At 43.5% G+C, this 144179-nt stretch overlaps 1 protein-coding gene across 2 annotated transcripts; it reads left to right on the top strand.

The window, feature by feature from the left end:
- Positions 1-70249: 70249 nt before the first annotated feature.
- LOC135407275 (metalloprotease TIKI1-like) lies at positions 70250-137725 on the top strand. 2 transcript variants are annotated; one of them, XM_064642172.1, is made up of 7 exons: positions 70254-70717; positions 77784-78344; positions 112603-112749; positions 114912-115086; positions 127966-128056; positions 133774-134031; positions 136989-137725. In XM_064642172.1, the coding sequence occupies exons 1-7, from the start codon at positions 70511-70513 to the stop codon at positions 137167-137169; spliced, it is 1620 nt and encodes a 539-aa protein (XP_064498242.1). In that variant the 5' UTR covers positions 70254-70510; the 3' UTR covers positions 137170-137725. The 2 variants fall into 2 exon arrangements, with proteins under 2 accessions (XP_064498243.1, XP_064498242.1); XM_064642173.1 differs by lacking the exon at positions 112603-112749 and having other exon boundaries at positions 70250-70717.
- The last annotated feature ends 6454 nt before the right edge of the window (positions 137726-144179 follow it).

Here is a 144179-nt window from a genome sequence, read left to right as displayed (position 1 = left end):
GTTCTGAATCATGGGTCATCTACCGCCACCACTTGCGACTCCTAGAATGCTTCCATCAACGCTGTCTTTGAACAATCCTAAACATCCACTGGTCAGATTATGTGACTAATGCATCTATTCCACAACAAGCAGCAATCACAAGTATTGAGGCCATGTTGCTGAGAACTCAGCTGTGCTGGGCAGGGCACGTCTCCAGGATGAAGGACCAACCACCCCCTCCCTAAGATCTTGCTTTATGGTGAACTTGCCACCGGCTGCCGCAAGAGAGGAGCCCCGAAGAGGAGATACAAGGACTCCCTGAAACAACATCTCAGCCTTGGCCATACTGATCATCATAACTGGTCTACTCTGGCCTCCAATCGGGAGGCCTGGAGACACACCATCTATAACGCTGCTGTCTCCTTTGAGAACGCACACAGGATCACTCTTGAGGAGAAAAGACAACGCAGAAAGAATTGCGTCTTGCCGATACCATCTAAGGAGTCTTTCTGCTGTGCCTTTTGCAACTGGACTTGTCTATCTCACATTGGCCTCATAAGCCACCAGTGTGCTTGTAGCAAATGTGGGTAGAGCCCTTCCCAAATCTTCGTTCGCGAAGCCTGGCCATGATGACTAAAATAGTACATTCTGGGCAAAGTTCCCCTGAAACAGTAGGACAGCAATTTCTATTTTTAAATTGATTGTCTGTTTTTCTGTTTGTTTGTTTGTTTTTCTGTAGTGGAAGAAACAGCTGCACTTTGCTATGGGAAGGAAAACCCAGCCAAGTAAAATAGAGAAAGTAGCTTATCTTTACATTAGGTACATCCTAGAGGTTCTTTACTAACATGGAACTGTGTTAAAAAATTCTCATCATCACGGCTGCTGACACAAGTGCCATGGACTCATTCTGACTCAGAATACATTCTGAGAGAAGATATAGAGCGAGGTGGCACCAACCTAGGCATTCTGCCTGCAGTGGAGTGACCTCTGGAGAATAAATCAGACAGTGACTCTACTTTAGACCCAGTTTTCACTTTGACACCAATGCTTCTGTTGGATGTGCAACACTACCGTGCCCTACCTGCAAAATTCAGACCAAACATCAGTGGATTCATAAAAAGAGTGTAAACTGCAAGACTGCAAATTGTAAATCTCTTGTAGATTGCCTTTAGAACAGGTTTCCCAGCAAACTGAGTTATGCCACTGTCTCAAACCTACACTCCTGGCAAGATGAACTTAGTGGGCTGAGAAAACATCCCCCCTACACAGCTGAGAGCTGCCTTCTTGTCAGCCTCAGTGAGCCCTTAGACAAGTTTGCACCACACAAACATTTATTATGCTCTGCTTTTTTTTTTTTTGTAAGATGGGCTCACTCCAACTCCTTTGCTTTCCAGACATCCAACCTAGACTATTCTTAGGGTGAGTCTGCTCCTTTTTAAAGCCCATCATGATGTTGGTCTGAGCTGTGCCTTTAGCTCCATTATATCTTCAACTCAGTGGCTGAACACCTGTAGATGTCAGCCTCATCTATGCATCCTGCTGTTGCTCTTTGTCCCTAGGAAGCAGCATTTTGCTTGAGGTTGGACCTTACTCTCTTTCAGTATCCCTCCACTTTCTTTAAGGCCTTTGATTTGGGTCCAGTTCTCCATGGCCACATGACACAGTGATCCCAGGATTATTAGTAAAACAAAAAAGATGGAAGGAAGTAAAGAGTAAAGAGGGAATGTGTTGATTTTGATAATGATCCATTGTCAGGGGATGATATTGCATACATCAGTGGTAGCCCATTCTCCTTGCTGGCTGCATTCATCAGGTGGTTGGCTCTGCACTCCAGGAATTGCACGTGCGGGTGAGAGCAGAGAGGGCAGAGCTCTTAATTTCAATCACACTATTAGCAGCACCTCCTGTGGTGAGGAAGGGCTGGCTATGGCTGGTGCTAAATTCCTGTCTGTGGTGTTTTGTGCATTGAGCTGTGGGTTTCTGCCATGAGGCTGTACCATCCTACTACATCCAAGTCCAGACAACAGTTCTGCAACATTTGGGATAAAGAAATGCCCAAGAGATGTGAATTTTCCACCTTCTGGTCTGTCCCTACCTCATAGCACACATTTCAGTTCTGCAGCTCAGTTTCTTGTCCTATCTTGCCACTTTCCTTGAACTAATTAAATGCAAACAGCCCTTTTGGTGATGTTACGGAAAGTGCCTGGCAAATGAGCTGTACAATCAGAGAGGAAGCCATTATCAGCACTGGTTACAGCATAGCAAAACACTCTAACTTTACAGCAAGAGGACATTTTAGTTTGTAAGAACTAAAATCAGATAGTTATCATAGAGAGAAAATTATAATGCTGATCTCTGGTCTGGGTGGCAGTGACTGTCTCCAGGCTCTGGCGCGGTTTTTGACCTCATTTAATTGGTCACAGAAGGGCAGGGGAAAAAAATGTCTTTCACTGTCATCAGCTCTTCTAGAACTGAAGAAGATGTGTGAGTTAGCCATCACTAGAAAAAATCCCCCGATGGCTGAGACACTGCTTCTCTGTCATGTTAAATAGCCAATGACAAACACAAGCCAGATGAGCTGGGAATTTATGAGTTTGTACACAGGATACTAATCAACTGGAAGTAGTGCATTTGTTGTTTAATCTCTGAGGGTGAGTAGTCCTTTGCAAGTAAAGCTCTGTTCTTACTGTGAAAAAAGTAAAAGAACCACTGGGAGAATGATAAATACAATGTAGGAAGGCAACATCTTGGCTGATTGAGGGTTATTTGTGCTTCTTTTTTCCCTTTCTGCCTGCAGTGTTACTTTGAGTAGCAGAGTTCAAGACAAACATGATTTTGGAAACTTAAAACATGGAGTTGTTTGTCCTCAGCCAAAGGCCTTAGAGCCTTCTGGTTCACTTGCCTTCTCTTGCTCCAAATAAATTACAGTAGAAACACGTGGTAGTTGGTTTCCCATTTGGTATTTAACAACCCTATGTAGAGGATGTGCTCTGGCATGGCAGAAGCTTGGTTGGTTGAGACACCAGCTCAGAAGGAGGACTCTGCTCACACCAGGTGACAGAGGTCACATCTTCACTCCCAGGAGGTCCCCAGTGCTGTGTGTCGCATGACAAGTACAACACAAATCTACGTAGTTACCTCATGCTTGCAAAGCAAGGTGTGTTAAAAGTAAAACAAAACAGAACAAAACAAAAACTGGTTAATATAGACAGATCTATTAAGGGTTTTCATTTTGATCCTGAGACTTGGTTCACTTTGAGAGTTTTAATCCTTTTCTAGGAACAGTGGTATTGCTGGTAGGAAGACCCTGAATTATCTGATGATCTCCTTATTCACCATCTCTTCTTTTGGAGTGAGCAGAAGGAGTGGACTGAGGACCCATCCCTGATAATGCGGCACCTTCAGGGAGGATTTGACTAGTGAGAAGGAAATAGGGAGATGTATGACATGGCTGTTTAGGTCTGGGTCTGAGGGATAAAAGAGGAATTTATATTGAGAAAGGGCAAGTAGATGCATCTCCTCAGAAGCACACACACAAAACCTAAACATGTTGGGCATGTGTGACCCCGAATGGTACTCCTCAAAAAATAGCAGCAGTCAAGATGAGGATCTTTTGTCAAATCCAAATCCTGCCAGCAAGTTATACCCCAGCTGTGCTGATTTGCAAAAAAACCCCCAAACCCTAGGTTTCTTTAATTACCAATGCTACAAAACTAATCCCTTGCTCAATAAAACTTATCTGCTTCACACATAATCACCAGCCGTATCTACTTTGGAGGGTGAGCTGTTGTATCATGAATGCAGTATAATCACACTGTAAGGTATGACTGCCAGGCTCAAGCATGACTACATGGTGCTGGAGGTGTTGATCATGGGAATGGAGGCCTTTGGATCTGAGGGACACGAAAGTGAATGGAATGACCAGTATGGATTTACAAAAGTGTAATCATGACTCATCCACTTCACAGCCTTCTGTTTAAAAATGAGACCATTAATGAGGAAAAGCGAGGGGTGGTTGCTGTTCTTATTGTGCTTTCACAGGGCTTTTGGTACTGTCTCCCACAGTATTGTTGACACATTGACAAAGTAAGGACTAGGTAGATGGCAGTGAGGTGGATTGAAAACTGACTGAGCTACCAGGTATACTATAGGGTTGTTGTCAGTGACCTAAAGTCCAGCTGGAGCCTAAACACTAGGGTTTGACAGCAGGAGCTGAAACTGAGGACAGTACAGTCTAACATGTTCATTAATGACCTGGAGAATGGTACAGGGAATGGTATAGAGCACATTGTCTGCATGAAGTGAGGGGGGTAGATGAAAAGTCAGAAACTCAGCAAAGTGCTTGGTACACCAAAGGGCTGTGCTACCATTGAGAGGGACCTCAACAGACCAGAGAAACTGACAGGAGTCTCATACAGCTCAACAAGAGGAAGAGTCAAGTCTTTCAGCTGAGAAGGAATAACCACATGTACTAGGAGTGTTGGCTGTCTGAAAACTGGATTTGCAATGAGTTATCTGGAAGTCCTGGTGGACTTCAGATGTCATATAGCAATGAGCCCTTGCAGTAGAGGTGACCAGTGACACCATTAAGCACAGTACTGTCCATGGATCATGGGAGGTGATCATTTCTCTCTACTCACCTCTGGTGAGATACAGCTGGAATCCTGTGCCCATCGTTTGGCTACTCAATAGGAGAGAGACAAGAACATAGTGGAGTGAGTCCTCTGAGTCCTAAAAATGACTGAAGCAGTGGAGCATCAAACATACAAGAAGAAGCTGTCAGAACTGGGATGTTTAGTCTGAAGGAGAGAAGGTTCAAAAGGACCTTGTTAATGGTTATGCAGAACCTGATGCAGGGAGTAAACAGAGCTAGAATTTTCTCAGTACAGTAACTGAAATGTACTGAGTTCACTGTTCAGTGAGTTCCTTCCCTGGGCAATATCTAATGCATAAGCCTTTACTGATTTGTTTGGGATTGGAGTTGGACTGGTGTTCACTGCAAGAGTGAGAGCCTCAAACTGTTAGTAGTTTCCTCTATCTTTGCTCATTGTCTCTGAAGTCAAGGAGGGTGTGTGAAGAGCCTCACCAATTAATGTCAGGGGAAGGATGTGAGAGTGTGGCATGACTCTTTTCTTACTTCAGTACATGCATATTGCCTGTGCAGATCCTGCAGTGAGAGGTAATTGGAGCACTTGCCCTGGAATGAAGAGCAAATTTCACAGGTCTCCTGAGGGAAAGGAGTCCTCTTTGGCTGAACTTGCAATAGCTTTGGCAGTTTAGCATCTGGGCAGATGACTTTTCCCTGAAAAAGGGTCACGTAGATTTGCCTGTAGCAGTTTGCTTGAATAGAAAATGAATGATGGGATGGGGGCATGCCCATCAGATAAGATAATGCCCAGGATTCATCAGGTTTCAGGAAGGCCAGGATTTTAACCCCAGTGTTCTCACTGCCAAATGTGCCTGTGCCAGGCTAGAAGAGCGATAAGGTCTGCAGAGGCTCTGCTGAGAACTGCTGCACCTCCTTCCAGAGTGAGTGTGGCAGCAGCAGATCTCCCTCCCTGTCTGAGGCTGGTGAACTGCTTACTAGCTGAGAGATGTGTCTGGAGGTAGATATGGCCTGGGGAACAGCATACCAGAGATATTACAGCCCACAAAGTAAAGGTTACGAAAAGGAGGGCTGGAAGTGACATAAATTAAATTCCTTGCCAGAGGAAGCACCCCCCGAATCAGAGCCCTGCAAAAGCAAGAATGGCACAGCATGCTGGCACATTGTAGTTCTCATCTGCTCAGAAGTTGTTTCTGTGCTGGTCTGCAAATCCCACTGCCACAACCAGACCAATGTTTGGCCCCTTCCTGAACAGAAGCCGTTTTCTTGCTGGTGATTTTTTCCCCATCTGTTGCTGGGAGGGAGCAGGTTCTAAGAGGTCCTGTGCTTGCACCAGGCCTTGTAAAGGCCCAGCCAGCAGTGTGCACCAGTGGGCAAGCAATGTTACACCCAGCACTGTACACCCCAATGTGGTCATCATTCTGCAAGTCCAGCAAGGCAACACTTCTCCTGTTCTCTACAGACACTGAAATGCTTTTAATGAAAATTGTCAGCTCTTTGGTAAGTCTTGGCCAACAAGGAGTGTATCTTACATCTATTTTTGCTTAAATTATGCAAAAGGGCATTAGACAGTTCTGTCTCTCTGCAAGGTATGAAATCCTCTTTCAGACTCCACTTTCTTTTCTCACTATTATGCTCCTGTGAATCAAAATCCAGGGCATAATTCAGGCTGAAAAATATCCCTTATATATTCTCTCTCCTTCTACCTTGGGGATACAGATATTCTTCTTCCCGAAAGCTTCTTCTGGGGTCTCTTTGGCCATTAACATAGCATGGGGAAGAACTTGGCCACCCAACTAACTGAGTCATGATTACTGCCTCATGAGTGGGACCAGATGTTAAGTGGCCTTCAGGCTCAGGAGCTCTGGGTTCCCCATGTCCCTACTTGCAGAATAACATCTACAGTAAGCTGACTGGCTCAGGTCAGCCTGGCTTTTCAAGAGAAGTAGAATGGGACTTGTATCCAAACACAGCCCTGCTCTGTCACTCTGGTATCAGTCTGCATGTGAGCAGAGCCATTTCAAGCGGTCCCTGCCCCTAAAAAATGCCAGCAGAACTTTCAAATCTATGTAGTTTTCAGACACTTCCACTAATTTCCTCTCAGTTTCAAGAAACATTTGACCACACCAGCTTCCCTTGGTGCTGGTGGAGGAACTGTAGGTGGCTGATGACCTGCATTTCTCCTCATTAGTCTTTTAGGTAGAAAAAATCAGTGCCGCTGAAGGACTATGGTACCTTATTCTGCTCATCTTCAGCTCCTGCAGGCAACACTGATGAGGTCAGCAGGATGTCCTGTGTGACTGGCAATAGCAGAGAAGGGCAGAAATGGATCTGAGAGTGTCCTCAGGGCAAAGTCTGTCTGAAGAGCCTTGCACTGTCCGCAGTATTGTCCGTCTGAAGACAGGTCTGTTCTGGAGCAGCAACCCTCCCCTCCCTGGCAGCACCAGAATGTTGCTACAATGCTTCTCTCTGTATTGCCTTCAGAAAATCCCTCCTTTTCTTGGTGGCCTTTCAGCCATTTGGAAGCTTTCACAGTCCTTTTCTGGTTTAGTTTGTTTTGGGGTTTTTTGTTTGGTTGGTTGTTTTTAGATCTGTTTGTTTGTTTGTTTTTGTCAGTTTGTTTTAGTTTTTTGTTTTGGTTTTGTTGTGTTTTGTTTGTTTTGTCTTTTTTGGTTTTTTTTCCTGTGTGTGACACTGAGAGTAAGGAAGAGTTTTGTAAAAGCTTGAGCCCGAGATGCATTTTGTGCGCTGTGTTCATAACTTAAAGCGATTTAACTTGCTTATTAGAACCAGATCCTTGCTGTAGCTGAGCATCTGGTGCAAGGTCATTGCACAAGAAATTGCTTCTTTTGTTTTTTAGCAAATATATGCTGTTATCCTCAAATAAAATGTTCAAGGGAAAGGCATAGCAATTCTATATTTAGGTAGGTATACAAATAATACAGTCACTTGTACTTCTCTGTACCCTGCTCATAAGTAGCTTCATTTTTATAAAGGACTATAAAGGGTGAATAGGTGAGGAGTTTTCTCTCAGCCTTACTATGTTGAAACTATTTTCCTTTTGCCTCGTTCTTTGGTCTATAACAGGATCAGTTATACGATGTAACTTCAATTATCTGAATACAAAATTTATTTCAGGTTTTCATGACTCAGATAAACATGAACCTGCTGAGTCTGCAAATACTACAGGACAAAGCTCAGATACTCTTGGAACTGCAGTAAAAAAGGTTTTGTTTTGGTTTGGTTGTTTCAGTTTTCCCCCTATTATTATTGTTATTATTATTTTAGGAAATGTTTGTATTTTTCCTCATTAGCTTGGGAACTCCAGTTAACCAGGGTTTGGATAACCGAGGTTTTCAAGTACACAGAGATTGGGAGACTGTATTTTTATTGTAGCGTGTAAGGTACCCACCCTCATCCACTCTGTTGTAGCAGCTCTTCAGAAATCTTCCACTGTGCCTTACCTAAAAGATCTTTGAAAAATGAAAATGTCTGTTTCTGGGTCTTCTGCTGAAATCAGCTGTGTAAGCAAAAAGTAAAAGAGGTTTTGTACCTGGGAAACAGGTAGGCTCTCTGTGTTGCCCCATGCAGCTGTGTTTGTGCTACAGACCAAAGCACTCAGCACCAGCAAGTGGTAAAACTTACTCTGCCCTGCTGCCTCTAAGAAAACCCTTCCCAAAGGATGCACTTAAGGTCAGAGGGTGCAATGGCAGGTTATCCCAGTATTTCTGAGGACATCAAATACATACAGCAGATATTTCTATTTTCACAGAGGCTTACTTAATGAAGCAAGTGAGATACAGACCTGAGGTACTCTAGAGAGGCTTTGCATAAATATGTGGGAGTATCAGAGCAGAAATTTCAAAGCTCTTTGTCAGTCAGTGTCCTGTAAGAAGCCTGGGAGACCTCCTGCTCAGCAGCACTGCCCTTAAGTGGCAGGTGTGTTGCAGGCAAGTGGTGTCACCCTCATCAGAGACATGCCCAGGCAAGCACAGGTGCAGTTTTCTACTTAGTAGGCACTACCTGCTTTATGCTTTTATTGTCCACAGAGCTATTATTACCTCTATGACTTAAAAGCTTTGCTTTGAAAACTGCGGATGGAGGCGTTATACTGTCTTTGATTCTCTTTTCTGCAGGGCTCTTTTATTCTCACTTTAGTGTCTTGACCTTGTCCTAGAGTAACATTTCTCCCACAGAGATGGATAGATTATGCTTACTGTCTGAAGAATCATTTGGCTCTTGGATAAATTATCCAAGGTTATGAGGAAATTTCCACTGTTTTTTTTTTTTTCATTTATTTGCTTACAGTTGGCTTTGTAATATTCTTTAAAAAATTGATGTTACACCCATTTGCATGCACTTAAGTTTGGTCTTCTAAAATGTAATGCTTGCATTCATGATGAATAATTGTTTTCCCCCACACTAGAAAAGGAAATAAAATTAAGGGTTCTGAACAGACCAACTGTTGCAAATCAAGACTTCAAAATTTCATATACCGTTTTTTTCCCAGTATCTTTTATTACAAGAAGAGGTACTTATCACAGATAAAGACATTTGGGAGCAAAACCTTAATACTGAATCTTGTTATTATAATGATGATGAAGCAGCATTATTATCTTTCCAGTTACACTGAAGTGGCTAGAAAACATGAACAAATACCACTTCAGAATGTCGCATATATTGTACTTTAGTTTCACTGTAGAGCATTAGTGTTGGTCTGTCATTTGTGATGAAGAAGTCTTAGTAATTCCTTCTGAATATAGAACCTTACATGTACATTTGAGACTGTTGATTACATTTCACTGCAACGAAGAATAAACAGATATAGACACAAGCATCCTGTATTCTGTAAGAAATGCTTTAACACTAAGATTTGTTGTACTATATTAACGTGTTACTGATCTTTTTCTCCCCCCCTTTCCTCTCCCGTATATTCCTTAAAACTACCAATCACACCTTCCTATGTTTTGTCAAGGTTAATGTCACACTCCCATGAAACAGAGTGGCTTGAGGGACATGAAGACTCGCGTTTTAGGTAGATTGTAAATAATACAAATCATAACATCAAAATCCTATACAGTTTACTGGTAATATCTGTTACTTTTTAGATAACCATTCAGACTCAGTAATGCCCCAACTTTTGCCAAGTGTGTTGCAAGGCTATAAGTGATTGTGCCTGTTGAACTTCCCTCTGAATTACCTTGTGACCATTTGGTGCCAGCAAGCATGTGCCACGTTGTGCCACACACAAGATGATGTGAAGCTGGGAAAGCAAACAGCAAACTCCCAATCACAAGGCAGAGAAAGTGGCTATTTACTATCTTTTTTAGCTATTTACTAATATCACTACCATCTGGGTGATAGTTTCAAGCATTTTGAGATATACATGGTTGTTTTCCTACTCTGTAGAGAACTACCCTGATAATATCAAAAAAATATTTACATAAACAAAGCATGTTCTTTCCTGTATGAGGCAGGAATATGTGTGACTGCAGTTCTTAAAGCACACAAACCACTTCTCCATTTCTTCCATGATACTTGGTCTGGAATTTGTCACTGCAGAGTTTAAACTGCGGGGGAGCAAAGCGTGGCCAGCAAGGCACCTGCTTCAGCACGAAGCCTTGAACTGTGGTGTGCAACTTCAGGCCTCCCTCATTGCAACAGGGAATTGTCCTCAGCAAAGGTGCAGTGGATCTGCTGTGCTGTCAAGTGTCACAGATGAGATAGAGTGAATGACAGCTGGTAATAGATCAGGATGTTGGGATTTATTTAAAACCCACAGAGATTAGAGTTATTACCCTTCTTGATATCTCACACAGACACTATTTGCTCTTCTGGCATTATGTTTGTGAGGTCTCAGTTTCCATGCTCCCTGCAGGGAGGTTATGGTTGGCCCAGGATGCTTGGGCAGAAAGTCACGTTGCTTTGTGATGTGCCACTACTACCCCAACAACTACCAAACCTGGGCATCTGTAGCCAAGGACCCTGGTCTCCCCACCTGCATTTTTCTCCAATTGTCTCTCTGATCTCTAGAGTCCTCCACCACTTTCAGGATCTTTCCTCCAACTAGGATCTTTACTTTCTCCTTTCTCAGTCCCTGTCTTCTTTCCAAGTCCACCTCCTCTGAGGAGAATTTCTCTTTTGGCAACAGGTTTCCTTTCCAGACACCCAAGCACCTGATTTTCCCATCTACCTGCAGAAGCACAATGTATGATAATTCACTTGTCTGATACCTGTCTATTCATTGGATGATTTGGAATATACCTCTTTTCTTTAGTGCAGCTACTACCAAATGTACAACCTCTCTGTCCTGGTGGCGAGTAGCAACCCTCAGGCTTCTGCCCAAGTGTTCAAAAGAGCGATTATAGTCTGTCACACACACCCTTACACACATGTATACGCAATTATTTGCCACTTGCAAAAAATAACCATGTTACTGGCTCACTTCTCACTTCTCACAACAGCACAGCATCTGTCTGACACTCCAATATTGCGCCAGAAGCTTCTCAAAGTGCTTGGTACTGCTGTGCATGTGAAAAGTCTCAGTGGACCTCTGCTGCTACCAGCCAGCAGCACGCAGCTAGACTCCAGCATCATCTGGACCCCTCTCTAGTCACTACAGTCTCACTGCAGGGCTCCTTAAATGCCAAATGCTGCCTTGCCCCTTGCCAGCTTCATGGAAATCCTGCTGAGGTGGAATTACAGCTGATACATGGAAAAGCAGTGTAGCACAGCAAGTGCCAGATGAGCACAGCGCCACGTAACTCTGCCAGACTTAGTTTTCTATCATGAGACAACACGTGAAACAAGGTGGTACATTTTGTTTACTTACAACACCATCACTTGTCATAACACTATACCCTAGAGAGAGATGGGGATGAGTGGTGAATGCAGGAACAACTGCCAGTCTCAGAAGTTTCTCGGAGCTGAGCCAAAGTCAAGTGTTCTTTCATGCCCTAGAACTAGAGGACTGGATGGGCCCTGAGTAGTCACATCACCTCATGCAACATGTTAGGATCAAATCTAGTTACATTCATGCCGACAAAAGTGAGGATGGAAATTTATGTATAATGTGTTCTCAAGGACTCTACATCAACTCTCACTAACGACCTTTTTTCCAGTGTCCGATAGAAGTTTTTCTGCTGAATTACTAGACCTGTGACTTTTTGTTCTACCCAGCAAGGATAAGAACTGCTTTTTCTCTTTCACTTTGCAAATGACTCTTATGCTTTTATGATCTTTCTGTTCCACTCTCTACAGTGGTTGACCAGTCTTCCGTTTATTCTGTAGAGATCATGAGTCACAGCGACACTCTGAAAACTTTACTGGTATGAATATTTTTGGTTTTGATGTTTTTTTCTGGGCGATTATTTCTTTAGAAAGCTGTGCAAGATGTTAACTGGACTGTTTTCAAAGAACTTACATTTCAGATAAAAGTTAATATTAAGCTTGCATTGCCATTGTTCCTCAAAGCAATAGGTCTGTGCAATTCCTTTCAGGTTGTTCAATCCCTCTCTAGAATTGCTGAATATACCTTACTACAGCACGATAATCCCCCATGAAGACTCTGCCATTCCAGACAAAGGGCTTGGTTTTCCTGTAGTTGGAAAATGTTTTGCAGCAGGCTCTCCACTCCATTTTGCCCTGTGGCTGTTCTTTGTGCACATGAAGTGCACCCTTATCTTACAGAGTTTGAAATTAAGATTAACTACCCCTCTTTAAGACAAGTTGATGCCTTAGGATTTTTAGGATTTTTAGCTTCTTGTAGAATTTAGTATAGCTGTGTAGTTTCTCATACTTTAGAATCATAGTTGACACTTATCAAACCATATTCTCAAGCTCCATACCGAATTTCCTAAATTCTTTAGGTTTTTTAGGTTCTTTTTCAAGGGAGGTCTCTAGCAAACACATCCTGTTTAAGAACATAGGCACTCTAGACCAGGACAAGAAGACATCTTGTACCCAAAAGCAACCTCAAAGGCCCGCAACCTTGGAGAAACTCCAGGGATAATGTGTGCCAGAAGGAGGAGGAGGAAGATGAGTAAGAAAGGGGTCTTGAGACCTCCAACTCAATTCAGGGGAGATGTGCCAGGGGGACAATGCTGGGGAGGATCTGGGGGTGAATAGTTCTCAGATTGGATGGATAGCACTATAATATTGTAGAATCTCTGGACATGGGCACGTGCCTTTGTACTCCTTGCACCAGAAGGCCTTCATTAAAGACCTGTTCTCTATCTTGTCTGTACTAATATTGCCTGGTGAGTCTTTTTCTCCCACTTTTAGGCAAGAAGTTATAGTGATTCATGTTGTTGTAGGTCACAAAAGATTTGCAACTTTATGTTTCTGAGCATCAGCTTCTGCATGGAGACAGCTCCAAAGAGTACTTTCTTCAGATTTAGATTAACTGACTTCTTAGCATCTCCTTAAGGACCACAAAAAAAATCTAGGAAATACCTGTTGAACAGTGAGTATTCTTTTGCAGTGCAGATGTTGAGCTTTGTCCCTGTGCCATTCCTTATAAAGCTCAGTTTTCCTGTTGGCCAGAAAATAATTAATGGAAGGAAGTAAGTGTTTCTATTTCAGAAACAGAAAGTAAGTCTTTCTATTTCAGAAATTGAAATTACGTGTCAATGAAGTGACACACAAGCTCAGAGATCGGTTTTCCACCATCTCTGCTAAAAGATAAAACTGCTAATAAGACCTCAATTACTGTTTCAGAAGCAACTAAGAAGGTACATCTCATAGTTAAACAAAGCAGTCAATTCCCATAATAACATAATAGCATTGTGGCAGCATCAGTACTAGGACAACTCTGATCCAGCTTTAGAAATTCTTGTTATTGCAGAAAATATGTTACTTGTTGTCGTGCTAAGTAGCACCTGATTCATCTTTTGGCTATCTTAATTTCTAGGAAATAGACAAAAGGGAAAGTGTTAGTTTGCATTAGCAGTTCAAGTATATTTTGGCTGCAGACCGTGATAGGGAACCCAAGTGCGTTGGATGTGTCATCTAGCAACTAATTTGTCATGTGCTTGGTAATCATCTCAAGATTTATTATCATTTTAAATGTGTGACTCTTCCTGGCCTCCAAAGACAATGCGTAGTTCTCCTCTATTTACTTTGGATGGTCTGAGCTAAGATAATTTGGGTAGCAGTGCAATCAGTACTTGCCAAGAGAAGGGCATTTACTTCTTGTTGAGTTACTCTACAATGGTTAGGTGAGAACAGAGAGGGGGGTGAGATGGTCGATGGAAGAGTCTCTGCCTTCAAGGCAGAGGTAAGTGCATGGCAGGGACATGTTTCCTTTATCTAGAGCTGAACCAGTTTCACAGGATGGGTTGCTTTTCTTTCAGTACTTTGCTCCTATATATTCCTAATAGCAACACTCCAACGCAAAGGAAAAAGGAGCATATGCACAAATAGAAAATGAAGAATACCTGGGTCTTCAACTGGACTGTAAACGGGTCTTTCAGAGTTACACAGAGAACAAAATAACATAGCAGGCAAATGTTGTTCTTACAGAAGTAACAATGGCCAGCAATATGGGAAGATGAAGTGTTGTGCGTAATACAGCAGAGGAAGAATTGTCCTTTCTACTCAGCTTTAGCTGGATTATAATTTCAAGGCTTGGCTTCTGCACATAGGATCATAGAATCATAGAATGCTTTCTGTTGGAAGGGACCTTAAAGGTTGTCTACTTCCAACTCCCCTGCCATGGGCAGGGTCACCTTCCACTGGGCCAGGTTGCTCAGAGCCACATCCAGGATGGCCTTGAACACCTCTAGGGGTGGGGCATCCACGGCTTCTCTGGGCAACGTGTTCCACTGCCTCACAACAAAGAACTTCCACTAATATCTAATCTAGACCTACTCTCTTTCAGTTTAAAGCCATTCCTCCTCACCTATCACTAATTGCTCTTGTAAAAAGTCTTTCTTCATCTTTCTTGGAGGGTCCCTTCAGGTATCGGAAGGCTGCAATCAGGGTATAACAGAGCCTTTTCTTTTCCAGGCTGAACAAACCCAATTCTCTCAGCCTTTCTTTGTATGAGAGGTGCTCCATCCCTCTAATCATTCTGGTGGCCCTCCTCTGGACTCGCTCCAACAGGTCAATGTCCTGTGCTGAGCACCCCAGAGCTGGATGCAGTGCTTCAGGTGGGGTCCCACCAGAACAGAGTAGAGGGACAGAATCCCCTCCCTTTCCCTGCTGGCCACGCTGCTTTGGATGCAGCCAAGGACACAATTGGCTTTCTGGGCTGCAAGTGCCCATTGATGGGTCATGTCCAGCCTCTCATCCACCAGCACCCCCAGGTCCTTCTCAACAGGGCTGCTCTCGACCTGTTCATCCCCCAGCCTATATTGATATGGAGGGGTTGGCATAAGGAAAGATAAATAAGTGAGTCTACAGAAAAGGTACCAGGGAGATGAGTGATACTGAAAATACAAGGCATTTGGGATTCTTAGATGGGGGAGGGAGGAAAGTAAAAATTAAAGAAAAAAAAGAAAGAAAAAAAGAAAGGAAAATGAAGGAAGAGTGCTGGTCAATACCCTAGGGTTTTTTTAATAAAGGATTAGACAAACACATGTTGAAGTTGAGTTGATATTCCCAGTGAAACAAATTAAATGACCTCCAGAGGAATCTTAAAGCCTGAGATTTCCTGCATCACACTTTCCTGGAAAACTCTGGCCCTGAAGAGACTGTGTGGGAGCAGGTTACCTAGGCCAACATTGAAATGCAATGCCCAAAGACAGATTGTACTGCCCCTGCACCAGCCTCTCTTCCTCGACACAGAAGGACAAACACATAGAATGACAAGGGCTAATCTTCATACTGACAGCATCAAGGGCACTCGTTCACTGCTTTAATGAAAGCAGAAAACAAATACCAGATTTTGCTCTCATCCAAGTCAGTGTCTCTCTCCTCTGTATGTGCTTTCCTGACTGCACACTGCTTCAGCTGACAGCCCATCCAAACTCTTTGTGCAGGCAGTGCTTTGGCCCAGATGAATGAGGCCACTCAACACACAAAAGAGACGTGCTGTACCTGGTCATGCATCTCAGCCACAACCGTGCTACACCTGGGCCCAGGTACAGAGCAGAGGGGGTGGGTTTTGTGTGGACAGGTAGTGAAGCAAGCAGAGTTAAATGCTTGCTTAAGCAGAGTTAAATGCTGTATGCTATCTCCCTCAGGAGTATGTTTAGATGCTGTTTTTCATCTGCTCAAGCATCTTTTCTGACAGGTGTCCTAGAGAGGATGATACATCAGGAAGGTCCCAGAGATGCCACTCTAAATGCTGGGAGACCAAAATATGAAGGCATTGCTTTATAAGTGCATGCCTTTTCCTTTGATCTGCGTTGTGACTTTCATTTCAAAGCCTCAAATCGAATAGATAATTGAAATAGTCGTTAAAATCAAGACCTGGGCCTTCTCACATTCACAGGTGTGCAAATCAGGTAGAATTCCAAGGAACTCAGTGGAATTATTTCTATTTAATTCCTGTGCAAATGAATTAAGAATTAAATCTACTGTATTTGGGTCTTTTTACATCCACAAAGGAGCAGTCTAACACTTTGGAGATTTTTATGTCTCTGTTAAGTCTTTAACAAAACAACAAAATTAAAGAAAAAGAAAATTGTGAAACCTACAACTATCTTTCAGAATCAGAGAAAAGTTCTACATCTAATGCTATAATTGTAGTTATACAAGTATTGAGGTATAGGAGGGGGAGATAATTTTGCAGTCTTGCATCAGATTTGTCCAGATTTCTAGGTTTTCTGCCTGGTCATTTATCAGGAGAAAATGTTCATTGATTATGTGGCAATAGCAGCAAATTTCTTAATTGTTTTAAAAATTTTTTATCTTTCTAATAGAGTGACATGTACAAGCATTTCAAATTCTGCTTTAATGTGCAAGGAAAGACACCTGTGGAAGGTTGTACTATAAATAGAGGAGGACTATATTTATCCCTTGTGTGGAGGTTACAGTTCATAAACATAGTTGTGTGCTGAATTTGAACTGTACAATAAGATTGCCCAAGCACTTAAAAATTGGGGAATACTACAGTTTTGAGGTTTTTTTCAATTCAGACTGTAATGACTACTACTGCATTCAGTCATAAGCATGGATTTAAAAAAAAATTGCACAGAGAAAGATATAATGCTTCTGGCATATTTTCAGTGAGATTTAAATTTTGTGTACTTCAGCTTGAGATGAGTATATTGAGAGGAAAATCCGACCACCTTATCTCCAAAGACACTGCAGTATTTGGAGACTGCAATGAGAGGAAGCAGCTAGGAAACAGAAGAAAAACAACATGACTAAGGGTGTTTAAAAGAATGAGATATGTCACTGCCAACACCTCTGTGATTTTCTTTTTAATGAGTTTAACATATGATCGTGGCACTTAGGGACATGTTTTAGTGATGGACGTGGCAGTGCCAGGTTAACAGTTGAACTTGATGATCTGAAAGGTCTTTCCAACCTAAATGGTTCTATGATTATATGATTTTATGATCATGTTGAACTTACACGGATTGTTTGTGTGTTACACCCAAGCAAGAAAACAGTGGAGGACTTCATAAGAACCATCAGTGATTTAATTCAAGGAAAACCTATTTTATGCTCCAGTGCTAGGCAGGCAGAAGGAGGAGGTCAAGGACTTCCCTCCCTTGGTTTCCTAACAATTAAGTCATAGCAACCTCTCAGCAGCACTGGTAAGTGTAAAAAATTCAGACTGCACTTCTGAAGTGAAGAGAAAATATGGTTTTCAACAGAACTAGTGCAAAAGGAGACCAAGAGTAGCACTGTGTGAGAGCTCCCTAAGGCTGGGTAAGTTCCCCAGAGCCAAGATGAGCAAGGATCCTGTGGAACCATATGTGTTTACTAACAATCAAGCTTATTAGAGATGATGTATTTTTAATTTTCAAACAAAAATTCTGACTCTCATCAACAGCACATTTTTTTCACTGAAAGAGAAACTTCTAATGTAAGCTAAATAATAGATGTTAATAAATTATGAAAATGAAATGTTGTCATTTCAATCAACAGTCACAACAGGCACATCTCTATTTTCACAGCAATAATAGGTTTTCCTGGTGATATAAGTGGTTTGCTTAAAAGAGATGATTGCATATTTTAAGAGTAGGTAGGTCAGACCTGCAGAGAGCTAGTGAATGGCAAGCCTCAGTCAGAAATGGCTTTCCTTCAGAAGGAAGACTCTGATTTAAAGTCAGGTTCAATACCGAAGAGAATCTAAATGATTGTGGCAACTTGCCTTATTTGATAGGAAAATTATAAAAGAGAAAGTCCTAGAACTTCTTGAGCAGATTGTTTACCCTGACTGGGAGGTTATTTGCCTGCAGACTAGCCATGGAACAGTTCCTACATAAACAACAGCTCTCCAGTCAACATGCATGTAGCAAAAACCATACATATTAAGCAAACAACATATGTTTATAACTAGATGCTGGTACTTGACAGTAAAAATAAAACTTACGTATTTCTACAACATTTCTCTCAAGATACTCTTTTAAACTGAAAGATATTTTGCAATTCATAGTACTTCTGCATTCAGACAAAGTTGGTGAGAACAAGCAAAGTTGGTGAGCAGTGCCAGGATTTGTGGGACTTGGCATTCTGGCTGAGTGACGTATAGGGATTGTGTCTTTTGCTCTTGACACAGATACTGTTTTCTTAAATGATTTTAGTTATTTCACATGCCTCTCCACATCTTTTGTGCCTCTTGTGCCCACTATATATTTATATTGCAAGCTGTTGAGAGACCTGATTAACATCATACACTAAGCACAGATTCTCCCTGCTGACTGGATGATTTTCACTGGCAGATAGTTCAGGGAGGAGATTATGCTTTGCCTTGTTTTGTGTATGATTACAGCCTCTCAATATACCTATGACTTAAGTTATATTTTTTCAACCAGTTCTACTAAGAGCACTGAATTACCAATTCTAGTCAAAGCTTCCCAGGAAATTCAAAGCGCAGTTGCCAGTCCAGTCAACTTTCTGATATTGTAAAATATTTTGAGGTGCTAGGATGGCAGCCAAAGAGATGCTCCTACTGTTAATGAGATACCACCTGCAGAAAGCAGTAGTCCCCTTCAAACTTTGTCCCTGAAAGAACTTTTGGGCAGGTAGCTCTTCTCTTAAAAAAACTGTTCATCTTTGTTTGGGACAAAACTGGAGCAAAATATGTCTAGTAAGGTCTCCTAACAATTAAGAAATGGAAAGACGGAGCCAGAGGCCCACAAACCTGTCTTGGTGCTTACCATTGCATTCACTGCCCAGGGCCTGCAATATATTGCAGAGGCTCCTGCTAAAACAGCACAGTATACTTCACATACCTGGGGAAGCATTCTTGAATGGGATCTCTCACAGACTGAGCCATTTAGGAGAGGGGGAGAAAGCATTTGTTCACCTTTCCTTATAGTATGCTGCCTAAACACGCATAGTTTTAACACACAGAACGACCCAACTTTCTCTCCCTCTAAGAAGGGAAAGACAAAACCACCCTATTGTCCCTTGCATCCTTCCCTTCTCCCCTCAAAAGGGAGGTAGTACTCTGCTTTTTCTGAAGGACTAATTAGTAAGGAGGCAAGTTTCAGTCTGAGGGGGCAGTTGCTTAGGGAGGGGCAGATGCAGCAAAACTCTAGCCTTAAGTTTGTGTGGGCTGGTCCTTGCTAAGGGATGCAGCAAAAGCAGTGAGGGTAAACACTACCCGTGTCCAAACTGACCCTCTGTGTGAGCAACATAATGTCATTGCCTTGTTGCACCAACAGCTCAGTGAGTACATTGTCCAAGATCTCATTGTCAAAGGACTCTGTGAGGTTGATCCACCTCCCTGAAGGGCAGTGCCTTCTGAAGTATAATAAAACCTTTCCTGAAGGGGTAGGCACTCCTCTCAGGGATCAGAGATAGCAGCTGAGAGAAGCAGTGCGAGCTGGACATCAAACCCACCATGCACAGAGCTATATAAAAAATGTTTTTGCTTGATCCAGATTTTCCGTGGTTACACACATCATTGGTGAATAGCCACTATTCCTTTTCTGTTGCTGCTATATGGCACCTTTGGCTCTTCCTGGAAGAACTTCAGGCCCTTCTGTGGACACACAGCCTCAGCAATCTGTGTGCTGCTGATGGCATCCCAGTGTAAACATGGAGGTGTCCAGGAATCCCCCTGAATACCACGTAACAGAAGTTGAGGATTATGCCTGTCTACTATGAATCACAATGTCCCTGCCTGGCGCTTGGTGCCATATATGGCTGTTATTTCAGGAATGCTCCTACACTGTGAGCCAGTGATGTCCCAGTGGACACTTTCCTGTGCCTGTGAGAGTGAAAACACTCAGATCCCAGATTTGAAGCAGGAGAGTAAAATGAAAAATGTGGTTCATTTTCTCTCATTTCTTTGTACTTACAGTTTACCCAGTAAAACAAAGATGCACTTTTCTGAGACTAGCACACAAGTTTTGTGTGCAAATTCATTGTTTCTGCCTTGCTTTGTTGCTGTTAGCAGACAAATTTCAGGGAACAGCAGGAGTGAAGCAACAGTAGCACTCCTCCTTCCTTGGAGTGGGTCATCTCCAGGCATTACACTGTATTCACTGCAAACCATTCTTACTAGGTCTCCTCAGTTTGTGAAATTCCTGTCTAAGGAGTATACCAGCACTTTATCAATATAGATGATGCAATGCATGGGGGCAGGAGAAGGTATAAGAATTATTTACCATCCCTTTCCTATACAAACTTCAGCTTTAGAAGATTCCATCTTAATTTTTTCATGTATTCATAGCTTTTTCTAAAGGAATGTGTGCTGGTTTAAAGGTAAACCAGCAAGGGAAATGAACTCAACTCAAAAGAGGGATTATAAGTCAGAATAACAATTTAATAAAATAATACAGTAAGTACGATTATACAGACAAACGATTGGTTTTAACCCACAAAGCCCAAATATATAACCCAGCACCCTGGGGCATGAACAGAGTGGTGTTCTTTGGGCCCCCTGAGTCCAAAGTAAAAGGAGAGGGAAAAACCTGTTGGTGAGAGTGCTGTTGCAGTCTGGTCAAGAGTGGTGATTGCAGTCTGTTTGAAAAGTGGTGGTTGCAGTCCAGTCAAGAGTGGTGGTCCCAGTCTGGTTGAGAGCGGTGATCTGCAGTCTTCCTCTGGATCCCACGAGTGGTTAAAAAAGTCCCAAGACTCCAAGATTATATATTCTCCAGTTCAGGCAGGAATGCTCAGTGCTTCCCTCAGGGTGGGGGGGTTCCTCAGTGGGTGTGAGGACAAAAACACCCTTCTATCTCACAGGCCTCTTAACACCTAGTTTGTAGCCTGATGAGTCAGGCTGGTCTGGGCAGAGGGTGCAAATAGTCTATTGACAACAGTTTCTGGGAAATGGCATGGAAGGCTATAGAATACACAGTTTTGGGTTACACCCATCCAGTGATGAACTGGGCCCAGCTGTTCTAACTAGGACAGAATGTTCAGTAGTATTTCTGAGTGATGCATGCTAAAACAATTCTCTGTGAATGTAGGTGCAACAAGTCTATGGACTGTCTGTAAACATTTAAAACCAATTTGCTTATGCTTAGAAATAGTGCATTATAAGTGTGTGCTTTTTTATGTTTATAGATAGAAAGAAAATGGAACCCTGATATTTGTAGAAGCCAAAGTTCAACACTCAAATCTTCAAACTGATTATAATAGCATATAATTTCAAACAAGGTAAAATGGTGAGGGTCAAGAATTAAGAGCCCATGAGGTGTCCCATGCAATTCCATAAACTTCCTGCCTTGTTTTCAGAAAGGAATCTAGTGAATGGTTTGAATGACAGAAGAGAAGAGGTTGGTGTTTCCAGAGGGCTGCTTAGGTAAGCCCCCCACCCATGTCCCCTGTGCAGCCGGAAGGAGAAATCCAAAGGGACTCCTGATGTCTTTTCCTGTCATGGACAGCATGACATACGCATCACACCAGCAGCTTATATTTGGATATGATATTTCGTTCTGTGGTTAGACTAAAGGTATCATGGTGCAGTTACAGGGTGAGGAAAATTGTGTCCTGCCATTTGCACAGACAGTGGTTTCAGAAACTGCAGTTACAGGTATGGCAGGTGGCTGCTTTCTCCGTGCTTTGTGCTGAGCACTGAGGAACACTCATATGAGACTGCTGCAGCTCACTGTTAGGGATGTGGAAAGCAAAAGTTTCCAAGCTTACTGCCAACAGACAGTCCAGCTTGCCTTGGATTTTCATTGCGACAGATATCACTTATGTAAGATATGAAGAAAAGTGCAGGGGCTTCACATTGCAACACTTTTAGGTAATCTGTCTAGCACAAGGTTCATCCTTTTTGGTAAGATTGGTTTAAGCCTTAAAGCACAGCATTTAGTATCCCTGTGCTCTCACGACTCATCGCAGTCATTAGCTGGAACAACTACAGATGACAAAATTACAGTTTACCTCCGTTTGCATGCTTAGTACCAGTAAAGACACCTTCATGCTGTTATTCATACAAACATTTTGAAATGTGCTATACATCACTGTTATATAGAACTTTATCATACAGAAGTATGTTTTTATGGTTATGAACTTGTCTACATAGAGGAGAATGAATGCTCCATACACAATGTATTCAAAAGTATTGAAAAGTGCTTTATGCATATAAAGACATCATCTTTTAAAATAGTGACAAATGATGTTATGTGTTTCAAAATATTTTTTCTTCACACTTTCCTAATCTTTTGTCATCCTGTATGTGTAGCTCACTACCTCTACGCAGTACCCACCTCCCTTTTTTGGCGGATCTACAACACAATCAGGGTCCGTGGGACGATACAAAGCTTCCATCAACTGAAAGCTGTATCCAACCTGTAAAATTTTTCTGATAGTGTATGGCACACATTTATGAACAGGGAAAATGTGTCTCAATGTTAATTAGAAAGCTGCTTTGCTCTATAGTGTTTGGTAGTCACTGGTCTAGAGCAAAGCTAAAGGATATCCGCTCCTACTCATCTCATCCCAGGCAAAGAGGAGAGATCACATCCTCGAGAGCTGATTGTTAACTGGAACCTGTGCAAGATGACCTGGAGATATTCCTCTCCCTTCATGGTCTACACGAGCTAACTTAGCTGGAGCTGCCATTCCCCGAGTCATGTTTTTGAGCTAAGGTTCATTTCTCTGTACCCAGTGGTGGCAATGATATTGATCCAAACAAAAATTGCCCATGCCTGAAAGCTTAGACTTGGGATACTGGTGTCAGCGACATTGAATCAAGAACACCATTGTGCAGCTGTCCTTGTCGCTAATCAGGAAACTGCAGAAGACACTGTACTCCTTAGTCAAAGTCCTTATAAAGAATTTTTGAGTTACCAAAGGCCAAATTTTGCACCTCTTCCTTTGAGACATGTTGGAGCAGAAGGTTAACTGTCGGATTAACAATGTTGCTGCAGAGATAATATAGTAAAGTGAAATAACCTTTATAGGGATTGACAGTGAATTTTTTAAAAGTACCTTTTTTTTTTTTTTTTTTTTTTTAAGGCTAGGAAGAACATCAAAAGAATCTTACAAAACTCCTGAGGCATTTGACTTGTTAGACTGCTCCAAAGACAGATGCAACAGCCAGACACTACTACTGTGGCTAGAAATCAAAACAGACTTTGTAAAAAGCTTTCTTTCTACTCACAGGGAAAGTCTGGAATTAATTCAGTTGCGTTAAATGAAATATACTGCCATGTGGTAGAGATAACTGTGGCCACTCCTAGAAAACAAATTCTCTGTTTGCAGAGGCATGTTCCCAAACACAATCCCTGACAGTGGAGTTTTCACAGGACTGAGAATGTGGCCACCAGTTAGTCCACTGATGGTATATCCATAGGTCAGCCCAGTTGATTGGTTAGCAGTGGAACAGCTAAGAAACCCTGTCACATGGGGCACATCAATACAGCAACTAAAACTCTTCTGCAAGCTGAGAAGTCAGAAGAAGTCCCACAAAGGATATGGCGAACAGTGGATGCCAGTGGGTTGCTGAAGCTACTTGGACTGTAAGATCTATGAGTTCCAGAAAAGGGAACTACAGGGTGGAGCCAATCTTTTGAAAAAGCCTTGGAAGAAGGACTGGCCTAGAGGAATCACAGGTAGCAAATCGTTTGCAGCTCAAAGGTGGAGGAGGGAGAATGAAATTGCAATGACTAAGAAGTGAGGGTGGAAATCACCAACCATGAAACAAAGAGGAGAACACTGTCCTTTCTTCTTGTACCCCACCCTGTGAGGCTGGAGAGAGGAAAAGAAGTACAATTTTTCATGTCTGGAGGCAGATAACAGAGGGTTGTCTGATGGACTAAGTTTTCTGGCTTTGATTTAAATACAACTGTATGCCTTGTGCATGGCAAACAGTTCCCCTTTCCATACTTTATGTCACCAACCCCTGACAAACTCGAAGCACAAGCAACCACAACTTGAGAGGAGGCAAGCAGTAGCACAGATGAGGTATGGAGTCTGGATCCACAGGACAGGCTGGCATTTGCAAACTGACTTTAAGGCCTGCTGTGAAGTCCTCATCTCACTGAGCAGGTATGACTGTCGGTGTGCATTTCTGGGAGCAGAGCTGAGACATCCTGCCCGTGTGATGTTCAGCAACAACAGTGGGATGCTCTGGGGCAACTGAAAGACAGACTGTGAGCATCACGGTGTGCCACTGGACCCTCTCTCCTGTTATGTGACAGGTAATTTTACCTGTACAAGTTTGCTTTCTAGTCCCATTTGCTGGAGATCTTAACACCTTTTGTGACTCCATCAGGAGTGAGGAAAAGTTATGGATCTCCTTCTTCCCAACCCAACGTGCCTCTGTGAGGTCCCTAAAGTGCTTATGGTTTGGGAAACCCTGGCAGAAGGGTAAAAAGACTGGCATTGTCTCTTGGCTTAGAGAGAAAACATTAAATCCAGCAAGGTTCAGAAGCACTTGTCTCAGGTGACTTGAAGTAGAAAGGCTGGAAACCCACCCTAATTTAGTCTTTTCAGAGACCCACTCCCACAAGAAGATTGCTGTAGACATTGTCTTATTTATTGGAAATTGCTGAAGGCAGTGAGGTAAGACCCCTGAGAAAGAACTGCTTGCTTTTGCTGAGAACTTTGTATAATAATGTTACACGGTGTTTTACACAGTTACACAGTGTCAAGATTTACGGCCTGAATGTCTCTTTCACTTCTGCTTAATCAGTGGTGACTTTTACCACAGATCCTTAGACATTCATGTTCAGTCCAAACTGCACTAATATTAGTCAGACTGATAACACACAAGTTTTGTATGATCACATGATCTTCACATGGGGTTTCAGACCACACCAATTTGAATTCAGCTCCTGGTCAGCTCTCATAAGCTTGAACAAGGGTAAAATTTTATTTTAGCAGATGCATTATTTCCTATCTGTCTGTCTGTCTACCCATATACAAATATGTGCTTATGTCCACACCTGAGGTGGAGATTGGACAGAGACAGTAAACTGTCTGACAAGACTCTCTGTGCTCTAAGGATTTCCTTATGGAGTAGATTATCTCCCCAGCTACTGTAAATCAGTCCCAATCCCCTGCAATCTAACTGAGAAGCTCTGGAGAAGCAATGGTTTAAATCCTAGTCCCAGGCCCATTCCATATCTGCTGCTGGTGGCAGGACAGCACTGCTGGAGTGAGCGAGGCCCTGTCAGTTTACATCATCTGGGCACACAGCCCAGGCATTCCCTCTTCCCATTGCACAGGAAAACACCTCGATGTGGAGATAAGGCAGAGACCATGGAGCTCACGACATGAGGAATACATTCTCAACAAGAGTACGTTTACTGCTTGAAATATGTATAATAAAATATGATAACTCTGAAACTTTGTTACTTTGTTTCAGGTTCAGCAGCCTCCGCTGCTCATCAGCATCCCTCTGGGGAAAAAGGGGAATTTTCAAAAATGTTTCAGTCTCTGGGAAGCACACACAGAATTTGCTAGATTTTTTCCTTTTGTCTCCCTAATCCTGCTGCCACTGAAGACACCTGGAAGACTGTCCCTGTCCACAGAAGTGGGCAGGACTGCATCTGTTGAGGTGAGTTTTGGAGCATATGTGGTCCATCAAACATATGCAGAAGCTGCATACCATTTTTGGGATCAGAAAGGAATATTTGCTCATATGCTATTGGCATAACCCATTCAAGGCCTCTGTATTCTCACAATACTATAGCAAACGTGTCTGGAGTTGAAAACAGGGAGGATGGTGTGGCTGGTCTAATCCAGTCCAGCAGAGCTCTTGTGCCCCTGGCTCTGAATAACGTGAGATTGACAGGCAATCTGACCTGCATCCCTGCTCTGAATGAGAAGCTGATTCTGAGCCTCCCATTGCAGGTACAGGAAGATTTTAGCTATGTAGAAAATATCCCTTCTTCACTTGGATTCTCTCCTCTCAGCCTTTGTTCCTCTCCGTGACACAAAGCATGATCAATATTTAATTTCTTTCCTTATTGCACTCTCCACTGCAGGTCTGACTTTGTTACCAGTGTTCCTATCTGTTACTCCTGTCCAAAAATCAAGGGATATTTTGCAAAGAACATTTTTGAAGTGCACTTTCCCATTTTCCCCTCTTCCTCCTTCTAATGTTTTGAAAAGCCCCATCTCTCCCTTCATAGTCCTTCTCCCTGCACCTCAGTGAGCTGGGCTGTTTTTCTCGCAGCAAAGCCCAGGCAGTGAATCAGAATGGTGAGAGCTGGCTCAACGAAGACACTGACTTCAGTTTATGTCAATTGCAGACACAGTCTGACAAAACAAAAGTGCTTCCCAGGTGAGGGGATCAGTGGGTTGAAACATAAGTCTGACATAAGCTAGGCAGCTATCTGCATGTTGGGCTAATCATCTGGGATGATCATTATTTATAAGAACAGCACAATACTGTGAAAAGAGGGTAGTCTGTCAGAGCTTTTGCATTTCCATGTGGCCTGCTGAGAGTCAGTCTCTACTTTCCACTCTGGCAAAGTGTCCTGCTGCCTAAAGATGGTGCTGACTCACTTTTTTTCCCCTCTAAGTAACACAAATGAGAGTTGAAGCTTTTTTCTCCCACCCACTTCTTTTGACCTCTTTGGCCCTTGCTATAGATGGTTTCTTTAGTCGTGCTCTGCAAATGTCTTCATAAACGAGTGTGCTTATAAAAGTGTGTGCTTTCACTCCATCATGCACAGGTTACTTGCGTATTGGGATTTCAGGGACTACCACCCCCCAGTGTTTTTCCATGACTTACATCTGGATAAAATGAGCTATGGGGAGATGAGTAGTTTATTTTTGATAGTTGAAAAGAGTTCAGTTAATCCTTCTGTAGGCTTTTAACAGCCTTTTTGTGTCAATATGGTGTTTTAACTTTGCCAGCTGACTACACCAGCCCAGCCCCATGACATTCTTTGTCAGTTCTTAAACTTTCTTTATATAATGTAGAAAAATTTATCCATTAGCAATATGGGATAATGGAAATGAATCCAAAGTATTACCAGGTAGTTTGGTCCGCAAGAGCTACAAATCAGAAGACAGACTGATTTCCACCTGCCAAACTACTTGCTCCATTGAATGTCTTCTTGTAATAGAGAACAAAATGCAAAACCTGAGTGGAGAGAAAATATTGAGGAAAAATCATTCAGATACATCAAGAAAGAGCTAAAGTAAAGACAGTGACACTGCTTTCCAAGTAGTACAAATGGAGGTGAGGGCAAGGATGATGTTGGGACAAAGGAGCAGCAGCAGAGAGACCTGTTGTCAATGGATCTGCAGACCACACCAGTGCCCAGCTTGCAGCCAGGGCAGGGTCAATTTTTTGCAGTAGCCAGGATAGGGCATGCCTAGAATGCAGAGGTCATTCTATACCATCTCAAAATGGACTCTCTTCCAGGAAGAAGGGGTTCTGTTCACTTGAGAATGTGTCGTAGAGGGAGCCGTCTGGTATTGTCTATTATTGGGTTGATTTATTTTTTTTTTTGTGTGTAAATTGTTTTTTTCTTACACCTTTTGTTAACATTGTTGCCATTACTGTTCATTTTCTTGTCTCATTGCTGTTTCCAGTAAATTGGAAACCTTATGTCAACCTCTGGTCTTTGCCTTTTGTGCCTCCTGTTGGAGGGGGAAGGGGGAAGAGCTCATGGTTTTAGAAGGAGTACTAAGTTGTTCAATACCATTCCTAAACCCCAACAGTCTTATTAGAATAACATTCTTAAACCATGACACCCAGTTATCTTCATAGTTTTGGCTCAGCTTCCTCATGCTGCCAGCATGGATCTCACCTCTTCTTAGTGCACTGCAAATACAGAGAAAGGATGGGGGATGCACTTCTACCTCTCCCTTCCTCCCTGAAATCTGGCCATGAAGAATGGGGAGGAAATGCTGAAATGTGTGATAGAAACACCCAAAGGCCTGGGCCAAACAGAGAAGAGGCAAACACAAACTCCCTTGTCACTTTTCTCAAGAGAAAACCTCCTCTTAGCTTCTGCTCTTCATAACTTTGGCATCGTCTTCTGGTTGTCTCCCTTCCTGCAAAGCTGCTTCTCTTCACTCATTTCAGGCTTATCAGCCACTCATTTCATGGTATTGGAGGGCTCACTTGTCAGTTTACTTCTTCTTGTATCTGCTATTCCAGTTTATATACAAGTTTGAATTAGCATTCTTGTATGTGATGAGAATTTGAAACTTTTAAAGCCCCCAAAAAATTTAAAAAAATTAAGAAAGGAGATAATAAAATAACATGTAAAAATTAATCAGATTTCAGACTGCACATGCTTTCACCCTTCTCCTTCCGAATCAGGCGAGGGAGGTCCATTGGAGCACTTTTAAAAGGGGTTATGAGGGATGTAGTCTGTGGTGCTCATTGCTGCAAGATATTCAGTCATGTTGTGAGACCATGAAACAAATTATTTATGGTTTAGATTTTCAAATTATTTTCCAGGGGACAGCTGGAGAATTAGTATGTGTTTATTTCAGTTGGGGGGGAGTTGTCAAAATACTTTAAGTCAGATTTTTTTTTTCCCTTTTGTTTCGTGGACTTCTAACTTTCCAGTGGAAGCTTTTTTTTTTTTAAATTTCACATATATCAACCAATTTGTAGGTAGCTTCAATCTCTCGATGATTTAAATAATCAGTGATCATTCTGAATTTAAAATGTCCGGTATTTGGGGATTTGATTTGTCAGTACCGAAGAAATGGCTGATATCAATCTTTTGAAACTCCTTGAGTTTCCTCAAAGGCAGTTTCAGTCACAGGTTGTCTTCAGGATTCAGAACAGGACTCTGCACTGAGATGCTGTGGCTGAAAGTTAGCATTCAGAGAAGCATGTGTGAATTGTGAATTCAAGATTGAATCCTCCATCCCTGGATCACTGAAACAATTGCTCAGCTGTCAGTTTGGAGCCAGAATTGTCATCTCCACTAATGGTTTTCATAGGTAGCCATTCTTGTTGCTTATTTCAGGAAAGTGCTGGTGAAGGTGACATTTGGGCTCTGACAAGCGTCCCTTTATTTTTCTTGTTGCAAAGCCTCAGGATCTGACAGCTCATTTTCAGCCATAAACTGGTCCTCAGCTTCCAGGGTGTCTGAATCTTTTTTTACCTGAGAAACAGTTAGAGGGTGTTGAGGAAAGCCTCAGGTTTGACGTGTTTATTGGAAGCTGTTATGTTCATTCCAGACCATTAAATAAGTCGTGGTAGACCTTGGGAAAGAAAGCAGTTCTGCACCTGCATTTCCAGGTGACACACAGATTTTAGAGTACCTGAGAAAATCAAACCAAACCAAATCCAACCACTCTGTTCTCAAATATCGTCATTGTAGCTGAGAAAAAAGGTAATTTTCTGCCCGATATTCCCTGCTCCTCAGTAAGAACAAACTAACTTCATTTGGTTTCTCCATTTTTCATTGTCAAATGATAAATACATATATGTCTCCACTGGATGTGCTTTATTAAAGTCATTCATTTACAGCAGTGTCTAAAGAGTAAACCTTAATAATTGTTTATGAGTAGCACCAACATATCAAAGCCTTCTCTAACGCACTTCCCAATGAGCCTCACAAGCTCTTGTCCCTGGTGCATTTTTCCCAGTTACACTAGCTCTGCAGATCCTGGACTCATTTGTATTATCTTCCTGAAGGAAGCAATGGATTAAATATATCATCATTTTAATACCTTCAACTATTTTTTCAATCCCAATGCATGTGTTAGATCAAGTTTACTACTTTTTATTTCAGTGTTATTATAATTTTGTTTCTCATTGCAGTGAGCAAGAAAATTTCAGCAGTTGGTGGAGGTTTTGCAGCCTTAATAGTTTGGCTGACTGTTTCAAAAGATGTGGTTTATCAATCACAGCAATAAATGAATGGATGACTTTCACAGTAGTTGTGCTTTTGATTTACATATCAAACTTCAAAAGTTTTGTCTTTTAAGCAAGAGTTGTTTGATTTAGGATGGCAAGAAAGACTGTCTGGCTTCACCCATTTTTTGGTTATATCTTTCTAACAAAACACATGATGAGATGACTGATGGACCAGTCCCAGTGAACTGTTCTGTATGCCACACCTGTTGTGCCTTTGTGCTTTCCTTTGTGTCACATGGACCCAAGGGCATTCTTTTGACACTTGCTCCTAACTGGAAATTTAAGTAATTTTTCTGACCTATTTTGTCAGCATAGGTTGCTAAACCTCATCATCAACTGAACCTGAAACACCTCACAGTTCTGAGTTTGGGCTTCATGCTCCCAGTTTTAGAAAACTGCACTAGATTATAAACATTAGGAACACAGGGCAAAAAGTAGTTTAAAAAGGATTTTGTTTTGAGAAGGGGTGGATGCTACTGGGATTACTTTAGAAAATGAGGAGGCCAGCACGACAGCACTGCAGGCAGGAATGTGATATCGCCTCCCAAGCCATCACTCATGGTGGCCACGAAAGTTTTGGATGGCTTTGGATGTCCGAGTTTAACTTTGCTTCTGTACTTTGTACTGCAAAGGCAGGAAAGATGTTGCTGTTGGACAAAGGAGGGGAAGAAGTTGTGGCTACCTTATTGACACTGGCTTTTACTATAATTGCTGTTGTTTGACCACTTCTACCTTGATGAAGAAGCACTTTGAATAACAGACATATTCAGGAGTATGAGTTGCTGTGGGACTCTTCAGCGTCAAGACAGGACTTCTATTAAAACAGGCGTGAGGGCTTCTAAGTACTTTGAGCAGCAAACATTTGGATATGACTCTGGGTTTTGTCACAAAGCTGAACTTGTGGCTTCTACTGGTTTTCCATGTTCTTTTAAGGACTTGCTCTCCTACAGCCTATGGCAGATTAAAATTTCTCTGTTGGTGAAGAACATGTTGGCTGATTTCTGTCATTAGTGCTCTGTGTCAGCAGATGTGCACCTAAAGCAGCTTAGGCCTAGCCCTTGGTGCTGTAGACATTGATCAGAAATTTTCCCATGGGGTAGGCTGCTTTTTTATTCCTCTTTATCGACTTTTCTGTGAGGAGTCAGCGCTGACCACCCTGGTTGACACAATGTTAGTGTCAAGGCTCTGAACTCATCTGCGATCTGTTCTTTCTTTTGCAACAGCTTCACCAAACATCAGTACCTTCTGCTACAATGTGTGAGGACACTTCTGACTGTCTCATGTTCCCACCTCTGTGGCTGATACCATGGCCTTCCTTCTTCGTGTCCTACTGCCAGGGTCTCTGCCATGGTCATGCAAAAATTCACTACTGTGCTTTGGTGAGTTTTTCAGATATCTCTGACCTATTCAGTGACCTCAGCTTCTCCTTCCTCCCACACTGGACTCCACTTATATGTCTGTGTTTTTTTATCAGGCAATCTCCACAAGCCTTTGCCTGGTCCAGCAGAGAACTGTGCAGCACTTCCATGTAAATTATATCATCTAGCCAGCTAAGATACAAGTGGCTCCGTATCAACACAGTTGCGGATGACATCTGTGTTTTAGCTAAAAATCAGAGTAGGTTATGTCTCCAGACATCCACACAGTCCATTATGAAGATTTAAGATTTCTATCTCTTTATTCTTTTTATTTATTTATTTATTTATTTGTTATTCAATAGCACTGAAATGTCACCTGGCTTAGTCCTGCAAATTTGCTACAGATAGGTTTTAAATCTCACCTACAGATTCATGGGGAATTTGTGCTCCTGTGTGTGTTTTGGTTCAGGAAAATCTGATCTTCATTTTGCAGGGAACTCTCAGCAGAAGAGACTACAGTCTGCCATAGAAAACTGGGACAGGACAGAGGAGAAGCCTTGCTCCAGCACATGGATGTTCCAGGTCTGGATGGGGTGTATCCCAAGGGGAAATCCTGAAGATCCTTGCATTGCTAGAGCCTGTGCTGTTTCACTACTAATGAATAAAGGCTTTTATCCCTTGAGTTTGCAGTTTTTCCCTCGAGAGAGTATCAGCAAGTGGGATTTCGAAAGCACAGGAAATTGCTTTACCCTCCTGCCACTGAAATAACTGAGTGTTTTACCCTTGGGATCAGTAGGAGGAGAATTAGGCCCATACCGATTTCTTCTGAAAATTTCACTCTTTAATGAAGAGAAAAATGGGATGTTGATGGCTGTGTTCTAAACCTCTTCATGAAGATGGAATTTAAAATGCACTGAGGAGAGCTGCAATTGCCTGTGTGACCCAGCATTTCATCCCCAGATGATAGTTTTTTCCTTTGTGAATGATATTTTTAATTGCTTGTGAGATACTATGCCTCATCTAGTGTACATTAATGTGACAGAGCAGAGACTATAGAAAAGCTGGTAATCTGCAGTAACATGATTTGGCTGTTATGAATTTGTCTTTGTGTTGCAGCATGATAACAAAAAAAATAGGCCTATTTAGTGATTAACACAGAGACAGATTAATTGTCTTTTTTTTTTTTTCTGTGAAGACAGTGGTTAAGTGAGCAGTCATAGCTCCTATTAAAACAGAAAATAATTTTGAAAGAGCATATGTTACCTCTTAAAATATACTCAGATGGAGCACTTTTTCTATATTAATTGGGAAAACAATTGTCTAGGTGAAACTCTTCAGCTTCTTTTCTGCAGAAATATGGGCTAAGCCATCATACAAGCTGAAAAAATTAACGATACCTTATTCTTCTGTTATGAAATGAAACAAAAGGTATGAAATCCACCCTTTGAGAGCCCAGGACTCAAGTACCTGCAACTGAATTTTTGCTGACAGTATCTGCAGAATGAGTCAAAGATACAAAGTCCCATGTTCACACAAGTTCCTTAATGTTTTGGGATCCTTTATGCTGAGTTGGAATTTTGCTCTTTTTCCCCTAACTGCACGGAATTTTGCTTAACAGTGTGGCCATTTAAAGTTTTATTCGAACTGCCTTTTCTCTCTTTCCTCCTCTTCCTTGTTCTCAGCTCTGCATACTCTCTTCTGCAGGCTGATCCAAGAATCTGATTTTTGTAACGCGTGGCTCATGCATTAGGCCTCTCTCTGGCACATGTGCAACCACTTCAGTGGTTGTTTGATCCCTTTGTTTCATTTCCAGCTAAAAAGCAATGAGAAGGAAGTTCCATCTCAGTGGAGATAAACCAGAACTGCCTGATGTCTCCACTGTTGCATTTGCTCTCAGTGAATAGAGGAAAGAGCTTAGAAAATCCTACGCCTGACTTCTGATCCCTTTTTAGACAGGTGAGGAGCTGCCCTGGAGAAAGGTTCATTAATGCTGGTAGCATTGGAACAAGACTCCCAAGTTTTAAACACTCGTTTTGGCCCATCTCTGGCTGTTCTGAATTCTATTTGATGGATAAAGGCATGTAAATCATCTTTGCCTTCCAGCTGTGCTTTGAATGCTTTATGGGTCACAATCAGCTCATCATTTTTTCCTACAGGATCCATCTCACTCTTAGCCTGAACTTTCATATGCCTACTTCTGTTTGCTTGGAGACAATCAACTAAATCACCATTGCATAGATATACAAGTGCATGAGAGCTGTGCAGTGTGGTTAAGATTCTGTTAAAAAAAAAATTATATAGAAACTTGCATAAACTATAACAATGACTTTATTCTTGTCACTTGCTTCTCCCACAGGATGTCCCACACTATGTCCAAGCTCACTGTGACATGCAGGTAGGAACTGAGGCTGAGTGTGAAAGGGTCATGTAAGAAAAGGCTACACTGTCCTTTACAAGGGCTCTGCTGAACTTTTTTTTTTGTCTTGGCAATATCATATTGCAAATTAACTTCGAGCACTGTTCTTGGTTTGTACAATTTAGCTCTCTTTAACTGTGCTGTGCCATAATACCACTGCAAGCCAACATTAAAACAAAGGTTTTAAAAGTGTTTTTAAATATCTGGTCAGGGTGGTCTCTGCTGACCTCAAGATGATGGACAACCTGTCTCATGTGTAAACTGTGATAAACTGCCACTGAGAAGCTCAAAGGACATCTTCCTGGGCTAAGGAATTAAAATATAGGCAGGAAGTAGTTTGTTTCTACATATACATAGTGTTACAAAAACATTGACTGGAGGGAAGGGGCTATTATGGTACCGAGGTACGAGCATGAGATTAGCTCGTGAAGTTACTGAGAGCTCAGTCCTTCCTTCCTTCCTTCCTTTCTTCCTCCTTCTCTCCTTCTTTCTTTCCTTTCATCCTTCTTTCCTTCCTTCCTCCCTCCTTCCTTCCTTCTTTCCTTCCTTCCTCCCTTCCTCCCTCCTTCCTTCTTTCCTTCTTCCTTCTTCTGTCTCCCTTCCAGGGGCACATTCAGCTGAGCTGTGGTTTTAATTCCCAGCACTCGAGGGCAGTGTTGGTTTACTTTTGCAGCAGCCGGTGTTCCACACGGTGGCAAGCCCGTCCCTTCGAATCCCACCGGCAAGATCCCAGCCTCCCCTGGGATGTGCAGCTTTCGGCCTGTTCCAAGTAAGATACTCCACTGCTGTGCTACTCGGGTCTGCCACTTCAATCTTGTTTTTTGGCCCCCGCGGAGGTAGATGTGGTTGCTCCACGGGGAACAAAAACTTCTCTATGTTCAATGGGATGTCTTTGAGGACTTCAAATTTTGGCAGGTTTGAAGCAGTCAGGTTTGCAAATAACAAGGGCTTTGTTAATGAGACCACCTGTGCAGGAGCAACAGGAGATTTTGTAAATACTGAAGTTTGTGTTTTCCCAGAACAAATGCTTAGGAGCAATTGCTACATGTTTGGACAACTTAAGCCAGTCTAAACAGTCCACATTTCCCTTGCTACCATACCATAAGGTAGACTATGTGCATGAGGAAATGACAAACTTGAAATATTACAGGCCTTTGAAAAGACACGCTGAATGTCTTCAGGAGTACTTTGTCTTTTGCCTCAAACATAACCTCAGCACCTTCAAAAGGTGTCAACTGCTATAGACTCCCAGTACCAGGAGGTGTTTGCTCTCTGCCCTGATGTCTTCCCAACCAGCCTCTCTACAATCCTGCAGTCTAACACGAGACATAACACAGGCTCAACTGGTCAGCTTTCTGCAATTAGCACTGCGCCATTAAGTGGGATCTGTGGGCTCTGAAGAAAAGCCGTGATAACAAATCTGCATTCAGCTGCCAGAACACTAATGGGGATGCTCTATCCCCCCCTTTTTTTTTTTTTTTTTCTGTAATATGAATGCTTCCCAGACAGATGTGTGCAGCCTGACTTTCCCCTCACATACATACCCTAGTGATTTGCTCTGTGCTTGGCAGTATGCTTCTATTCAAGCATAGCTGCAGGTGGTGATCTTAGCACTGAGTGGCAAAAACTGTTCTGGGGAAGATGTTTGCTGGGCATCAAGGCCCACAGATTCATTTCTGCCTTTTGTACTTAGCATGAGCCTTAATTTGTGTTTGAAACCATCTCGGTGACCTTATGACATGTCACTCTGACACGTTTTATTATCAGAGATGTAATAAAACACTTGTAGGAGTGAAGGAGGCCATCAACAGAAGAGGCATCGTTGTTTCAACCAGGGCAGTGTTAATCATTTTTTGCAGTAGCTGTGAGGGGGCAAAGTCTGGAGCTGTGTGGGTGTGTGTAGGTTGTTATTCTGTACCACCTTACCAATGAGGGTCATCGCTGAGGGGTGAAAATAAGGGACTCCTATGGCAAGAAGGTAGGCATGGCTTGAGGCTGGGTTGAGGAGAGTCTGCCCCCCATTGTTTTCCATTGTCCAGGGCTTGGTGAGCATTTTTGCATGTAAATAACCCTCTTTTTGTACACTTTTGTTTTTAATTTGTTTTATCTCATTTTTGTTTCCAATAAATTGTTTTCAGCTCAACTCATAATCTCTCCTTTTTGCCTCCCACTGGAGGAGGGGGAGGGGAGTGGCTTGTGGTTTTCTTTTCAGTGGCAGTGCTAAGCTGGAGAGTGCCATTCCTAAACCATGACAAGAAGTAATCACTGCATTGATCAATGACTTACTAGATTTGAGCATCAGAAACCACAGGATTTGACATATGCACTACTTCTCTGCTATAGCTAGAAGAGGCTGAACAAAATCTGATTTTGGGCCAAAAAGTTAGCACTATAAGCAGCACTTTCTGTACTGCCAGAGAAGACCTTGATACTTCTGCACTACTGTTCTTGCAGGAAGGTCAGTCTCTGCTGGCAGTTCCATTTTATGGATGGGAATTGAACATGGTTTGGGCTTGTTGACACTTCTGAAGGAACAGGGATCTGAAGCTGCCTTGCATGGTGTTTGGCTCAGTGAATAAGCCTTCACCCGAATGTTCATCGTTTCATGCAGCCCATTCTGAGCAACAATATCATTCGTCTTTTTGAGCACAAAGACTTTTTACACAATTTCATCAGTCTTTCACTGATGGTATGATACTGCTTTTCAGACACTAGAATCGATTTTTCTCAGCACTGAGCTGCTCCATGGGTTGAGATGAGCAGCAATCTCCAGTAATTCCCAGTATCACAGCACTCAGACTGTGTCCTTTGAGGAGCCTTGGCATGGGCTCTCTGTCTTCCAGGTACCTGGGAAAATGTGGCAGATTCAATCCCACTGAAGTCAGATGCATTTATATGTAAAGTGGAGAGGGCCGGGGGGGAAGGACAGGGGGAAGGAATAGTCTGAGGGTCCTTTAGGGCTCTAGTCATGTTGCAGCACAGAAAAACTTGCCCAATATCAGCCCTGCTGATGTAAAATCTGGAGATTAAGGCCTCCTGGGAGACATGACTGAGTAGACAAGGCCATGAAATCAGAAAAGTTTATCAACTGTCATACTTTCATGTCATGCATGTCCCTACCCTTAATAATTCTGCTCAGTGTATTGTCTGCCAATAAAGTAATTTCCAGGCCACTTGAAGGAGTACATATAATTACATACAAGGAACAGGTGAAACACCCTCCAGAAAAGTATGTACAAATGACAACATTTGGAAAAGCTGACCTTTCCTGCAGGAGTTTTGGTGGAAGTATCAATCAAGGAGTGCTTGGCTTGCCTTACCGACAGAATAAAATCTCAGAGAAAACATGTTTAACTGCAAACATGCTGAAAAATATGCAGAGTACAAAGTGCTGTTCAACCCGAAGGACATTACCACCAGCAGAAATGGTGTAGGCTATCCTGGGATAGACAAAGGACAAGAGTGGAAAGGCTTCTTGTCTTGGATGAAAGGATATAGTGGCATGCAGGAGAATAAGACATTTCTGCATCGTTAAGATGGGACTTGATCTCTCCCTGAACAAGCATGCCATGTGTTAGTCTGTAAAACAAGATGTTGGAGCTCTACCCTAGATGTCCTGCTAATCTCTTTTCCTGTGTTGACCAAGTGATTCAGCACATGGAGTGCCCTTGTTCTGCACAAGGGTATGCCTGGAGAACTGGAAACAATGAAACCTAAGCCTTGGCCAGTGCAAATAGATTGAAGACACTGCTACAGTCCATAGAGTTGTACAAGTTTACTGATTCAATGTTATTTCAGACCTGATGAAAATATCAGGCAGTGCTCAAGTGGCTTAGCAGCACAATGTGAGGTGTGATTTTGTCTGTGGTAATGGTTTTGTTACGGTGAAAACCGGATGGCAGTCCCAGTGCAGTGAGGAGCTGCCAAACTGGTGATGTCATTCAGCCTAACTGGCAAAGACTGGCAAGGATCACAGAAACACACCAGGGTGCTTGGCAGACTGCTGCTTCAGCTGTGCCATGCAGGTATGGAATCCACTTCTTCCCTCCTCCATTTCCCATGTGAGTCAGCACCAGCTGATTAGTTGAGCTCTAAGCCCCTGAGCTAACACAGTGTATCAAACACATCGCAAGTCAGACCTCCACAAGTACACATGTATGTCAGAAACATCAGAAGATTCAGACACATCATAATCCAAATCTTTCAGACCAAATACATCAGTTTCACACACAAAATTAAGAATGCATGGCAGGCCAACACACAGTGATTTGAAGTCCTGTCCCGTGCATTTCTGCAGCTTCCCGTCTGCCTGAGGACGTTTTTGTCCATTTCTTCTTAATTTATTAGGTCATTTTATCATTGCATACTGAGGTGCAATATACCCCTGAGAATGCCTATGGCTGGCTTCCATGGAAATGTCAACATTCTTTGTGTTAGTGTGATTTCTTGTCTTCTCTGCCCATGGCTGTATGTCACACAGCACATAGTGACAAAACTCTGGAAATGAGAAAAGTGCCATAGGGGATGAACAAGTCCAGAACCATCAGGCTTTCTGCTTTTTTTCCCAGTCTTGGTATCAAGTGCATTAGAAAACCACTTGTAACACACCATGGGACAGTCAGTTGGGTGAGACCTTTTGGTAAGTCACCATGGCACTGCTGCCATCAGTTCGTAAAAGCTTTCTTCTGAATACCCATTCTAGGCAATTTGTCCCAACTTGAGCAGGACTGGCCTGTACTGCTCAACCCATTCCTCTATAACTTCATAAAACTGAAGAGAGTTCTTAGGCTGATTAACATCTCTTTGGACATCTACTTCCATATACTCTGAATTCCTGGTGGTAATGTTGACTGGGCATATGTGTTTGCTCTTTCATCTTAGATTTTACCTTAGATTAGTTGTGAATAGTCTTCAACAGATCTGGCTGCTCTAGCTGAAAATTCCAGTTCATCAAAACTAGGCAATTCTAATGCAATTCATTGGGTGAGGAGGGGAAGGCAAAAAAGATGAAGAAAAATAAAATTGAAAATGTGATCTAAGTGAAATGTTTCAATGGGAAATCTATATCCTCTAAAATGGCTTTTCATACATCAAGCCTCATTAGGTATGTTAGTATAAGATTGGCTCTTCCAGAAACAGGCAATAAAGGAACTCATTTCCTGGAATTTTAGTGGAAAATATAAATATTGTTACACTGTTAATTTCATCCAGCAAGAAAATAAACAGCTCAACACAACACAGGGAAAAGTTAGCATTAGCAGGAACTTCAATGTTGTTAGAGAACACTCAAACTGAAAAACAGTGATCAGAATACCAGCTTTACATCTCTAGTCTTAAGGAATAAAAAGAGCTGCAAATATATTTTCTCTGTCTTGAAAGGTGAAAAGAGGTCACTTCATTTGGTATGTCACAGCAGACCTTAGTATTTACCTGATTTCATTCCTGCCTGAGGTTCAGTATCTTTGCTTAAACAAGAGCACATGCTTTTCTGGGCCATCCCAATGGCTGTGATATCTGCTCTCAATTGAAATGTTTACCAGCATTTCTGGTTCCAATTTATCTCAATTCAGCTTCCAGACTCTGCCCAAGAGGCCTCTCTGCCTATGCCTTTGCCAGCTCAGAGAGCCTGCTATGATCAAATTTCCCATGGATGCATTTTGAGACTGTTGATCAATCTGCCTTTATGACTTTATAGTAATACTTCTCGATTTCTAATTGTTTTCAGAGTTCTTACTAGAAGTCTCTGGAGCTAAATGGCATTCTTCTGGAAACAGTGTTTCTTGAATTTGTTCCCCACTCTATTGACTAGTACCATTTTGCATTTATTAAGAGAGGTTACATAGGGTCTTTTTTGCACAAGACTGGAAGAGTAACACGAATTTTGTAATGGTTTCATTGGGGAAAATTGTTTCTGGAAATCAAGAAAACTTTTCTTGTATTCTTACTATTTGTAATTTATTTTTTTGGGGGGGGTGAGGGCAAAGACGCTTTGGCAAATCATATTTTATCTGTGACTTTGTCAGATGGGAGATAATCTTCCCCTCACAGTGGAAGTTATACTCCATACACAAGTATTTTGTACTTAATTCCCCCTATAAATGAAGATAAAGTCATATTCCCTAAGCTGCAACTTCACTACGATGCATCTGTCACTGGGGATGGTGAAAACATTTGACTTGTAGTCATCTCTCCTGAGCAAAAGTCATGCCTGTAGCTGGAGCTTTAACGGCAAACCTTTCTCTTGGGACAAAAATTGGAACAAATTCCAGAAGTCCACAACTCCTGTTTGTTGAATAGCATTGGCTGAGTCTGCACAAAAATGTCAAAAACTTGTAAGACATTACCCAGTTTTGAGCAGGGTAGAATATGGTCTTTACATGCTAGTCTTTTCCATACAGCAGATAATTTTTCTAGAGCATCCATCAACTTTCAACTTCACTGATGTGACTGATGTCACAGAGACTCAGAGATGTTGTGGATCCCCCATCCCTTGCAGTGTTCAAGGCCAAACTGGACAGGACTTTGAGCAATCTGATCAAGTGGTGGGGAAAGTTGAAAAAAAGATAATTTTTAAGGTCCCTACCAAGAAAGCTGTTCCATGATTCTATGAAAATTCAGTCTTTACTACAAAGGTAATGAGCTGTACCAGTTGTTTGAAGCTCTATTCTTTCCTGCCTTAAGGCCAAACCTCCACACCTGACAAGCCTCCTTCCTAGATAACCCTTTTTTCTGTCATTAGTTTCATGCATAAAATGGTTCTTTTGCAGATTAATTCCTAACTTTAGAGTCATCATATATCCTCTAACACTTCTCCTCTTTGTGTCAGGCCCTCTCAGTGGATGGTGACCCTAACAGAAACACAGACACAGAAGTTGTCTTGAGACACTTTGCTGTGGTGCCCAGTGACAGGACAAAAGACAGCAGGTACCAGCTGAAACATGGGAGGTTCCTTCTGAGCACCAGGAAACACTTTTCCACTGTGAGGCTGATCAAGCAACAGCGCAGGTTGGCCGGATAGATGGTAGAGTTTCCATCCTTGCAGGAATTCAAAAGCTGTCTGAATGTTATCCTGGGCAACTCTTTCTTGGTGGTCCTGCTACAGCAGTGGGGTTGGACCAGAGGCTCTCTGGAGGTCCCTTCCAATTTCAGCCAGACTGTGATTCTGCATGATTTAGTGTCACTAAAATCAGTGTTTCTCTTCTGGAAATATTCACCTTTTGGTAACTGTTGTAATCATGTCATGGAAAAGTTCTGCCTGAAAGGTTCAGACCACTGTATTATGAGCACATGTAATGTCTATATATTGGTTTGAAGTATGTGCTGAATGTCAACCCAAGGAGGATACAACACAAAACTACTCTTGATATTTGACACTGTAAATATATTAGTGAAGCAAAAACACTGTCCTTAAACAGATGGGAAAAAAAAAACAAACCACACCGAAACCCCAGGCATTGCCAATGTCTCTTGAAAGGTACCTTTTAACAAAAAGTTACAATTTTCTAGCGTTAAATATTTATAGGTATATGGGAATACCAGTACTGCCCATCATCAAGATGGCTTTGAAATAAGTTGTTTGAGATGGTAAATCTGTATGACAGGACTCAGGAAAATGAAATAAGCAAATGAAGTGAAGCACATTTAAAATTGCAGAAAGAATTTACTGCAGCATGTAATGGAGCTGTAAGGCAGAGTAGATCTCTCACTTGGTCGTTACTGTTGCTTCACTGCGCTTTCATATCAGAGGCCTCAGCTTTCTCTGAGGAGACTGCCTGCTGTGTCCTGACTGGGTTGAGTTCTGTAACAAATATCCTTCCCACAATGCAAGAAACAGCTGGGTAGTGGCAGGAAAAGTCTGAGTCTCAGTTAACTTCAGAGGCCTATTAGAAATGAATGCAACTGTTTCAATGCTCCTATCAAGGCAAGTAAATCTACTGCAACAGTTCTATGATGGAGCAGGCTCCAGGTGCAAATAGGAAGATGGGTTGTTCTTTAAAAAACAAGGTTCTTTATGGTTTGGTGAGATGTTGAACTTTTTTACTGACTAGGGCTGTTGGAATCGTTCAGACCATGCTGCACAGAATATGAGCTCTCAGTCATCAAATACCGTCCAAAACACCATTTCTCCTTGTAGCCATCTGTGACTAACCTACAAAGACTCCAGGACCATAGGACATGCAAGAAAAAGAGATTCAGGCCAGACAGCAGCTGTTGTAAATATAACCAATAAACTGTTGGGCTAGTAACCAAATGAAAGAGCTATATTGGGTAGCCATCCACACTGCACAGACTTTACTGGTTCTGCAGGACCCAATGACTGTGCTGCTATGCCTCCTGGAGCTTCAGGAGTAAGTACATGGAAGCAATGCATGCTTTTATGACAATGCCAGTTTTCACTGTTCATAGATCTAGTCACAGAATGGACTTTCTTGTACTGTAGAGCAGTTGGATACAATGGGGTTAAGCATGGTGTAAATGCCAATAAGGATTACAGCAAAACAGACAATTTGGAAAGGGCTGGACCATATGCCAGGCAATGCATAGCTGTGACAGGGAGCAGTGGGGAAAATCCATAGCTCCTGAGTCTTTTCACACATGTCAGTGCCCCAGGGCAGGGTGCAGGCAACTGAGTGGATCCCTTCCCAGTGAAATCGTTGTGCTTTGCCTTTGCAGTGGTCTTCCACACCAGTGTGCTGGCCATGCTCCCCAGGGGCAATGCCTCATGTAGCTTGGTTCAGCCCTGCTCCCACAATTCAGCATGGAGCCAAGCACTCAGTCTCATCTTTGCAGAAACTGCCTGACAGTCAATGCAGGGAGCCAGGCAGCAGTTGGATTTTTCATTCCATTAAGTATTCACACTTTCTCCCCCTGTCTTGCTGTTGTTGTTTCTAAACATGACAGACAATAATCAGAAAACAAAAGCATTTACATTCTCTCCATCGGCAAAGCAGCACATTCACAACCAACATCAAAGGTGGGGTTTAGCGATCATTATTGCAATACCACACTTCAACATGATCAAAGCAATCAGTGCCTAGACACAAAAAAGAAAATGGAGCTCTGATTCAGCTCTTCCATAAAAGGCAACAATAAAGAGATCTGGGGAGAGGGTGACAGCAAAGTAAATATATGAGGGCATGCAGCTGAGATATTCTTTTACATCAAAACAATTTCTCATTTCATATCCAATTATACCTCTGAGCCGTTCAGCCCAACATCTCTGTCATCTCTGGCTTTCAACTGACATTGCAAATTGTGGAATAGAAAAAGCTGCCATAAAGTGTGTCTCAGCTGAAATTCCTCCTGAAGTTTGTCGCTGCAGATGGGTAACTCTTTCGGGGGCTGGGATACTTGCACTGACCTTATTGATGCTGCGAGCCAGCCTCACTCACATTTGGGTGAGGAACTCTTTAGCTACCACTAAGTAACTGAAAATAGCCTATTTTCTTACTGTGTGACACAGGGTATCATAGAATCATAGAATGATCTGGGTTGAAAGGGGCCTTAAAGACTGTCTAGTTCCAACACTCCTGCCATGGACAAGGACACTTTTCTGTAGACCAGGCTGTTCAAAGCCCCATCCAACCTGGCCTTAAACAATTCCAGGGATGGGGCATCCACAACTTCTCTGAATAACCTGTTCCAGTGCCTCAGCACCGTCACAGTGAAGAATATCTTTTTCATAATCTAACCTAAACTTATTTATTCTCATCCAGTTTAAGGCCATTCCCCTTTGTCTTAAAATTTTTGAGACATACGGACTCTTCTATATGAGAGACACATTATCCCAATGACTTGTTATACCTTTTACTTATTTTCTCTGAATTTGTGTTCAAAATTACTGATTTGTGGGGGGTGTGTGGGAAGCTGTGAGAAATTGTTGTTTGGACTTTGGGGGCGGAAGGGGCTTTGGGGGGCAGTTTGATTAAAAAGACCTCAGATCCTGGAAGTCTGGTCCCTAACTATGTAGTCTGCGAGTGCAACCGAGTCACTCTGTCTTCTCTTGTGTAAGCTAAACTGCAAGAGCTTCTTAAGCCTTTCTCTAGAAGATGGATTTTCCACACTCAGAATGGCTTGTAAAGAAGATGTTCTAAAGACATATCTCAGGGAAAGAATTCAAACAAAAGACCAGACCCAGTAAAAAGAAAGGCATTCAGTGATACTTAGCAAAGCAGGGCACTTGTTTGGAAGCAGTAGAGCATCAAGAAATATTGGCATGTTGTGTTGACAGCAAAATAAATATGGGTTTGTCCACTGCTAAGCCAGTAAGACAGGGAAGCAACTGAGTCATCTGTGTTGAAGAATGGCAAGTCACAGAGGATACAGAACAATTCAGTAACAGAGCAGGAATTTTTTGCAGGGGAAGGAAAGAGATAGAATAGCTGTGAGACAGGTCACCCTCGCAAAAGATATATAAACAGAAGAGACATTTGGTATGGTCCTTCTTCATTTCACTTCATGGCTGGGCTTCACAAACAAAGATTTGGGAAGGCTCTATCCACATTTGTTGCAGGTACGTTGGTGACTTATGAGGCCAATATGAGACAGACATATCTGATTGCAAAAGGCACAGCAGAAAGACTCCTTAGGTGGTAAATTCTGCAAAACACAGTTATTTCTGCGTTGCCTTTTCTCCTCAAGAGTGATCCTGCGTGTGTTCTCAAAGGAGACAGCTGCGTTATAGATGGTGTGTCTCCAGGCCTCCCAATTTGAGGCCAGAGTAGACCAGTTATGGTGATCAATATGGCCAAGGCTGAGATGTTGTTTCAGGGAGTCCTTGTATCTTTTCTTCGGGGCTCCTCTCATGCGGCAGCCAGTGGCAAGTTCACCATAAAGCAAGATCTTAGGGAGGCGGTGGTCCTTCATCCTGGAGACGTGCCCTGCCCAGCACAGCTGTGTTCTCATCAACATGGCCTCTATACTTGTGACTGCTGCTTGTTCTAGAACAGATGTGTTGGTCACATAATCTGACCAGTGGATGTTTAGGATTGTGCAGAGGCAGCGTTGATGGAAGTGTTCGAGGAGACGCAGGTGGTGGCGGTAGATGACCCATGATTCGGAACCATACAAGAGAGCAGACAGTGGTATGGTCCTACAAATACAACAAAGAGATGTTTTTCTCAGGGCTCAGCTCACACATGATTCCTCATTCCTTATGTTGTAGCGATCAGAAACTGGTCCTGCCCCTCACCAGCAAGGGGATTTGAATGGTGTAGGCAGTTTTATACAGTAGGGACATGCAGAACTTGACTTCCAGCTTATGTTCATGTAATACCTGTGGTAGTGTGACTGCTGCTGGCAATGCTCTGAGGCAGCATGAAGCCTTGAGGGAAAACCCATTCCAGACTACACATCTTCCCAAAAAGATTTTGACATCCTCTGTGAGCCCCAGGTCATCTAAATATATTGTTGCTTATTTACATGGATAAACAGAGAGGAAATGCACCCTAAACTATCCCACACAGGCTGAATCCCATCCTGAGAGCACCCTCATGGGCAAAGGTGACACTGTGACTCAGCTGTACAGAGCTGTATGTAATATGAGAAAAGGCAGGTCCCATGCCACCTCTTGCTTTTCCATTTGCCTTTCTGTTCTCCATAGGCTAGAGAGGCTCCAAAGCAGGCTCATATTCTGGCCCTGGAAGTATGTCTGCCTCTTCTCTGATGGACAGCTGGAGGGACCTGCCTGGCCTTTGCACAGAGAGGTGGAGTATGAGCTGCACCCGTGTATTCTCTGTGTGGATGGCAGGGAGAAGGCCCCAGGAAAGTGTGTGTGGGTGGGATGCAAGGCATGCCCACATTCCATGCAGCCCCACCACAAGGGACAGATGCACATATGCAGCGGTGGTTCTGCCAGAGAAGGAAAATGCTTTCTCCACAGAAGAAGCAGGCACCAGCTGGGAATTCCTGGGAGGCAGATGCACCATGATGGGAGGGAGGCACCACCAACCGCAACTGTCCATTATCTTTCAGAGTAGTGGTTTATTTGAAACCTGTTTCCAACTGACCTGATAAATTCATTTCCAAAGCAACAACAGATGGCAGCAGACAGATGGCTCAGTAATTTCAAAGCCTCTCCAGAGAAAAGAAGTGTCACTGTAAGCCTACACTATCTCGACATTACGAAAGAATGGGATCTTAACATCTGCATTAGCTGAAAACAGTGTTAAGAGACATGTTGTAGGCTGGATTTTTGCAGTTATTCTCATTGTTTCCATTGTCATAATTCCACAGTTCTCAAACTTTCTTCTTATCTCAAAATGGTATTTTGAGCTGACATTTAAATGACTTAATTTGTGACTGTAGATGTTTTCTCTGCATCATCTTGGTCAAACCACATTGTTCCTTGATACTTCAGTTTCTTGTCTGCAAAACATAGATAAAAATACTATACTGGTCCAGTGTTTTTAGGCAGCAGACTCCTTAATAGAGTACTTTTCCATATTTCCATATATACTTTTTTTTTCTTCCCTTTCATGGTGCTGGATTCTCCTTTGCTGGAATCTTATCCCATGTAAGAAACAATGAATTGTTTCTTTCTGGATTTCTTTTCCACTAACTGATGAGTAAACAGACCTCAGTTTAGACTGCTTTTTTTACTATCTTTGCCATACCTTTTTTTAATTTACTCTGATAAGATTTTCCTTTTCCTTGTTGCAGTTTTACTGCTGCCTGTCTCCTCCCAAGACTGAACTGACTCTTTTGATAGTTTTTTTTTCATTTGCCACTTCTCTTACATATTTTGCTGCTGTAACTTTTGGAAAGAATTAATTTTGTCTTCCATTCTGCATGTTCATCACGTGGCAGAAGGCCTATTAAATGCAACAACTGATAATTAAAACATAAGAAATGATCTCTCCTTGCCAAAGACAGGTTGCATTTATTATCAGCTCTGACCTGTCCTCCAGAGTACATGTAACTTTCTCATCTTCTGAGAAGGTAATCAAACATAATCAAAAGAAATCAAAGGGCTGACTGCCTTGTCATCTGGTACATACTCATTAAGCAGAGTCAGGAGATAGGAGACTTGTGGCACAGCATGAACAACCTTCAGGGAGACGAAGCCATGGGCATGGATAAGTGTATTATTTCTCTCACCTGAGATAAATCACACATCAATCCAGTGGAGTTATTATGCGTATGAAGTTTGTGTAACTGAAAGGAGCACCAGAGCAGTTTTGCTTGTTCCAGGAAGCCCAATCCCTCTGTAACACTGTGGTTGTACTTCAGGGCTTAGAAGGCAGTTGCCTAACCTGAATTTCCCCTTCTCCTTTGCTAATGAGAGCAAGTTTGGTCACTTGGACCTGCTGGAGTTACAGGGTAGGTAAGGATTCACCTGGTGGTGAGGGAGCCAGGTTGAGCTCAAGCTCAGAACTTCGTGAGGGCTTCAGAATTTGGAAAGCTAGAGGTAAGAGCGTGTGGGCACTGTGCACTCAGAAGGAAAGGTGTAAATGTATAGACTAAATGAAAATGAGAAAAGCCTCATTGTCGTTGAGTAGAAAATCACCCTGGATGCGGAAGGAGAAAGCAGACAGCAGGAGGTTTATTGTCTTGTGGGAAGATGTAAATGGGGGAGGAAAAAAAAAGAACTTAGTATGAAGCCCGTGACAAAGCCTTAACAAAGCAAGGGATGAGCTGGGGAGCAAAAATTGACAATGTCTATTAAAGCTAGTGTGCAACAAATGAATTTCAGCAGTTATCACAGGGCTGCTCACTGTTCAGAAAACCCTTGGTTAAGTGTTGTTATACAGGCCTGCTGGACACAAAAGGGAGCATAGCTAGTGTCTGTATACAAAGATGGATTTGGCACAGCTGTGACACAAAGAGGCAGAGGTGCACTAGGATGGAAATTACAGGCCACTGCAGGCTTCCCATAATGTGGAAGGGGTTATATCTGCCTCTTGAGATACACAGATCTATTAAAACTCTGGTTCTGCTTGCTGCTAAAGAAAGGATATACAAACTCAGAAGACAGGAGATGCTGGGAACAATGCTATTTTGTCCCCAGCTTTTACCATGGTGTTCTTACCCTCCTGTTGCCTTTCATTTTATTTTTTCCCATCAGGGCTTAGTCAGTAAGAGCTATCCTGCTTACAGAATGAACCCTACAATTAAGCAGGATCTGGGGACTGATTATATCTCTCTAGCAGAGTGGTGGGCTAGGACCTACATTGTTCATCAAACTCAAAGTTTTGACTCTGAATTGGTAGCTTGATGAGTTTCCACTAGAGAGCAAAGGTGTTTCGTATAGAAACCTCCTTGCCAGTTGAAGGAGGGACTTATAAGTGTATGAGCAACCATGGGAGCTGGCACCAGCTACTGTAAATAGAAAAGACCCCAGTCCCAGGGTGGACTTAAATACAAGCCTAGAAGTACAAGGACTGAGATCACTGTGGACCAGGAGAAGGCAGTGCAAAAGTACAGCAACCTTACATTCTAAGAAATCAGCACTCCATAAACTGCAGTCCAGCAAGCATGCAGCTGTCTCCACAGAAGATGTGAAATCAGAGAATGAAATGCTGGATCCATCAGAGGGGTTCAGAGTAAAACACAGACTTTTGCAAATATTCATTAAAACCAAATGTGGATCGTCGATGCAAATACAGCTTCCACCACTAGTAACTGCTCCAAGAACATTGGCAAAAATGATACGACTGGAGCCGTGTTATTTTTCTAAAGTGTGTTATTGACTCATTCCCTGAATATGAGATTTTTGCACCAGAAGTCTACCTCCAGTCATGATCCTTCCCACAGCACAGAGGAAGCAGGCGCTGCTCTCCGCAGGTACCTGGCTGTGAGAGTACACAGAGCGTGTAGTGTAGCAGAGCGGGTTTGGGACTCAACAAGACTTGAGGGCTTTAAAATGAGATCAGAAAAGTCTTTAAATAAATCAGCTGTGCTCTAGACTCTAAGAAAAATGCTACTGCTGGATGAAACCTTCCTGGGTGCTTGTCAGCAATAAAATAGAGCAAACATATTGTCTCTGCTGCACAGTGCGGTATTCACCAATCTTGACCATGTGCTTGGAGGTCAGGTGAAAAAGGGAATTAATTCATGTCATGTGGCAGTCACATTCTCCTGTTAAATCTTCCTTAGAGAAGGCTTTAAAGTTTCCAAGAGAGAAAGTCAGACAGGAGCTGAACTTTATAAGACACCTTTCTGTACTTACAGGAGTTATCAATGGTCCTGCACACAGCCAAATGAGACAGAAGTTCTTTTCACTTGAGAAAGGGCAGCCTTTCCTAGTTGGGGAAGGTGACATATTGATCAAAAAAATGCATGTTTTGTGCATATGTTCAGAACTTGACATCAGTCTCCTGAGTATGCCTTTTATTTCTAACAAGCCAGGGTCACGTAACTCATTGGAAAAGGAACTAGCATGGGAGATGTTGGGGAATTTTTATGGCACATTTTGAGGTGAATTAAACACACATTTGTTTTTAAATATAAAAGAAAAACTTAATGAACCTGGTCAGATATCTACAGCAATAAGCAGTTCTATGTGTAGTCTGCAAGGATGCTTCACAGGCTTCTATGTTATACACACTTGCAGCAGCACCAATTCCAAAGGTGGCTGCATGGGGCACCTCAGCCCAGCTGTATAGGTCAATTCCCCAGCCCACCTCTGCTGCCCAAAGGTGTCCCCTGAACTTGGGCCCCTGACTGATCCTATTCCAGGATGGCTGCAAGACTCTGGCTGGGGCTGTTTCTTTTCTCATCACCATGGGAAACTTCACTCCCTTCATGGAGTCCTTCTGTTCTCTGCCATTCTTGCTTGCAGGCAGTTTAACCCCTTCTTCCAGATGGGCCCTCTTGCCCACTGTGCCACATCATTCTTCAGCCACAAATTACCACTGCTGAGCAGTTACAATGAGATTTTCCCATTCATAAATCAAGCTGGCTGATGAAGGGAGCTTGTTAGAGTCTTAAAAAATATTCTTGTGTGGCACTTTACGTTGAGGGACAAAGAATCTGAACCGGAATTTGTGTCAAGAGAAGAGCCAATGTAGGCATATTTTTCCCAGTACTGCTAAGGAGATTATCTGCAGCCATTCACAATTTCAGGCCTGCTTTGGAAAAGGGGAGCTGAGGCTAGGCTGTTGCAATTGCCTGGGAGGCATTAGAAACAGCAAGTGTAAATCAGCACATGCTGTGACACCCCACGTACCCCCACCTCTGACCCCTGTGGTGTACAATGGCACTGACATAAGCCTCAGAGAGGCTGTGTGCATTGCCCAAGGCCACACAGAATGTGTATCTGAGCCAAAAATGGTGCCCTAGTTCCCCAGGACACCACATCTCAACAAAACCAGTCTTCCTGCTACCGCTAGCCTTGGGTTTTTTCTGCTTAAACAGTAACGTGTGTTCCCATTTCCCCTGTAATTAATTAGCTCAAAATTATTTATTCTCTGAGAGAAAAAACATCTTTCTCAGCCTGCTGTGTGTTTAGGCAACTATCAGTCTCTCGAATAAATTAATACGATGACTGTGCTGAACTTTTAAATCCTTATGGAAAATAACAATTACAGTTTCGATGTGTGTGTTTCTGTTAATTCAACGTCTCCTCAGGGAAGATGAGAGCTGTCAGCTCTGAATGGCACTGGACTTCCAGGCAGTGAGAGACACAGACCCCAGTGCCTTGATGGCATTGCTCATTTCCCTACCACTTGCAGGCAAGGAAATTCTGCTGTGGATCATGCTGTCTTGTGCTGCCTAGGGCTGTGAGCTCATTCCCTCACAGACAGGGGGACACAGCCCACAGTGCACCCAGGCAACTGGTCTGAAAGCAGCAGGTTTGAAGGGCACAGGACAGAGTCCTGCCCATGCAGCCCATCCCTGTGGTACACAGGGGACAGTGACCATTTACATGCCATTCTCTTCTTGATGGCTCTGCTGATTTAAAAGCTGCTGCATCTTCATTCTTTCAAAGGTGTGGTGTGCCTGTATTGACCTGGGTGTGTTGTGCTTTCACATCAGTCTCCAGTAATGGCTAAAGGTGATGGTTTCTAAGATCACTAAATTCTTGCTCTACAGGCTCAGAGTCTGTTGCACTAACCAGAAAAATATATCAGTGAAATATCAGTGAAATATCAGTGAAATGGGTGGTGCCATCTACTGGGAATCAAGATTTTTACTGTTTAATTCACAGAGAAGACCAAGGACTTTGATCTAATGCCATCAGTCAGACTCTCTCCTGGCTTTATCTGGCATCTTTGCAGCAAGATGCTCACGGACAGGTGCCCACTGGCACTGTTACAACTCAGAATCTAAATCCACTTGTGTAGAACTTTCTATGGGGCTTTGATGTGGCAAGTGTCTTCCACAAATTACTTGTGTAAGAGCGAATGGAAGGGCCAGGAAGAACTGTTTCTGGCTTTTGGACCTAGGAGGACAAAATATTCATGCTGCCGTGGCAAAGTGGATATTAAATGCCCTGCAGCTGTGACAGGCAGATGTGCATTGTTATAGAGGCCTGATATGAGAGGAAAGGATTGAGTTTGCAAGAGAGCTTTCAGAGAGATTTTCTGTTCTGCTTTTGCCCAAGACGTTTTCCAAAATTTCTGATAGAACGCCCCTATAAAACGGGATATAATTTTGTCACTGACAAACTATATTTAGGCACCGTCTTGTGCCCAAAACATCTGAGGACCAAAGAGTTCTGGAGCTTGGGGAGAGACCTTTTGGAATCCCTTTGTTCAGACACCTGGATCGGCCATAGTTTTGATCACGAAAAAGATTGGTTCAGACTGCTTGGCAGCCCCCGTGTCCTTCTGAGCAGCAATTTCTCTTTGCTGTTCCATGAGATAATACTTTCCTGTTTGTGGTACTTATAGCCAAAGATTGAGACAGGTTTTGCTGCAGCATGCTGCCGTTTTGTTGGATCCCTAGGCACAGAGAAGCTGTTAACCAGCCATTTGCTGCTGGCCTAAGATTGTCCATTTAATTCAGTGGGAGTTTGATTTCTGCAGGGGAATTATTGTGAATGCCTTAGAAAAACCCATCCTGAACTGTAACTTCCTCTCTTTGTAATGTTTGGAGCCTCCATCCCTGCCTCCATGTATTGCTAACAGATTCTGTCTAACAAGCAATAAAGCAATTAGTTCCTAATATCTTAAATGCAGTCTCCAGCAGTTATTTTAGATGAGCTATTTGCTGTATTAGAGCTGCAGTTGCTTTGCTTTTTACCAAAAGTCACAAATTCTTCAAGTTGGCATTGTGACAGAAATTCATCAATGCTTTAAAGCCCTGCCAAATAGACCTGAGACATTTTCAGAGCAACAGATTAACATGTGGTTTGGATCCTGACTGAACTGTAAAGCAGATAGAGCATGGAGGTATGATACTCCAAATCCTAATCTAGCAAATTTCTCTGTAAGTGCAACACAGTTAAGAGAGAGGCTTGAGAGCAGCCCTTTCCAACATGCTCTGCTGTGAGCTGGGGTGGGCAGGCTTCTTGGCATGTCAAGTGTCCCTTCACCAGAACAGAACCTTGAAGTTGGACTTCCTCCTTGATGGGCTCTTGTTTAAAGATGGATAGTTCACCCTTCTGCTCTCTGTTTTGTAAGATTTGCTAGATCTTTATTTTTTTTAATCCAGCTGGTCTATCCTTCTTGCTCTTACATAAAACTGGAGTAGAGGCTGTCTTGCTTTTGGGTAGGAAAAAGAAAAAACACTGATTCCAAGAGTTTTTAAAAATTTTTTTCTGAGACAAGCTTCACGCATTCAACAGGTCAGATAAAAACCAAGCAGCCTCCTGGCCTGTAAATCTTCCAGTTTTGTGACTTTTTTATGTATAAGTGACAGAAAAGCCCTTTGAAAATTGCTAACCTCAAAATCCCAGCCTAAAATACAACTGTTTCTAGGGGAAGCCAAAAGCATCTGTAGGAAAATTGCCTTTTGATATCTTGTGCTACTGTTTGACATGAATGGCAATATTCTTCCAATTCCTGTGCTTCCAAGCTGTTCTGAGAGCTTCAGGGTTTTTTGTACCTAAGACTGGTTCTCCTCAAATACTGAAACTGACACCTGTAGCTCCCCTCTAACATCCGAATGCAAAATCCCATGTGGAGAAACACCACTAATGTTCTTCTGTTACTTAATCCTTGATTTTTAAAGTGCCCCCTTAAAAAGAAGAGCTGGGAAAAAAAAAAAATCTTTATTTGTGAAAGAAGTGTAATGCTGCCAGCCTTAGGAAATAGAAATACAGTACTCTTCTGAAAATCATCCATAAGAGGGAGAAAGGGCAGGGGGAGAGTGGAAGTTTAAGAGATTGAGAAGGCTGGGGAGAGCGAGTGGGTACCTGACACTCAAAATTATTTCCTGCTTAACCACGATATTAGTCTGCATGTCACAAAGCCTCCTTAGATAGAATTTTAAGTGAAAACATGTCTGAATAATACGTGTGCTTTCTTTCAAGAGGATAAGCAATCTCAGGGGGGAAAAAAAGTTTCTGGCTTTTTTTCTTTTTCTGCTAGAAGTGGTTTATTTTCAAACTGTAAGGCGTGGTGCCATTCTTATTTACGTAACCTTCACGCTCAATAAAACAGTTTCACTGGCTCTAACAACTTTGCACCTGATTTGCACCAGTGTCCAGCCAAAGGACAGTAAAAAGACTTAGAGGGGAGCTGCTAAGTAACTGCAGTGCCAAACAAGAAAGTCCCTACAAGCTTCAGAGCTGGAACTTAAAGCAATACAAAGCATATGCCATATCCCTTGCCCTGTAAGCCAGTGACCTCGGAGACTCTGGTTTATACACCTTCACCCTTCATTTGCTAAAAGGAAAGGGAAAAGAGTGTCACGGTACATTAACATGAAGGCTATCCATGCAAGGGGATCAAGGGAGATTTATAACCATGGAGCTTTCTTTACAAATAGCCCTTGAAATAGTGGTTTGGGAGGGGGGAAGTCAAACTTTTCTCTAGTTCCAGATGGAGTAAGCAGCTCAGATCTTTTTATCCTCTTTTTGTGATCCAGGGAGAGTAGAGTTGGACTGGCTTGAGCTGCCTCACAGAAGCAGTGGTAATACATACCTGCTGACAATTCCTGTGCATCCCTGGACTATTTGCTGGGAGGCAGAGGGGAATATTCCCTCCTCCTTCCCCTCTGTGAGGAGAAACTTTTACTAAAATTTGTGAGGGGGGAGTGGATCAGCTCTGAAAAACATGGTATAGGGTATTAGGAGCAATGGAGAGACTACTGCTTTCAAACGTTTTTGGGCCAAGGACCTAATTCAGCCCAGTTCAAGCTGAATTTTGCACGTGTGCTGAAGCCCTGCCACTGTGGTAGGCAACACCGTTTTTCAGCATCAGCCTAATTATCAATATATGCTAACAAAGACCCTGTGCCCTAACTCAAATGAATAATTAACTCTGTCTCTCTGATGGCCATGTGGACCATATGCCTTTGGTGGAGCATGCTGCCTGCTCTGGGAGCACAGTACTCATCTCCCTTACCTTTCCTGACTCTGCCTGAGATGTGACTTTTGGTGCTGCTTTCTAGAAGACTTTTGTGAAGGGTGGCCTTTTGAAGAGTGAGCTCTGCTCTGCCATGCATGGGGCTCACCAGGAGGCACAGAAGCCTTCACATGTGGTGACACAAGGGGTATCAAGAAGAGAGCTAAGCAAGTGCCTGACCATCTGTTTCAGCAGTGTGCTTTGTCATGGCAGATGATGTCACATTCCCTCCCGCTGATGACTTCGGGTGGTACCTGTGCCCTCCCTGACATACAAGGCTTCTCTGGAGCTAGCTTACTGCTGGCACAGCCTGGAGGAAAATGTGATGAAGAGAGAAGGCAACAACAACCTGAATGCTATATTTGAGTTGCGTAGGAAAGGACATGCAGGATTTGTGTGATCACAGGCATAGTAACATAATACACACCTCGGAAGTGTTCCCTCTTCAGTGGGTGACTAACTCTACATACTGATTATGGTGCAACAGAGGGGAAGTGAGGCTGCTGACATCTATCTGCTCTCCTTCCCCAGGTACACTTTCCTGGAACCAGAAACACCACCCAGCAAGCCTATGTGAAGCTGTGACAGACTAGCAACATTTCCATGCTGTACCCGAAAATTGTGCTTTGTCTTTGTGCTAGTACCTCTGCACACTAAATGTTTGCATAATTTAAAGGGAAGCGCAGAGATCCCAGCTTAGAGCCTTCTCTGCCCCTTTTCCACATGACGTGTGTTGGTGCAGACACATGCAGTTCTGCCCATTCCCCAGCTGGCCATGCTTGAGCACCTTAGAGACCCTGAGGTGTGACTTCTGACAGGACTGAGTGAGTTAGCCACCTTGGAAATTGAAATTCCAGTTAGCAGCATTGCAGGACACATTCGTGAATGTTGTGTTCCAGTAACAAACAAGCCTTGTTTCAAATGAAGTGGTTTATGGTCTCCCCTTGCCATGAAGATGCCTGGCTATGAAATTCCACTTTCATGTGAAGCCTCTCATTTTTCACTGAGTGCTTGGTCCTGTCTCCTGGAAGTTCTCCCCATGCACCAATGTCTCTGCCACCTCTCACATCGTCTAGCTAGCTGGTGTCCTTCATGGCCTCCAGTGTCACTGGGGCAAGGGGGAGCTAGACAAAGCTGTAAGGGTGCAGTAACTCCCTCTTGTAACTGCAAAATTACTTCCAAGGATCTTTCCCATCCTCTCTCTTTGGAAGCAGGAGCAGCCTGCCTGTTACTGTACACCCAGCTCTTGCCAAACTGCTACTGGCACTGTGAAGGGCCCAGGTCTCAGCAAAGCATTATCACCCATGTCTAGATTTTCAAAACGTGAAAACACATGCTGGCTACTCTGCATATGTAAGGATTGCAGGGAACAAGGGCCAAGGCTGGCTAAAGCCAGAGGGCTCTCTGTAATTTCAGATATGGCAGTTAACTTGTTCATTTCCCTTCCGGGATGACAGTGCCATGATTGCAGAGTGATTCATGGCATCAACCTGTCTGCTACCAGGTACAATGACTTGGAAACAGACCATCTTTAACTCTTTTTGTGGAGGTAACACCCCTCAGACACTGAACAAAAGCTAAGGATCACAGATTGAGACTTATTGCAATGAAATAAGAAATGAGCAGTAACAACAATAATATTAATAACAGAATGTACAAGAGAGGTAAATGACCCACATGTGAGTGCTCGCCGTGTAGAACATTATTTTCCCCTCACTGCTCACTTCATGCTACCCACCTGGAAGGGAATCCTTCCCTTCCACCCCCTGCATATGACATGAGAAGGTTCAGAATAACCTCAGGGTCCTGGCCATGCCCGTCCTGGCTACTGCAAACATCAACCCTGCCCTGGCTGGAACCAGGACAATAGGTAATAGGTAAAAATCCCAGAGTCACTTAGTTCTTGGTGACAACCTCAGTTTTCATGAAGCAGGCACCAACAAGTGCTGTGATCATGAAGAAAAATGTGAAAACTCTATTCATCAAGTACTCAAAAACATAGAATATGAATTCAACCTCTATTTATCTTCTATCTGATATTTTCAGGTCTGTCCCATGATTTTTCAGGAACCAGAACGGATGGCACAGATATTGTGAATGCTAAGTTGAAGACTTTAGTGCTTTTAGTACTGCTGCCAGGCTGATGGTATGTCTCACCCCACCTACAGCCCTGAGTGCAGCTGCATCTTGCCTACATAGCCCCTTGGACATGCTCTCCAACAGACTGGCTGAATCTCCCAACTGAATGAAGAAGCCAGTTAAGCAGCTGTGACTTTGATTACAAACACTGCTCTCAGTGTTGGCTGATAGTCAAAGGTGCCTTTTGAACAGCTAAAACAAAGTTTCCCATGCTTCAGAAATGGCTTTAGGGATCTTCCTTTGAAAGAAGCAACACCCACAGTGCAGCCAACAGCAAAAATCCCACCATCCTGGCAGAAAGTCTCACTTCACTTTTCAAAAAGTATAAATTTATTTTCAGTGGAGGAAGGAATTTCTTTCTTTTTTGCAACATCTGTGAATGATCAGCATCAGGATTCTGTCTGATTGCTGGATAGGTAGCAAATCCAAGTTGAAACATCTGTGCATCAGATATGCATTTTTGCTCATCCGTCTGCAAAGCACATCAGATGTCAGTCGATTGACTTGAGCTTGATTGGGCTACACAACCAAGCATTAGGAAAAGAGAAACTACATGGCACAATGAGAGCTGTTCCGCCTCACCACTTCTTTTCAGCTCTACATTTATTTCATCTGTTCGTGTTTTGCTGTTGTTTTTCTTACATGGTGAAGTAACAGTTTTGGACATGGATAGGAGAGTGAAAGCCCATACCTCAAAGAGGTGGGAATGCACCTGTCTCTGGCAAAAATAATGGTATCTGTGACTGCCATCACCAAAAGCATACATGAAACATGTCATGAAATCTTCCAGAAACTGCTTTGGGATCTCAGCAGGAAAACAGGAATGGTGTTAGGGTTTGTTTCTGTAACAGAGGTTTTAACATTTTGGGGTGTCTTCTCCTTTGGCTTTTAAATCATGTTGAATCAAATGCAGTTGTGATGCCAGAGTTTGTTGTTTGAAACTGAAGTCCTATTTTCTGTCTATCTAATCCCTGATCACATTTACACTGGTCACCACCATTGCTGTTTGCTTCCTACTCCCTGCTTCCTAGGGCCATGTGCACACGCAGTTGTGGCAGTCTTCACCAGAAGTACTCTTGCTCTTCTGTCTGCTTCTTTATTGACCTCTGGAAGTGAAGACATGCATGATGATGATTAAGAAGACCCTCGTGGTTAGTTTCTTAATGTGGTGTGCAAGCTGATGCAGCCTGGCTTATGGCTGTATATCTGTCACAGCAACCACAGAATCACTCAGTACTGCATAATCAGCCTGGACCTGGGGCTTATCTGTGCCCTTCCAGCAATTAGTGAAGGATTCAGCCATTATCACTCAAGTAGCAGATCTCCAAACACTGCCTGAGAGGAGAAAATGAAAATCCGTCTCACTCACTTACCCCTACATTGCATCACTGGGGCAAGGGACAGCAACATGTTGCTGTGAGGTTTTCAGGAAGATGTGATCACCCAGGCACGATACAGGGAGCAGACAGTAAGTTAGAAAGTGACAGCTTTATATAGACACCTTTCTGATTCTAACTGCTGTTGATGTGCCCAAATCCTCCGCTGAGATCATGTCATTCTCTAGTTTTTTTATGCTGCTCTGAAAGCAATGGGTACAGAGCCTTTCTGCACCAGCAGAACTGGTTAAAGCCCTGTTTCTGAGACAGAGAGACGAAAGTTTGCTTTAGCAGACTTATGGGACTCTGTGGCTATTATAGCTGACAGAGGGGATCTGCCACACAATTTTAAATCAGAGCCATCAGCCTGTTAAATGATCTTTCCTCTGCAACTCAAGGGTAGCTTGTTAGCACAGTAGTTCAAACTTCCCAGTATGACTGTGATGTCTGAGTAAGTACTTTGCAGGCTGCCTTTTAATTCTAGTAGGAGCAGAGCAGTCATTCAGCAGCTGGCTGGCATAGCAGATGAATTCCCTTGTCTATAGGCATCCACTGTGTGAGATTACAGATGTCTTCACAAGAAAGGAAATCTTCTCATAAAAGGCTGTGGCTCAGGTAAGAATGCATGAGCTGTTCTACTCATATCATGCCATCTGGAGGAAAGGTCTTTCTGTATTAAAAAAAAAAAAAGAAGAAAAACACAAAAGGGGAGAAAAGTGTGGATCTCATCAATGTGTATAAGTAATTGCAGGAAGGGTGCAAATATGTTGGAGCTAGTTTCTTTTCACAGCCATGGGAAAATGAGGCCCTGGAAAGATGAAATGGGGTCATTCAGATCTAAGACAGCTCCAGAAGCCAATGCATCAGGTAATACAACTTACTGCATGAGGTGGTTATGCAGTTCTGTCCTAGAGAGTAAAAAAAGCAATACATTCCAGCTTTTTCACTTAGGAAAACTCTGTAACACCTTCCTTTTCCTTCTGTCCTCTATGTCTGGAGACAGTTTGACTGGTAGCCGACCAAGCACTCTCAGCTCACATAAATATAATACATAAAATATTTATATAATTATATAAATATAATAAACCACATAAAAGTAGAAGGGGAACAGAACTGGAAATGTCCCTAATAATCAGCAGATGAACAACCTGTTGCAATCCACTAAACTTGAAACACAAGCAAAGATTTGGTCAGTTTTTTTCCAGAACTAAGTAATTTTGTGGTATGAATGAAATAAAGAGCCAGCAAGAATTTTTCTCTTCCACTGTCTGGGGGAAATATTCTCCAGGTTTTTGCAGTCTCTTGGTAACAAACAGCAGTGTGAGGGACTAGATGAATTTTAAAATTACACCTCTAACTTACCTGAAGGATAAGTAATGATAAAATGTCCAGCAACTGGCTAGGTGGAAGTAACAAACAGGATATTGTAATCCAGGCCTCAGAGATAGCTCTCATTGTACTTCTTTTGGGGGGAATTTTCAGAGAACAGACCCAAAACCAGCCCTAATGCTGAATGATTCGTTCTCTCAAGGTACTTGCAGACAGTGACTGCCTGGTCTAAATCCTACTCATGGTTTTGAGCATACAGCACTGGAAATGAAGAAGAGCAGCATTATTTCAGAGATAGTTTGCTGTCTGTGGAAGTCAGGCTTGGCTCTCTGAGTGCTTTTGAGATCTTCACCAGCACGAATAATCTTCTCTTGAGGAAAAACACAGAGATTGAGAAAAACAGTGCAAAGCATCTAAAGACGTGAAGTTTCTGAAGCTGATACAAAAGTAAATTTGGTCTCAGAGCCCGGGTTATGTGAGATATCAATGCCATTTTGCAGGAGTCTTCTCACTTCTGATGCCACATCAGAGCCAGTTTGGGATTCTGGTGCCAGGATCAACCTAGCCTGTGCATAACCAGTTACATAGGAAGACTTGACCTGAGATGCTATGTTCTCACTGCATGTCATTTACAGACTACCTTTAAGATGACCATGTCCCAGAGTTAGCAGAAGCTTTATGTCTAGGAGACAAGCAAATGTGCACATGGAGCAGTGTGGTGACTTCCACTGAAGAAAAGCCCTCTTGCTGCTGAGCTGAACACTGCAGCATGGATGTCCTGCGTCTCCAGGGGTTTCTGTGGCAATTGAGTTCTGCTGAACTCACCTGTGCTATTCATGCTTGTGAAGGTGCAGCCATACTTCTTATCGAGATGGGAAACTTTTTGGTACTATAGCTATCATGTAACAATTATTTTCTTTCAAAAGTGTCAGTTCTAAACTCTTGGTTCTGCTTACATCAGCACTGGATAATGTTTGTGACAGTGGTGGCTGCCATAGATGTATCAGGATGCTTGATTACAATGCTTCACCTTAGGATGCTTGTCGTCCTCATTCAGCATGACTTTGTGACCCTGGACACCAAAACAGAGCATGGATCACAGAGACAGGTCCAGAAGCAGCATAGCTGCTTTAGCACAGTGGTACATGAACACACCACATAACCTGTTCGCTCCATGTGCTGCAGTATGGAGCTGGGCATTCCTACCAGCCTTTGAACTTTGTTATCTCAGCATGACACTACAAGTAATAGCATATTCATCCCAGTGTCTATCAAGGACCCTAAGATGCTGTAACTTTCAAGCAAACTTGAACACTTGGCTGTTGAACTGGATCCCTTAACTTTTCTGAAAACACAAACTACAAAAATATGATCCAATTTCTTTCATAGGGTGTGTTCTGTTGCTTAGAGTAAGGTGACCAGTCCCAAAAGCTGGTTAGGCTGTTGTGACAAAGCAGGCAGTTTGCAAATATTCATTGTCCCAGCTTTTCATTGTATGCAACAAGATCTGCCTTTGGAAGCCAAAATAGGTGTGTGAGAACAGGTGGGCAGGCAAAGTTATTGTGAAAATGCTTCTGGAGATCAGAGCCTGCTCTGCCTTAAAATTGGAAGACAAAGGGCAAACCCACACTAGGTCTCCATCCCTTAATTTCGAATTTTCTTAAAGGGGATCAGAGAGAGCAGTCCTGTGGAAATTTGCTGGAGTCTGGCAAGAAACTGACCTCTGGGTAGGTGCTGAGGAGTGAAAAGTGTGCATTAAAACCAGAAGGATTTGAACCCTGGACAAGAAGTGGCAAGGTATAATTGTGTCTCCAGGAGTGATGGGGAGAATCCCACAAAGTGGGATGTAAATTATCTGGTTTTCCCCAGTGGGATTTAGCCAAGAATTTAACACCCTTGTTTACTTAGGACAGGTCCTGTGGTGCTTTTAGTATTAGAGCCCTCAAAGGAACTGCTGCTGTCTCATGCAAATGGGTCCAATGAGCACTTCTGAGCAAATGACCTGAATCCACATTGGTCCAGGCTCCTAGAGAAAAACAAACAGTCAGCCTTCCAGGCTTTACTGGGAGTCTCTGGTAATTTATGAGTGCCTGGGGGAATGCTTCATGAGGAAGTGCAATCTCCTCCTCTGGTTTAGGGTTACAGCCTGAAGGCCATTTTTAGAACTGACAGGGATCGTGTCCTGTGCCAGCACAGGAAGAACATGTCCTGGTGTCTCCATGTGGTTTCCACTATAGGTATATTAGCTGCTCCTGATAAGCAACTGGAGGGAGTTTTCTTGCAGGATGACATTTAGCACAGCCATGGAATCGTTACCACAGGGCTAGCCCTTGTGTTTCTAATATCACCACCTTGCAGATGAATTCTTCATAGAGGAGGCAGAGGGACAGAGTCACCTTTTGCTGTTCTGGCACACCTGGGATTCAGCATCAAAACCAGAGTGGTGGCATTGCTCTCCTACCGAGACACTGGCCTCACCCCCTGTGCCCTACCTGCCACCCCCCATTGGAGGTCTATCACTCCTCTAAGTGATGATGATTTTTAAAAGTAATTATCTTAGATGGAAAGGTTGACTTGATAGAATCATACTGTAAGGAAAACCCTTTCCATACGTAACTGATGCTCCAGTATCCACTTCTGTTTAGTCAGTCTGCAGCTAAATCCCACCAGTGCACAGTCACTTCAGGAGGCCTCACATGGCCAGTCTGGGACTAGAAGTGATTTTGCTGTGCGTGTAAGGCAAATTTTGCTGTGATTTTGCTGTGCGTGTGAGCCCAAATTCACAAGCCCTGTCAGGCCTGAGCTGACATTCTGGCAGCATTGCCAGGCAGGATGGAGGAGCAAGAGGTTGGGAAAAAGAAATCCTTACTAGCAGCGTGCCACAAGGGTGTGCTAAGTGTGCTAAGTGCAAACAGGCAAAAAACTTCTCCTTTTCCAGACAGTTCTGGGAAGGCAATCTTGTGGGTAATGCAAAAGATAACAAGACAATGCAAAGACTGGAGCTGCAGCAGATGCATCAAGGCTGCTGAACTGGTGTGCAGTGTGGCTGGGGGTAAAAAAGATGATGAACAAAGCCATGCTTTGGCACCAGAGGTTTCTTGACATACAGAAATAAATATGTTGTACTCTTTCCCCTTTCCTCACCAGGAACTAAATTCTCATCCAGGCAAAAGCCATATACAGATTGGAGTAGGGAATCTTCTAAGCTGGTTCCCTACTCCAGCCTGTATATGGCTTTTAGAGGCCCAGTTTTGCAGTAATGAAAATCTTGTTCAGTTTTAATGAGTTATTCACAGTCACACATTTGAAGAAACAACACAATCTCTTCCCGCCCTCACTTCCTCATCTATCTGTTCTTCTGACTTGATAATGACCAGGATATATCCTACAAAATTTGGTATTCATCTCAAAATATTTTATTAAACTTTTAGACAGTTAGAAAAGGCTATTGTCTTTGATGCCACTTATCCCTCAAATCTTGCTCTTTAGAACACAGTCTCTATATTGTTGATATTGGAACATTTTCTGTTCACTTCAGTTTCATGAATGTCATTCCATCTCACTGCTGCACCTGTCCAGAGACAGATTGACACATCTAGATGGTGATCATTCTTGCTTTGTTGCCATATTGGTGGACAACAGCAAGAGGTACAATCAAGAAAAGAGCAAAGGAAAGAAACATTCTCTAACTGGAATTAAAATGCTATCTGTAACTTTTCTTAATCACCTATAAGAAATGTCTGGCATTTATAAATCAGTCAAATCTGACCAGGAAGTTATAGTCCGAGAAAAAATTGCACCCCCCTTATTCCTTCTAGTAGAACTGCTCAAGATGCCTTACTGTGCTGAATCTAGCTGGTTTTATTTGAGCACACGGCCCTCCTGCCTTCTGTCCAGAGCTGTGAGAGCTGACTCGCCCTGGCACTGAATGCTTGGTACCATTCTGCATGCTTTGTGTGGAATCTAGACATTACCCTGCTGTGATGTTGGCAGCTATTGAGAAGGAGGACCCAGAGGCAGATGGTTTATAATGTCTAACAGATACTGGGCACCTAGTGAAGCCTGAAGCCTGCTGAAGTGGCTTAAATCTCATGAAGATGGATAAGGGGGAAGAGACCATCCTAGGAAAAGTATGGTCCTGTGCTTTAGGACGCATCCACAGAAATCATAATGCCATTTTTGTGTCAGAATGTCTTTATGAATCAGAAGAAGATAAGGGGCACAGAGCAACACATCCCAAATCCATTTATCTGCAGAGAAAGAAAACTGGAGTCAATGTTGAGTGCTCTTCAAAATCCCTCTCAGCATCTTATGTAGAGTCCATCTGTGCATGGGTAAGCACTTGGTCTGCAATCCTGAGCAGTCTGAGTTGGGAAAGTAGCTCTGACCCTTTGTGTGCCCAGAAAGTAGATGAACAAGCTTGTGCATGGACTTCTGTTTCTGCTATAAGCAAAATCCATGTCAAAGATGTAGCAGCTAGCTTGACTACTTTTCAGGTACGGAGATGAAGAGAAAGTCCTGCTTTGAATCTGTCATTTTCTAGCTGTGGGATAATGTCCCTGTCTGTCTGAAGAAAGGCTAGATAAGGTCCACAGGCCCTTCTGCTTCTGTTTCACATGTTAGAATTAAGCTTTTCCTTTCAGAGTTTCACCATGAAGTGTCAAAGCTCATTGTAGAAAATGCCTCTGAAGTTTAAAAAATGAGGCTTTGGTTTAAAATATTTGCAGACAGTCATGGTAACTAGGCAGGAGTCCTATCCACCATTGAAAGGCAAAAAAGCAGGGTGGAGTAGCTCTATTGCATGGGCCTGGGTTCCAGGGAAGAATGGGCTGGCTTGCTGATGGTTTTGGGCAGATGGCTCGGTACTAGATCTTTAATCTTCACATGGTGAGGAGATATTCTTAGGAAAGAACTGTCTCCCCAGGAACTTCCCTCCTATATGTTTTCAGACGTATTCAGTATTAAATGCATAGAACAATGGAGAGTTCAGGTTCTTTTTATTGTTCTGGTTTGGTTTTATTTTCTGCATGACAGAGTGTTTGACTAGATCTCAGCCTCAAGTGGAGATCTGTTTCAGCTCTGGTACTGTCCATCTGCTTCAAGTTAAGCATGCTTCCAGGAACCTTTCTGGTCTGGAGTTAGAGCATGCTCCTGCTGCTTTCATGTCCCTGGCAGCTCACTTACTTGAAAGACACCACAATGATGAAAAAATTTGTTTTATGTCATCATTGTGGGTGCAGAGGAGATAATTCAGCCTGTGTTTGTAGCACGTTTTTAACACAGGATTTAGGTAGTAATCCTGTGGTCGCTGAAATCCTGGACAGAGCTGTTAGCGGAGAGAGAGCAAATCAGATCCAGAATGGCTAAGAAAGTTACACAGCATTTCCAGCAGAAACAGTCCTGGTGCCTGATGAAGGTTGGACAATCTTTCAGCTCCTCAAGATCACCTGTTTGGCAAAGGTAAGTGCAACAGTCATAACTAGAGACAGTTATTAGCCCCCTTTCCCCACCCCAAAAGGCTATTTCAGCAAATAAATTCAGCATGAAAAATTGTCAAGCTAGGGTTGTGGCATTTCTTGGAATGAATAGAAACACATTTATTGTCCCTTTTTATATTTTTTTTTTAATCTTGATGAAGTATAGGCATTTTATTCAATATTTAGTGGGGAGAAAGAAAATTCCCAGTCGACAGAAAGTAAAGCAAGTGTTGATTAAAAGAAAATTACCCATGAAAATAGGGCTAGGATAGAAATTTAATTTCAGCTCTGCTACGCCAATGGGCTGACAAGAAAGAAGAATCTTTGCAGTCAAGTAAAGGATAATATCTGACAGAATCATATCCAGGTATGTGGTCTCTTGAGAGGGCTCAAGGCTAATCCAGAATTGCATGAAACTTTTTCAGTATGCTCTTTCTTTAATTTTCCTTGGACATTTTGCAGTTAGCAAAGCAAACTGTCTGTGTAAATCTTCACAAGGTCTGGGCTTCAAAGGCCTTAAGGTAGAGATGCCACTTGCTGTGCAAGTCTGTATAGCAAATAACCCAGCAGGATCATCAGTGGCTTTATGCCGTGCAAATGTGTACTTCAAGTGCTTCTCAGAAGTCAGGTCTGAACGGGTTGGCAAACACAGAGAAGTTCTGTAGTGCCACAAATGCCTCATCTGACCTTCAGCATCCCTAAGAAAAATCCTGTCCCACTGAAATTTGTATCAAAATCACCAAAAAACACCAAAAAATGGTTTCCCTTGTGCTGGAGTTTCACTCCCATGACACACCCTGTGGTTCTGTTACTTACACTGTGTCTTCAGCTCTCTCGTCTTTGTTCATAGTCTTTTAGAGACAGTTAGAAAAACAGGAGAAAATATGTGCTTTGAATGTCTTGGAAAATTCCTCCCATCTTTAGGGAAATCCTTAATTACAACTGCTAGAAAACCAGAATAGTTTTTCTCCCCCAAAGACATCCTGAAAAAAATTATACTAATTTAGTGAACAAGCTGAATTCAATGCACGCCTATGTGCTTTATATTTCTTTCAGCTGTTCCAAAGCAAAGTTTTGCTGATATTTCCCGGAAAACATCAGTAAACTGAGGGTTTTGCAAATTTTGGAGCCCTCCTGCAGGGCAGCTGCTTCCCAGATGGATGCTTATGTGCACAGGACCAGGATGCACCTGGGTTTCAAGGGCTGATTGCTCCTGCATCTTTCCTCCAACCCAATGAAGGGCTTGAGATGGGTGGAAGTGAAAAAAGGGACTGCTGCGTCCCTCCTTTCCGATGCCTAAGGAGCTGTTCTTCTGTCAGCAGCACCGAGGGCCTTTTATAGCCAGAAGTGGGGCTGCAGTTCCCTCTGACAGACAAGTCTTCAGCGACATGTATTTCCCTTCCAGTCCTGCAGGGCCCGTTCGGCCACTGCGCTTACTGCATGTGATTCCATGACGCAGCCACACTCAGTGCAGGGGAGCACCAAAGCATTAGGTGAGAGGGTGAGCCATGGCCTGATTAAGATGGAACATCCCTTTTGGAGAAAATCGGTGAATATAACTGAGACTACTGGAGCTTCACCATGGAGCTGTGGTCTGTTTCTACTTTTCCAGTTGCACTATGAATATGCCGCTCAGTCACCACTTTAAAATATTTCAGTATTTTCTATCTGTAGTAGTTTCTATCTGCATAAGATATGGGGTCACTTGGGGTCAATTATTACTAAATTGAATAAAATTATGCATTAATAATTTTTTAAAATTATTATTTGCATTTTTTTCTCCTAACATTATGGATTAATGGCTGAATAGTTCACATCATTTCCATTATTTTGTTAGCACTTTATTATCACATTTTAAACAATTTGGGTTTTGATTGCACTCTTACAAAGAATACTTTCAGATGGGGGCAAGTGGTTTATAAGCTGTCCTTTAACTCCTTCCAGCCTGGCTTCAAATGATCCTTTCCTTTATTTCTAAAGTGCTGGGACCCAGCACAATTCAGAGCTCCCTGTTATGGTCATGTACTTTCTCTTCACCTCCTTTCAACGTCTAAGAGATTTATTTTTGTTTAGCTTTCTCTCTCCATTCAAATTGAGATTACTATTATTAAGATGCATTTGAAGAACAGAATTCTACTCTTTACTCTTTATTTTTGGCTTTTGACTAACTGTGCTTGATAATTACATGTAACCACTTCACTTTGTAATATATTCCCCATATTTCCCTTCCAGCTGACCTAACACTTTCATACAGTAATATACTACAAAGTTCATTAACCCTTTTTTATTTAGAGGCATAATTGGGATTCTGTATTCCTGAATCTCTGAAGTCCACATCAATTCTTCTAAGCAAACTTCCTTTCAAATGCAGATAGAGTACTTTTTCTCAACTTGATGAAGAAAGCCCCTTAGCCTTCATTATCTGCTTTATGATATCTATTTCATAATTTTAAATGGTGAGAAATCCTCATGCTTAATTTTCATGCTGTTTAAAATCTATGTTAAACTCAAAACCAGCCAAATCATGTCCAACAGTGGGTGAGTCAGAGCTGACCTCCCTGTTAACGGACCATGAATATAATTCTGTCCTGAAGTCTGTGCAAATCTCTTTTGTTGCAGTTTCTTTCACTCGGAGTTCACTGTGTTTGGCTGAATGAGGTGGCTTTCTTTCCTGCTGCAGGTTGATGTCAGTTAGGTAACGAAGGCACATGCACAGTCTGGAGGTCTGTCAGGGGTGCGTGCTCTGTGCCATGTGTATACACACATTCATGCCACCTAAATCAGCACGTGCAGGAGTTTTGGACTGTGATCCTCTGCAGATCTGTCTGCAGTAACACCCACTTGAGGAGACTTTTTCCTCTGACAGCCTCTCAGCCATTTCTACATAACTACTCTTACGGCCTAAGAAACTGACTGAAGTTAAAGCATCAGCTGATGAAAAAAGAAAGCAGCCTCTTTTTGCACACAGTCCAGGTCACTTCTTGGCCCCACTTGTAGGCATACCTAAAGCATGGGATGTGAGTGTGAGCAACTGCCTGTGCATGACAGCTGCTTAAAGTAGCTGCTTAAACTCTGGTACTGTAAGAGACATGGCTGCTTCAGTTACCCTGAATTAACTACCAACCACATAACTCAGCCCACAGACTCTCTGTGGTCTAAAGCCCGGATCAAGGAAAGCATTTAAGTGTGTACCTCAGTTTACCCTCTCTCTGCAATCTACATAAGCACATGGCTGAAGTCCTGTTGAATCATTTCACAAAGGATGGGGATAAAAGTGGCTTTCTACTGAAGCATTGCAGTGAAAATAAAAATTATTTTGGAAGTCTCTTTTAAACATTCCCTCTGTCCTTCCTTGTTCCCTACTTTCCACTAGCAATTCACCACAAAGAAAGCCTTTCCCACAAATTTAAAAACAAGGCCAAGCAGCATGTTAACCTGCATTGCCTGTATGCCTGCAAGCTGTGTTTCAGAAGGTGTTGTCATATATTTTGCTAATTTAGAATCAAAAGCAAGCCAAATGGTCACACAGAAGGTACCTGGTTGGTCTGGCAGCACATCTCTCCACCACGAAAAATTTATTCTTATTCTCTATAGATTGATATAGGTGTTGTATGAATGCTACCTGGCTTCCATGCCCAGAAATACATATGACAAAATGGGGGTCCAGCTCACTGTATTTCAGGGCAAAGAATATGTTGTCACTGTTTTACACCTGGTTGCTAAGAGTGATGTTTGTAAAAGCTGCTTAACTCTCTATGACTGTTAGGAAAACTTACATTTGAACACCCAGTGTTGAACAAGAGTTCCTTTTTTTTTTAAGAGGATGATAAAAAACACTTCTTGCTCGGAGGAATACCTGGATTGCTGGCAAAATGAAGGTATTGTTTTTCCCCGCTGTAAAAAAAAAAAAGAATAAAAATTAAATTAAAATAATCAGGGACTATAACTACTATATATTGCATAATATTGCCATGCTCTTAGTCAGGTAGTGCTTTTTGCTCCAAGTGGTTAGCATTACCTAACAAAAGAAAATGCATTTCATGTATTTCCAGTATCATTCTCCTCATCAAAATCCACAGTATTAAGAAACACAGTAATGCACATAAGAGAAGGCAAAACAATGAAGGGTTTTGGCTCTGCCTACCTGCTGGAAAGAGTTGCTTTCCACCAAAAAAAAAAACCTAGGCAAAATTAAAGAACTTCACCTTTTCTTTCTTTGAGTTTGTGGGAAGTTTGCCATTTGCTCTGAACCAGAATTTAACCTTGGGGACAAATATCTGGATCTCTGGGGTTGAAAAGGACTTGTTTAAGAATAGGAATATGGGAAAGTCAAAGTAACAATGGCTATCTGAGTCTGTAAATAGCCTGAAACACTTCGTCTGCAGCCTGCCTGTTGCTTTGTGCACAGCTTCAGAAGGAATGGCCCACATCATAAAGAAATTATAGTGGTCTTTTAAGACCATCTTTGTTCATTCTGTGTACTCAGCCCAAGAGTAGGTCAGAACCACCAGTAATTAAAAAAAAAATCCAGAAGCAACCTCATTCATTCCCACAGGACAGTGAGCATAATGATGACTACTAAGTAGAAACGGTAAAAACCCTATTACTAAATAGTATATTTTACAGATACATAATATATATAATATATATTACTATTACAATAGTATATATTACTAATATATACTATATTTATGTATATATATAAAATAGAATAGATGGAGAAATGCACTGTGCAGAAAGGTCTCCATAAAAGCAACACCTTATTCTTCTAATTAGGTAGCGGATGCTGATTCGTGGAATGGCATAACCTTTCCCCTTTCCTTTGACCTCTACTATCTCTTTATTTAAGGCTTCAACAGATTTTGGTTTCAGTGTTTGGAAGTACTGAATTAAAACAATTTGGGATGATATAGGAGGGAATGTTCCATACAGCACCACCATATACCTTAGTGAGCCACTGTGTTAGTGTTCTAACTTTAAAGGTTGACCTAGCTTAAGCCTTAAAAGTGCTAATTTTTGCTATATGTGAATTAATTACACATGCCTAGTAAAATTATCAGGAAGACCCTATTGAATATCTTGAGACCCATGAAAGCTCATTGTTTTAGTTTGCATCAGACTAAAAACTGATATATTTGGCTTTTCCCAATATTTTTAAGACTGTACTTAATAGCAAGAGGTACTTCTGTGATGATTTAAATACCAGTCTCCTCAGCAAAAATGGCTGAATTTCACTATTTGAGACGGTGATAATTTTTCAGTGTATTTTTGGTCATAAAAGGATCACAGAGCATGGTGCTGACGACGCCAAGGTGACGGGTTCAAACTCTGTAAGGGCCATTGACTTAAAAGCTTGATCACGATGATCCTTGTGGGTCCCTTCCAACTCAGAACATTCTGTCATTCTGTGAACACCGCTTGTGCAAAGCACCCTGGACACACAGTTTTGCAACAGCCACCCCGAAACAAGAACGAGTCAGAACAGCTCAAGCCGGCGAAGAGGCCTGCGAAGAACCACCACATTCCGTTTTGTGTTCTCTTCAGCAGAGCCGCGGGATGGGCAGAGACCGGCGGGCAGGGCCGGGGCCGTGCGCTCCCGGCGGGCCCGGGCGCGGCGCGGCCGTCGAGGGTTGCGGGGCGGGGGGCGCAGCCGCCGCGGCCCCCGGGGCCAGGCGGGATGTCCCTGCGGTGCGTGGCTCTGGCCGGAGGCTGCGGGACCCCCGCTGCCGCCCCATCGCCCGCCCCCGGGGCGGCGGGGCCCGCGCCCTCCCCTTCCTCCCCCGCCCGGGACCCTTTAAGAGGAGGGGGCAGCGACTAGAGGGCTCGGCTGGGGGACGGGGCCGCTCCTGCCAGGGCTCTGGAACTGGATCGCCTGGCCAAAGAAACCCCTAGCAAACTAAATAAAAAGCGAGCGGGAGAGGGGAGGGGGGAAAAAAAAGGAGGCAAAAAAAGTCAAATTAAGTTAAAAAAAAAAATAAAAAAGAGAGAGAGAAGAAGGAAAACGGGAGATGTGGAGGCAGGAAAAAGGGGGAAGAACAGAAACCGCAGGGGGACGCGGTCCACAGGCTGCGCGCAGGGCGGCGATGGTGCGCCCCGGCGGGATGTGCTTGCTGCTGCAGCTGCCGCTGCTGCTGCTGCTGCTGCTGCTGCAGGGCTCCCTCCTCCTGCTGGCCACAGCCCGGCACGGCCGCGCCGCCTGCCCGCTCCGCAGGAAGGTAAGTGCCGGCCGGGGTGCCCTGGCGGCCGGGGTGCCCTGGGGACGCGGGTCTGCGCCCCTCGGGGGGCGGTGGCGGCAGCGTGGGGTGTGCGGGGCCGTCCCGGCCGCAGCTCAGCCCGGACTCAGGCGGGCGCGGGGCGCGGATCTCCGGCGGCCGCTGCCCGGGAGCAGAGGGAAGGAGGTGGCTTCCTGGGGCTGTGCGCCAGGTGGGACGACCACCGCCTGAGTGCTGATGGAAGAGCGTGACCCCCGAGGTGAAGCCCAGGAGGATCTTTTACCTGTGCTAAGTAGGACGAGCTGCGCCGTTCGCCACAGGACGGACTGGCCCGGCGTGAGTTGCTGCCAGCATCCCTCGCAGGGGTACCCTCCAGCCCTATTATGAAACGCTAAGGTGCTGGAGCAGGTTCGGACCATCAAAAGGTCGTGCCCCTGGAGTGAAAACGCGGTTACAAATAGTGTTAGGTTTTGATCGTCTTCTAACCTCATCAGCCTGACTGCAGTAACCAGGCGCAGCATGGGCTGACCTAGCTCCAATGGGTGCTTAACACAGCTGAGGGTCAGTGCTGCAGGTTAGGGGTGATACTATGGCCAGTGTGAAGTTCGTGAACAGGGTGGCTGTCATTTCCATGAAAAATCAGACACCGAGGAGAAGCCGTTCTTGCTGAAGCTTCTGAGATGAAAGTATCAAAAATCATGAAGGAAAAGCCTTGTTGAACTTTGTGTTAACGGACCGTCTATGCTGTCTGTTGGCATCTACTTGGACCCGAGGTGATTCTGGGACATGTGGACCACCACTTGTGCTCACTATCCTTCCCAGGCAGGGTTAACTCCTCCAGCAGAGCTGTTACGGAGACTGGATGCCCTCAGAAGTAAGTGCAGATCCGCTGCACTGGGGAGGTGCCAAAGCCACAGCAGACTCAGTGCAGGGTAGGTGTGAGAAGTTTTGCAACTCTGAAGGTCTGTTCTGTGATTTTACTCCTCCCTCTCACTTGCACCTGGTCTTGGGGCCTTGCTGCCTCCAACCGAGCTTGCCAGTTCCCCAGGATATCTTCTTCTAGGGGTTAGGGAATTGCTGATTCAACCATATGCCAAGCTACACATGCTTCACTGGAGGTGTCTGCCTAGCTTGAGTTAAACAGAGCTTAACCCTACCTTGTGGGATAGTGTCTTTAAAATTTGCTTGTCCCTGGAACCAGTTTGTCAACTGGATTTATAGGTGGCCAGCTGTTACACTGCCATAAAGACAGGTCAAGCATTTGGAGTGAGTGCCTCCTTCCCCTTGAGGGCGTGAAGTGCAAAAACCTGTGAGCTGCTGTGAAACTACTGACAGGAGCTACTGAGAGCAAGGACGAAGGGGACAGCCCCTGAAAGCCTGAGCAGCAGAAGTCATAGCTGTGGAAATTTCACAGATTTGGTGGGACAGGCAGGTAGTTTTGCTCAGGAGATATTGACTGGACTTCTGCCAGTTACTAGCAAAACTGCTGGTGAAATGTGTTAATGATATCTCATTATCTGCTGATTACTCTGTCATTAAAACATAAGACCACCTGTAGTTGTGGAATTGGCAAGCTGTTTCCTAGGGTCATTAGGACAGTGGTAGTAGCTACACTCTCTAGGTATGGCAGCATCTGCCTTATTTACAAAGCTGTTAAGTTTATCTTTACGAATATTTACATCCAACCCCTCAGGAAAAAATATATTCTCTTGTTCCTCCATCATCAGGCATGGCTTTTTGTTTGTTTTTATTTTAGTTCTTTATGGATTTTCTTTTCTTACCTCTCTAGACTACAGGTTTCTTCTTTTTGTTAGGTTGCCTAAAGTTTCTGTCATGAAAAAATTATGCACGCCAGCGCCTAAAAGAAAGAAAGAAGTTATTTTAAGGAATGAACATAAAATATTTAAGAGAGCTTTCTCATCATCACTCCAAATTATAGTTAAAACTACAAGCAATAATGTGCCCCACCATTCTTTCTTTTTTTTTTAACAGGAAAAAAAGAAAGACATTGAGAACAATTAATCTAAAATAAAGTATGCTAAAATCTTTCTGGGTTATATGCCAGTTACTAAGTAATGTGGTCTGGTAGTGCTTTCTTTTTGCTTAACCTTGGAGTGTACAGGAAAAATTGAAGCCAGAACTTAGAGATTAACAGTGGAATGCTTGTAGTGGTAGTGGGTTAGTTTTTTATGATGTGTTGTTCCTGACAGAGGGCCAATTAATTTTTATGGCTACTTTTCCCCATATATGCACTTCAGCAGAGCAAGTCATCTCTACCTGTGGCTTTTTAGTTAAAAATTTTGTTTTTATTTTTCACTTCTGGCAAATGGAGACTGAACATGTGTTCTTTCAGTAGCTGTAGCCAGCGCAGTGTTTATTGCTAAGTGAGTTCTGCTTAGAGTCTTAGGCTGAGTTTGAAAGTGTCAATAATGCAGGTGGGCAAAAGCTCAAGACTACTAAAATGTGCCTAGCATTTTTGTGTGCATTACTGTAGTTGCATGGGCATTTAATGTAGTTAGTAAAATCACAATCTTCACCCTAATTAGTTATAAACGAACATGACAGGATATGACGCCAGGATAGATAAGAGAGAGGGAGAAAGCCATATAGGGAGGGTTATAGGGTTGTTTGCCTGGGTGAGATATTGCATGCCACATGCTCTGTCTTCTGCAGCAAGCAAAAAAAAAAAGAAAAAAAAAGGTAAGAGAATATTGTAGATTAAGAAACAGTGCATTTCTGGGCTGAGATTTGGAAGAAAGAGTAGCTGTGAGGCCAAGTGGTGAGTATTAAGATTAGGGGTCCTGAAACTGCCTGAAGCCACAGAGTGCACCTACCTGCACAGTGCTTTGAAACACAGTCAACATAGATGAGACGGAAGAAAGTAAAACTGATGTAGAAAGAAGCAGACCGAGTGTAGGTTTTCCACGTCTGGAGTTCACATCCAGACAGCAGATTTTCTTTCCCTCTGAGCCCTCATTCTCCATATAACTACAGTCTTCTGCCTTGTTTTTTAGTTTTTAGATGGGAGCAAGCTGTATTCTATTCTGGGGCTGCCACTCTTTCCATTTGCTCGTAGTTTTTCCCATCATGAGTACCACCAGTAAATTGAAGAGTGGAGACAGAAATGTGCATCTTGATCTATTCGTGAACCTTTTTGTTGTGCTGCTGAAACTGAAATCCCTCAAGTGTACAGTCCAGCTCTCTTAAGCCTCCAGGACACCACTTTGACTGTAATTTATGTTGGTTTTAAAGCACCCTTTTTTGATGTAACAGCTGTGTTAAAGGATCCCATAGCAAAGGAAAATCACCTTTATCTACTGCACGCTCTCAGGCAAGTGAGGTGCTGCCAGTGATGGTGTATGGTGTGATGCTGAACAAGCCTTGGCACTGCTCTTGTGCTATCTCACAGCCACCTAGAGCACTGCTTAACAGCTTCCCTTTTACGGTATTGGGGAGAGATTATATCCTTGCTTTTCCCTCTCTGAAGCTGCAGTGACACATGTGAGAGCTCCAGGAGGTGGGCAGGGATGTGAGAGTGCACAAAGGTATAGCAGGGGAAGGCAGACTTGCTCAGGCACACGAAGGACTTTGACCCATCCCCTCTCACGCAGAGCAGTAGCAGGGTGTTTGCAGGGGTCTGGCACGGACACAGAGCAGTGCTGGGACTCCAGTCTCCACCTTCTGAAGAAAAGGAGATGCCAAAGGAGTGTGAGGCATTACCATGTCCTGAGCAGCCTTTTGGAGGCAGAGTGGGCTTTGTGAGCTCCCCTTGTACCATGACTTAGTGATGATACTGAGCTGCTGGTGCCCAGAAACTGACTCTGGAGGGTCTGGAGAAGTTCCCCATCAGTGGTGGAAAACTGAGGGTTCTCTGTCCTCTCATGCTGGCTCCAGGCTATTCTGAGAAGGCAGGTCTGAATGGTGTTTGGGGTCCTTTCCAAGTTTGTGATTGCTCTTGTTGAAATGGAAGTGCCAGCAAGAGTGTCCAGCTGCTCTGCTTTGTAAGGTCTCAGTCTTGAGGACTGTGTGAAAATTTTTGCTAGGTCTCAGCCTGCTTTTTTCTGCTTGTGCTACAGGCCCTTTGAAGGAAGGGTTTACTCTGTGCCTGATGGCCTGTGAGATTTCTTCAGTGGTACCACTAATAGCTGGCAGTATTACTCTGCTCTCAGTATCCAATTATGAAAGTGGGAGGGCTGTGCAGAGCAAATAAGGAGTGTAATGCCAAAAGCCTTTCTAGCTAGGCTGTGTGCAGCAGTCCAGAGCAACACTGATGATCCCTGTTAAAGTCTAGTACCATTCATCTGGTACTTGGTTGAGCCTTCTGGCTGGGTTTATTGAGGAGCTAGGTTCAAGTTTTAAGCTGGCTGGTGACCACTTGTTCTTTACAATTCCTTGCAGTTGTGGTTGTTCTTGTGCACTCCCAGACACATGGTTAGACTTGTGTGAAGAGAAGTGTTGACCTTCTAACCCCTTGCCTACCCCAGCTGCCTCTTCTGTCTTTACACTTGCATTAGATAGAAAGCAGAACTTCTGGTCCTTCCTTCTTGCTGGCTGACCACTACTTTCAGTTCATTTCCCTCCACACTGGTGAATCCCTTCATTTTTCCCTTCTGACTAATGACAGGGGGAACCCTGTTTTGTTTTTCCTCTTGTTTTACTTTGCACATTCATTTTCCTGTGTTCTTCCCAGGTCTATGTCAGATTTGTATTCAGCTGTTGCCCTGTATCTTCTTCAGCTCTTGGTGCTCTTCCTGTTTGTTCTCCCTTCTTCCCATGGTCTTCAGGAGGGTTTTTGTGGTGTCAGGATTGTCCTATACGATATAGAGTTGTAGCACGGTGTTACCAGGATCTGAAGTATCCTTCAGACTCTTGAACACTATGGAAGAGTCAGAAGAGCCCTTTGCAATATATTTGTTGTGGGCAATGCATATGGTGTGATTTTATTTTTTTTTCCCTGTATAGCACCAGGAGTTGGACTCAATGACCCCTGTGGGTCCATTTCAGCTGTGGATATTCTATGATTCTGTGGTGCATGTTGGTAAGCTGGACTGGTGGTAGCACTTCTCTGAAGTGCTGCCTGACACATGGCCTGGGTTTGATGTAGAGAGCTGCTGGAGAAGGTTGTCTGGGATAAGCCATTGCAGAGCAGCCTGTAAGATTAACCTTTCTGACCCTGTGGCTTTACTGTCAGAAATTTATAGTCAATGTGCTTCCAATAAATTCCTCCAAGCAGACTGTTCTGCATTTGGCAGTCAGGCAGGCTTCTTGGATCAGCATACATGCACAGTTAGCCCCAGTACTGAGGTTAAAGTTATCTACTGGCTCACAGCTGACCAGATGTTTGAGTGCATCTGGAAGCCTGTTCTCTTACTTAGACATGCAAAGGCTACCTCTTCCTGTCTGCGCAGACAGAAACTGTTTGTATCCATTGCTCCAGTAAGTACTGCTGACCAGTGGGGTTCATGCATGCTGTGGGTGAGGAAGGTTGTGCCTGGTGCTGGTGTAAAGTGAGTTGGAAGGATTTAAGCAGGATCCATTTTATCCCATCTGCTCTTCTGTCCTGCGGGAACACCACAGGCCTGTACTGAGGTGTTCCTGGTGATGCTGTGAGGTACATTTTTCAGCAGAACAAACTTAAATCTGATTCTGACTTTCTGATGGCTGTGGTTTTGGACAGATTTTAAAAAGCTAATCTAAAGAAAGAAACTTTTTCCTCCACTGTGTTTAGAAGTGTGTACTCAGGAACCATAGGCCACTTTTGGTCTGCAGAATTTTTTCTCTTATTTTCCAAGGTATTGCATGCCCTTCTCTGCTCCTTAAGAAGGAGAACTGGGCTGTGAAGGGTCTTGGCTATGTGTCTATCTGCCATGTGCTATGTCCCTGTAAAACTGGATTTCTACTTGCTCTGGCAAGTCTGCCTGCCAGCTGTGTTTTGTGTTACTCGTTTTCTTAATGTCTCACTGTCATAGTTTAACTCCACCTGGCAACCAAGTAGCACACAGCCATGCGCTGAATCCCTCCTCCATGGGATCCAGGAGGGTGCTGGAAAGGTAGAAGTGGGAACACTCTTGGATTGAGATAGACAGTTTAGCAGGTAAAGCAAAAGCCATGCGCACAAGCAGAGCAAATCAAGGAATTCACTCACCACTTCCCTTTGATAGGCAGGTATGCAGCCATCTCCAGGAAAGCTGGGCTCTATCATATGTGGCAGTTACTTGAGAAGGCAAAACCCCTCACTTCCTTACTCTTCCCCCAGCTTTTTGTGCCGAGCATGGTGCCGTATGATATGGAATATCACTTTGGTCAGCTGGGGTCAACTGTCCTGGCTGTATCCCCTCCCAATTTCTTGTGCATCCCCAACATCCTTACTGGTAGAGTCTTAGGACAGGTAGAAAAGGCCTTCATGCTGTGTAAGCCCTGCTCAGCAGTAACAGAAACATCTCTATGTCATCAACACTGTTTTCAGCACAAATCCGAAACATAGCCCCATATAGACACTGTGAAGTAAATTCACTCCACCTCAACCACAACCAGTATACTCAAAGAGGAAAGTTCTCCCAAGACGCTGCATGACTCTCTGACTGTCACAACAGTTTCTTTGATGAAAGATGCCTTGCTGGGCTGAGGTGAAGGCGATAGAAACCCTGATGTCCTGCTCCGCTTCACCAAAGTGATGCCAACTTTTGACTCAATAAAAGGCAGAATTTGGATAAGCAACCTGCCTGGAGATGATGTGCTAGGGTTGTGCTCTGCTGCTGGTTTTGGTAGATACCTGGGTGATGTATCAGGTGGGATTACTGTCGAGAAGACCCAGTGCTACCATTCAGGAGGAGAAAGCCATGGCCAATCTTCTCACGTTTTTATTTAATGAAAATTGAATTTTGACCTCAAGACCTGAGCAAAAGGATGGTCAAAGGGGACTCTGTGTGAGTGAAGTCACTTTAGGAAAAGTCCATGCTGGCAAGCTGCTGAGCCAGGTGACCTGCTAGCTTGGCACCTTAAGCCTGTACTGCAGTGGCCTGGTGTAAGTAAGTGTGCACATACTCATCTGTGTCTCCCTCTCTCACAGCAAAATGAGCTAAACTCCTTCCTGTGGACCATCAAGAAAGATCCCCCGTCCTATTTCTTTGGCACCATCCATGTCCCGTACACGCGTGTCTGGGATTTTGTCCCAGAGAACTCCAAAAAAGCCTTCCAGCAGAGCCACATCGTGTACTTTGAGCTGGACCTCACTGACCCCTACACCATCTCAGCTCTCACCAGCTGCCAGCTCCTGCCACAGGGGGAGAACCTCCAGGATGTGCTGCCCCGTGACATCTACCACCGACTCAAGCGGCACCTGGAGTATGTCAAGCTCATGATGCCATCCTGGATTACCCCAGACCAGCGGGGCAAAGGGCTGTATGCAGACTATCTCTTCAATGCCATTGCTGGCAACTGGGAGAGGAAGAGGCCAGTCTGGGCGATGCTGATGGTGAACTCTCTGACAGAAGCAGACATCAAGTCACGGGGTGTGCCCGTCCTGGATCTGTACCTGGCCCAGGAAGCGGAGCGGCTGCGGAAGCAAACGGGTGCTGTGGAGAAAGTAGAAGAGCAGTGCCACCTGCTCAATGGGCTGAACTTCTCCCAGGTGAGGCAGAGTGGTGTGCAGGGTGCCAGGCTGGCTGCTCAGGTGGATATCACAGCAGCAAGAGCACGGGCTGGGGTGTGGGGTAAGTGCTTTCTACCCAGTGATTTGCTTGCTCCCTGCCACCTGTGTCTTTGCTTAAGTCCTCAGGGGAGTTTGCTAGCATAGGAGTTCAGCCCAGATAGTAAATTCATTTGGGCCTTCCTGGGGAGACCCCTGTTCTCTTCCTTGGGCAGCCTCCACCCTCAGAGACGCTGAACCTTTGGATGTATGCTCTCTGCCCCTGACTGGGCTGTCCTGCAGGAGCCCAGGACAGGCTCGGGCTCAGTTTTTGTAATAGCAAGTTAAAAAGAAAGGTGTGGTCTCTTGGGCAAAGCAGGGGTGCAGTGAGTACTGCTGAGAAGTAAGTGCTGATCGTAAAAGTATCACAGTGGATATTTAAATGCCCGCAGTTATAGGGCCCTCTACATTGGGAAAACTGTGGGGTTTTTTTTTGTTTCGGATTTTTTTCCCTTCCTTTGATACCAGGTGGAGGGCAGCACAGCACAGTTTTCTGCAGGGAGCTTCACAGGCTAGTGTGGGTGCTGGTCCTAGCGCCTTTGTGTTTGCAAACCAGATGGAGTTCAGCACCATTGTTCATGCAGTATCACACCAGGCAAGTAGAGTGACATTTGTGTTGTCCATGTGTTGGGGTGTTCCTCTCAGAACTAAATACTCCAGGGAACAGTATCTGTCACTGTCCTGTGCCAATCACACGGAGGCATAAGGTTGCTCTCTGATGTTGGATGACTTTGCTACAGGGAGGTGCTAGTTTGGGGAGATGAAGTGGCATTTACTTAGGAATAGGTGAGACCTGCATTTTGCAGCATGCCCTGATAGCACAAGGTGGGAGGATCTTAGGTCATGCAGCTGGGAAGTTTCGACTGATGCCCAACCCTTTCCCTTGCATCCTGTCCTGTCACTGATGCAGAATTTCCTGTGCTGGAAGGGAAGGAGCAGAAGGGGAGGTGCAGCCCAGCAAGGGCAGGGACAGCATTTTGGGGCAAATGTCTGCAGTGTTGCTACCCCAGCCAACATTGGTGGGGAACCACTGTGCAGGGAATAGCACAGCAGCACAGGCTGCATCACTTGTGCAGTCCTTAACTGCAGGCAGGACATCACTTCACTTGTTTGGAGCTGGGCAGCCTCATTTGCATCTTCAATCTTGCTTAACATTGTGCTTTGAATCCTTATGCTGTCTCTTTGTTCACAGCTAACACAGGAATAGGCTGAGAAGTCTCATTTCTTCCACCTCTTTCCTGGTTGAGGCTTTATTAATGTTGTTCTCCATGTTTTTCTGTTGCTGCCACAGCCCCTTTGGTTTAGCATGAGAGAGGTGGAGAGAGAGACAGTGGGCCATGTGCATTCCTCTCCACTGCCTTGTAAGAAAGCAGTAGGGAGACTGAGAAATATTGCTTGCAAATTATGTCCCAGTTAAGCTCATTGCAAATGTTGACTCTTTAAGCCTTCACACGGCTTTCTTCAAAGAGCAGCTGTTGCTGTGCTGTTTTGCAGATGGAATAAACATCAGGCTGCATTGGCTAGGGACACAAAGCTGCAACATCCAGAACTGCCCAGCCTGCTGAGGGGGCCAGGGTGACCAGATCTGCAGGAGAAACTTGCCTCTAATTGGGACAATCACAGCCCATGGTTGCCCCACAGTGAGTGGAGGTGCACATGAGCATCCTGCAGGCTGTGGCTCTTCCATGCCTGCTCACTTCCAGGGGAGTCCCTCGAGAGAGCAGGTCTGGAGCAGCTACTGCACTGCAAATTCACACCTTCACTTCTGCCCACTACCAGATTTCCAAAATGGGCAGCTTAAGGAAAAGAAGAACCAGAAAACAGATGATTTTATTTCTAAGCCAATTTCTTGGCTGTTTCAGAAAATTACTTGTGAACTTTCATGGCTGGCTGTCATTCTGTAAATCTTTGATTTTGGAGCTTTCTTCTCAGTTTGTTCAGGCAGTTTCCCAGGGCAACCTGTGCCAGTGCCTTACCACTATCACAATAAAGAGTTTCTTGCTGATATCTGACCCAAACCAACCCTCAGTTTAAAGCCATTCCCTTGTAAAAAGTCTCTCTCCATCATTTTTGTCATTTCCCTTCAGATACTGGAAGGTGTGTTTACAGATCACCCTGAAGCCTTCCCTTCTCTAGCTGAACAATCCCAGTTCTTAGCTTTTCCTCAGAGGTGCTCCATCCATCCAATCCATCCCTCTGGACTTGTTCCAGCAGGTCCATGTCTTTGCTGTGCTGAGGACCCCAGAACTGGATGCAGTGCTCCAGGTGAGGTCTCACCAGAGCAGAGTGGAAGGACAGAATCCCCTCTCTGAACCTGCTTGCCATGCAGCTTTGTATGCAGCCCAGGGCACAATTGGCTTTCTGGGCTGTGAGTGCCCATTGCTGGATCATGTCCAGCCTCTCACCCACCAGCACCCCCAGGTCCTTCTCAGCAGGGCTGCTCTCAATCTGCTCATCCCCAGCCTGTGCTGATACCAGGGGATGCCCCAATCCAGCTGCAGCACCTTGTGTTGGTCTTTTACAACTTTGAGAGTTTCCCATGGGCCCACTTCTCAAGCTTGTCCAGGTCCCTCTGGATGCCATTTAGAGGGATGCTTTTTATCCTACAGCAGAGAGGAATTATTTACTTGGCAGAGGTGCAAGTTTAGTGGTTTCAGTTTGTTTCTGTATAGGATCTGCTCTTTCCTTCACATTCAACCTGATTGTACTACCTGGTGAGGACTCCCAAGCCACTTCCAAGCAATATGTTGTTATTAGCTACATTCCTGTTTTGATCCATGCTTTGAGCAAGGCCTTGTTGATGTATGTTATTGCAGGCAAAGGTCTGGAACAGTTTACTGTTGTCTCCCTGGGTTTCACAATGCTCAGCAACTGCAAAGTCCAGACAAACCCAAGCTATCAGCTTCATTCTTCTCCTTGTGAAGTGAGAACAGTAAAAAATAAAGAAAATACTCCCAACAGCCAACACTGTCTGTCATGGGGCTTTTTTTGTACCAGTTTTCTCTTTATCTTTTTTTAATGACTCTCTTATTTTGCCAGCCAGATGTCTCTGTTCTTGCTCACTCAGGCTGGCTGCCCACATTGCTAAGTCATAAAAGTATCATTTCTGTACAGTGCACAGTGATGGGTACACTATTTTTGAAATACTTTACTGCCTTGTCAATCTTGTTCTAAATTCTATGCAACTTTAGGGAGTATGGAAAGATTAGTCTATCTCCATGTCAGGGCCATGGTGTTCATTTTTCCTTTAATGCTCTTTCTATCCTAGTTTTTCTTAAAGACTTGTTCTTCCACCCATCTTCTCTCAGGGGTAGTGCCTCTTGTTGTAATACTCTGTAAGGATTCAGGTCTCATTTCTAGCAGTATCTGGGCTTCTAGAAGATAGAAGATTTTTGTAGCTGTATAGAATCTGCCACCACTGACTTTCAGGACTGAAGTCAGTCCCTCAGACCTCCCAGCTGTTCCTTTCAAGTTATGCACATGCTTACATGTTTGTTGTATTGGAAGCATTAGTGCTCCAGTCTAAAACCTGTGCAGCCTTGCTGTTGGCTTCAGCTGTAGTGTCATGAATATTAGTTTTATGTTGGCTCAGAAAATGAGCAGACTTTGGCCTGTACTGTGGCATGCACTTGCTTTGGTATACTGAGGTGATGTCCAGGCTGCATTTCTCACAAATTGGTTTAAACTTGAACACAAAAAGTTTGGACCTATGTCTACCCTTTGTGTGGACCTATGGTTAAGAGTGTAAACACTGTCCACCACTTCCTAGCCAAGACCCTCTCTGGTTTGGCTTCTCCAATACGGGGACACTTTGTGGAAGATTCTACCTGTTGTCTGTTCTTGATTTGAGAATTATCTCCCCACATGATTTACCTGTGGCCAGACCTTATGACAGCACTCTTCCTATCTGAGCATCCGAATGCATGACTACATCTTCAAAGGTAGTCTTCAAAACTGCTTGGGTGGCAGTAGAAAGCAGGCAGCCACTAAGGGCTGACTGCTCTTGAAATCCTGGCTCCAAATCTGGGACGAGCACTTGAAAGTCTTGCCATTTTCATGTTACAGCCGGTTCCTCATACAGTTAGTTGCAGATAGACAATGAAACAAAGTTTTTTACATTGATCATTTTGCATTAACTAGGATAATATTTGTTCATGTTTCTAGTCGAAGAGCAACCTTTGCAACAACAAAGCACTGAGAGATTCTTGCTTTCCTCTAGAGGGTTCCCAGCTCTTCCAATTTCTGGACTGCTAACATGAGAGCTGTAAGACTCCTGCTTAGCAAATACAGCCCTTCTGACATAACAGCAACATCATTTTTCCTACTTAACCTATAAACTCACTTGGGTGAAAGGGCTGCCCTTGATAGCCCCTCATATAAAATTATTATTTAGTAACAGTCTACATCTGTGGGGAAGGTAGGAAGCGAAGACACCACTGCCTTGTTACATGTGTTACATGGTTTGTTGGTTGATTTGGTCCCCTCTCCTCTCCCCCCCCTTTTAAGGAAGTTAGAAGTGATGGCTTGAAATTAGATGCAAAAGGTACCAGTATAAAATGGGAGAGAATTGTGCTAGATTTCTCATTTCAAATAAAGAGGGTTTTTTGCTACATGTAATTGGTCAGCTATACTGTTTGGTTTTAATTTCTGGGATCATGAGGCCAGATCTGGCAGTGTTTCCATTCATAAAACTTTGGTTCAGGTTCGCTTTTGACAATGACAGTAATGGAAAACCTCAGAAAAAGAAAAAGCAAGGAGAGGCACATGGTGCAAGATCTGCAAGGAGTAGTTAAGATCTCAGTTGGGAGCAAAATGAAGAGCAGATGCTTGATGAAAGAGCTGACAGAGGAGCAGAGCATTTAATTGCTAAACAAGTTGGACAGGACCCTGTTTGTGGTAACCTGATTGCATCTTCTGCCCTGAGGGTGTAACTTCAAGCTGTATTTGTCAGGAGCAGCCCTCCCTCCTCAGGTGATGGGAACATCAGGGTTTTCTGCACATGAGCTGGAGCTGGAACAACTGAATTGATCCTATTTGCATCTTTGGCTGCTGGAGTCTGTGACCTAGACTTGTTTTTGTTCTCAGTTTTTGTGCAGACACACCTGCAGCCTCCACGTCTAGACATCAGGGATGGGGAATGGGCTGGCTGGTGGGAACCAAAATAACTAAGGCTTCGCATTTCTATTGTCATAATTAGAGTTTAATTAAGACCTTTTTAACTACCTGGGGATTTCAGGGGTTTTCCCTCAGTGAGAGTAAAAGGGGAATTCACTTGCTAATCTGCTGTCTCTGCACTCAGAAGGGTGGAGAGTTTGTTTCAAACAGCCTGGACTTTGTGACAGGGCTTTGAAATCTCACACTATGAACTGTGACAAGGATTTGCACTGGTCACATGTCACATGCTCCTTGCATTTTCTTGCTATATGTCTGTCAGCTGGCCAGATTTTCCCATTAAAAATGCTCTTTGCTCAGCATATTACACAGCAGAAACAGATGTCAGGTGGCAAACATGGCTTTGTCTCTCCTTGCTGCTCCCATGGGGTAGCTCCTTGCCTGTGGCTGGCTCCCAGTGTTATGTGAGCATGCTAATGCACTTTCCTTTTTACTCAGCTAGCAGGGACTAGGCCATGAGTTGTATGTAGAGCTTTGAGGGCACTTGTGACTGGATTATCATCCTGTCAAGTCAGCACTAGACAGGTGGGCTGGTTGGCAGGTGCACTGTGTGACGCTTCAGATCCTCTAGCTTTGGGTGAGAGCACTGTTGCTGCAGAGGAGCGTAGCCCTGTCCACAGGCACACCCCTTCAGGGTCCTGGGCATCGGCAGCCACTCAAGGTAGAAGTTTGGGCTGGGTGCTTTTTGGAGCAGTTCAACCAACAGTAAGGAGTGTGAACCAGGAAGGGGATATGGGCTTGGCATATCCACCTGGTCATGCAGTTGAGTGCCTCGGTGCTAAGCTTTGATCTTCATGTTCTCAGGTCTTGACACAGAATTGTGGTGGCTCTGATACTGTGGCTTTGTCTGACAGCTGCTCCCAAGGGCTTGCTACTTGTTGCCTGTAACAGAACCTGAAGTGTTCTGTAGCTGCCAACTTTTCCTTGTACAATGAGGTTGAAACCATTCTGGACACCCTAAAGGCACATGCCTGCAGAGCTGAAGACTATTTCCTTTCTGACTTCAGAACTGGACTGTACTGTCACCCTCCTGTCCAGTACTGGTCAGATGATTCTTTTTGGCCTAGACTGGATTGTAAGGGATGTAAGTTGGCTCCTGCAACCCAGCTGACAGCGTTTTTGTCCCATGGCAGTGGTTCTCAAGACTAATTTTTAGTTTTCAGCAACAAATCCAGGCAAATTCAGACAGAAAATACAGCCCAGCTTTAGCTTTCAGCTGTTTGATTTTGTGAGGGTTTGTATTCCACCAAAGAGTCTCTGCTATCAACTTTCTTTACCTGGGCTGAAATTTCTGTAATCAAGCAGTTGCAGACACCTTGAGGTGAGTTATATCTGTACTCTCCTGGAGACCACACTGGGAACCTGGTAGGCAGGTGTAATGTACCTTTCTTTGTGTCTTGTGTTGGGCACTGCAATTCCAGTTTCACATAAGCCTGCAAAGAGGCTTGACCCTGCAAAATGCAGGCATGTCAGGAGTAGCTGAGAGCTTCCAGTGGAGGCATTTCTACTGAAACAGATCATAGCATACAGCCTAGGTCTGACCTCCTGAACAGTCTCCGCTGCTCAGCCAGTGTACTTGTTAGGCTAGGGTAATTTGATCACAAGTTTCATCCCTGTGTGAATTTATGAGGCCTGTTTATGAAGATAAATGAGCTATTGTCACAACTGGAGTCCCATGGGATGAGCTGCATTTTTGGAATGTTTAACAATAAAGTGGCTACAGCCATGTTTTCCAGAAAGGGGAAAATGGAGAAAGATGAGAGGGTGACACCACATATATTTTTCTTGGCTTTGAAGCTGTTTGGTAAGCCAAAAGAAGACATGGAAAACTCTTGGTTTAGCTGATTGACAATGGTACAGAGGGTGGAAGCACCTGTTACCAGTACTGCACAGTGCTTCAGTGAGCATCTCCCTTAAACTCTGCCAGAGGAGAACAAGAGAAAGATTATACTTTCATTTAAGCATCTCAGGTACATTTTTTCAGCACTAGAAGAAGCCTATACACCTTCTAGGTGAATAACATTCTGACTGGAAAGTATCACTGCTGTCCTGGAGTAACAAAATTTCAGACCTCATCCCGTTGGTAAAAAACTAGGTACATCCTGTGAGTATTGCTGGTCCCAAAAATAATTCCTGATATATGCTTTATTTTCAAAAGGTTACAGGTTAACTCTATTTTAGTTACAAAAGATTAAGAGTCTACTACTTCATTTTAAGATCATGGGTTTACAGGGGGATGTCCTTGAGAAAAGGTGTGGTTTCATCTTCCAGTTACCAAGTGTGATTGTGCACAGGCAGTAGGTAAGCAGACATCTAAAATTTAGACAAATTAGAGACTGTGTGACTATGATAGAGGAGAAACAGAGGTGTTCCCACATACCACTGTCTTTAAGACATATGTGCTCATTCATAACTGATTCTTCTGTGCATCCTTCTACCTGAAATACCTTTATGGAAAGAACCACCCTGCAGACTGCTGAGTTCAGTGCTGGTGACTGTGATTTGGAAGGGAATGTGCAGGACAGCAAGCTGGCACAGAGCAAGTTCTCGGGCAGTGCAGTGCAGTGATGGTGGTGATTCAGTGGTATCTGCCTAGTTGTGATCCCATGTGCTGTGTGCTTTTCTGTTCTTGCTCTTCAAGACGGGTGCTGGAGATCTCTTGAGGGCCTGTTGGTTCAACCTAGTCTGTAGAACTGCTGCAGGGTGCTAGATCTCACTAAGTAAGGGAGTTTGCCAATGTGTTATAGAGCCGGGCTGGTGGATCTAGAACATATCCTCCAAGCCAGAATAGCCTGGGCTTAGGAAAGAGTGTGAAGAAGGAGTCCTGTGGCACTTGAGCAGACCTTGAAGAGCCTTCTGTAGCCAGACAGAAAGTGAGTTGCATCACATCTGTTCTAAATTTTGCAGAGAAGCTGTCCTAGCCTGTGGCAAAATTTTTCTTTTCCTCCTCTGTGACTAGTGGTGGTGAAGATCACAACCTGGCAAAGAGCTCTCTCTGTGTGCAGACCAAGCTGGCAAAGGGTGAAGCAGGTAGACCATGGCAAATGGAAAGGTGCCTACAAATAATCTTGTCTGAATGAATTTTTTGAAAGGTCAGCTGCTATTTCTTGATGCAAAGCTTGCGTAAATCAGCACAGGATCTCCCGCAGGCATCAGTCCCTTATGCTTCAGTTGCTATAGAAGAAGTAAGAAAAGTCCTAGGAATAAATTCTGATGGTGGATTTCTTTATACAAGCATGGGATGCATGGAGAGTACCCCTGGAAAACACAGCTGTTGTACACTCAGTTTACAGATGCTTCTCAGTGCAGGGGGTGGAGCTGACCTTCACTTTTTGCCCCTCCATGCACACTGCTTTCCTGAGATGTGTCCCAGCCAGGGACAGCATCAATTCTCTGTTAAAAGCATGTTATATCCGTTTTTGTAGTGTAACATTTCAGGGTACTAGTTCTGTAGTCATATGCCTTGGTTACACTGGCTTAAATCCCAAAATCTTCCAACTCATTCAAATGCTCACTGGTTGCAAATCAGCATCGATTCTTGATTAGAAATATACAAGTTTTTCTCATTCAACTCTCTCTTTTTAGTCTTTGTATAGACACTCACATACAGTGCCCAGAGTTTGAATGGGGACTGAATGAGCACATTACATGGGCTAGAACCAGCCCAAAGGATCTCAGCTCACTGGAAGACTTCTTGCAAGTGACACTCCTGTTTTCCTGCCTTTTCAGGTCCATCAGCGTTTCCCTGCTGTCCCTATAACTTCACTCCTTATCCAGTTTCTGTGGTCAAGAGCTTTAGACATAGTGTTAAGAGAAACACTATGTTCAGTCCTCCTTTCCCTTGACTTGTTTTCTTCTCCTTCCTCTCTACTTATCTTAACAACAATGTGGTTTAGGGAAGATGTTGCTGATGATGCAGAAATTGAATGAAATGTCACTTTGTGCTTTCATGGTTGTGTGCAGAGCACCAGCCTGCAGAGGGTGTGTGCAGCAGGAAAAGGGGAGAGGCAAAAGAAATGGGATTTGAGTTACTCCCAGTTTCTGCTTAAGGCTGTCATTCTGCCCTTCACCCCCCATCCAGGGCTTGGTTTTCTAGGAACTCCATCAGGTCTGGTTTGCCTGGCACCCTGGTGCTGTGAGGCTGTACAATCCTGCTGCTGTCACTTTCTCTGCTGCCTCCAAACTCCACAGGATCCGGAAATTCAGTCCTGTTCCCCTTCCGAATGAGCAGAGTTTTTTTTCTTGTTTCCACTCCCCCCAAATACTGGGCTCATGCCCTTTTCTGGAATAAGCACAAAGGGGCAGAGGTAGAACTGAGTTTTAACTGCATTCCTGCCTGGTTCCTTTTTGCAGTTTAATGTCAATACTTAGCCAGAACTTTGGTTTGGGTTTTTTTCCCCTTTTATTTTTTCCTGAAATACACAGACACATTTATTCACAGGACACTTGGACAGGTCAAATGCAAACCGGTGGAGTGCCTGAGCACTGACTGTAATCCAGCAAGTACTTTGACTGCCACCAGAGTTCATATTTAAAAACAATGATAACCATTAAGCAAACTTTCCTCACTGTTGGGTGACAGGCATCAGCTCTGCAAGAGCATCACTGCTTGAGCCAAGGTGCTTCAGTTCCATGGTGGAGTGCCACAGGCCTCCTGGAAGTCAGTGTCTGTTGAAGGTTTCCTCCTTCAGCATCGTGTGCAAGCACATGTGGTGTCTGTGCAGGTCTCAGGACAGCAGGTCTCCCCGCTCTCCTCCTGCTCCCAGGGTGCATGCATCAGGTGATGGTCCTGCTGGCCAGGAGAAGACCAAGAGGGAAGCCCAGGCTCCTGCCAGTCCAATTGCCACCACCTTGTTACATGCTATATGGAAAATACCCTCTGGGCAGAACTGCATTCCTTGCTGGATTTGTACATCTGTATGCACTGCAGGTTGCACAGCCAGAGGTGCAGGGGGATGAGAGGCTTAAGGCTTAGCTTTCCTCTCGCTGACAGCCCTTGTGAAGTGAAAAGGAATGCTCTTTCCTCCAACTGGGAAACAGAGAACAGAGCATGAGAAGGTGAAGCAGGTTCACCAGGGCATGTGCTGTACATAGACAGTGCCATTCCATGGATGGTTAAAGAGCTTCCCAGGGTCTGCAGTGGTGAGAGCTTCACAGACACCTGTCAACTTCTACCTGGTAGAGGGAGGAAAAAATGTAACTTGTGGCAAGGCTGGGAACAAGACAGTTGCTCTACTGCTGCTGCATTTTCTCAGCATTCTCTCCCCAGCTAAGGTTCCTGGTTTCTGCTCACCCGCCTTTCTCAAGGACTTTCAATGAGCCAGATATTCTCATGTTGCCACATTGTTCCAGGGGACAATGCGGTGCTTCTGTTCAGAGCCCTTTTATGTCCCCTCTTTCTCCTCTTTTTTTCTGCCCCATCACCCATGCCAGGCAGAGGTGCAGTTCTGGTGAATTAAGAGAGACATCTGCTTTGAAGATGGGATCTCACACCAAATTGACCAAGATCCTCTTCAGCCCCAGTGTCTCTGCTTGCAAATGCCTGCCTTCACATTGTTAAAGTGTGAATGTGTGCATTGGCACTTCTGGTTTGCTTGAACTCTGATTTGTTTTCTGTTCCAATTGTGTTTTAATCCAGCCCGGCTCCCCTAGAAACAGGCAATTCAGGGTCTAGCTGTGGGTCATATAATGGAAACCTGGAGATTCACCAAGGTATGAGTCTTCACATGAAGTATTTCAAGTATTATGCAAGGCTTTCAAACATCCTGTAGATTGCTTACTCTGTTTCTAGTTGCATTTGCCCTGGCCAAGATATTTTCCTCCTGGCCAAGATATTTTCCTCCATCCCTTTCAGCCCCTAGAGGAGAGTAATTGCAGATTAGAAAATGGATAATGGGAACTTTATATTGGCCATAGAGGGTTCCAGCAGAGGATTTTATTAATGGACTTTTCATAGCTGAGAGTTATTGCTGCAGCAAAAGTACCTTTCTGAAAGCTCTTCTGCATTGGCTTTCAATGAGGGCAGAAACTGTACTTGCCTCAGACTGATCTGAGTACAAGTGGTCATCTCTTATCTCTGCTATGACTTCTACTAAGAGTGGCAGGGGAAAATTAAGGTACTATCTTGTTGCTAAGACTTACTGGAATGAAAATCTGGTAAAGTCTCTAGGTCTCAGGGAGCAGTAACTGAAGCCAATCCATTTCTCAGCTTTAGCTCCTACTAGGAAGATGATCTTATTTTCAGTCATGTGCCATCTTATTTAGGAGTGGTAGAACTGTGGTAGAAAATAACTCTGTCCCAGCATGAGTCAAACAGCAAAGGGATTGCTGGTATAGGCTTCAAAACTCCACGTCATGAGCACCCATGGGAAAACGGGTTGTGAAATGGTTGGTGCAGAAGTGGAGAAGGCTGAAGTCAAATTTCTCAAGGACAGAGACTACTAAGTCTGATAGGTGTTGCAGTCATTGAGTAAGTGACAGAGAGTACAGGGAAAATATCATGACAGACCAGCTCCCAATTCTGGCATCACTGCTTTCCCCTCCACTTGTCCGAGCTATGCCAGTGGCAAGCATTAGCATGTCCTGTAGAAGTCTGGGTGCTCTTAAATTTTACATTTCGTGCATATCTGCTCATACTCTTTACCTGATAGTCAATGAATAACCTTGCAGAATTTGTGTCCAAGTCTTTTCATGGTGACTAGTGTTATCTTACACCAGGCTCTGCCACTGGGAGTTGTGGAGTTCAGTCACTTGTGCTTTGCTTCATGTGGCAAATGCTGCTGGATAATTAGCTGACTGTAATAAGTTCAGAGGATCAGCATGCTGACATATCCATGTTAACTGCTCACATCATATAATCTAGCCTGGCCAGGACCCTGCACTGCAGCGTGGTGTGTTTAGCAAGTGGCCTACCTATGAAAAAAGGATCTTCTGCTGAAAAAGGAAGAGCATAGAGCACCAAAGTAGTTGTTGGACTGTGGTTCTGTGAAGTGGGAGAGGAGGGATCAGATGCTCCAAACACATGCTCCAAGTGTCACAACGCCTGGTTGTATGGTCTCGTCTCCCTTCTCTCTCTCTGTGTTTGTCTCCTCAAAGAGAGACTTGCCACCAGATAAAAACAAAAGGAGGCTGGGCCCCAAAGATGTGTACAAGGACATCAAGCAAAGCTAGCAAGGCAATGTCTAGAGCAGTGGCAGGCTTTGGTATTCAGGAGAAGGGGATGGAGAGCCTTACTTGCAAGTGGTGGTTGGCAGCAAGTTTCTGCAAACAGGTCCTGGGCTAGAGGGAAAGCAGATCCTGGTGTCTTCCTGCAGACTTCCACCTACTTTGTTCTGGGTGACAAGGAGATGTAGTGCCCTCCACATCTCACCTATGCCCTGTGTGCTCGGCCAGCTTTGTGGCAGCATTGCAATTCCTCATTGCCAGTTGTGTGGAGGGCTTTGACTAGATAAGCTCTGAGGAACTGAGGTGGTCTCTCATCTATCAAAAGTTTTCTGAAAAGGTCAGGGCGTTCTCAGTTTGAAAAAAAAAACATGTTAATGTAATCTTGATGATAGATTGAAAAAGATAGTTCCTATGACTGTTATTTGGTTGTTTGGTTGGGGTTTTTTTAATTATTTGGTTGGGTTTTTGTGTTTTGCTGTTCTTTGTTTTGAGTGGGGTTTTTTTTGTGTGTGTGGTTTTTTTGTTTGTTTGTTTGTTTTGTTTATCTTGTGTGTGTGTGTGTGTGTGTGTGTATTTTTTCCTGGCAAAAACATTCTTTTCCTTTAAAGGATGCTGTGGGATGGTATGTGATGGAAAAAGAATCGGGTGTCTCCAGGCTGAAAAATTATAATAATGCCACTGCCTTTCTTCTTCTACTGTGCCTTCTGTTACTTGTGTAACATCAGGATCAACAGTGCTGTACAGAGCTGTAATGGAGATCTTGCAATGAATACACTGTTCCAGTACTTGGAAATAGCAGCAGCAAAAGAGTTCACAGGAACAGAGGGGATGGTAGCATGCTGCTTCTGCTGTTGGGTTTCCTAGAGAAATACAGCTTGGCCACATGCTTTAGTCACACTCCAGGTTCATTTCTTTTTTTTTTTTTTTTTAGGAGTCTTGAGAAACTGATCCTTTCCTAGCTGAGAATCCAGTTTCCTTACTAGTAACAAGCCATTCCAGCAGCTTTTAGGGAGGTAGAACTGGATTGTTACTGCAAAGCAAGCTAAGGAGACGTGAGGTAGTCTGACTGCTCTAATGAGGGTGGATTTAGTCTCCCAAGTAGTTTAAGCTTTTCACATGCAGTGAAGCTCTGTAAATAAAATGGATTTAAAATGTTTTCTTTCAGGAACTAAGGATGACTTTTCGTCAAAAAGTAGAAAGTATGCATCAGGATTACAGCAGATGTGCTTTTGTGGATGGGTACAAAATCTGTTCTGTAAGCAACAGACAAATAACCGCCTAAGAGAAAAGGAAATACCAGGATAGGATTGTTTTGCTTATTTTCTCCACTGTTCTGTTAATATGTCTTTTAGCCTCAGGTGATGCTGCTCTTGTTTTTGGTGCTTCCTATTTTAAAAAATGTTTTGCTGTTAAAGGATTCAGTGAAGGTGGATTTTGTTAGTTTATGTTGTCTAAATTTTAGCACAAATTTCATTAAGATTGACAGTAGCCCAGCATTGCAGAGACCTAGGTGTAGCTGAGAGTTTTGGTTTTTGCCTCTTAATAGATCTCTGTTCCTCTAGCAGGAATTAGATTTTCATGTTTGAGAAGATTATATTCTGAAACATAATTACTTTTGCACCAAAGTGACTCTACATACTTCTGTGAAGGGGAGGATAGGTGATGTCTCAGGGTATCTTTATTTTCAGGGCTCTAGTGAGTGTAAATTGAATTATTTCGGAGACTGGAACAGTATTTCACACTTCTGTCAGCAAAGGGCATGCTAAAAAACAGCAGGAGGGTAAGTTTCTTTACACTGGGGGAGAGGGGGTATTGGCAGATGCTGCTATGTGGCCTGAACCTAATGTTCTTTACAGCCTTGTCTCTTGAGTGCTTTGCCTCATGGTTAAATGAGTTATGCTGGGTCATGAAAACTTTTAGTTCACGCCGATGGGTCATGTCGATGGGTTTGTGTTTAGTGCAGGGAGTGATGTCCTGTTTCCTACAGACTTCTTGCAGTGTGAAGGCAGAACATACCCTTTGCTCCTGGATGTGATGTTTGCCAGATAAGTAAACATGTATTGGCTGAAGGAGATTTGGAAAAGTATTGAGTGGGTTAGAAGAGTAAGTCTTATTAGTCTCAGTGGTATTTGGACTCCTAAGTCCCTTGTCTGCATCCGAAAATCTTTGCTCACTGTGGCTGTATGGGATAGACTGAAATCTGTATGGTACTGGATTTTTGAAGGAGCTGTTTAAGGTCCCCTATTTCTTTCCAGCGACAGAGTTTGTTAGTGGATGTTAGGTCTGAATCTCCTCACAGTTATTCTGCCTGTGTTGTGACAACCCCATCATCAGTGTTGCTGAATAAGGAACTGTGAACAAGTGAGTTTTCCAGCTGCTGGTGCAATGTAACAGCTCAGATTTCTGGAGCTGAGAAGACTCTTTGGTTCATGTTGGTTTGGCTCTGCTCTCGGCTGTGCTGCTGTGTAACAGGGATGAAGAGAAAAACCATCAGCACACTTTTTGGCCTAGAGCAGAGTGAAGGTTGTGGCTTGTTTTCCAAGTGCTTTGCTGAGTACCTTTTCCATGGATTATGCTTACAGGGGAGACAGCAGGATAGACAAAGACAGGTGCAAACATACCTCAGTGATCTTGGGTGACGGAATTTTTTGGCTATTTGAAAATGTGGGCATGATGTAACTCAGGCCAAGGGAAATTTGAACCTTTTGTGTATACAATTCATGCTTTTTGTTATGATGTAGTATTGCCCTCACAGGTAATAAAACAGGAAGACTCCTGACTTGGAGTAGACAAGCCATGTCCTCAAGTTCTGTAGCTTAAATGGCTCTTCAGCACAGTCCTGGTTAGCTGATGCTTATTCTTTCTCCCCACTGGATTGTTCACAGCCACAGACCAAAGAATCATATTTTCTCAGCTATGGCTTTCCAAGGCACAACTAAAAGTGTGTGGAAAAGGGTTTCTTTTTCCGTTAGAATTTTCCAGGTTACGGAAAGGTCTCTGTTGTGAATTGCAGTGTGACATCAATTTTTTGACAATGGGAGACCTATACAGACCTAGCCTTACCTTAGGTTTTGGAGCTCCAAAATTTTTAAATTGTTCTCTCACTATATTTGTTTGTAAAAGCTAAATTTAATTTTCGAAGTACTGATTCCCAGTGATTTTGAATTGGGCTGAAAGAGGCACAGAATTTTTAAAATCTTTATATACAAGAACTTAGTCATAGGTTGATTCTCTTTGGAGAACCAGTTTTGAAAAACATTGCTGTGGTTTTCAGAAAGCTGGTTGTCCTGAATTTCTGGGCTTGTTTTTCAACTCTGATAGCTCTGTTTTCCTTCAGCCCAGCACTTCCCAGAGCACCTGTTTGCTTGGTATCTTGGCAGTCATTAAAACATCCAGCTGTTGTACGCAGAATTCTCCTGGGCTTTCAAGTCATTGGTTGTGTAAGGCAGTAGGCAAAAACTAGGACTGCCTGCTTGTGAATTGCTCTGAAAGTCAGTACTGAGGAAAGTAATATGAAGATTATCATCTGCACTGAAAGAAGACTTCTGGATATACTTCAGAGTTGCATCAATTTTGTGGAGAATTTGAGGACAGTGTAAATGGTGTAGCACAGAATCCTTTTCTGTCTGTTTTTGTCTCCTGTAATCATGTGAACTTTTATGATTCTTGGGGAAGATAAGAGTGGCTGGTACCATTCCAGTCAAGGGAAACATGGACACATGGTAAGAGTAGGCAACACCTTGGCAGCAAATTCTATCTGCTACCAAGATTTAGATTTGGCTTTTGCTTCTGATCTGCAGCCTCTCCTGACAGTCCCCTCCTGCAGGAGCCACTCCTGCTGCAGCCTGCTGATTGCTAACTTGTGCTGGAGATGCCACTTTAGGTGCTGCTGATGTTGCTGCAGCACTGGCTTTTTTTGTGTGTGGTCTAAGTGTAAGCTTGCTACCAGTGGTGAAGCCTTGCAGCCGCTGCTCTGCCTCGGCAACATCAGGACTGGGCACCAGTGCAGAGTGTCTGGTTGCCTACCACGTCTGAGTCTCAGAGAAAAGGTAGATGTCCTACATCCATCTCCACTGGGGCCATTCAGTGCTGAGGAGCGATCTCAGCTGCTTCATACCACTGTTCTGAAATGGCTTTCAGACTTCCCTTGGTGGTATGCATCCGTGTTCAAGTGGGGGGTGTGTGCATGTGGGCACGCTGAGCTGGAGCAGCAGTGTGATGGCAAGTTAAACGTGTGAAGAGGATCTGAGAAAGACAGGGTCTGGCAGAGAGGTGATTTGTCAAAAGGGATTGGAGTACTGTGAAATCAGAACTCTCCTTGTAAGACTTGTTATTTTGGTGTTTTGTTTTTTTTTTTTTCCCTCTGCCCCCAAGACTCGTGGGTGGGATCAATGCGTGGCAGAGGTTAACGCAGTCCCTTGGCTGCAGTCACACCTTCAGCAATCTTTTATGGTTGTTAGAAATATGTTGTGAATCTGTCTGTGCTACAGGAACAAGTTAAGTGGCCTCTGAGCTCTGTGGATATGCACGAATGATTTCTGTTCAGTAACCTAAGTTAAAAGCTAATTTAATAGCGACACTTGGTACGTTAAGTAGGCTTATAAGATAAACTAACCGAGCTAATTAATTTAATAAAATTGAAATTGAAGAACCAAACAAGGGCCTGCAGTTGGCAGTTACTAAAATTCGTGACTCAGCTGGTTTGCAGACTGCTACTGAGCTCATATGATGTGGATGATCTTACTGTCATCAGGTGTCACGATTCAGAGAAAGCTGTAACCAGCACTTCGTAAACAATCTCCCAGATGAAATTATTCTGTCATGTAACAAACAGAAACATTTCAGATCTTGTGGGTTTGCTGAGTTTAACAAAATTAGCAAGAAAAGTATGCTTTTCCATAGAAATTAATCTTTGGGAACGTTATCATATTATTTTGATCATTGACTTTCTCTCTGCATGTATTTATTTTCACCACACTAGATGGCTCTTAATTTTGTGCATGCAATATTTGGGTTTCAACCAATTTCAGTTTCAAATTACGGCAGCGGCTGAAACTTTTTTAATAGGCAGATACAAATATGCCAAAAAGACTAGAGAGTGGGGCAACCTATCATTTAATACAACTTTTGGCTTAATTTCCATGATTAGTTTTTCAGGTTTGGAGAGATCCAGTATTCTGCCATCACTTTAGCTACTTTGTGTAGAACCTTCCTGTTTAGACTTAGAAGACGGAGAATGTTTCAGAGATAATTGGGAAAATGAGGCAACAAACATTCTAAAAAGCAAAAATCCCGAAGTGTTATGTCAGTTCAAAATGGAGATGGACTTTGACAATTCAACTGACAGTACTATAGTAGGAAATGGCAGTTTGAAGCACCTTGCATGTTTTTGTCCATGATTTCTAACACAGTTTATAAAAAACAGAGCTTTCTTCCTTTTTGTCTTTTTTTTTTTTTTTTGGTCTGAATACAGGGTAGTATGTAGTATTGTTCTTTACTGTCTAAAACAAGCCATTTTTTGATCATCCTTTCCTTAAGAATATAGCCTGAGAAGAATGGTAGGCAGATGATGGTTTAGGCATCACAGGTTGAAAAACCATATGTGTTGCAACAAGGAAATGTGCAGTAGAAAACATTAGCAGGACACATCTAGGCACAGGTTATACACTTGTGTCTTCAAGAGAGGAAACAGTCAGGAACCTTAACCTTGGGGCTATCAGGGAAACCATTCAAGTGGCTCACAGGCAGCTACAAGGTGTGGTGAGAGCTCAGTGGCAGAAGGACCAGATGTGCTTTGTGTCCAGGTTTTGCCAAGCACACACAGCCTCTCTTAACAGCCGTGTGTCTGTCTCCAGTTACTGTCTTCTCACCTGAAGGAGCAGGTACTTGTAGTGTGAAACCATTTGGTTATTATAGCTAAAAAGACCTGCTGGGTCTGGGAAAATCTGATTCTTGTCCCAAAGCAGAAGTACACCAAAATGATACCTGAGAAATCAGGCTAATGGTGTCTTAAATTCAGTGGTGGAGACTGTGCAGTGATCCAGGGGAATCCATCCCTTCTTCTTTCCTTTCAATCTTAGCTTCCCCTCATACCTAAAATACCTGCTGTTGCAAGCTGACCTGATGTCTTCTTGTCCCCAAGCTGTGGACCATAACTTGATGACCTTTTAATTCGTTAACTACCTTTTTTAGGCAAAGTGAACTGTGGTGATGCCTGTCTCTTTCCTCAGGCTTCCCTTTTCTGAATTGACTAAGTCAGTATCTTCATCCTCTCCTGTAGCTTATGTTTCCAAATCTCTGAACAGTCTTCCTTTTCTCCTTTGGACTCTGTGTTTCAGTTGTGTCCAAAATAGGATGCAAGAGACTGGCAGAAGCCTTGACAGGATGAGATAGGACAGCCTAATTACTTCCCAGTAATATTACACTATTAGAAACTGTCTATGGCAAAAGCATCGTGTTGCTGATTTATAAATTTTCTGGTGGCCTGCCACCCGCAGCTCCTATGATGGTATGGCTATCTTCCCAATATTGACTCATGTTTATTTGTATACTGATTCTGATTTTTTTCTTCCAAAATTTTGATTTGATCCTTCTTGGATTACCCTTTCATTTAACCATAACTGTTTTGAAATATTGCTCTATTTCCAAAGAAGAAGTTCTGATGACCTTTAAACCTTGAAATTAAAGTCCTCATAAAAAAAACCTAAAAGAAAAACCAAAACCAAAATCAAAATAAAATAAAAAACCCCAAAGCAAAACAAAAACAACACAAAACCTCCCCCCCCACCAAAATGTGTTTGTCACAAAAAATCTTCATGTACTGAGATAGAGATTCAGATGTTCACAATCAATTTTGTTATTTTTAGCTCCAGCTCCTTAGTCTGTTGCAGAAAGGCACATTCAGCTTGCAGTGAGAGCCCCTGTCCCGGGAAGACCTCATAAATTAACTTGGTTAAATGCATTGCCTGTTTATAAGTCTGAAAAGTCCTTTGATTTTAGTGCCCTTTTGGTTTGGAAGCTCAAGAGATATGACAGTCTTTAGACTCAAATTTGTCAGAAATGTTGCAAATTCATTGTAATCACACATTCATTCCATTAAATTAGTAAATCCCATAAGCATTTGCTGGATAGGAAATACTTATCAAATAGTGTCAGAACATGTGAAGAATAAAACGACATGTGGAAGGATTATGGCGTTTCAGTTCAGATGGCTGTATTAATTTGGGCAGTAATCCTGGGCAGAGTGCTTGTATCACTGTGCCTGACTTTTTGCAGGGCTGCACAAGCCACAAAGCCATGTGTGACTGCAGACTCCCTAAGCTGTGGTACAGCCGTGCCCAGCAGCACAGGGTGGTACGTGCTGTCAAGCTCAAGTCCAGGTTTGCTGTGCATTGCTGTACAGAAAGAGAAGTAGGAAATGTTTTGGGAGCTCCGTCCTGAACAGCTGCAGCAGCATGTCTGAGATCATGATACTTCACATCTGCAGATGAGGACTTCTGCAGTTAGTAGCTTTAGGGCCAGCAACCAGCCTGTGGTCCAATTTTATGGTAGTTCTTTATGAGCTACTTTCAACAGGCTTGGTGCATCCATCTGGTGACACTGAAAAGGGAACCTGATGGTAGCATTTGGACTGTTTATTGGCTTGGGTTTTATTTTTACTTTCTACAGTGTGTGCTTTCTGCAACAGCTTTTTCAGTGTATTAGCTGTAGCGTTTGCCAACACCTTTGAAAGGCACCCCATTCTCCATTACGGGGTTTTTAAAGAGAACAGGAACTGAGGATGAAGGCCCTCATGACAAAATCAGAGGTATTTTCTTGTGTCAGCAGTTAGGAATTTAATAGCTTTTTTACAGAAGAGGTCCATGGGACTTCCCTTTTTACTACCCCACTCCCACCCCCTCTAGCAGCCTGTAAATGCCTAGCTGCCACTCAAAACTAGGGTAAAAGTTTCAGAAAACTTTCTCTGTTTAACCAAACCGGTTGCTGACACAGCTGGTGCTTTGTTACTTATATTCCCTTCCAAGTTAAGGAAATTGACTGTACAGATTTGTGCTCATTTAGCATTTTTTCACTTGACTTGTTAAGTGAGGAATTTACTCCTAGTGTCGATAAAGCCACGCAGTCTAATGAGTGCGATAAGAAAATGGAATGGGCAGAAGCAAGAAATGTTTTAAATAGTTTTTCTGGTGGCCAGGTTTTTTGAGAACTGTCCACCAGCAGGTCTGCATTGGTGTGATTTCCGTCGTTATACAGAAATATTCATTGCACCACTTTGCAGCTGGGGAGCAAAAGTTGTGGAGGTAGTAGAGGAAATTAAAAAGAGAGCAGCTCTGCAAAGAACACTTTTAGAGTATCTGAGCATGGCAGAAAGGCTGAAGTAAGCAAATATTTTTGCTAAAACACAGTGCTGTTATGGGCCATCAGGAAAAGAACAGAACAGAAGTGATATTGGTTTAGCCAGCAAGTTACTGATGAGGGGAGGGTTAGAAGATACCTGGTAAAACTAACCATTTAAAAACCAGCAGGAGGAGCAGACACATGCAGCCAAGGCTTCTAAAGGAACTGGCACAGGATACTACCAACTGCTAGGCAACCTTCTTGGACATTCATGGAAAACAAGTGAGATACAAGGAAACTGAGCTAGGGAAATGTAGTAACAGTCTTTAACAAGATAAAAGCCATGTCCTTGGAAATTGTTAAGCTGAAAGTTGAAATAAAATGATTTCAAATGTTACAAAAGGTCAAACATGTCAGCACTTCTATCAAACTATGGTTTTCAGCTATTTTGAATTGAAATTGAATTAGCCCTTTCTGATGGTGGAGAATTGCAGACCGTTTTCTGCAGTGCTGTGGCAACAATTCCATCAGCACAGAAGAAAATTATGATAGGCTTGAAGTATTATTTTTTTTTTATTTCATGATTGCTTGTGTCTGATTTTTTTTTTATGGTAGTTTTCAAAATGGGGAGTCAGTCCATGTACCATCGTGTGGTGTCCTTGAATGACTGCTCTATCTCATCACAATTTAAATCAACACTGATCTGCACCAAGTACATCCTTGACACAATGTACTGAGGGTGGGCCCAGTGACTTTTAAGTTTCGTGAGGCCATTCAAGATAAAAGATTGTGCTGACAAAACTCTGAGGGCCTCTGGACCAGAATTATGGGATTGCTGAGGAAATTGAGACCCTAGGGCTTGATTAACTGAAACATAAGTAAAATTATCTCTCTGTTCCTTCCTGGTTGCAAAACAAAGGTGCTAATAATATTTTCTAAGGGCCTCTACAGAGAGGTGATATGTTTCCAGCAGAGGCTGGATATTTCTAGCAGGCAGATTGAGAGGGGAGTTAGGATTTGGACTGACATTTATTTGACTGTCTTTCTTGCAAAAAGAGGACTTGGGAGAAGTCCCATGTCCCATAGCTGAAATGACTTGTCAGTTTCCATAGCCAAGGATAGAGAATAAAGAAGTTACTTGATGGAGTACAGCCTTCAAGTTTTGTTTTACTTAGTTTGAACTGTTTAGGAACAGGTATGTAGTCGGACATACTGACTGTGAGCCTGGTGTATGACTCGGGTTTGAACTTTCAAGCAGTGGTGCTGCTGTTTTTGTGTTTGCAAGCTTGCAATGTCCTGGTGTGAACAAGGCAAGCAGGACAGTTGCCAGGTAGCAGTGCTGTTTACTTCACCTGAAAGGTCTCCTGAAAGGAATTGTACAGGGGGGTTGCAGTAGGGGCTGCAAGGGTTTGGGGTTCTGGGCTCGGTCCTAAGCTTTGATGCTGAGCAGAGGACATACCAAGGGAGTGAGTTGTCTCCCTTTGATCTCACTCTCACTATTTATGGATGGGTGTGCAAGCACTTCCTACCATGGTGCTTCTTGTCACCTGGCAGAGAATCAATAGTGTCATGTCAGAAGAATCTGATGCTTCACCGTTGCAACTTAAATTTCATACTGAAATATTCACACCTTTTGCTGTTGTGTCCCGGAGTTAAGGACAGCCTGATCATAAAAACTAAATGTGAGAGAGGTTAGCACATGAAGTTGAGCACTAGCATGTGACCATCAGGAATGGACCCTGTACTTCTTCCTACCTTTGGAGCAGCAGAAAACTGGGAACATCAAATGGAGCGAGCTCTGACTGAGCTTCTCAGGTCTCCAGCCCATCAAGGTGCTTTCATTGACTCTGTGGCTTATTTGGGTAGTCACACAATCAGAATGAATGACAGCAGGTCACACACAAACAAGCAGAGGGGGGAGACTGGAAGCAAGGGCTTGGAATGGAAAAGGATGATAATTTACATAGAGCTGTGGTTTGTGCAGTGGGAAGAGAGCCTTCAGCCAATGTATCAGAACCAGCTCAGTGTGCTTATATAGTGTGAAATCCTATTTATGAGTGCAAGAAGCAAGTAGAAACCATCAAATGAGACACTAGCAAGCATTACACTTAATTTGCAGCACTGCTCAGCTGGAAGTCTATAGCTTGTGAGGGTTGAATTTTTGGAGAGTGTGGTGCATGCACATGACAAAAGGCTTTAATGCCCTCTATCTTTGAAATTCACATGTGCACCCACAGTAGTTCATAGATCATCACTGGGCTTGCAGAGATCGCAGGGGGGTTAATCTGCAAAGCATCCAGTGGCTTCTGAAACCTTTTCGCAAACTTAAATTTTCTTTTTACGTTAATTCCAAACCGCTCAGCAGGTTCTCAAGGTTTGACCAGATTTCAGTTTTTTTGGGCTTTATGTAAGAGTTTGAAGTGCTGTTCTCAGGGATGGTGATTTTGTTCCTTATTTTATCTGTCACAAGCAGACGTTACTCTTTATAAGTTTTCCTAACAAGATATTTGTTGAGAATTTACTTTTCAACACCAAACGTGTTTAACAACATAATAAATATGACATATTCTGAACAGGAAATCTCTGCTGTCCTGTTAGGTTTGCATTTAGTTGTATTTGCTCTTGAATGGTGCAGAGCCTGGATAACTGGCATGATTGAGAGCAACTCATGTCTGATATTGGTTGATGAGTGGTTTTGGATGAATATTCTTAGGGCAATGTCTAGGAAGATTCCTACACCAACAGGGCTCTCGTGTGCTTTTCTTCCCAGCTGAACTACTGCTGTCTCTGGAAAAACGAGGCAAGAAGTAATATTGACCTTTTTCTGTGTTCAGGGAGTTCCCTGTCCTGCTCATTGTAAGGAGGCAAAACCCCCCAAATATGAGCTCAAGTAAGAAAGCAAACTAATGCACCTGAAAAAAGAGTAGCTACTAGAAAGGAAAGGGAGGTTTGGAGTTAGGATGTTATGAAGAGCAAATGAGCACAACTGAAAACAGAATCCTGATAGGAAGCAGTGGAAAAACACTGTGAAATAAGGGTGCATTGTGTATTAGGTCATACTGGCGAGGTAGTCTTTGGGAAGAGCTAGTTCAGTGGGGTCCCTCACTGTTAGTGACTGTGGTAAAAGATTCCCTATTTGGGAATCACAATTTGTAGGCTGGCAAGAAGAAGATGTCCTATTCTTAGGAGGCAACTTTGTTTCAGGAATTGTTGCCAGTTAGAAAGTTTGCAGATGGGTCATAAATGCCAATAGGGCAGCATTTTTTTTAAGATGACAAAATAGAGAATTTGTAGGAGTTCATGACTATAAGAGCTTCTGTATTCTGTTTGATGGATTTTGACACAAGTTTCTCAATGCCAACTTTATTTTCCTTGTATATGAGTTTGGGAGGAGTCCTTTCATGTAAGTGAATATTTAAAAAAACCCTGTAGGAGCTCTATGCCTTGGGATACGTAGAATATTTGAAGGGATGAGAAGCTGCTTTATGTTTGCCTATTCTGTGTCACAATCCAGAGTGAGGTAATCTCTGAACTCTTTCATCCTTAATCCAGTGTCACAACACTGTGTAGACACATCGCTTGTGGACTTGCATCTCAGATTTTAACTGAGGAAACATAAGCTTAAGGAGTTCTGGTAGGTGTTGCCTGACACAGAGAAGGTGCACACTCGTAACGAGGTGTAATGTGCAATGATTCAGGAGGGAGGCATCCTTCTGCAGATCTTTGGAGTGGATAGTAATAGTATAGTAATAAAAATTTAACCCAGGACTTTGTATTGTGTTGTGTTGTCATTCAAGTGTAAGTTTTCAGACTAGAGCTTTTGTAGTACGAGTCTTATGCCTACACTTTACAGACCTTCTTGAGGGTTTCTTGTCCAAAAAATGGAACTAAATCTCTTGGGAATCCCTAAAAAAGGTCCCATTAGTCTACAAATACAGCTTGTCAGAATTTGTCTAGCTTGGGCAGCTTGAATTGTTTTTCCCTGATTACCTCCTTGTTGTTTTTCTTCTGTCATAGTTTTAGCAGATACTCACCAAGCAACTGCTATTGTACAATATTGTTTGTTATTTCCAAAACTGGATTCAGAGGATAATGATTCACATCCCATTAAACCTTTAAAATCTTTTGCGCAATTCTGAGTGCACTGGAGCTTTTTGTTTTAATGCTGAAAGTTACAGACTTTTAGCCAATATGTTCTTGCATCTTTTCCAGAGATGTTGCTGGTTAAGTTGATACCAATTGCACTGCAGGTTTTCAACATTATTTCTGAAAAAGCATTGCCCTGGCTAGCCCAGGAAAAATACCCAGTTGTTCACTTCTGAGGCCAAAGTGTAATGTGCCCATGAGATAAATCTTGACATGCTTTGTTCTTGTTACTGTTCATTTCATCACACCCCAGAGCCTGCCTGCTTATCTTAGGCCATTTTAATCTTAACAGTCAGACTTAGGTAATCGTGGTGCCTTTGTGAAAATTATGAGCTCTTGGCAGACACCTCTGCTTTTCTCAGAGATGCTTGAACAAATGTTTACTCAGGACACTTAACCTGACAGTAAGTGTGTGTGACCATGTGCTGGAACTTCCCGTGGGGTAGGTGACCTGCTCTGGCCTTTAACAAAATTGTTTGACTATGTAGGGCTCAGAAGTGCTAAAGAAAATGGGCTTATCTCATTGCTGGAACTGTTGTCTACCTTGTTGACTGAGGAGATTGAGAAATTTCTGTTCAGTTGGTCTGAAAGTTTTGAGTTCAGAAATATTCTCATGGCTTTTTTGCCTGGCAAAACTTTTTATCTGATTTTTTTTTTTAGTCCATGCCAAGTGACAGTGTCTGTAGACGCTTCTGTGATCCAAACTGAACTGGCATCCTTCTGACTTCATATCTTGATGGACTGCAGTTACATTTTGGTGATTTAACACCTTTATTTTTAAAAGTAGGCAGCAAGAGAAGGAAAATAGTAAAGGCTTGTAGTAAGTTGGACAAGTCCTGGGATTAGCTAGGGAAATAAGAATCTTTTCTTCTGGCTTTGGATGCATTGAGACTGGCTCAGAAGTCCGCAGGTTAAAATCTGCCATACTTTTACAGCAATAGCTTATCTGATATGAGATTTTTTGCAAATTAGTTGAATTTAGACAGTCACTTAAAATTCCTATGGCACCCTTTTTGGCATGCAACAATCTTTTTCAAGAACAAAACAAAGGAAAAAAAAACAAAACAAAAACCACCAGATACTTTCTAGCAATGAGCAGCCTTTCTTTCAGAAGTACCAAACGCTCAGCAGTTTCCTGATTGCACTGGCAGCAGGTGGGTTTTCCTGGGTCTGAATATCAGAGTGCTTTAGATTTTTTCACAAAGACAGCTCGGTATACTGGCTAAATTGGAACCACTGGTCGTGTCCTAATGTGGACAGCCAGGGAGGGAAGTGGAGGTGCCATGTGGTAGTGGAGCCAGCTGACTTATCCCAAGAATGTCATCTCAGGGCGTTCATGCTGCACAGCTGGTGGTTTATAAGTTCCCATCCTACCTTGGGACATGGTATTTTTACTACGTGGCTGGACTCACAGTTACTGTGAAGAGCACAGACTTAGGCCTGTGTGTCAGTATTTGAAAATGTTGTCAGCTATTCCTCTTGGAAAGCTTTTGCACTGAGAACTTCCAGCCTCTGATCTGCCTGAAGCCAGCTAGGGACCATCTTAGCAGTTCTTGTTTGAGATTTTTCTTGGCAAGATTAATAGTGTATAACAATATGTAAATAGAACATAAATTCTTCCTTTCACCCCTGTAGCTGTGGAAAAGTTCATCGTGAGCTCTGCTGTGCTCCATTTGGAGGCCAGAACCTTCTCTTAAAGATTGCTTCCAGTGGCCTACAACATAAACGTTGGTTCAAAATTGTTGTTCTGTTTGGAGCAGCAGACAGAGCCCTGGCCTAGTTGCTCTATTGAGTGGAAAAATGTTTTATCAGTGCTGAGTGTTTTATATGGAAGAAGCTTTTACAGCTGGCAGAACTTCAAGAAAATCCAAAGATCTCCCTGTGTGGATACCAGGAGACACATGATAACTGTCTGGGGCTGTTCATGACGTTGCAAGGCCGGGTTGTTTACCTTGTTAACTTTGTAGTCTTGATTTAGCCATGCTTACCTGAATTACACAAGTAATGCACATCAGTTTTGCAGAAAGAGCCAAGTAAAAATTTTTTTTGTAGCCAATTAAAAATTTTCTTTCTGAGTTATTCCATTCCACCAAAAAAGGTGTGAAAGTACTGGGAAGAGCAAGTTCAAACTTTAGTATTCTATATTCCTGAGGCATGCTACTTCTAGCAATCTTCCAATCTGCTATCAAGTTTAGTCCTAAGGTATACATAGCCTGTGGTAGAAAGGACAAATAAAAGAATAATGAAGGCAAGGGGGGACTTGTGAGAGTTTTTCTTTCATCTAGCAGTACTCCAAAAACCATCTGTGATTGAGTGAAAAAAAAAAAAATCCCAGGCAAAATCCCAGGTCATCAATACCAAGTTTGTTTAGTTTCAGTAACTGTGTTTTAGGAAGATTAAAAAGTACTGCTAAATGTTGTTCTTAAAGCTGTGGAAGATAGGAAGGCTTCAGCTTACTCCTTAGAGTCACAAACACAGTCATGTGTCATCATTTCTACTTTTTTTACATATTTTTTACAGTTGGAAAGCCAGATTGTTTCCATTCTAAGGGAATTTTCCTGTAAGTTGTTTAAAAGTTAAGATAAAGAGTTTATTAACTTCAGTATTTTAGTTTTGTTTCAACTAGATTTAAGAGTATCCCATGGAAAAGAAGGAAGTGGAAGTAAACCAAACCAACTATTTTAGTAGAAGGTTGGTTTTTTAAAAACAAACAAAAAGCCAAACAAAATACCAATTGGAGATGTTGAATTTTAGAAGTATAGCTAGTGTCAGCCCAAGAAACCCTAGTTTCAGATTCTTCCCTTTGGAACGTAGTTATTCTTTTAATATTAATCCAGTTTTAAATGGTTGTGTTAAGTGTGCTGTAAACTAAATAGTTAGGCAAAGGAAAGAAACCCTTACTACTGATGTACAGGTTAGACAGTTCTGTAAATTGGAAAGTGAGCATATACTAAGAGAAATTGGGATTGTTAGTAATTCCTTTTCATTTGGTTAAGTGTTCCCAAGTCTGATTTTGACCTGAGTTTAGGAGTTATGTGGCAATGCTAGTCCAAAACAAAATGGACTTGCTAGCTGAAAAAATGCTAAGTATGGGACAGGCAGGAATTCTAAGTGTAGTGTGTTGAAAGTAGTTTGTTGGGGCTTCTTTTTTTTTGCCTTGAGCTTTGCTTCAGGACAGTTGAAACCCGAAAATTAGACAAAGGGTTAGTCCCTTTGAAGTAAAAATGTATCTGGTGAAACTTTCATATGCGAAAGTTTTAAAAACAAACTTTGTTAACATTTACAAAATCTTTAATAGAGATGGAACTAAAAAAAAGTTTAATCCTTCTTTAGTAACATGCTAATCTGGATCACCAGTTCAAAGATTGTCTGTACACAGATGCACTTCATGAAAAGCTTGAAGCATTCCTGCAGCACAGGGAGGAATCCCAGTGAGCTTAGATGAAGAGTTGCCAGGGACGAGGTGCAGCAGCAGGTTCATGGCCTTGCAATTAGCCCAGAGAAGGATGGGAGCAAGTTCCAGCAAGGTCTTGTAGACGTCCAGATGTGAATTGCAAGCTGCCCTGAGAAATGGGAACAATCTATTCCACTGCTGGTCTTACTCCACGTTCAGCATATAATGGGGTGTTTATTTCTGCTGCTGTCAGTGAAAACATAAAAACTACCTTTCACACTGTAAAATCAGTGTAAATTACTCAGACAAAAGGATAGGTACTAATGCAGTCTATTACAAGTAAATGAGCTGCATTTCCAGCACTGCTGTAAGTAGTGGTCCTCTGATTCAACATTATCAACCATCCTTCTGTAACAAGAGGATTACTTCTAAATTCCCTTGTTTTATATAGCTCCTAGCTGAGGAAGGATTGGTTTGTGTGTTACCACACAAATTCCAGATAACAACCAAAAACTTCAGTGTCTCTTTGTTTGGTTCTGGAAAGACACACTGCAAGAATCTGGCATACAATGTCCTAGTGTAAGTTTGTTTTCGGCAGACCAAAGATTGAATTCTTCACTGCCTTTACCTGTGTCAGCATCTCTGTGTCAGATTTGAGGCAGAGTGTCATCTAAGTGTCTTGGAGGATCCTGATAGAGAAAAGTGCTCCCTCTCCTTGCAATGCTGGCTTTTGACTAAGAAAACCCCCAACATAAATAATAGGAAGCCCATGGGAAACTTGTAGCTCGTAAGTAACATAGTGTAGTTTGCACTTAGTTTCATTGACTTGTACTGTTCATGTCTTGTCCCTTGGGTGAGTCTCTCATAAAACCTCTCTCTGCTCATGGCTCTAATCCAATCTTTCTCACAGAAGTAGTCTGAGTTTGGGAATTTGCTTCCTTTTTTCTCTCTTGTTTACAAAAGCAGAGGCCACAGGGAGCATCTCATCGGGTGCAACAGCTCTGAAAGTGACTTAGACTGCTCTGAAGCCTGCAGATGGTGGGTTAAATCTCCTTTTGCTGTTTTCAACCCATGTCAAAATAAGACTTCTCCAGCCTGTTTGTGTAGACTGCTTTTTGCAGGGCTCCTCATGGCAGGTGGGCTCAGGTTTCCAGGCTCTGACATTGCCAGTCTTGACTTCCTACCTCAAAGTCAGCTGTGCCACACCACAGCGAGGAATCCTGCTTTCTTCTCAACACTTGGCCTGCTGGACCATTACCATGACAACAGAGGATTATTGACTCTCATAGTCATGATGCTTTTGATTTAAGGCTCGCTTTGATTTGGGGCAGTAGTGTTCACTGGCCCAGAGAAGCAATGGTCTCCTCCAGGTGAAGAGCAAGGAGAGAAATACGCTTTTGAGAAGGAGGAGAAAGAGGGAAAGAATTGGTTGAAGAGGCTGAATGGAATCCATAATGGATGCAGTTATTAGCTGGGAAGGACCCAAAAGCAGCCCACGACTCCTTAAGACAATTAAAAGCAAATTGTCTGGCTGAGCGATCCCAGAGCAAGGAAGATGCTCCCCCAGACTATAATTCAAGAGATTGAATGGCCCTCAAAAACTGAGAGCTGAAAGAAAAAAAACCCCAGAAGATGAGGCAAATGATGGAACAGATGTGAGCGCTTTTGTTGGGAAGACTCGAGGCTAGCAGGATGGCGATAGGCTAATTTGAGGAGAATAATGCCAGGTTCCTTTCATATGCAGAACAGCACTTTGATCCAATGTGGATGAAAGTACTGAAAAGTGGAGAGGATGGCAGGGGGTCCTTTGTCTCTGACAAAAGAGGCATCTGCCAGGCTCTAACCCCCTTTTCCCCACCCCCTTAGCCTAGCAGGCCACTCCAACAATGCTAGCAAAGGGGACAAGTGTCTCCTGACAGCTGAAGAAATATCCAGGGGGAGAATGAGGTTTGCAGCAATATGTATACCAGAGAGCTTAATCGATTTTTTCCACGGCACAAAAAGGGAGAGGGTTGGGGGAAGACAGAGATCACAGTGAAAATGGGAGGGGGGAGATAAAAAATCCCTTTCTAATAAACTTGTTACTTTTGTTCTTCGAATACATCTTTTTCAGGAGCTGCTTTGATGCTAGTATGAATACACTTAATGGAGCAGAGTAGGATGGAGTTGCTGGAGGGGGGTGTGAAGTAAGGAAGAATGGTTTTGCAAGGAGGATGAATGTGGAGTGATTTCTGTGGATTCCAACACAGGAAAGATCTTGGAAGTAGTAAAACCGTGCAATGCAAAAGATACCTGCAAGACAGATGCATATTTTCTGTATCACCTTTTGGAAGAGCTCACAAATTCTTGCATTTGATTTCTAAGCAAAATTGAAAATTTCTTTTCAACCTTTTCTTATTTTCTATTTTCTCAAATGCTTGAAATTACTAGAAATCAAAGGAGTGCAGTATCAAATGCGGAGTTAGGAAGGCAAGCAATATTTGTGCCAAGCAAATATAACAGTTGCAGACTAGCTGCTGATCTGCTCTCTGCTTCTAATGCTCTGTTGACTTTCTTCAGCTTTTCACATCTAGTAAACAAGACTGGGATCAGATTTGCAGTTTGAAGGGCTGTGATCTCCTTAAGTGTCATTTTGCACCTAGTCTATTGTTTTCTTTGAGAAGTGACTAGAGATAGGAGTTATCAACTTCTGAACAAACCTGTCTCAGTAAATTAAATTCTTTAAGAACAGTAGGTTCAGGAATCTTCCTTCTCTCGAGATCTTGACAGTGTTTATCCATTATTATTTACTGAAGATAACCTCCTCACCAGGGCAGAACTTTAAGCAACACCTGGTACCGCAAACACGTCCCTCCCTCTTTATCCCCACACGCCTTCACTTCTTGACAAAGTGTTTCAATTCCCCCAAGAAGGTACAAGTGGTACAGAAATTGAGAGGAACTATCACATTTCTTTGAGAGGCTGTGCACTCATGCTGATGCCAAACATGTAATCCTATGTAGTCGTTCAGTAGGTGTGCCATCATGCCCCTCCAGCAGATGCCACTGTTCTGTTCAGAACAGCTGATGTGGAGAGTATTTTTGGCAATAGCATTTCCTGTTGTGCGAAGCCTGATGTGTGAGTTACTGTAACTTATTAGAGAGGGCTAATTTTCAAGGACATTGGTGCTCTCTTGACTTCTTGCTCCCAATGCAGAGAGACTTGAGCTGCTGCTGCTACCCTCAAAGGAGCTGAGACTACCTGTGTCCCTCACAGCATCAAAGTGGAAATCCACTCTCTGGGTTGGGAACTTTAGGTCATTCTTATGTGGCTTCTCTCTCAGGTGCTGCATACAGTGACTGGAATCTGATCTAGATGCTGGTGAGGAAAGATGTTGCTCATGGGGAAGTCTGACAACATGGGCATGAGAAAGGACAACATCTGTGTGGCTCAACCTGACTGCTACAGTCCAAGCCAAGTCTATTTGGAGGACAGACTAAAGCTGTTTCACTTGAGGAATACTGCAAGGAGGGAAGAGATGTGCATGGAGCTGAGGGTTGCATGCAGAGCAGTGACAGTAGGAGTGCAGGCTGTGGGGGTACAGTGGAGAGAGGAAGATTTGCTTTGTTCTCATGCCTCTTCCAGCAGGCTGGTGTTTTCCCTACAGAAATTGGTTAGCCTCTTCTGTTTTGTGTCTGGGTGAAACTCAAAAGGTAAAGATTGGAAAGCCTTTTTGATGTCACAGTCCCTGCCTGCTCTGTGGGCAGGGAATGTCTGGTCATTGTTTCAGAGGCTGCAAAGTCTAGAAAGGGACATATTGCTTTAATGGTAAATTGTAAAGCAGATGATCCTATGGTAGTCAAATAGCTTATGTATGCCATTATAATAGCCAAATATAAGCCATTTACATGGAAGTGCTTTTGGATGGACTGATTATACATATAAGATTTTCCTGGCATGACCTGGCAGTCCTTGGGTATAGAAATCCCATGTTTTCAGCATGGATTTGGCTTGTATCTCAGTGAACCTTCTCTGGTCATTAATATCCATTAGAACTTCTCTGTGTGGGAAGTGAAGCCAAACAAATGGAAAAACAATGGCTTTGGAGTATGATAAACTCCAGCCTGCAAGCAAACTTTTATTCAGGCATTAAGTGGTTTCAGTTTGGTCTTGTTTAATTTACTTTCAAATTAAACAGAGGTCCTTTGCAAGATGGCCACTGTTAGTTTGATGTAACTTTGCTGAGTGTTCACCTGGAGATATTATTTTAATCCAGTGCAGTTTGTACCAACAAAGTGAATTATTGCCCTCTTTAAAAACATGAGATAGGATTGAATGTTACCATTCATGAACACCCCCCCCAGAACTAATGCTAAGTTATGTGCTTTTGTATTGGGCTAAATACACAGTGATTTGGATCCAAACAAGTAGCTCTAGCTGTAGTGGGGACAGTGATTTCAAATTTGGTGGAATTCGCACCTTTCTGTAGAAGACAGATTGTTGTTCCGGGGGAGGGAAATTGCACCTGTTTGTTCTCACATCTGCTCTATAATCCTCAAAATTAGTTCATACGATCTCAGATTATTAACAGTATGCTTACTCATGTGTGAGTTTCATGGTGTTGCCAAATACTTCCAGTTCCAGAGTGCCTTTGATGGTGTTTGAGGCAAATATCCAGGAGGAGTTAATTACATGGAAACTAACCAGAGCTTAAAAAATAACATTCCCAAGATTAATTTTTGAAAAATTTCAAAGCAATATCTCTGAGCTTACTTCCTTTAAAAAAGCCAGTAGGTAGTAGGAAAGCTTGTGTCTAGTTTTGGTGTGAAAACTGGTGGTAGCTTGAGTATGCACTATGGTGAGGAGAGATGGTGATGTTTTACTTGCCAGGTGCTGATAGAGGACTGCTCCCTGTGCAGGTGATTATTCAGCCCCACATCCCACCAAAGGTGCCCACTGGCATCCCATGTTCAGCCTGGTGAGCTTCTACCCCAAGTCTTTCCTTGGTTCCCTGCCTTTCTGGAGCTCAGTGACCACTGGCTGCAGCGGTGGAGCAGCTAGGGAGAGGTGTGGAGGTTCTGCCTTGTCTGTTTGGCTCCAGAGACACCTGTGAAGTGTTGCTCCAAAGTGCTCTCTTCTCCCTTTTTAAGTGGGGTGAGCGCTGCCCAGGTGTGGGGCGGCTGGATCAGCAGCTCTCTCTGGGTCAGGTCCTGAGGCCATCGCCTTGGGAGAGCCATGCTGTGCTCTGCTGGTCTTCTCCCTTTTTGGTCAGTGGAAAGGCTCCCTGATGGTTGGAGCTGTGGCAGCTGGATAGTTTGTCTTGAGGCAAAGGGAATGGGAGTGTTTGCATTCCCAGGGAAAGGCCCAGGAGGAGGGAACGCACGAAGCCCTGGTGCCTTCTGAGGCAGTCAGCTGGGAGAGAGTGAGTGCTGGGTGACTCCCTGCAAACCCCAAAGGCCACCATTCTTCCCTTGTCTGCTCCAGAGAGCCCTTCCTGCCTGAAATAGACGTTGTCTTAGAGAAAGAGACATGAAGCAGGAAACAATAGCCTGGTACTGTTCTTGTGGATGAGGAAGGAAAGGCAAACAAGGAGAAGCCATGCTTAATTTAGGTAGGTGGCTGAGGAGCTATGAGGACAGGAGCCCGTCATGTCCCGGGACTCTGTAGTGGTCAGGCAAACTGTCATCTAGGGGAGAAAGATTTCCCCTGCTTTCACCTGCCCCTTTGTATCTTCTGTATTAACCATGTCACGGTCAAAAACCCATGGAATTAAATGCGGTGGGTCAGTTCCCTCTGAGCAGGCCCACAGGAACCAAGATGTGAGTACCTGTGAACCCAGGAGAGGCACGTGTTGGTGAGACGTGGACTGTCTCAGAGCCAGTCCTGTACTCAGAGCAAGGCAGCTGCAGAGAGCCCTCGTCAGGCAGCTGTGTGTCTGTGACCTTCCCGTGGGATGAAAAGAGAACTTACCAGGAACTCTGTCTTTTCCTCCCTCTCCCCCTCCCTCAGGTGGTCTTTGCTTTGAATCAGACTCTCTTGCAGCAGGAGAGACTCCGAGCAGGCAGTGTCCAGATCCCCTATACGACTGAAGACCTTATCAAGCATTACAACTGTGGGGACCTCAGCTCCATCATCTTCAACCATGACACTTCTCAAGTGAGTCTAGCCACCACAGCCCTTGTACTATGCACATGTCCCTTCAGCGCTAACCCCTGTCACACTTGTGCTTGTCTGTCCCCGAGGCAGGCCCTTTACAGGTGAGGGCCAAGGGCATGCTGCTGGCTCCCCGACCCATCTGCTTTCCTATTCCAGGAAGTCTGCAGCACCTCAACCCCTGTCTCACTGCACACAAGCAGCAAAGGTGCACCTGGCTTTCCTCTTTGGACAACTGGCATGTTTGTTTTAGCATCAAAGCTCTGTGAGTTAATCTGTTATTTTGTTAAGGACTCTGTGGAACTACTCTAGCTTAGGTATGAGCAAACTTAACAACAATATAGAACAACAGCAGGCTCTTTTGTGCTAAATGCGACAGAGAAATGCACTCATGACTTGGGCACTTGTGTAAGGCTGGGCAAGTTGCAAGCTTTCTAATATCCCCTATCAGGATGAGTGGGTACTGTGGACAAGGCCCAAAGAAGAGAAATGGAGTGAAAGAAAGAAAAGATAGACTTAGACTGAATGTGAAGGAAAAGAGACCTTCTGAGACCTCACAGACTTGGGTTTACGGAGATGGTTTCCTAAGCAGCACGGTGGAATGTAATACTGATCTTTAAACCACAAGAAAACGCCCAGCAGGGCCCAATTTGGCCTGTTTGGGCTGTTAGATTAGCTAACCTCAGACTGAGACATCAGGCCTCTTTATTCTTGTCTGTGAGATATTGCCTGGTAATTTGTGCACATCAGTGAAATCACAGGCTCTATCCTTACAGTGCTGAAAAAGCGGGTGTTGATACCTGGGCTATCTTGCTGAATAACCATTTTGCTATGACCTTTTGATACATACAGTGCAGTACTGCAGAGCTGCAGAGTCATACTAACCCTTGCTTCTCTAGCACTGAGCTTTGTGCGTGTGTTGCTGCCTTCCTGTCCTGCACACCTTTCCTCCTGCAAGTGCAGGCAACTTGGTTGTAACACTGCCTCGCTTTTACACAGCGCACTTCATTCACGAATTTCAGAGGATTTCTCAAAGGATTTCTCTTAGAGCATTGTAAGAGGATATGGGTGCTGTATCACTATTCTACGAAGATGTTGCAAACTGGAGACAGCTGGCATTGACTCCAGGTCCTTGGAGAGTGTTGCTGTTTCTAGGACATACACGTCTCCGACATGTCTCCATGTAAACTGTCCTTTACTTAGTGTGAGGGGCTCAGCCTCAGGGTACTCTCCCTGACTGAGGAGCTGAGTACTAATAGTTTGGAACATGGTCAGTTTATGTTTAAAGCAGCACTTTTCAGCAAATTTTACCCCATGCTGGCCCAGTGTGCTAAGTGTGCTAAGAACACTTTGGAGAGAGTTAGTAATAATCTGAGTGGCTCCAAAGTCTCTTCATCTGCTGCAGCCTTGCAAGGGAAAGCACCTGGCTTATTATGAGCTCTGCTCTCCAGAAACCACCACTTGCAGGCCCTTTTATTAGCAGTCCCCATAACAGCAATGCCTAAAGCTACATGTCAAGAAGCCAGGATTGCTGCAACTACAGACCCACACTTCTCTCCACTGGCAGTAGGTCGGGATAGCGTGCAGTCACAGCTGTCCTGGGGGCCCCAGGAGAGGAAGCCAGCATTTTAGAAGATACTTTGAGGACAGGGCAACTGGAAGGGGTAATGCTTTCTTTCCTGACAAAATCTGGCCGTCTTTCCTTTGAAAAGTTTAGGGATTTTTTTTTTTAGCTCAAATTGCACAGTTATTCTTTGGCAGCCTGAGGGCTCTGATACCAGCCAAATTCTCTTAGAAGAGTGTAATTATCATCATAGTTACGACATACCTATGGCAATTTAAGGAAAAAGTATGTAGCTAAAGGTAGCCAGGGGCAAATATTTACTTTCTTCAGCCAAGCAATCAGGATTTAGGATCTCCAGTGTAGCAAATGTGTTGACTTTGAATTGGAAAAAAAATCATCTGTCTGGGTTATGAAATGAGAGAAGTGAAGCATTATTTAGAATCTTGCTGAGCATTTTTTTAGCTTGCTTTAGGTTTTGTCCTACTGGCTGTGCCTTTAGGGACAAAGCCATCGCCACATGTGGAACAGAAATGCATGTGCATCATGGCTGCCTGTGAAATAAATTCCCCTTTCATGAAGACTATTTTTTTTTCTACCTTAGGTCCCAAATTTCGTTAATGCTACACTTCCAGCCCATGAACACATTACTGCACAAGAGACAGACAGCTACTTCCGTCAGGAGCTCATCTACAAGCGAAACGAGCGAATGGGCAGGAGGGTGAAGGACCTGCTGGAAGAGCACCCAGAAAAGAGTTTCTTCTTTGCATTTGGAGCTGGTATGTGATTGAGGGGCCATTCAACTTGAACACATTCTTCCCATGTCCATTAGAAGCTTTTTACAACTGCTTGTCTCAATTTAAAGAAAGGTCAGTATTTTTACCGTGGTGGACACAGAACTCAGCTTTTCCCCGATAGTTGTACCTTAGTAGGAAAACCTTTTCAGTGTATCACTGTTTATCTTCAGTATGCAAAGAGCTCATAGTGTATGCACTTATTACAATATTTGTTCATTACAGACATTTTTTATATGTATGGTCAAAGATAGTGACTCAACTACAGTGCACATACAGAAGGAACAGCTCATTGACATAAACACATGTCTATGTCTGGGCAAACAATACAAAAGGAAAGGAGGAGTAGGGAGTTGAGATGAAAGGCAGCAATGCAGAGGTTGCACCAGTGCTTAAATTAACCTTTCAAGAACACATTCAAAAGAAGAACATGCCAAACTGTGTGAATCTAAGGGGTTCAATAAATGCAAGAGGGGAAGCAGGGCCCAATTTCACCTTTCTCTTCCTCCTGCAGCTCTTTACTTCTTTCACTGTGCTTCTGCAACTACAAGAAAGTTGTGTCTGCTACTATTTTTGAGCGGCACGTTGGGCCCACTTAGGGAAAACCTACTCCATTTTCTACCTTTTAGCAGCCAGCAGGACTCTACAGGCACACCCAGCAGCACATCCAACTCCATGAGGCTGACACCCACGCTTCAGACTAGGGCTGGATGGAGGGTATAAACAGGATTGGTTTGCCATGACTCCCATCCTTTTTTCTAGCTCCAGGGAAGAGAAGAAGTGAGGATCAATGTTAGAAAAGACAGGTGCTAATTCCCAGAGAATTATCACATCCCCACCACCATGAACCATATGGCCCTTTGGAAAGGGGGGGGGAACTGAAACAGGTGTCAGTATCCATCTGTGATTTTCTGGTCTCAGTACATACTGCTTTAGTGAGGATGGAAGATCTAGACAAGCCAAGGAAAATATTTACTTAAACACTTGAAAACATTTGTATTCAAAGTCTGTGGGAATTTATGCTCTTGCAGCCGTTAGCTGTGGTTACAAACTCACCATAACAGGGGGTCCTGTATGTGAGAGCAGGGAGGTAACCAAAGGTGGCTGACAATGTTTGTTCAGACACTTGTGAAGATTGTAACCTGCCGTCTCCCTGCAGCATTGCTGCTCTGTGCAACTCACCGTCACAAAGAACACTGAAGCAGGCACTGGTTGTGCAGATTTTGATCTTGTCTGTCTGTAGGCTAAGGACAGTGCTTTGCTGTACTCCACTGCTGATGTTCTGATCCCATTTGTCCCTGCTGGGCTGATGTACCTAACCAAAGCAGATGCCAGCCCCAAGGGCCAGTTTTGTCAGTTGCAGGTAGCTAGTCTTCTGTCAGGAGGACATGCACAGATATTTGGGCTTCAGTTACTGCATTGCAACTTGAGTGATGAGCAGCCCATGCCCATGGACAGATGTGGGTGCATGTGTCACTCTGGGTCTGTCTTGTCCCAAGAGCAGGATCATCTGAGAGAAGAGAGCCTCTTCCCCTCCTTTCACACACTCTGCGTCCCAGCAGCTGCAAATCACGTTTTTAAATGTTTTTGTGTCATTTGTCTCCTATCCCATCAGTTTTCTTCTGTTCCTGCTATTCTGCCCCAGACTGTCTTCACTGTCATTGGTGTGCACAGTGCTGCCCCAGAGCCCAGAAGCACTGCAGAAGCAGATCAGATCCCTGTCCTCAATCTCTCTTGTTCTCAACTTTCATAACATTCTTAAAGTCTCTTCCCATCCTTTCTGGATTCTTGCTTTCCTCCTTCCTCTTATTTTCCCTTTTTTAGTGTCCTGATTGCCAACAGTGCTATATAGCAGCATTTCCTGGAGCCTTGGTCCTGTATGAACACCCTTGATCTGTGGCTTATGTTCACATGGCTTGATCTCCGAGCACTCAGTGTGCTCTTCTCATGCTTTTCCATCTTGCTTCTGAATCCAGACAGGTTCTCTGCCTCCTCTGGGGACACTAGATTGGTTTTGAAATTGTCTCTAATTACCCTCTGTCTTTGAAACCAGTCTATGCCTGTAGCAAATGTGGATAGAGCCTTCCCAAATCTTCGTTCGCGAAGCCTAGCCATGAATGAAATGAAAATCCTCTGTTCCCTGCTCTTCCATATAGTTCTATTCAAAGAATAGTGCCAGTCTCCCCCTTTTAGCAGCTCAGTTCCTCATTATGCCCATGTTTGACTACATGAGTATTTTGGGGAGAGGATGTGTGTGTTTTCTTTCTTTTTGTTTGTTTCATATTAAGTGTCTAAATGAGAAGTAACATCTATTGCAGAAAATAGATCAATTTCTACAGATTACTGAGGTTTCCTGAGTGGACATTACAATTATGATTGCATTCTTTTATTTTTTTTCCAGCAAGTTAATTTAGCCTTTTCCATATGCAGATTGCTGTATGTGATAGATAATTATGTAGAAGATTTATTTTTTATGCTGACAAGCAGTGAAGATGAACAAATATCTTATGACCAGTTTTGAGCATTGCTTGAGTATTGCACTGCTGTTAATTACTGGAAGAAAGTTCCAGGAAAGTGCTTACATAAGGCAGGTGAGAATGAGCTGTAGGAAAAGAGAAGAAAAAGGAAGGCCATAAAAATGGGAGTAAATCATAACTCCATGGTGCTTTTCCCTCTTCTGATCACCAGTGAAAAAAGTATCTTCTAGCCATGGTTTATAAACTACAGGACAAGGTTGTATTAAAGCAGTAGTAGGATTTTGAAGGGTCTCCATGTTAGAAGGGGAGAGAAGACTTTTAGTTGTTTTCTTTCCAGACTTTTTCACCCTGTGTTTTTTTATTTTTAAAACAGCTTGGCTTTTTATAAGGAAAGTTAATTTTTTTCCATTAACCAAACTTTTGGTTAACCATTGAAAAAACAGCTTTTATCATTAATTATATGTAAACAAGCTCATGGTTTGTGGTGACTGTGGTGTTACAAATACCTTTGCTTATTATTTAAACTGCTCTTGGTATTTTTATTTTAAATGGAGGGAAATGAGAAAATAGTGTGGTTTTTTTTTTTTTTTTTTTACATTCCAACTGGATTGATGGGATTTAGAGATGTGCAAAAAAAATCTATCTCTTTCCAGGTCTTAATATAGCTCCATGGCTACAGATGCTAATTTCTTACATAGAATTATATGTGGTAATGGGGGCTGTAATAGATTTGATCATTAGAATCAGTGTATTTTATGCTTTTGCTATATTTTAACAGATCAGACAAACTCCTCCTATATTCTGTCAAAAATGCTTCACAGTCAGAGCTCATTGCTGGAACTATTTTTGTCTGGAAGTAATTTGCACAAAAGTGGAGAACTAAAAAATAACAGATTTTGCTGAAAAGATCCAAAGAAAATCTTTGCTTCTGGCCAAAGTTGCAAACATGCAAAGTTTCAAGCCAAAATAAGTCTGTTTGAGGGACTTAGAGGAAAGCATGGGAAGAGAGAGTTGGTAATACCAGCAGCATTCCACTAGGTTCAGTGAGGGTTTTATCTGTGGCCAGACATTTTTGTATGGTGGCACTGCAGCTACAGGCCAGACCTACTCCCTGTTGCCGGCGGTAGAGCTTGTGAAGCGAAGCCAGCTGTAATCTTTCACCCGCAGTCTTCCTTCTACATGCGTTTCTAATTTCTCTGAACTGCAAGTGGAGCATTCAGGATCTGAATGCTAAGCCAACGCAGGTCATCACACACGTGATTCCACAGCCAGCCAGCTGGTTTCTGGTTTGTCTAGGAAGTGCACATTGACATAGAGAGGGCTGTGCTGTCCTGCTGTGCTGTGGAGAGTTTTACCATTTGTCCAGGTCTCACAAGGGTGCTGTTTGCTGGCTAAACCTTCCCAGAATCAAGGGATCGTTGATACTGACAGGAACCTCTGGAGATCACCTGGGTCCACTCCTCTGCTCGAAGTAGGATCATATAGAGCAGTTTTTCTAGGACTGGAGTCTGGTCAGGTTCTGAGTATGGGCAAGGATGAAGACTCCCGAATCTCTCTGCACAACCTGTTCCAGTATATAACCACTAAAGATGCTTTTTCTTATGCTTAAATGGGATTTCCTGTATGTCAACTTGTGTTCATTGCCCCTTGTCCTTTCATGAGACACCACCAAGAAAAGTTCTGCTCCATCTGTTTTGCAGCCTTCAATCAGCTTTTTATGCATCAATTATAACCCCTAAGCCTTCCCTTGTCCAGGCTGAACAGTCTCAGCCTCTTCTCATATAACATATGCTCTAGTTGTTCATCATCTTTGTGGCCCTTTACTGCACTCTCTGCAGAATGTCCACATATCTTTTGAGCTGGGGAGCTCAGAGCTAGGCACTGGACCCAGATATATATCACTAGGGTTGAGGAGCAGGGAAGGATCACCTCCTTCAATCTTCTGGTCTACATGACTGGTCTGTTTGAATGTTCCTGATGCTTCTCTGCACAGAGTGAACCCTGGACTTTCCCTCTAGTCACAGGAACATGAAATTCCTGAAGGCTGGTTTGTCCCCTAGAGAAAGTAACAAGAATTTGATCTTTTCTATATTCATTGCTGTCAGATCTCCTGCCCCCTTCAGCACTTGGATGATACTTATGTAGTCAGTGGAAGTATTCCTTGTCAGTGGAAACATTCTTTGTTTCCCTTGATGTTTCTAAGCAGATTCAACTCTAGGTGAGCTTTGCTTCAGCGTGGTCATTTTATTCTAGGAAATAGCACAGCTTGTTTTCTTTGGCTTACTCACAGTTTCTGTTGAAGGGGCTAAGGAATGACAGAAAAAAAGTGTTGCATTTGGGGTTTTTTTTAATGTATGAGGAAGCATATTTCTTGGGATGAGATCCTGACTTTATTATGACAGGCAAGGCCTATGGTGAAGCCAGAGTTTCCAGGAACCAAGTTTAAATTCCCTTTAGTCTCTCCTGCCTCTTTGAACAGTTGAGAAACTCCAGAAGTGCCAGTTCATGAATAAGAAGTACAGAGGGATCTAAAATGCCTCATATCCCTGTGGAAGAAATTAGTGACTTCAGTGAGAGATGCTGGATGATTTGACAACCTCAGAAGCTGGTCCTCTTAATCTTGTAAACACTGGAAAATTCCTTTTTGTCTCAGAGCTATCTTTTTTTGTTGCTCCTGAAAAAAAGCAAAATTCTGAGGCTTTAAAGTATAGTGGGTGTTGGCCAGCCACCATTAACACAAAGAAAAGAAGGATGACGATGAGAACTTCTTCAGCAACTATTTCTTCTGATTGCTAAAGTAAATAACAAATATGTTTATTTAGCACTAGTCAGACCATATGGATTCAAACCTCCAGGGACTGACTGGTTTTTTTTTCCCCAGTCTTTACTCCCCACCCCCCACCAAGACCTCCCAGAAAGAAGAATTGTTATGAGCAGACTGATGATCAATGTCTGAACTAGCAGTCCAGCTAGCAGCTCCAGATCTGAGTTGTCTTCTTCCCAGTAACTAATTCAACTGATACTCACTAAACTAAAGGTAGCTCTCAGATGTTTGACGTGAGCCAACAACAAGCAGAAGGATTTGGAGATCATTGCAGAAGCATAATTGACCCTGTCTGAGCTGAAGATGGATGTGTAACCTTTAGTCTCAGCCACCTGGTCAAGGAAAAGAGAGCATACCACCACCAGTGCTTACCTCAGAGTCTGCTGTGGTCCACCAAATGGCTTCCTGCAGCTTCTCTAAGTTTTAAAGGCGGTCCTAGAGATGTGAGAGACTGATCAGTTATGTGCCAGCCTTGCATGCCCAGGGCATTGGATGACATGTCTGATGCCTTTTCCCTGGTCCCTTATGTCATGAAATGCTAAAACAAAAAAGGAAAAGATTAGTTTTCCAGGGGAAAGTGGAATTGTGCTGATTCTGAATGGTGTGTTAGGTGGTACTGTTTCCAGGTAGAGCTGTTCACTGTTACTTCTCGAAATTTGCTGCCCCATCTGGCATTCTTGGATGGGAAATTATGCAAGAGGAACAAGACTTATTGTCTCTGGGTAAGAAAAGATTAGAGAAAGAACCTGAGGAACTGTCAACAGTGGGTGTGAAAAATAGTCAACAGTGCTGAGCCCAGGATGTCTCTGTCCAGCTTGTGTAGGTGTTTAGATCTGTAAAACTAAACCAAACAAAATCCTCCATGGGAATATGAAAGTTGCTCAGGTGAATGTGATAACACTTTGAAATTCAGTGGGCATTCAGAACCCAGCATGGAAACTTTGAACCTGCCATCAGTACATTTGAGACTGGAGATGAGTGTGCACAGGGAATGTAAATATATTTATGCCTTATGTAAAAGATTGTAAATGTGTAATGAAAAAGCTCATGAAAAGTCCATAAGAAGCTGAATCTTTGTAGATCCTGGAAGAGGACAAAAAAAAAACAAAGGAGAGAGAGGAAGGGGAAAAGCTAATGTAGTGATGAAACAGATTTAAAAAAACAGATTAAATTAGTTTTGTGGGGCCATCTCACTTTTCTCTGGGCACAAAGGGCTTGCTGATTGCCTGCTTGCTTCTGTCCCTGGAATGCAGCATTATTTTAGCTTCCTTGTTTAGGAGGAAAGGCCGAGTGCCTGAAGGTGTGCCTGTACCTCTGTAATCTGAGAATGCCAGATACAACCCAGCAGCTTTGAGAATGTTTTCCTTAGTAGCCTCTTTGAGTCTGCAGAATGCTAATGACAGGGTTTATTAGAACAACAACCCCCAAAGGGCATAGATAATGTTGTGTGGAGGCAGGCCCCACATCCAAAGCCCCAGGGTTCACATGAAGGGCACTACTCTTGACATCTCTTGACACGTGAAATGAAGAAAGCTTTGCATTTCTGCATTAGAGGCGGTAGCCTCTGTTCCACCATATTAGTGCAACCATCAAAATCAGCCAGGCCAAAAAAACTGTGCTGTTTCTGCTCAAGTACCGACAGTCAGGTCACCCTCAGGCTGCCTATCAGTGCTGGGCTTACCCATTGCTGCCTTCACTGGGCAGCTGTAGCAGAAGAACTTTCATCATGTAATGTGTGTTTTAATCTAGTGGGATTTAAAGTCCTTTTATGGAAGGAAGCAGTGGTGTGCAATGGAAGCAGATTCAGTGGCTGTGAGTACTGTAGCTCTGACATGACACTGGTAATTCCTGCCCTTACTGGTAACATGATGCTGGCTGCTAATGTAGTCACCTACATGAAGGTCTGCTTGCCTAATGAACCTAAGGCTTTAGCAGTGGAAAGCTCTCAGTAAATGCCAGCACAGAGGGAGCCCCAGTGGGCTACCTTTCCCCTTAACTCAGTTTTAACGAAATAAGCAGTATGGGGTTGTAAACTTTTATGTTAACTTTTCCATAAATTTGGCCTTATAATTAGTGAAAAACCTTTTCCTAACTTCAGTTTTTGGAGGAGGTTATCAGGAAGTTTGACTTTGCCCAAGGGTAAAAATGGGAAACCTTAGGACCAAAAATGCTTAGGTCTTACATTTAAGAGACCTCATTTTTGACAGAACTGGGTAGATAAAAAGTACCTTCTTATCTTTCACAACAAAAATTCCTTCATTTTGTCTCATGCAAACTAACTTCAGATGTTCATCTTCTATGGTATTAGGCCATTTTTCCTACGTTGTGCAAGGCCTTCATCATCAACTATTTTGAGAAGTTGTATAAGTGAGTTAAATTAGCAAAGCACATTGCTTTTGAAGAAATGGAAGTTGTTTTTTTTCATCCTGAGTGAATGCAGGTTTGAGTCACTTTCTTTAAGCCTCTTTATGTCTAGTGGAAGTTCATGACTGTTCCATGGTCACACTCACCAGATTTTCCCCTTTGGTTGAGAACTGTGAAATATGATCCACTAAGATTCTGAATAAAAAAAAAGATTTCCATGAAATCACATCTTTTGAAGACAAACATTTGTCATGGCCTAAGTGGAGTAAAACCTCAGATTCAATGTTTATGGAGCAGTATTTCATTAATATTTCATGTTGTAGGTAATCACAGGAAGGATTACATTTGGAAGTCTTCAGTCTCCTGCACTTAATGGGAATTTGGAAAATCTCTAAGTTGACTTACATTACCACTAGAGGCACCTCACTCCTTCAATTTTTATCATTTCCTTCTTCCTGTAGCACTAAATCTGTCAAGAGTATCATGCTCTTGGTTCTTTGGTTTATATTCTGATACCTGAACTTTTCAAGACTTGGAAATACTGTTAGAAGCAAGATTCTACTGGATCTAGTGTTACGTGTTTTACATTTGATAAACTGTTTTAACTTAAATGGCAAATTTGGAATTCCAGCCACTATATGACTGACCTCAGTTTTCCATGTATTGCTTGGGTTATTTAGTGGAGCTGCACAAAATTTCCTCCTCATTCTGGGAGAAGTGAAGTGCAGCCTTGCTATACCTGGGTGAATGGTGCTCATGCTTGAAAAAAGCATCTTCCTCTTGAGAAGTGCGTACAGAAAGCAAGGGTCTGAAGGGCACTCATTTGTAACTAAGTTGATTACATTCACCTGCTTTCCTTCTTCTGCTTTGGATCGTATTAAATATTCTGTCTAGCTTTTTTTACTCCTTAACTTTTACTAACTGGATTAAAATTAATCCATCTTCTGCATCCCAACATGTAGTTTAAAAGCTTTAATTGTGTGTATGTGAGAGGCAAAGTGACGAAGAATGGTAGGAGATGATCATTGCCATAGGCATTTCTAGGAAGTTTCTAAATAATTTTAAGATCTGTACATTCTTGAAAGTATTTGTTTCAGTGCTCCATAGAATCTTTGGCACCAAAGGTCCATTTGAGCACTCCCAGTCCAGATAAACATTGAGCTTTATGATGCCCACAGTGGCTAGAATAATTTGTGCCATTTTGTGGTTGCACTGTTATAACCACGTGCTGTAGTTGCTCCCACCACATCTTGGAGGTCAGCAGTCCAGACTGGGTTTCCTAACAAACAGTTTGGTGTCTTTACATGCACGTTCAGTGATTCATTGTCTGGGGATGTTTGTAAATAGTGAGGTCCTGACATGTTTCTGGGGCAGATGGGAAGTGCCATCTTTCTACTAAGTAAAACATAGAATTATGTATGCTTGTGGGTTTCCTTTTACACTGCTCTAAGAGAAGGTCAGGGAACTTTGTTTATCTGCCTGGAATAGTCAATTTAGTTGAAATTCAGAGAGGAATGTAATTTTGATCAGTCTTACAGAATCAATTTCTACGAAAACTAAAACAGAAACGGAACTTCGGTTTTGCAGTACTTCCTTGTTCCTTTCCTTAGGTGCAGAAAATTATCAGCCTCGCAATGGCTTAAATTTGGGTTCAGGAACCTCTACTGAAACCCACAGTCCTGGCATGGTTATCTAGACAAAAGCACCTGTGAATGCACTGGCAGTAAAAGCTGCAAGCAGGAGACATATGTTTCAGGGCAATAGTGGTAGCCTGTGTTCTGCAGGAATGTGTATTGCTACTGTGGAAGGTCAGGAGTGCACAGTGTGTGTCCGAGTGCGTGGCCAAGTCTGTGAGTGCGTGCTGGTCAAACAGCATTGTTCCTCAGGCATATCGCCTGTTTGTGGTCCCTGCATGCCACCTCCTTTCAGTGCAGATTAAAGGCTGGGGTCTTATTTACTCTCCAGTAGAGTGCATGGCTGAGCTGGTGCACACAACAGCTTCTTAGTTTCTCTTTGAGCTTGAACACAGAAGAATAGAGATTCATGGCTCCCCACCCCCTGCCAGAGTAAATTGACCTCTTGGAGGCATCTCTTCACCTAGTGGTGTGAGGACAATGCAGGGCCGCGTACAGAAAGAAAAGAGCAGGCTTTCTGATGGGACAGAGCCCAAGGCTTTTCTTTTGGGAGGCATTCAAGTGTGTGAGGCTAAAATAGAAAACAGGTGAAAGAGGCCTACTCCCTGTGATGTGACTTTCATCTAAGTCTCCCTTGCAGCAATAGCTGCTTGATCTCAAACTTTGGAGACTGAATCTTTCTCATGTTTCTTCCACTTGGTTTTGGCTGTCTGATCTCTTTTTGTGATGGTCCCTACAAAAGAGGTAAAAGCCCTGACTCTAGGGAGGTTCCTGGTGGGGCCCTGTACCTCAATCTCTCACCTTTCTCCCTCTTTTAATTTTTTATCTTGTTTGGTTGAACCTGTAGATCCTCTGGGCCCTGGACAAGCTCTGTCTCATGGGGCACACGTGGCCCACCTTTGGGATAACAAACACTGCATCTCCTAACCTTTCTTGTACCTAGCCTGAGTGGCTCCTGATTGCTCACATCCTGTGAACAATCTAATATCACATGTTTGTATTTGTACACATCTGTTTTACACCTATTTATTCATTTGGTGGGTTCTCTTTTGCAGAGTATTAACACATCATTTTTCTTTCACATGCAGACATAGCTCATTGCCTTGGCAACAATGAGCAAAGACACTCTGTGAAGGTATGTACACATGACTGGGATAAAAAAGATAGTCTTATCACTGCATTAAATTAAAAAGAAAGAGCCCAGCTTCAGGAAATCACTCAAGCAGGCTGACTGATTGAAATGGGATTCATCCATGTGCTACAGTAATTTCCTATATACCAGTCTAAATCACTGCTCTGAGCAAAGGTGACTGAAGATTGATAAGGGGGTAGTGTGTTTAATGGTGTGCAACTACTCAGTAGCTCACTCTTGAAATGCACGAGACTGTAACATCTTAAACTGGCTTGAGGAAAATTTTTTTCACACCAGAGATTGCCCTACAGATTGCTTATCCTTATGCCTTGTCCCTTTCCTCTTGAAGGACTTGTATTAGGAAAATATGAGTTCAGAGCCTTGACACTGCTCTTCACTTCTGAAGATGGGACTCAATTCCCCCAGCATTGCCTGCACCATGTGAATACCTAGTCTGAACTTGCAGTATACACTGCCCCTATCCTCGTCAATACAGAGGTATTTCTCTAAAAGTCTTTCCTACCTCACTGTCAGTTACAAGGAACAGATCATCTTTTGGAAGCCACCCCTTCTTCTGCTGTGTGGAGGAGCAGTTATTCCCTCTCCTCTTCCTTTTGCACATACCTCTCCTCTGTGTTAAAGGTGAGAGACAGAAACTAGATCTGGCATCTTATACCTAGTGTTTGCTTTCTGATGGTTAATTTTACTCATTAACAATACTTGATTACGCTCATTACTGTTCCCTGCTGCATCTGGTCTTTTTGCTGACACGAGGGAATTCTCAGTTAGAGAATTTTTGGGGCTGAACCATTCAGCAAGAAACAGATATCAACAGTATTAGGTCAGGTTCACGTAACAGCACATCAGCTTTACTCCTTCTGAAGACAAAATATAAGCTGAGGAGCTGAGGAAAAAATCCAGTTACTAGGTGAGAAAATATGGTACCCCATGGGTGTGCATTGCGGTGCTTGGTTAAAAGGTTTCATTTGAGCTAGATTGGTTTGTGTTCTTAGGTTCTGGGGGAAAGTTCATCTTCATAAATGTCTGTGCTCAAATGATACCATCATGATGCTGTCATGCCTGAAGCTGGTAGTTCATGAGCACTTTGCTATTGTGGCATGAGAAAGTGGAATTTTGTGCTTGAATTCATTGAACCAATTTTGGAGTGAAAAGTCATGAATCCATTATGTTTAGTCTCCTAATAATCTCACCACTCTTGGAATTCTCTTTATAACTTCCTGCTTTCCCTGGCTACTATGATAATTCTGGTGGTTTTATTGCCACATATTTATGAACAATCTTAGCAGAGAACAGTTTGTCAAGTTTAGCACTGCTTGCATCTGCAGAAGCAAGGGATCACTCTAATAAGTAATTTGCTCAAGGCTAATTTTAATTAATGCAGGCTGTTAAATGAAAAAATGTTTCATGAAAGCTAGAACTATGAGGGACTGTGCAAGGCCTTTGTTCTCCATCTGCTTCTCAGCAGCTTGGTCTGATGAGGTGTTAAAGTGACAGTGGAAGACATTCTGTGTGCAGAGCATACAGTCCTTACAGCATTACTCCTGCACCCTTTGAGTAGTCATATATTCACTATGATGCCAAATGATGGTCTTATGGCCAAATTATGGCCACCACATCTCTCTGAAAATGGAGTGGAGATGTAAATCACAGAATTAGGGCAGAACTATCTAAGTATTTCCAAAACTTTTGTCAACATGACTGAAGTCAGGTTCCTGACCCCAGTGGCATATACAGAGGAAAGAAAGGGGTTGACCTAAGTCATTGGCTTTCAGAGTTGTTTTCTGTTCTCTACAGCTGGATGGTTTTTAATAATTTAAAAATTGTTAGTGATAACTGAACAACCGCTGGAGAGTGTTGAAATGCGGCCATATTCTGACCTTTTTTGTATCACCAGCAACTGTAGGCTCAGTGCTGCTCTTGAACAGCGATGTCAGAACTTTATCGCTTGTTCCCACAACATAAGCCACAATGGTCTGATAATCACAGAATCATAGAATCAATTAGGTTGGAAAAGACCCCTGAAATCATCAAGTCCAACCTTTGGCTGGACACCACCGTGTCAATCAGATCACAGCACTAAGGGCCACGTCCAGTCTTTCCTTAAACACCTTCAGGAATGGTGACTCTACCACCTCCCTGGACAGCCCACTATGCAATAACCTGTGGAACCAGAGGAATTGCAATCACATCTGCATTTTAGAAAGGCAGAATGTAGTAATTGAAGTGACCTTGGGAAAGTTCAGCAATCACTCATTAGATATCCTGTGTTTCTGGTGCATGCTGGTGGGGAGAGATAAAGCCCTGCCTCCCCTGAGTGTGGCACACCTCCTGTGATGAGGAAGGACTTTGTTGCTCTTCTCCTTCTTTCTGTGTGCTTGTTGAGTTCTGATGTAATTTTTCTTTTAACTGCAGGTCACTTCATGGGCAACAACACAGTGATTGATGTTTTGAGGAGAGAAGGGTACGAGGTAGAACACACTCCAGCTGGACAAGCCATCAACAAGTAATGCATGCTTTCACCTAGCTGAGCAGCCATTGAGGGCTGGGTTTGTAAACAATCATGAAGGAGTAGTGGCAGATGGAACTATACCTAACACTCAGCTAGGCTCCTTCTCTCCTTCCCAGAAGTTTGCTTTTCTCTTCCATGAGCTAGTTTGGAAACAAGATTTTGTTTACTTTTTTTTTTTTTGTGGTTTGTTTGCGTTATTTTTGGTTTTATGTTTGTTTGGGTTTTTTTAATTGAAATAACATTTTCCTCCTCTGTAAGTTTGAACTCTTAAATGAAAAGCACAGACTATGCATGCTTGGTACATCAGATCTGGATGCTGTCTCATACCACATAAGGCTTTCACACTTCTCCTTCCTCCTCCCTGCCTTTTACTGTCCTTCTTTTACACCACTATTTTTCATTTTTTCTGATTACTCTCTGTCAGCCTGGAATCTGAATGCCCAGAGTCTACCCAGTCTCTTTGCAAGCTGTGCTCATGACTGATTGCTCTCATGTCCCTTGCTCTCTTCTGCATTTTTAAGCCAAGGTACTTGTTGTTCTGGTTCATCCTGTCCTTTGGGATATACCCTTACTGCCTCTTTTATCTCTCACTGGATGCTTTTATCCATCTCCATGGTTTCAGTAACTACAGATGCCAGATAATCTCCTCCTCCACTCTCTTCTGAGAATTACATGTGCTTTTGAGTCACCTCTTCCTGGAATTCTTGCCACCAGCTTAGGATCTGCAATCCTTGTCTCCCCCTTCTCCAGAATCTTACCAAATACGTGTCTGTCAGCTATGCCCACTCCTCCTTGTAGTCACTGCTAAAAGACCACAATGGAGAAAAGGTTTGGTCCCAATTATGGTACTGTTTTCTTTTTACCTTCTGTGCCAAGCATGCTGTTCCTCTCTGTTTACATCGCTGTTCCTCCTCCCCCACAATTCTGATATGATGCTCTCAGACAGGACCATCAGCTTTTGTGCAGAGAGCACAGAGAAGAGTCTTGGTCTGTGCCAAGGGCTCCACAGATGTGGTACAAAATAATAGATATTTTTCTCATACTCTTGTTACTTCACCTTTCGCTTTACATCACTTTTGCTGCTGTCTAAAACCATAAGATTCAAACTCTGGCAGATCATTTTTTTGTGGTGATTCTTGACATGGACATATATTATTAACTCTACGTGCACTGAAAAAAACTGAGCCAAGACTTATCCCCACTCATATATGAATGCCAGCCTCTAGCCATGTTGCCACCAATGGGCAGGTGGTCTGATAAGGAAAAGGCCCCTGTGCTTAAGACTTATTGATTTTGTAACACTTGAATCATTCTAGAAAATCCAGTGTATCATTGCTTGAAGGATTTATTAAAACAAACAAACAAGAAAACCAAACAGCTTGCATTGGTATTTTCGTGTTGGTTTTCTCACTTTTAGCTTAGGTATTCCTAAAAACTGCTGTAGCAGCTTCTTAAAGCTTAAAGAAAGACAGCTTAATAGGTACTTCAGAGTAAACAAGATCTGATACTTCTCTGTAAAGATGTGGTTGTAAAGAAATCAAAGGCAGACAGTTATGGAAAGGAGGGATAGATTTTAACTCATTAGGAAGTTTGGTATCAAGGACACTTGGGGTAGCTGGCACCCAATTCTCTGACCACATCATGGGAGTTCATTGTCCAGCCAGTGACTCTTGTGCCTTTGAAAGCCCTCAGTTTGGCATGAGTTGCATCTTAAACCTCTCATTGGAACTACTGGACAGAACATCTTTCCTGGAGTCTTGATATTGAAGCTGACTGAATAAGCTAAAGAAGATGGCACTTCACTATTATATTATTTCTAGATGACCTGGAAATATATTTAAAAATATGAAATATGTTTCAAGAAAAAGGAAAAGAGTATATGAAGTGGGGGAAAGACCTGTGGCAAGTGTGTGTCAGAGTTCTAGGAATTGGATAGAAGATTTCCCTTGACTGCTATCCTGGGCTTGTTCTGGGAGAGATAACAGGGCAGTCTGTGACAGTAAACCCAGTCTAGCCACATAAGTGTGGAACCATATCCAGCTATTGTCCTAGACAGCAGTGCTGCACACAGTCCAGACAGTGCCTGTGGACTATTTTACCATACAAAATTGAGAAAGGAAAAAAATGTCAAGTAGTTGAACTGAGACAGAGAATTCAAGCAACTGTTCTGGTGTTGGATACAGTGGGGCTGAGATGTTGTAAAACACAAGAAGAAGGAAGTCTGCAGTTGTCTCCTTTCCCTGCAACATGACATTGTGCAGTAGCAGCACAGTCTGCTGCTTCCTGTGCTCTGGCTAAACAAAAAGTCTCTTGTGAGGTATCTTGTGGATATCTGTGTGTAGGAACCAAGAAAGATACAGGATTGTTATACTTGTTTTCCTGTAGCAGGCAAATGACTGGGTGCAGTAACACAATTTCACCTTTAGACAGGGCTGCCTGAGGTGTGCTGCCCATTTGCAGGGCAAATGGGATGGGATGAATGCCCCTGGTGGAGGCAAAAGGGTTCCTTCTCCCTGCTGTCTCCAAAGCAGGGAAGGCAAAAGAGGTTCTCCAACAAGGCAGCAGTGCAAAAGACAGTTTATGAATGGTACCACAAGTTCAATTAAGCTCCTTCTGGTTTTAAATGTTGTTCCTGACTTTGGAATGCATTTATATATCATAAAACAGTCATCACAATCACAGCCATAATTAAGGTGCTTCCTGACTCCTCCCTTAGCTGCTGTGCTGGGAGAAGGAACTGGCCTGGGGGAGGAAGGACATCCTTTTGCATCTGTGTGCCTTTTCCAGTGGTTGCTTATTCGGTCCCTGGATGAACTGCCTGCAGGAAGTGTTGCAAAGGAGGTTATGTACATGGGTGTCTAATAATAGTGTCTGAGGCTGCATCTACCACAACAAATGGCTGGCCATGCAGGATGCAGCTCATCCTGTACCTGTAGCAGTGCTGAGCTCCAGCATGATATGGCCATGAGTTCTGTGGGGAAGGCTGCAGACAGCATGGTACTCTAGTCTACAGTGGAGCAGGGGTGCCCACTCCTCTCCCTGCTGGGACTTAGAGACAGTTAAAGAACAAACACAGTGAAGATGGGGAAAAGGGAATCCTAGGCAGAGGGCCTTCAAGCAGATCAAATCAGGTGAGCGGAGACAGCTAGTGGGGGATCACTCTGCAAGGTGGAGTTAAAGTGCAGGTGATGTGAGGCAGCTGAAGAGGAGAGCTGAAGGGTTGTGATAGTTCAGAGGTGATAAAGTGTGACAGAGTGTGACAATCTCAAGGATTTTGAAAGGGATTGATAGCCTAAGGCCCATTCTGCATCAGTCTCTGTCAAATAAACTTTACCATGTGACCAATCCATGATTTTCCTGGCACGAAATAAGATAAATTATCTTTGTTTTCCATCTGCTCTTGCTTTCATGTTTCAGTCTACAATTTTATTTCTCCTTCTCCAGGAAGGACTCTTTTCATTCACCATCAAATAAACGTACACCCAGTGATGGGCTAGATTGAAAACTGTAGCCATCCTGAAACATGTCCCTTCTTGACCTCCTCCTTTTTGTGCCACTGGAAGCTGGAAAGAGAACACAGTTCTGAGAAGATTTCAGTTTTTAAAGCCAGGTTTCTTGCCAATGGTCTGTGGTTTTGTTATGGTTTAACCCCAGCCAGCAGCCAAGCCCCGCTCAGCTTCTTGCTCACTCTCCCACCAGAGGGACTAGGGAGAGAATTGAAAGGGAAAAAGCCAGAAAACTCATGGCTTGAGATAAAGACACTTTAATGGGGAAAGTAAAAGCCACACACACAAGCAAAGCAAAACAAGGAATTAATTCACTGCTTCCCGTGGGCAGGCAGGTGTTCAGCCAGCTCCAGGAGAGCAGGGCCCCATCACGTGTAATGGTTACTGGGGAAGGCAAACACCATCACTCCAAATGCCCCACCTTCCTCTTTCTTCCCCACAGCTCTATATACTGATCATGATTTCATATGGTATGGAATATCCCTGTGGTCAGTTTGGGTCACCTGTCCCAGCTGTGTCTCCTCCCAACCTCCCTGTCAGCATGGCAGCATGAAAAGCGGAAAAGGCCCTGGATCTCTTCTAGCCCCACCCAGCAACAACAAAAACATCTCTATCAACCCTGCATTCAGCAGAAACCCAATACATAGCCCTGTACTAGCCACTATGAAGAAACTTAACTCTACCCCAGCTGAAACCAACACAGGTTTTCTGTTACCATTCTGAATTTCAGTCCAAGCCAGTCTCCAATTTAATCTTGTTAGAGAAGACTGTTGGATTTCTTCTCTTCTCTTTACATAGCCATAAAGATCAGTCAGATATTCCTGTTGGGTTCTCTGTGCTCTCAGAGTGGATTGAGCTTGTAGGTATGCCCAGGATGCTCATAAAGAAGAGGGCAAATTGCTTTGTTCCAGACAATGAGAAGTGTGGGCCAGCAAAGCTGTGAGTGAATAGAGATGTTGTTTGCTCTAAGTATAAAGAAACAGAGCTTCAGTAATTATCATGGAGCTGATTATTGGCTTTTTCAATTTATCACCTTTGCAGGAAGCTGTGTAGCCATAGGCCCCCATCAGATACTGGAGTGTTGCTGTGAGGTCTCTGTGCAACCTTCTCTTCTCCAGCCATGTTAGCTGTTACCAATCACCTCTTTGTTTTCCATGTGCCTTAGCATAGTTTCTAGAAGAATCTGCTCTGCTATCTTGCATGGCACAGAGGTGAGACTGACTGGTCTGTAGTTCCCTGGGTCTTCTGCTTTCTGCTTTTTAAAAATGAAAGTTATATTTCCTTTTTTCCAGTCCTCAGGAACTTCACCTAACTACCACAATTTTTCAGAAATTGGATAGTGGCTCAACAACTTCATCTGCCTGCTCTCTCAGGACATGCAGATGAATCTCATCAGGTCCCATAGACTTGTGCAAATCCAGATTCCTTAGATGGTCTTGAACCTGATGCTCTCTTACAGTGAGCTTGGGGTCTTCATTCTCCAAGTCTTTCCTGACTTCAGTGGTATGGCTGGGGCCCATGCTGTTGAAGAATGAGGCACAGAAGTTGTTGAGAACCTCAGCCTTCTCTTTGTCCAGGGTAGCCAGGTCTCCCATTGAAATTAATGGTATCTTGAGCTATTCCCTTCAAAGACAGTAATTTTGCAAGATGTATTTCTGTAGCCATGACCACAATCTGCTTTTTAGCTACCAGTGAGAGTTGTTGATCCAGGACTGGCTTCATCAGTTAGTGGGCTTTAGTCATTTTGTCTCTGCCACTTCCCCAGAGTTACTTGGCTCTGGGCAGGAAATGCTGAAAGGGATAATCTGGTCTGTGTTCTGCAGTACAGCAGAGGATGTGTAGTAGACCAAAGGAGCGAGGTTTGACCTTCTCTGACTTTGAGGGTGATTCCATTTTTGTCTTTTTCTAGGTAGGTAAACTTATTACCAAGTTATTCCGCCCTGAGCCAGATTGCATTCTTTCCTCAGATCCAGATTGCCAAAAAAAGCTTTTCCAAAGCTTTTTTTTTTTTGTTAAAGAGAACTATTTTGATCAGAATATTGACTTAAGAAAGAAGGGGCAGAAATATAAGGCAGAGAAATGAGCAACCAGCCAACATGTCAGGGAGAAACACCTATTCTATATACATGTGCCTTGATAGTATCTGTATCATGATTTTGTCTCAAAGCCCTTTCAAATATTGTCTGTGTTCCCTCTTTCTTCCAGCCAAAAATCTCCCAAAACCTTGTTAGCCTTTTCATCATCACACAGTCCCTATGTCACGTCCCAGGAGCTCCCACTGCCATTGCACCCCCAGAAGGAGGAGGAGGAGAAGGAAGAGTTCCTGCCTCACCTGCTACTGCCTGACAGCATCGATGTGCTGGAGAAGGTAGACAGGAAGTACAAAAAGAAGAAGAAGAAGCAGCAGCAGAAGAAACGCAGATTGCGACAGTTTAACGACCTCTGGGTTCGCCTTGAAGAAAGGTAGTTCAGGGCTGGGGAGGGGGGATGATTTGTCATGCAGAATGGACTTTACTTAGACTGTTTAATTTGATCCACTGAACTTCTGCTGGGGCTAGATATACCCTGAGGATGGGATCTGACCTTCTCCCTCACCATGATTCTTTCTGAAAACTTTACACAAGACTGCTTGTGCTTTTAGTGACAAAATAGCTTTTTTTTTTTTTTCCTCCCCATGGTTAGGTTTGTGAAAAATGAGGCCCAAAACAAGTGGAAGCCTTGTCTAGATCATTTTGCACTGGGAATTGAGGAATTGTGAGTGTATGGCAGTCCTCTCTATCACAGAAGGGTGGGTCCAGTGGTAGATGGTACAGGTCAAAGTCTTGGGCTGTTATGCAAGAAGTGCTGCATGTGTGGAAACTGTCATACCTGACATATGTACTCCTTGCATTTGGACAATATTCATGCAGTATTTCCAGTCTCCGTATTCTTCCAGTCTCAAAAAGCACGACAGCCTAGTGGATGATGGAGTTAATATAAAAAACTGAGTGTGTTGTGGGGCAAAGGTCCACACATAACCCTTAGTTAAGTGTTACCCAGAAGAGCTTACTTACCTGCAAGTACTACAGCAGCCTGCAAAAAAAAAAAGCCAGCTTTTCCCTCACTACCTATACTTGGGCCTGTGGCTGATGTATACCTTAATGTTTCCCTCCTGCCAGATAACCTTGTATCATTTACTTTCTATTAATGTAGTTGCTATCAGCTGATTGCGAATGGGTTTTGGGAGTTTCTGTTGATAGACTGTTTAGTTGAAATGGTAAGGACTGACTGCCTTAAGCTCCCCCCGCCTCTGCTGTGACATGTTCAGTTTTTCACGCTCAGTTTTTCCCACAAAGCTCAGGGAAGTCAGTGGGCAGTGACTGTGAGATACGTGTGCACTTGCAGTATCAGTGCCTTCAGAAGATGAGGGAAGATGGGAAGATGTGCTACTGGGATTAAACTGGAGGTACATTAAGGCTACATACTGGTTTGCAAGTACTGCTAGGCAGTAGTGCAGCAAAAGCAAAGCTAATACGGCAGCTTAGGAAACTGCTGCACAAATATGAGAGCAGCAAATGCCATTTTTCTTTCTTTTCTTTTATAATGTTTCCTTTCTTCCCCTGCTAATTAAGTCATCCTTTGCGCTAGAAACTTATCCAGATGCTAGGTGACAGATTAATTCTAGGGGTCAGCCCTTAGTAGCAGAGCTTGAACGTCTGGACGTGGAGCTGTTGCATGACAGTACTGGGAAAGGCAAGCGATGCCTGGGAGACTGCCGAGGGAAAGCGGCTGTCAGTCGGGCACAAAGCCCGTCCGTGCGCTGGGTTTCTGTAAAGCAGGGGTTGTCTCGGCTCTCTCTGCCCAGGCTCCCGGGCAGGCGTGGGATGAGCTGACAGCCCCACCTCGTGGAGCAGCCGCGTCTGTTCCCGCGGAGATCCAACACCTCCGGGCTCAGCCTGGCTCGTGTGCAGGGCACGTCTCGCTGGGAGTCTCAGCCCTTGCTCTAACCATTCCTCGGGGTGCTCAGGCACAGGTTCCTTTTGCCAGGGCATTCACAGCTTTCAGGTTTGCAGCTGGACTCGATGATCTTAAAGGTCTTTTCCAACCCAAATGGCTCTGCGATTCCTTCTGTCAGCCTGAAAATGTGAAAGGTGCAGCTCAAGGGGTTTTAATACAGTCTTGTAGTGGGCTTGGCAGAATGGCTTTGGTTTGTGCCCCTGTACGCATTAGCTGCCAATTGTACTTCTTTGATATGCTGCCAGCTGGCTTCACTCCAGCTATTGTTCAAATCTTCAGGGAAACCCTTTGGGTAAGGAAGAGTAAATGTTTTTAAAAAGGATACTAATTGCCTTCAGTTTCCCAAAGCATATTTTTGCTTAACGGGCCAAAATAAGACAAGAATGATGAACAGCAGCTGGTGCAGCAGCTTTTGTATTTGCCAGGTGGACTTGCTTTTAGTTTCATCCAAATTTGTCTTCAGGTTCCACAGAGCACCACGAGGCCCTGGGGTTTATGTCAGTCCTACAGCTGTGGGATCAAGTACTGCTTTCAATCCATTGCCAAGGAGAACAACACCAGTGTTGCATGTGACCCTTCTGACTCTCGGCTTGCTGCAGTGTGTGATCTCCCCCAGTTCGGGACAGTTTGCATTAGCAACCTACAGCACAGAGTTTTCTCTCCTCTGTCATGTATTGCCATAAAGGGAATTCAGCACCATGCGGGCTCTGATTCAGTTCTTGTTTATCACCACGTCAGAGCACTCACTTTCATGGGAAATACTCTGGAATGTGGTGATTTTTCATGGTGACTCCGGGATGTGCTTCTGGATGTGACTTTTCCTCACCTTAAAGTATGACATGCAATCTCTTTGTAATTCATGACCTGTGGAAGAGATCATGCAGTATAAAAACAAGTTTGGTCCACACTAAGATGCACGAAGCATGGCTGAGGAAGATGTACTCAGTTGAGAAAGGATATCTCACTCCAGCAACACTCCTCTGCAACAATGCTTGTATTGTTCTTATATATTTACTGCTTAGCTGAAAGGCACTAGGAATATGGTCATCTTACCCTCCTGACTGACTGTGGGAGCAATGGGCAGGCTGGGTAGACCTGAGACAGGGTAGGTATTTTCCTGGTGTTTTCACCCTCCTCAATCTCTCTTGCTTGTTGCTCTTCAAGACTACTCCGTAGTTCAGCTGGGTAGCACCCTCGCCCTTGTGGGCTGGCAGGGGAGCTGCCCACACTTGTGAGGAAGGGACAAGACAGCACTCTGCCGTTAGGAGACAAAGACTTTTGGTGAGAGTGTAACTTGTACAAGAGACCATTCCCATGAACCCAGAAGACTAACAGTGGGGCACAGAGACTGACCACCTCCTGCTCTGTGGCTGTTGGGCAGTTCTGGGCTGGGTCTGGACTGATGTTCTTCTCTTGCCTTGCAGTGCTACCGACCATCCTCCCCGGATCCGCATCATTAATGGCTACATCACGGTCGAATCCCAGCCCCGGGGCCACGGGCGGTCCAGCCACACCCGCACAGACACCAGCAGTGCTCACCAGCTTTCCCGTTCTCTCTTCCTTCCGCTGCTGGCTTTGACTTTGCACATGATAATGCAGCATTGAAACACAGGGGGACCCAAGTTGCAGGGCTGTTGCCTTAAAAATAAATAAATAAAAAAAAAAGAAACCTACGTGAAAAAAATGAAATAGAAGACTCTGGGTGGGACACCCGTTCTTTGGGGTGTTCTTAAACTGCCTTCTTTTCCTGAGTCTGGATGATTAACACTATTAACTGGTTTGACCTACCCAATACAGGAGAAGATATTTTGATGAAAGTGTTATTTATCCTTCTCTTGCAGAAGAATGATTTCATGTTATCCCATAATGCTTTGGGGAGATTATAATGTTGCTATAACATAGCTGTTGTTTAGCTATATGAGCCCAACTAAATTACAATTTTTTCACCTTCAGTGCCTTGTAAGAAGATTTACATACCACTGACTTGTTTATTAGAACAGATTTTGGTCATATGAGCACAGCTGCGAAAGAGAGGTTGATATTTTATGTCTCTACTTCGTAATGTTCTTATGTCTTGCCTGTTAGGGCTCCAGATTACATATAATGGTTCATGACAACACCTTCTACAATAGAATAAAACAGTGAAGAATTGTGAACAGAATATTTCTGCTGTCTGTTTGGTGCTGTGTAAGATGGGTACCCCTCAATCTCCAATGACCAGACAAGACTTGAAAGTGCTGCTCACACTCCCACCTCGGCGCTATTATCAGCACCGAATGGCTCCATCCTGCCTGGGCGGAGAAGGGGTTTGGGGAGTGGGGCACGGTTTGAGCTTCATAACCGGGAGCCGAAAGGACCGTCCGGGGAGAGCCACCAGCCCCGTCCTCCGTCTCCTCTGGGGCTTCTCCTCTCCGCCTGCACACCGCGCCGCAGCCGGGGGGGCGAGGAAGGGCCAGCTGAGACAAGGATGGAGCGTGAGCGATGCACCTCCTGCCCCACCGGGGCCGGTACCTGCAGCTTGGCCACCCCCTGCTCCCGGAGGGTGCGGATGATCCCCCGCACGCGCTTGGGCTGCCGGATCCAGACCGTGGCTTTCTCCAGCTCGGGCACCTGCGGGCAGAGCAGAGACCCCGCTCGGTGCCGCCCTGGTGGGACCGAGGAGCCTCCAGCGCCCTCCTGGCCGCGCTCCCCCGCCCAGCCCCGGGGCCGCCGCTGCCCCAGCCCGGGCTCCCGGCCCGCGGACCCCGCTCACCATCGCTCCCGCTCCGCTCCCGCCGGGCCGCGCAGCCGCGGGACGGGGCCGGGGTGCGGGACCGGAACGCGGCCGCGGGGCCGGGGGGACTCGGGGCGTGCTCGGGGCAGGGGGTGAGGGGGGATTCCCCCCCGCCCCGGCTGCGCCTCCGCCCGGCGCCCGCAGCAGCGCGGGGCGGGACCGGCGGTTTCGTTTCTGCCGCAGCGAACGGGGAGGGCGAAACAGAAAGGAAAGATTCCAATAAAGAAGCCGCCGGCGGGGCCGTTCGGGCCCGCAAGGGCGCCCGGCACTGAACCACCCCGCAGCGCCGGGGACGCGGAGTCGAGGAACCCTGTGCGGGAAATGCCCGCAGAGAACCGTCCCCCAGCACTGCCAAGGCCACCACTAACCCATGTCCCCAAGAGCCACACGGCTTTTAAACCTGTACAGGGATGAGGACGCCACTGCTGCTGCCCTGGGCAGCTGTGCCAGGGCTGGACAGCCCTTTTGGGGAAAAAAGTTTCCCAATATCCAACCTAAACCTCCCCTGGCACACCTCGAGTGACAAATCAGGGGCAGTGTGTGCGACTTCAGCACTGACAGGAGCTGGGCTGTGCCTCAGCTTCCTCCTGGGTGAGGTGGCACAAGGCACTTCAGCAGCAGTCAGTGCCCACCTTTCAGGACTTTTACACTCTGGCAAAATAATACTGAGGATTATTTATTATTATTAATTATTCTTATGGTGGGGGATCACACAGACGATTTTGCTCCAAGCAACCATTAACATTGTGCAGGCCCGGGGTTCAGCATAACCTGGGCCGAGGGGAAGTGAAGGCGCCGGGCAACCAGGGAATGTTGGGCCTGGGTCACCCCTGTGGTTGTGATGTCATCACGGGTCACAATCCAGAGCCAACGAGTGGGTTCAGTGCTGGATGTTTACAGGCAACACCAGTGTTCCACGCGCATCATATAGCTTCACTGCCTCTGACTCCAACGTGGGGGATAGCTCAGCACCCACCAGACAGTCATCCTCCAACATGGAGAGGAAGATGAGGGAGGTGAATTGGAGCATCGCCAATGAGCTCCGCCTGGAAGAGAGCCTCTGTGATGTGGTCATAAGCGTGGATGGGGTAGAATTCAAGGCTCACAAGCTCGTACTCTGTTGTTGCAGTACCTACTTCAGGTCAGTACTGGAAACACAAGGATTTATTTACAAGGGCCTGGAGTGACAGGACAAGGGGTGATGGCGTCACACTGATAGAGGTGTGTAATTTACACCTCTCTGGTTGATCTTTCACTAGTCATAGGCCTGGTGGGTCTGGTGCTTGTTTTCCTTGACCTGAATATTACCTGAAGGGAGCAGATCATATGGAGTAAAGGTTAGTTACAAAAATGCACTGCAGGCCTGACAAACTGGGCATGTAGAATTATAGGATCACAGGATGGTCTGGGTTGGAAAGCACCTTAAAGATCATCTCATTCCAACCCTGCTGCTGTAAGCAGGAACACCTTGCACTAGACCAGGTTGCTCAAAGCCCCATTGAACCTTGCCTCGAATGCTTCCAGGGATGGAACATCCACAGCTTCTCTGGGCAACCTCTTCTTGTGTCTCATCACCCTCACCTACATACTTGTGTATTTTAACAGTGCATCTGAGTGGGGCCACCAAAAACTTTGCATCAGAGTGTGTCCTGCACTTGCTCACCTATGCATTTGTATTGCTTCTCCTCCTTTTGTCCTTAGTAATTGCGTGATGAAGTGTGGCACAGGAAGCACTGGGAGAAAGCAGCTGAGGCAGAGCTTCTATTTCTTTTCACCATTACAAGCCAAATGCTGCTGTGTAAAATAGCCCCCAGGCTGACTTTTCCCTTTGTTCTCTCCTCCATGGTTGCTCCTGAGCTTCATCTCTGTGAGGATAACTGAGTCGAGTGGAACAGCCATCAATGTTTTTTGAAGGTTGGCATGAGGAAAGAGTAGTTATAAAATGCTCAGGAATTACAGAGACATGAAATAACACTATAGATAATTCAGTTCTGGTAATGTAACTCATTTTGTGGCCAGTTTCCCAGTGCCTGACTGTGTCAGGGAACCAGATGTATTTAAACTGTGATGGACTGTGTGCCTCCAGAAACTGCATTCTGGGAGTCTTTCTGCAAAGTAATCAAATTCTTTCAAGATATTTTTGAGGGTCTCATGGACTTGGCCCGACACCTGTGAACTAAACTGGTGGTTCCAACCCCTCAATTTTTCTTTCAGACTAGTCTTTGTGGTTGTCCTCTCTGCTCCCCCCAGTGCTGGCTCCAAATTAGTTTGTGCAGTTTTAGTCTTTACCAGCAAAGGTCAGCGGACCAGCTATCTAACTGTAGACACTCATAGTGCGGGAACTGCTTCTGGAGTCCCAAACAAAATTGGAGCAGAGATAATACCTTTCTGCTGAAAGGTATTATGGCATTAAAATATTGGGTAAGACCTTTTTCAGCTCTCTGCTGGACAGGATCTGAAGCCACAGCTCCCCCAGGTGCCCTCTTAACACCTACTGAGAAGCTGACTACAGAGACACCTTCTCTGTGGTGAAATTGTAGAACTCAGCTATTTTGATCATGTTCAAATTAGCAATAGAATGAAATAAGCCCCTGTCTTGTCTAGTTTTATTGTTATAGATACGTAGCTGCATATTATTGTGATTGTCCACCTGGCTTTTTAAATCATCCCAGGAAATGTATTTTTTATGTCTAATTTGAACGTAGTAGAATAAGTAGAATAAGTATAAACTTATCCCAGAGTTTGGTAGTGGGCAAGCCAGTGTTCTGAGACCTCCCAATGGTGGGTTTGGACCTCAGTTGCACGTGGAAGGCACATGAAGTTTTGTGCTGGACTGTTCCTGTTGCAGTATAATGGGTAATTATTTGTCTATACAGCTTCGAGGATGTAAACTCACACCCAAGGGGATAAAATGGACAAAGGCTATGAAAAGTACTGGAGCAGAAATGCTATGAACAACAAGAATCTTGACCATCAATCTCTACCCTTTAATGAAAGGTAAAAAATGTGTGACACAAGTGCAGCAGTGACACTTCTGTGCTTGTCAGGCCATGTGAAACAACGATCTGCCTTGGGGACTTAATGTTTCTCAGCACTTTGGTACTGTGCAAGCACCCCACCCGTTCAGAAGAACTTCATCACTGAGTAGAGAACCCATATCCAGGCTCCTGTGATAAATGCATGTATACAGGCTGCTTTCCCCACACTAGACTTGGGATGAACTGCTAGCTTCTTGAATGCCACACAGTGCAACTTGGCTTTCTGCAGCGTCGTGTACTTTGTCTTGCAGCTTATGTTGCTCCCTATGGAACCAGAATATAATAATGACAATAGTGTTTTACAGAGGAAATTGTTCTCTAGTAGGTGACTTAGGACCAGTGTCACTGCGGTGAAGTTTGCTCAATTAACAGAAATACGAGAAAATGTGAAGTGTTTTTCAACAGAAATCACCAAACATTGCCCAGGATCTGTTCATATTTTGCTGAAGGACCACGGGCTGGCAGGAGAGCCTCTTCAAGCTTGCTCAGGCTTTTTCAAGCTTGGTGCTTGAGTTGTCTGGACGTGTGGAAGTTTAAACAGAATAAAAGTACTACACTCAGCTGAATTCATAGCATTGTTTATTTATTGATTATTGTGGGTGTAGTCCATTATCTGCTTGGGAAGTAGAGCTGTAATGTTGAAGTTGTATTCTGTGGTAAGACTCAAATTTGAGTAAAATCAGTTGTGCCAAGAATTCTGAAAACATCACTTGTGGTTAGCCCAAGAACTCAACAGCTATAAAGGAAATTAGGCAAGTAAAGCAGTTTTCAGAAGAGCTGACAACCACTGTCTCAACAGGTCATCACCTAGACAGCAGGAATGGAAACTCATAATCCCTGAAACATTTATGTGTACCACTGTGAACAAACACAGAATAATTTGCCCAGGAATCATGATGTCAGTGATGAAATACAGTACAGAGATTGGTCTACAGCCTGAAAAAAAGACAAAAATACCCTTTCCAAAATTTCAGTGGCAGACGCTAATAAGAAACTGAATATTCTTCACATATCCAATGCTTTCCTGAATTTCTTATCTGTTTAATCTCAATAACTTCCTCTGGTGACATGTTCAAGATCTATATGGAATATCCTGCACCTGAATTTCATCAAAACTCAAATTTGTTTTCAAATCTCTTCATGCTTGCAATTTGGCCACTGCATTTCTTGATGCATTAGTTCTGATTTTTTTTTTTTTAATTCAGAGTAAGTGTGCTGTAGAACCTGGTGTTTATGTCTGTTCTTTATGTGGAAAAACATAGTGCATTAGAAGTCTTAGTAGTACCTCTGCCTTGCTGCACATATCCTGCCAGACCTCTCTGGGGAATCTCTTACTGCATAACCCCTCATATCCAAAAGAACTAGAGTTCAATCCAGAGTTCAATGACTGGTGGACTAGCAAATAAGGATGAAAGAGGTTTCAGTGAATTTTATATCCTCTGATATGATGAGGCCAGCCTTCAAATTGGGAGATCAAAAGGTGAGTTAAAATTTGGTCTTGAAATGCTTAGACACCCCTTAAGCAGTATTATAAGTGGCCATCCTCTCTAGCAGCTCCAGGTCCTGGGGATTCCTCCTGCGTGGAAGCTGGAGCCTTGTCCAGGGTCCCAGAGGTCTGTCCAGAGGCCTGGGTCTCAGACTGATGGATGTGGCTGCTGCTTTCTCACTTGAGAATCAACTGGTAGCAAAGCTGAGCATGTACCCCAGAGATAGACAGACAGACAGGCAAATGCAGACAGAGGACACTGACATGGCCAGCCACACACATGAGGTGCTGCTCTCAACAGCACCCACATACAGGACTCACATAGAACATCAGCACAGACAGCCAAGTCCCCTCCTCCTCTTCAGCTGGTGAAGACATTCATTATTAAAAGATATGCACTCCTGCACTCCGCCTCAATTCATAAGAACAGACACAGTCATGGCTTGTACTGGAATGGCCCACCCCTCTGTCTGTCCACTACTCCCCCTTAGATCCTGAATCCTTTTCCAGGCTTTACAGGTCTCCTACTCACTGTCTCATCCAGTTAACAGATCCAGAACTCACTGTCTCATCCAGTTAACAGATCCAGAACCACACACTGAACTCAGGTCCCCTAAACTCACAGGTCCCCTCAGTTGTCAGCTCTGCCCCTCTGCCTGCTTAGCCTCTCTGCTCAGACCCAGCATCTCCAATTGCGGGCTGGTACCGCTTGTGGTTTGCAAGTGAAGTACACCCCACACCTGCACAGCAGGTTGGCAGAAGGTACAGACCCTCTTTTGCCCCACAACAACCAGCACAGCCACTGGTGCCGGGCACATGTGACTGTGACTTGCAGTCCCAATTCAGCCAATGCAGCTGAGCCCCTCACCTGCTTTGTTCTCCCTCACTGTTTTTCAGGATATTCACTATTGTCATATTGGCTGGTGGCTAAGACCATCATGCACTGCATTTAAGAAAAGATTTAATAAGAGGACGGGACCAACTTCAGTGATCAGGCATTGGGTGTATTCAGGCAAGTGTACTGACCAGGAAAACAGTTCCTTTTATACCGGTTCCTGTCTACTCCCTCTCTGTGTTCCTACCCAACCCCTTCCACTAAACATTCTTTTGTAAATTTTGGGTAGTCCCTCAGACCCTGCCTTGAACATTTCAAATCCTCACAGTCCTCTTTTTTTCCCCTTTCTTATCAGTCACAAGGTTCAGGTGTCTATCTCCAAAGCTGGGCCTGATAGTTTCCTTTAATCATCAGTTAGTAACTAGAAACTTTTAGTCCTTGGCATTGTGTCTCTTATCTGTTGTCCATCAGGTTTGTGTCTGT

Source organism: Pseudopipra pipra, chromosome Z, assembly GCF_036250125.1.
Source record: "Pseudopipra pipra isolate bDixPip1 chromosome Z, bDixPip1.hap1, whole genome shotgun sequence".
Taxonomy (NCBI): domain Eukaryota; kingdom Metazoa; phylum Chordata; class Aves; order Passeriformes; family Pipridae; genus Pseudopipra; species Pseudopipra pipra.
The sequence above is the reverse complement of the archived record's forward strand: the minus strand, read 5'-3'. Positions and strand labels throughout refer to the sequence as shown.

Coding starts and splice junctions, on each gene's coding strand:
- LOC135407275 (XM_064642172.1), top strand. CDS start 70,511: ATGTGGAGGCAGGAAAAAGGGGGAAGAACAGAAACCGCAGGGGGACGC. Junction 78,345..112,602: donor ATGGGCTGAACTTCTCCCAG/GTGAGGCAGAGT, acceptor CCCCTCCCTCAG/GTGGTCTTTGCTTTGAATCA. Junction 112,750..114,911: donor TCAACCATGACACTTCTCAA/GTGAGTCTAGCC, acceptor TTTCTACCTTAG/GTCCCAAATTTCGTTAATGC.